The sequence below is a fragment of the Vicugna pacos genome, chromosome 3 (genome assembly GCF_048564905.1).
Source record: "Vicugna pacos chromosome 3, VicPac4, whole genome shotgun sequence".
In the NCBI taxonomy this organism is placed as follows: Eukaryota; Metazoa; Chordata; class Mammalia; order Artiodactyla; family Camelidae; genus Vicugna; species Vicugna pacos.
In genome coordinates, this window is record NC_132989.1 from 27,368,716 (window position 1) to 27,509,615 (window position 140,900).

The 140,900-nt window shown below is 46.6% G+C and overlaps 3 protein-coding genes, 1 long non-coding RNA gene, 1 other non-coding gene and 1 pseudogene across 8 annotated transcripts; 4 read left to right on the plus strand and 2 right to left on the minus strand.

Annotated features, from left to right (window-relative positions):
* Positions 1-756: 756 nt before the first annotated feature.
* Positions 757-20,639, plus strand: PPP2CA (protein phosphatase 2 catalytic subunit alpha). Its single transcript, XM_006212807.4, has 7 exons — positions 757-1,176; positions 13,202-13,411; positions 16,093-16,266; positions 17,010-17,099; positions 17,650-17,811; positions 18,900-19,018; positions 19,752-20,639. The coding sequence occupies exons 1-7, from the start codon at positions 1,075-1,077 to the stop codon at positions 19,822-19,824; spliced, it is 930 nt and encodes a 309-aa protein (XP_006212869.1). The 5' UTR covers positions 757-1,074; the 3' UTR covers positions 19,825-20,639.
* On the plus strand, positions 16,748-16,821 carry TRNAD-AUC (transfer RNA aspartic acid (anticodon AUC)). Its single transcript has one exon. It is a non-coding gene; the product is annotated as a tRNA-Asp (tRNA).
* A 10,834-nt stretch (positions 20,640-31,473) lies between the features above and the next one.
* On the minus strand, positions 31,474-35,595 carry LOC102525577 (NADH dehydrogenase [ubiquinone] 1 beta subcomplex subunit 4 pseudogene; annotated as a pseudogene).
* Positions 35,237-49,187, plus strand: SKP1 (S-phase kinase associated protein 1). Its single transcript, XM_006212808.4, has 6 exons — positions 35,237-35,390; positions 38,212-38,308; positions 43,114-43,187; positions 45,990-46,133; positions 47,515-47,655; positions 48,303-49,187. Exons 2-6 carry the CDS (start codon positions 38,212-38,214, stop codon positions 48,336-48,338), a joined length of 492 nt encoding a protein of 163 aa, XP_006212870.1. The 5' UTR covers positions 35,237-35,390; the 3' UTR covers positions 48,339-49,187.
* A 2,227-nt stretch (positions 49,188-51,414) lies between these two features.
* LOC140693324 (uncharacterized) lies at positions 51,415-74,482 on the plus strand. Its single transcript, XR_012069044.1, has 3 exons — positions 51,415-51,546; positions 53,030-53,121; positions 73,691-74,482. It is a non-coding gene; the product is annotated as an uncharacterized lncRNA (long non-coding RNA).
* Positions 55,481-87,255, minus strand: TCF7 (transcription factor 7). Of its 4 annotated transcripts, none has more exons than XM_072957250.1 (11): positions 86,799-87,255; positions 86,535-86,601; positions 85,925-86,049; positions 65,092-65,203; positions 64,136-64,226; positions 62,523-62,615; positions 61,148-61,267; positions 60,519-60,681; positions 60,304-60,411; positions 59,748-59,796; positions 55,481-57,138 (listed from the first exon to the last, which is right to left on the minus strand). In XM_072957250.1, the coding sequence occupies exons 1-11, from the start codon at positions 87,246-87,248 to the stop codon at positions 57,059-57,061; spliced, it is 1,458 nt and encodes a 485-aa protein (XP_072813351.1). In that variant the 5' UTR covers positions 87,249-87,255; the 3' UTR covers positions 55,481-57,058. The 4 variants fall into 4 exon arrangements, with proteins under 4 accessions (XP_072813351.1, XP_072813353.1, XP_072813355.1 ...); XM_072957252.1 differs by having other exon boundaries at positions 55,481-57,161; XM_072957254.1 differs by lacking the exon at positions 62,523-62,615.
* Between the last annotated feature and the right edge of the window lie 53,645 nt (positions 87,256-140,900).

A 140,900-nucleotide genomic window follows, 5' to 3' on the forward strand; every position in this document is an offset into this window, starting at 1 on the left:
ACACTACCCGGTCGTGGTCAGGACCTGTGCATCCACCCCCTTGCGGCTTTCCCTTTAGAAAGTAGGCCATGTGGGAAGAAGTTGGGGGCGGAAGCGTTTCTCCTTCCCAGGAGGAACCGGAGTCGAAGGAAGGCGCACAACTGGGGCGGAAGGCGACGAACGGTGAGGCTGTGCGGGGCATAGAGCATTCCCCCAGAGACAGGTGTGTGCTGGGGGAGTCAGGTGCACTTCTCGGCACCACCCCCCCAGCAGGTACACTCTCCTCCGCCTACGAGTGACCTAATTACAAGGTGCCAGCCGCGCCTGGAGACGGAGGTGGTCACTTCAACCAGGCTACCACTCGGCACCCTTTCCTGCCCCCAGAGTGGGAATCCCACGCAATTCCAGTGCTGTTGTTACATGGGGGTGCCATGGGGTCACACTTCTATTTTTTGTCATTTGATTGCAGTCGCCAGGTGAAGAGCCAGGGCGTAACACCTTAGTGAAAAAGTCTCCGGCACTTAAGAGCCACCCTCCCACCGCGCCTGCGCCAGGTCGACGCCCGCGCAGCGCAGAACGTAGTGCTCGGGGATTAGCCCACTTCCCAGCTGCATGCACGCCCCCTACTCGGACTCGGGCTTCCCTTCCCCCTCGGCCCCTCCCTTCTGGAGGACCACGCCCTAAAAACGAAGGCGCCTATTACCAGCCAGCTACTTTGCGCCTGCGCTTCGGCCCCTAGTTCCCGCCCCAGCTCCAGTCTGGCGGTAGATCACGGCTGGCGCTGCAGTTGCGCAGCTCGAGTCCCGGCCCTTCTACCCCTCCGCACCCCGCCGCCTCCTGACGCCGGGCGTGACGTCACCACGCCGGCGGCCGCCATTACAGAGAGGAGAGCTACGGGGCTAGAGCGGGCGGAGGAGGGCAGGGGCCGGCGGCCGAACGCTGAGGGGCGAACCAGCGGGCCAGCGCTAGCGCCGAGCAACCGCCAGTAGCTACACAAGTACCCCGGGAACCGGCGGCGGCGTGTGCGTGTGGCCCGTGTGCGGGTGGCGGCGCGGGAGTAGCGCGGAACGGCAGCTGGTTCGGGCGGGTGGCATCATGGACGAGAAGGTGTTCACCAAGGAGCTGGACCAGTGGATCGAGCAGCTGAACGAGTGTAAGCAGCTGTCCGAGTCCCAGGTCAAGAGCCTCTGCGAGAAGGTGAGCTTCACTCCGGCAGCGGGGGCCGCCGCGGGCCGAACCCGCCGAGAAGGAGGCGGCATTAAGGACGGTGCAACATGGCGGAGGCCCCCCGAGCCTCCCAGACCGGCAACCGGCGCAGCCCGGCGGCGGCTCCCGGGCGACCCGGCGCCCCCTGCCTCCCGCGTAGGGATTGGTTGCCGCTGCCGCCGCTTAAAATGGCGCCGTTCACCCGACTCCGGGGCTTCTGAGCTTCCCGGCCTTCGCGCGAGGCGAGGTGGCTGGGGGAAACGGAGGCCCTGTGGGTCAGGGTTGGGGACGGTTTTGAGATCTGGCTAAGAGGACTTGGGTTCTGCGGCCTCGGTCTCTACTGTGTGGTGGGTAAGACGCTTTTTATTTGAACTCAGGACTAATTCTCCGGTCCAGAGTTGTCCAGAGGCTCCCCCAAAGGCAAGCTTGTAGGCCAGATCCCAGGACGTATCTAAAGGTGACACAGCTTTAGATTTATCTTGAGTGCTTTGTGTTAAACTGACCGAACACTTTTCCAGAGACTTATTTAAAGCGTGTTTTTTTTTTAAAGAATTTTGAAATGAACCTCTAACCTAGCTTCTACGAAGGTCATAGTGGTCGTTATTATAGGGAGAAATATAACTTAATTTTTATCGTTGGAAGAAATGGAGAATTTGGTGAGTCATAGTACATAAAGAGCTCTGGGATTGGAAATCAAGTGTCAGTTTAATCTTTGATTAGTATGCTGACTCAAATTGGGTAGTATGTAACACTTCTCTAAGCTTAACGTGTGTGGCATTCTGCCATTTATTTTTAAGATGAGAAGCATAAACTATAGTAGCAGCAAATTTTGTATTCTGCTCTTTGTTGGAAAAGGTGTATTTCTGTGGTTTTGGGTAGTGGTAGTAATAATAATAGCTGTTGACTGAGCTTTTTCTGTATTCCAAACATTGTGATTCGTATTTAAATTTACCTCACTGATGTTGAAAATGAAATGATGTACTCTGTTTTAGTAAGTCCATTTAAAATTATCTAATTCCAATTTGTTTTTCCCTAGGGGTTGGGGAAAAAGGTAGACTGTTAATGTTTTAAAATCTTATAATGCAGTTTTCTAACGTATAGAAAATGCTGAACTCCATCATGAATATTTTAATTTCCCTTTTCAAAATTAACATTACAGCATTTCATTTTCGTTCCGCAGGAATTGTGGAGTATATTAGCATTTTGTGAAGAGAGTTATTGGAAAGCAATTAGGCTGACTCGTTTGTGGTTTGATGTGAAAATTAGGTTCATAAGTTTGATATATATGCTAAAACAGGCTTTTTCAGAAGCTGCTCTGAATAATTGTAATTTAAGTGAGTCAAATTCAGATTTATTTACCCTAGGCCCGGACAAAGCTGTCCTAGTTGATGAGGTGGCACATCATCTCTTGGAGCTGAATTTTAATGATAGCAATGTAGAGTCTTTTGTTACTTCTTGATCAAATGAGGAAGGATTTGTCTTAAAAGTTTAGAAATAGGCTTTTAAAAATTAATTTATAGTGGTAGGTCTTAGTTTTTAGGTACTATACGTGACGTTTTGACGACTTCTAGGGTTTAATACTTACTGTACAAAGACCTGTGAGTCAACAGTTGGCTAGATGACTAGTCATATGTGTAGAAAACATCGCAAGAGAGGTGGTATTGTAATTGGAAGACCACTGTTCTGCGAGTTAGATCTGGACACTACACCTCTTTCTATCACAGAGTAATTGTGACTGACCTTGAGGCACCCACTTGGTCCACATTTTCCTGTCTGTAAACTAGAGAGTTAAAAACAGATGTTCCAGTGTCCCTCCTAATTTTCTGACATTATACAGTTCCATTTTAGGTTAGTACTTTGTTTAAATATTGAACACCTATTGCATATCCAAGATTGCTTGGATGAGAGGAATGAAAAGCAATATAAAATAATCACGCTTTTTCAAGGAGCCTGTATCTAGTTGGAAATCAGTAGTAGATTAGACCACAGAAATAAGGGGTTTGTGTTGGAGACTACAGAAGGTAATGTTGGAGTTATGGAGGGTTGACTGAAGCTTGATCCATCTGGTAAAAATGGTCATTGTTTGCTACATTTTTGTAAAACTAAGATTTAGTGAGATTAATCAATTTATGCTTAAATCCCCATTGCTCATCCACTGTCAAAATTTTAATTCTTAGAACCAAAAACATGGAAATAATATTTGAAGTTAGATTTCCAAGACATGGGTGCTTTTGGGGTGTATCACACAGCCTTTTTACTGTTTTTAACTTTTAAGTATTCCAACTTACAGAGCTATGTTACCCTTCCAAGCTAAATTAACTTGAAGGCAGCTTTTTAAAGTATATGGTATGAGTTAAGATGGCTGAAAGTGGTTTTTTGTACAAATCTTTCTCGTTAAACACTAGTTCTCTTTTCACTGTTAGTATCTATATGGCCAATAGCACATCTGGTGAAAGCTACATATTTTGATAATCTTGCGGGAAAAACTTTGATTAGTATAGTAGTTTTTTCTTTTTCTCCTTTTTAAGAAAAAATTCTTGGTGGAGATAGCTATTTGGTGATAGTTGAAATTTTCTTTGGTTGTAAGAAGGAAAGTGTGTATTTATAGACAAGAGTGAATATGGTTTTTATGTTATTAGCTAGTTAAGCTTTTTCCCCAAGATGTGATGGAGGTCTATATTAAAGCCAAGGTTGTTGTGTGTGTAATATACCTTGTCATTTGGGGGAATCATAATTTGTTGATTGTTTAAAAATTTGTGGTGAGTGAAGCAGTTTTGTCTGTAGGCACAGTTCTATAGTCAGTAACATTACTACATCTCTATAACTGGACTGGTATGTTTCCATCTACAATTTAAAAAAATAAATAGTATTAACTTACTTTTGCATTTATTATAGTAAACAGTCTTTTATTGTGTTCAGCAGTGGTTTCACTTAGGTATGATTTTTGGCTTTGTACCTTAATATCTTACCAAACTTGTGGAGGTGGTTGTTTGATAGCCAGATTTTTTTTTTTCCAAAGGAGTTCTTTACCTAGGTATGCTGTTTTCCATTGCTGTGCAAGCACTATAAATAAAATGCAGTCATGAAGGCTTCCCTTAGTTTTAACATTTGTTACATGAGTATGGAAAAAGCAGACCTCTTCTAGTTGGATGATCTGCGAAATGTTGGACCAAGGTTAATTTAAATTCCTGTATGAAATGGGTAATACATATCTGTGAGTCTGTGTGCATTTAATTTAAAATATTGTTGGGCTCGTTTCCATAAAACTAGTTTGAATATTGAGAACAAGCAGTAGAGTGGGGGAGCATGATACAGAATATTGTTTTCATCATACTTTCACATACACAGTTCTTAACAAGTTTGTGAGAGAATTATCCTCAGTTATGGACAGAAAGCAGAGGCTCAGAAAGATAAAGTGACTTGAGTACAGGAGCTAAATTGAGATTGCCTAGGTTTATAGATTCTAAGCGCAGTGTCCTAGTCTTGCTTCACAGACTTACTTTTCTGAGGTAGTGTTAATAATGAAAGATGTAGGTGAATTGGGGCCACTGAATTGTGGAATAAACAGCTCTGTTAAGGAACACATTTTTATTATTGCTTGAAAGCTTCCTATTCATGTCACATCATGTTGTCTCTGTCCTGGAGGAGGAAAGAGTAAATATTCAATTTTGGTTGTGGCTAATTGCATTTGCCCCTCAAATAAGATTAGTGAGCTGAAAACCCCAGTTCACTTTCTATGTGTTCTCAAGTAGTGTAAATCATGATCTAGAGACTGAGCTTTAAAATATTCTAATAAGGCATAGCTGACATTTATATTGTTCATTATAGCTTGTTAAAATGCCTTTTTATCCTCATAGCTTCCACAGTGAAGCCCGTTTGCTTGTGTGTATTTGGTTTTGGGTTAATTTGAGGGAGCACCAAAAAGTTGATTAGTTCTTCTGTTCAGACCCCCCACCCCGCCAACTCTGCCTTTTCTCTGTCAAAGCCAAGAGTTCTGTGTCTGCAATTGGGCAGTAGGGCTAAGGTGAAACTCATGCAGTAGAAAGAATGATGGGCACTGGAAGAGCGTTTGGGATAGCAGTTGTATCACTAGTCTGGTGGTATTCCTTTTTAGGGTAGCAAATATTTCTCCTGTCTCATTGTAAGTCACATTTGTCAGTTACCTGTGGAGTATTTGTTTAGTTTGGAGGAGATAAGCTAGGAAAACCAGAGGACATTGGATTTGGGTTGGTGTATGGTGGGGAGGGGTCCTTTTTGAGGGTACTGAGGAGAGGTAGAAAAAGTTACATGCCCTAGAACTCCTCTCCTTTTTACTCTTTTCTTTCTACTTTTAACTGTTTCTCTTATTTTGGCCTTTTTTTCTTTACCTATTTCTCATCGCCATTCTTTTCTGGAAAAACCCTTAACCTGCACTCTTCTACACAAATGAGATCTGAATTTGGCTAGAACTAGGAAGAGGGAAGATTTTATTTGTTGTTCTAAATACCTTTTCTTTCAGCTTCTGGAACAGAAGTGATAGAAGAGGCTGAGTAGAGAGTGGTCTGGTTGCCAATAAGTGGCTGGGGAGTGGAGTCTGAAAGAACTGTAAAGAACAATCTGGGAATTAACCACTTAATTTCTTCACAACACAAAGTTGTTATTGCCTATTGATATATTGGTATTGTGATTTGAAATTGGTGAACAAAGCAGTGACAGAGGTATGTGTATCTGCATCAAAACTATAATCAGCTGGTCAGTCATTCTGACACACCCTGTCTCCTCCTCTGCTTTAGTCATTTAGTTACTACCACAGAAGGGAATTTTTACCTTTCTGTTGTTGACCAGGCTGAAAGAAGATTGTGAACCTTTGTTCTAGAGTGCCCATGGGAGATGAATAGAGTTCAATAACCTAGGTAGAGTCATATGCAAAGTGTAGTTCACACAGGTTATGGAGTGTCGGTGATACCATTAACTATGTGTGACTGTACATTTGTTTTTGGAATACATTCAATAAAAATTTATTATGCCACATTTTATGTATTATTTTCGCTATTTAGCTTTGTCTAAATAGCGTTACTGTAGGGATTTTTGGGTTTGTTTTTTGCTCTAGTAGCAGAGTTTCAGATTAGTCAGGAGGTTCAACTTGTAGACTCTAGATAGGAAAGATTTTAGAATTTTTGTGCTAGTGGTGATCAAGTGAATTGTCCTTCTCTGCCACTCATCATTTGTACACTATCAGTAATGCCTGTCTATTTCTGTGAGTGATTTTGCCTTTCAATAAAAAGGCTTAAGAAGTGAAATGCTTTCAATTGGAGTAGAATTTAGTGATGGAAAGAACCTTAAAGATCCTCTAGGCCAAATCACCTTTCACAGATGAGGGAAGAGACTGATCCCAGAGTGGTTGAATCTCATTCATGATGATGGATTGTTGTGGTGAGAATTTTGAAACTACCATGTATGTAGCTACATTTCTCAGTTTAGTAGAGTAGTATTTTTTCCCTCTATACAGGAATGATTGGGATGGTTTAATTCATGCATGTGTATGTTCGTTGGTAAAGATTAAGGCCAGTCTATTACGCATGAGATACACAGCTTTTGTTTTGTTTTGTTTTGGTTTGGTTTGGTTTTTTATTGAAGACATAACAGCTTTAAAGAAAACAGGCATTTATTTTGGTCAGAGGCAAATATTTGATATTTGATATCAAAAATTTTGATATTTGACAAAAACAGATGGGAAAACATCAAATTACATATCTTCTAATACAGTTTTAGAATTATCCCTCATCTGTGACCTTTTCCTTTCAGTTAGACCCTAAGCCAAATAGCAAATACTTGTTTCTAGAACATTACGTGGAAGGTTATAATACTTAAAAAGTATAATCATACAGATTTAATCAGAGAAAACTGAAATGTTTCATAAAATATTAGAGGCATCTGTACAGTATGATTAAGGAAAGATAGGTAGTATGATGAAAGATATGATGGTTGAAGATAACTCAAGATTCATTTGCTTCCAGGGCTAGTAATATGTCCTATCTTACAGATCACACCAAAATAACAATCTAGCCACACAGACTGATTTATCATGAACATAAAATTTGTTTTACACAGTTATGAAAATCAAAGAAACCTACCTTTTATTCATAAAAGCAGTGTGAAGCAAAATGAAATTCTCTTAGGATATTTAAAAACTTGATTCTTGCTTGCAAATTTAATTATTTTGCTTTTTAAAAAGGTTTTCAAATGTCTTCAGTTTTGCTTAAACTGAGAAGTAAAATTCAAAAATTAATTACTTTTTTCAGTTTTGCTTCTCTTATGTCCTTAATGGCTGTTGGTAGAAGATGTACTCAACTGTCATTGAAAGTATGAAATGTTAAATTTATTTGAACTAGAGTTCTAGTGAACATTAGAATTAATAATCAGATTTTTTAATAGAAAAGTGTTTAACATCCAGCTCCCTGTGAACAGATACTCAAAGAATATATTTGGACAATTTGTATAAGAGGAAAAATAACTGATAATAAGTAAATGTGGAATAAAAGTTTGAACTCTAAAATGAGAAGTGCCAGTTAAATCAGGAGATAATGCTGTATCTGAAATGGCTGGAAATGGGTACAGTCTTCCATTTATTATTGCATAACAAGTTGGATATAGTCCATTTTTATAGTATATATCAAAAAATTATTCAGGTATAGGTCTGTTCAGAAGTGGACTACACAGCAAGTTACAATAATTGCTGTAATGCTGTAGGAAATCAGGTTAGTAAATATGAAACTTTAGGACACAAAATGAAGCATTGACCAGTTGTAAACTGGAAGGGAATACAGGAAAATCAGCGTAGTTTTTCTGAGTGTGGTAGGATTGAGATAGCGATAGTCTTACAATTTCACCACTGAAAAAAACAGTCTCTTAACATTTTAATATTTTCCATTTTATACAAAGAATTTTTATTGTAATTTTATATTTTAAAATGTTTTCTTGACATAGATGTGTTGGATGGCTTTTTCTACCATGTAGGTTAAGTAGAAATAATACCACTATTGTATGCCCTTACAGAAATTATATAAAAGTGGTTGGTGAATTTTTTTTTGTTTTTTCTCTTTTACTTGTCTTCCTTGAAAAATCTTGGTTTGGATGATCTGTTGGTCTTTTGGTCTATTTTAAGTCTGATTTGTTTGTAATTTTGTGTTACTGTGTTGGTTAGGGATGGTTCATAGCTAAGAATGCCAAAAAAACCTATAGGTCATTGGCTGCATACTTGATGATTTTTTAGTAGGTTGAAAATAAAGTGAGATTTCTGAATCTAAGCTCGGAATGCTGAGAGGATGTTGATAATAAACTGATGTCCCTAAAAGTTGCTTGCTTTCCTTCAGGGGAATCTCTGAATTTTTGGATTTTAGGACAATATAAAAATTTTAACGTCTCACAGTTACTTGTGATTTACTAACTGAATAGCTTATTCCAGTTTTAACCTTGTTCTAAGACGGGTCTTCCCTTGAATTCATTTCACTCGACCATTGAATTTCAGTAAGGTTCCAATAGATGAGAAATCAGTGTGGTTCTATAATTACGCTGTTTTTTAAGACTTGATTTTAATTCTTTTTTCAAATATTATATTAGCTGAGACATTTGAAGCCCCCAAAAAAATGTTTTAGGGGAAATTTAAGAAGGTTTTTGGTTGTGTGTATTTTACTTTTGCTTCCATAGTTCAAGTGACATGAGGATTTAAATTATAGGAGTCAGAATGCCATCGAGTGAAAAGGTAGTTATTAAAAAGTTTTAAATCTCTTAATGTTAATTAAGTTACTTTGAAAGTCTAGTTCTACCATTTACTTTGAGTATTAAACTAGGAAGTTGAAGTTGTGTAGCTACCTTTGAAACTGATGATTGGTGAAGACCTGGAGGCATTAAAGGTGACTCATTCATTAGAAGTCTCGTCGGGTGATCCGTAGAGGATGTTCTGTTAGGTGCTTCTGGGAATTATAAGGCCTGACTCCTTGTGATATAGTGCAACTCCTCTCAGACCTCTTTTTCTATAATGAGTTTTCCTGATAATCTTTCATAAGGATGTCTGCAGTGTTTATTGTTCTGGTATTTTGGGAATAGTGTATTTTGGTGTAGTGATCACCTGAGAGCTGGTAAGTTGTGACAAAAAAAGCAAAAAGTATCTTTCAAACTGGTTCTTTGTAAGCCTGAATTTTTGTTGTTAAAATATGCTTATGGTTGGCTTGCATCTGATGCATACTACTGTTTTCTCCAGGATTTAATTATAATTGTTCTGATTTGAAATTTGGTAGGAGGAGAAGAGTGAGCTTTGGTTTTCCCAGGTTAAGAATATTCACTTTATGGATACAGTGTCCTTTCTCTTCGGAGGACAATTTGGTAGTGTCATTATTTTAAAATACAAACTACTACAGATACTAATAGGTCTACTTCATAATATCTTGTTTCAGCAAACATTCCTGCATATGTATACAAGGAAGCAAGTACTAGAATATATAATGCAGCATAACACCCTCCCCCCATGTATTGTAATCCTTCAGGAAATACTCTCACATCCACTGTGAGACATTAACCAGGTCTATATGTGTATGCATTATGAACTCTTCAGAGATTATATTGAGAGAAAAGCAGGCTCCTGAACAATATGTTTCTAGTTTAAAAATGCAAAGGAAAACTATTATTTCTGTAGGCATATAATATATGTGTAAAATTTGTAAAAAAGGTTTTGAAAGGATATACTTCAGAATGGTTAATTTTTTAATAAGAATGTATTGCTATAACTTAAAAGGTTTAAAAAGTAAGATTGAAGTTACACTGTTTAAAGATAGATACACAGCTTATCACTGTGATTTGTCTAAATTAAAATAAAAGGAACAAATAGCATTTAGGCTTAATTTTCTTTTCATAATTTGAATAGAAATTTTGAGTAGATTGTAATAAGAAACAACCTTGCAGGTAAACAAGTGTCGAGAGAGATATTTTTAAATTTAACTTTTGATAAAATTAAGTATGATAACATCATGGCAAAATTTACATGGTTTTTGATCGCGTTTTCTTACATTACTGTTGTTCTAAAACTTCTGCATAAGTAGGGCCTATCATTTCATTCACAACTATTTTCATTGTATGTGCTGGGTGCTGAAAACACTAGGCTTGTTATTAATGCCGAACAGACTTAGCAATGGGATATGCCTCATGAACTTCTTTAGTAATGATACATTGGGAAGTTGGAATTACCCTAAAGAGATGGATTATATGTATTTCTTAAATGTTTCTTTTTGAGACAGTGGGATTTTTTTCTAAATTAAAAAATCCTATATCAAATTAATAACTCATATTGCAATGTCACTGGTTGGTAAGTGTCCTGAAATAGGCTCTCCAAAATGTTTGGAGATTTGAAAATAGTAATTCTTCATATTGGTTGCACCTAAGAAAGCAATAGTGTGGGATGGGGCGGGGGGTCTTAAAAAATCACTGATGCTTGGATCCCACCCACAAAGATTCTGACTTAATAGGGAGAGAAGTAGTTTGGGCATCCGGATATTTTTAAAGAGCTTCCCCAGTGACTTGTAATGTGCTGCTAAGGTTGCATACCTCTAGCTACCTTAAAAATGATCTTTGCCATCCTTGGTTGTCACTCAAAATGTAATGAGCAGTGGCTCATTGGCAGTAGTTCTCCATGGTAATTCACCTGCAGATTGCAGTGGGTGGCTTTCCTCTGATCAGCCTCTCATTGTACATTCTGGAACACCATTCCATATTGCTGGTTGCATACAGAAGATGCTCAGTAAATGTTGATTGGTTGTATGAAATTTAATCCATTCTCAGAACAGATTTCTTTTACCTTGTTGTCTTAACTGAAATCTGGCTCTCCCTGAGGAAGTCAGGTAACTTCTCAAATAGCTCTCCCAGGTGGATGGGTTCTGCCTCTCTCTACTTGAGGATAAAATTCCCTGTGTTTTTCTGGCTTCTGTCCTTCTTTACCTGGGCATCTTTCCTTATGGCTATTACCTATTATTTCTTCATTCTCTGGAGAACTTGGTACCAATTTCTAGGCCTATACTTAAGCTGTTGTCCTGGGAAACACTCATGGCTTTCCCCGAAGATGACCTATCCAGTACCTCAGTTTAAGTTCTTGATTCCCTCAAAATATATATTCAGTGCCTTCTACATCTTGAACATTGTTCTAGTGAGGCAGTAGTGAATAAAATGAATCTGGTGAACATTTTTAAACTGTCAGTTTGTTACATGGAAATTAGATTGGAGGCAGCAAGAATGACAACAGGGGATTCAGTGTGGAGACTAGCAAAGTAATCCAGGTGAGATGATGGTGGCTTGGACCAGGGTAGTGACAAAAAAGATAGAAGCGTATGGATTGATATCATTTTAGAAGGAGACTAGGCAAGACTTGTCGGTAGGTTTGTCACTGAATACTGGTGGGTGACCTTTAAGCTTCACTTCATCTCAGATAGCCACATCCATAGCCCTACCTCTGAAATCCTAAATCTACTCATCAAATTTTCTGCCAGTGAATCTTTATTCTAATACTACTTTGATTAGACTTGTTTTCAGTCCATATTCCAGGCTCCATTCTACCCCTACACATCCTACCTGGGTGTCCACCTGTCATGGTTTGCCTGGGTACAGCTGAGGCATTTCCTGGTATGCAGAATGCAGTGTTAAAACTAGGCTAGTTTGTCATCCTGCCCCCATCCCACTCTGTCCTCTTTACTTTTGGGTGCTATGCTTTAGCCATGTTAACCATCTCCTCTTAACTCACTTGGACTTTATACACGTGATTTCATCTGCCTGTATTACATGTACTCCCATTCCCTATTCCCATCCCCTGACTGAAACTCCCACTCATTCTTTGCATCTTAGGCAATTTCATAGCTCTCCGCGTTTGTGAGCCTAGAACACTGCTGCTTACTCTATCTTGTCTTAGCACTTGGCCCTTTTGTATTGGGCTGTCTCATTTGCTGCAATATCTAGACAGTGCTTCCACCAATTACTCTCGTCCCTGTCTTTCATGGGATTTAATACAGTCTGTAATTTCTTACTTGGTTACTTGCTTGTGGTCTTCCACACACCCTCCCCACCCCTATGATGGGAATGATTTATCTTGTTCACTGTACCTCCAGAGGCTAGCACAGGGCCTGGCACATGGTATCACTCAGGTAGTTAAGCAAGTGAGTAATTAACTCCCAGTGCACTTCACACTTTTGGGCATATAAAAATGACCAATAAATGTGTGTTTAAGTGAATGAAAGGGTTTCTACTGCATGGAATGTTACGTTGCTCTTAAAAGTAATGTTTGAATTTGTGGTTACATGGGGGAATACATAGGATGCCAAACAGTTTCTAAAAGCAGCATAGAAACCATATATATTGAATAATCACAATAGTAAAATAAGAAGTTTGTATTTTGATATAAAGAATGTAAAAAAAGTACCGAAATATAAACAATTTTAATGACTTCCAAAAAATTTTTTTTAAATTCAAGTATGACTAAGAAACCTCTCCTCAGAGCCTGGAATCCTGGAGTACATTATAGTTAGAACTCTAAAGCTAAGGAAGTGAGTACCTGAATGTCTTGCTCCATTTTCATTGATCTTATATGGTTGCCAATAATAATCTCTTTTAACACTTACTTAGATGGCAACAAATAGGACTAAAACTTGTGATACAAAGGAGAGGAGTGGGACTATGCATCTTGATACTCATTTTTTTTTTTTCAGATACCAGGGGTGAAATAACATGGATAGATTCCAGGCTTATCTTGCCCTCTTTCTTTTTTTTACTTTAAAACATAAATTAAACATTCTTTTTTTTTAACACGTTTATTGTGGTATAATTCCTGTAAACTACACATATTTCAGATGTACAATTTGATGAATTTTGATAGATACATACACCTATGAAACCACTTACAAGCTGAGACTGCCCCTTAAGGGACATTAAGTTTAACTAAACATACCTTTGTTAATGTTGTTTAATGCCAAGTATATTGTTGTTTTTTTCCCTCCATCTGTAGGCCAAAGAAATTCTGACAAAAGAATCCAACGTACAAGAGGTTCGATGTCCAGTCACTGTCTGTGGAGATGTGCACGGGCAATTTCATGATCTCATGGAACTGTTTAGAATTGGTGGCAAATCACCAGATACGAATTACTTGTTTATGGGAGATTATGTTGACAGAGGATATTATTCAGTTGAAACAGTCACTCTGCTTGTTGCTCTTAAGGTAATTTCTATTTTATTTTTGAGCATTTTGAACTGGATAAGACGGTCCTCTTGAATGTTCTTTTTTTCTAGTGATTTATGGTTTTCTCCATCTCATTGTTAGCTTTTAGAATAAAACCCCACATTTAGGAATGCAGGTACTCGGGTTTGGGACTTGTAAATCATGGGTCTGTCTTTATTCTGAATGAGGAAACAAGATTTTCTAAGAATGAGAATGCTTCAGATGATTTGAAAATGGTGTAGAGGTCTGATCAAATAGAAATTAAAGTTCAATAAATTGGGGTGTGGAGAGGTAATATAATTATCTTTCTAGAAATTTAGAAGTATTATAAAGAAACAGCAAATGTTGGAATGTTTATATACTTTTTGACATAATAAGCATATAACTAAAATTTTTCTGAGGAAGAAATTTAAGAGGAAAAGAGGTTTATTTGTGTGAACACATAATTGCAGCATTATCTTTAATATCAGAAAAAAATTGATATACATATATAACAGTAAGTGAATATCTATAATTATCTCAGTGCAGTAGTTTGCAGCCGCTAAACATGACATAATCTAGAACAATAGAAATGGTAACTAAAGAAAGCAAGTTTTATACTGGTTGTAGCTTTGGGAAATATACAAAGGTCTGAAGATGAAACACAAATGGTAAAGAGCTTTTTAGGATGACCTTTCCCTTAAGAGAAATTATTTGACTTTACCTTTGAGGGAGAAGATTTTATTAAAGAACATTTAAAATGATAAGATGGCTGCCAGCGTCTTCTAGTTTTGGAGAAACAGTGGGATGTGGTTTTGGCAATACCTGAATTTTAGGCAGTTAATAAAATGTGTTTATGAAACTTCTAGTCTGAATCATGTAAAGTACTACAAAACATTTTTGGAGATCATTATGTGTTGCATCTATAAATTGAAGGAGTTGATTTAAATGATGAAAAGTGTGTGTGAGAGCAGCCTTACAGCCTTAACCTGTACTTAAAGCCCAGGATGAAAGCACTCCTCCCAGTGCTTTGAGAAGGAATGAATATGCTACCTTTAAGAATTCATGTTTGAATGTGTTACTGGCTGATTTGTGCCACTACCACCCCACCCTTAAACTCATGTTGAGGTCCTAACCCCCAGTACCTGTGAAAGTGACTGTGTTTGGAGATAGGGCCTTTAAAGAGGTAATTAAGGTAAAATGAGGTGATACAGGTGAGATTTAATCCAGTATGACTGGTGTTCTTATAAGAAGAGATTAGGACACAGATACAGGGTGAAGATGATAAGAAGATACATAGAGAAGATGGCCATTTTCTAGCCAAAGGAAAGAGACCTTCAGAAGAAACCAAACCTGTTGACAACTTGATCTTGGACTTCTAGCCTCTAGAACTGTGAGGAAATAAATTTATATTGTTTAAGCTGTCTAGCCTGTGGGAGTCTGTATAGTAGCCCTAGCAGACTAATACAGGGGGAAGGAAGCTTCAGCAAACAGTGCTGAAACAATTGGATATCCATATGCAAAAAATGAACTTAGATACCTCATACCATACAGATGGATCAAAATCAGTCATAGACAGGAATATGAGTGCTAAAACTGTGATACTTGTAAAATAAAACATAGCAGAAAACATGTTTGTAACCTTGGGTTTGGCAAAGATGTCTTAGATGTGATACCAAAAACAGTCCACTAAAAAAACTGATAAATTTGACTTCATCAGAATTGATTATTTTGTTCTTCAAAAGACATCACTAAGGAAAAAGTACTAGTATTCACATTAAAAAAAACTGCAATAATTCAAGAAGACAATTTTAAAATGGACAAAATCTTTGAATAGATATTTCACCTAAGAAGGTATATGAATAGTCAGTCAAATAAGCAGATAAAAAGATGCTCAAACATCAGTCATCAGGGAAATGCAAATTAAAGTCACAATCAGACCCATTAGAATGACTTTTATCTATAAGGCTACTAATACCAAGTGTTAAGTGAGTTTGTGGAGTGATTAAAACCTTAAAAATCTACCCAAGAGAAAAGAAAGCATATGTTCACACAGAAACTCAGATGCATTATGATCATAGTAACATTGTTCATAATAGCCCAAAACTAAAACAATACAGATGTTCAGTCTACTGGTTAATTTAAAAAAATAATACCTGTATAGCTGTACACTGGAATACTATGCAGCAATAACAAGAGACAACTGATCCATACCAGATGAACCTCAAAAATAAGTTTGCTAAGTGAAAGAAGCCAGACACACAAAAAAGCTGCATGTCGTGTGATACCGTTTATATGAAATTTCTAGAGAAAGCAAATCTCAAGAGAGGATCAGTGGTTGTTGCTGGGAGTGGGAGTCAGGAGTTACTCCAGACAGGCACAAGGGGTCTTTCTGGGGTAATAGAAAGATTCTAAAACTGGATTGTGATGTTTGTTGCATAATTGTATAAAGAAATTTGTGGATGGAGTTTTACATCTAATGATTATGCTTGGTATAAAGTTGGTGGTAGTTGAGGTGGGGATGGCAGAAAACCCATGGATAAATACTTGTAGATGTGTGGTTTCAAGTTTTGTGTGTTGTGAGGGCATGAGACTTTTCCAGCAAAATTAGAACTCTGTTTCCCTGTAAAAAGTTTGCTTTGTTGCCATTTGGCTTTTGAAGGAGCCAGCTGTTTATGTTGACTTCGGTTTTGTTGTTTCAGGTTCGTTATCGTGAACGCATCACCATTCTTCGAGGAAATCATGAGAGCAGACAGATCACACAAGTATATGGTTTCTATGATGAGTGTTTAAGGAAATACGGAAATGCAAATGTTTGGAAATACTTTACAGATCTTTTTGACTATCTTCCTCTCACTGCCTTGGTGGATGGGCAGGTATGTAGGTCTTCTGAAAACTTAACATTGCTGATTATTTTCAAGAATCTGCTTTCTTAACATTGAGGTTGTAAGTAACTGATTTTTCCATTCTCACATCCCTTTGAGGCTCTTGAAGTGCCACCTTTGTATCAGGCACTGGATTGTATGTTGGGACCACAGGGATGGAAACTGTAGCCCATCCATCTTCTCAGGCTGTTTTTGAGCACATCCGGGAGGTATAAATTGCTATTTACTGGTTTAGATAGAGGAGTACACAGAAGAAATTGCAAGAAAATTATATGAGAAGGATGATAGCAGTCTATGATGAGGGTAAGGTCAGAAAAGTGTTTTCTTGGAGGAGCTGTTTGGAGTTTGGGTGCAGTAGGGATGGCTAATCAGGAAGGGAGGGAATGTATTCTGTAATTTAGAGTAGGATGGAAGAAAGACCCTGCAGAAACAAGCCTGGTTTCTGGCAGAACACAAAACACTGATAGGAAGGGGAGGGTATAGCTCAAGTGGTAGAGCACATGCCTATCATGCACAGGGTCCTGGGTTCAATCCCCAGTACCTCCTCTAAAAATAAATAAATAAATCTAACTCCTGCCCCCCCCCCAAAAAAAACCCAGAACAAAAAAAGCAAAAACAAAAAAACCCAAAACACTGTTAGGGCCAGGTGATGAGGGTTACTACTACCTGCAGTTTTGTCCAAATGCTTACAGTTTCTTTTAGGTGAGGTTAAAGTTGTAAACCATTCTTTTCAGATCTTCTGTCTACATGGTGGCCTCTCACCATCCATAGATACACTGGATCACATCAGAGCACTTGATCGCCTACAAGAAGTTCCACATGAGGTATTGACTTTTATTGTAATAAAATCCTTTCTTTTCAGAAAACTTTTTAGAGAGAGGAAATACTTAATTGTAACTTAGTTCATTATATGTATTTTTCTTGTTTAATTCTCAAAAATGACCCCCATGTGGTCTGAGCACTCTTGTCAACCCTATTCTTCAGAAGCTAACATCAAGAAACCTGCCATTCTTGTAACAGCTCTGGGACTGGGTTTAGGACCTACGTGATGGTTGTCTTCAGAGCTTCTGCCTTAACTACTAAATTGTACTACCTAACGTTGAAATTTGCATACTATGTATAGGTAGATTAATGAATTAGGGATTTTTGCTATTGGAACTTAACTTGTTGATGTAGGCTATGTCTCTTAAAGACATCTGGAAATAGTTTCTCATTTATTTGACATAGATATTTGACTAACTGCAAAACCCTTTACTGTTTTCATCAAACACCACTCAGTGTGACTTAGTGTACGATGCTGCTGCTGCTGAATTACTCAGATCATGTATTAACCATTTTTGCAAGAGGCAGTTTAAAACTTAACTTGCTTTTTAGGGTCCAATGTGTGACTTGCTGTGGTCAGATCCAGATGACCGTGGAGGTTGGGGTATTTCTCCTCGAGGAGCTGGTTACACATTTGGGCAAGACATTTCTGAAACATTTAATCATGCCAATGGCCTCACGTTGGTGTCTAGAGCTCATCAGCTGGTGATGGAGGTACGTTCTGTTCTTTGACACCTGAGTTGCTTTTTAAGTAAACTTGATGAAGGAAGATATTAGGGAATTTTTAATTGTATGACATTAATGAAAACATGCCATGTATTCCTTCCAGTGAGTTTGCCATTATAGCCTGAGCCTTTTCAGTAGATGCATACTAGAATTAAAATCTGAAGTTTTTGATCATAATGAAATTCGTAGTTGAAATGTTTTCAGAGAATTCTTAATGACTGAGGTAGTACTTAGGACTTAAGGCTGGAAAGGTAAGATGGGTGAGAGGGAAATGTAATATTTTATGATCTCAATTTTGTTTATTTCATATATTTAACGTGTATGTATGGAGGAGAGATGAGGAAGAAATATACCAAAATGTGGTCCTTTGGATGTTAGGATTAAAGGTGATTTGAAAGAAGAAACTAAAGTGAAATGGACTAAATTTTTAGCATACAGCATTGATTAGCATACTTAAAACATTAAGGTTCTGTTTAAATCAATATTAATATGACAGATTATCAATAAAGTCTGACTTTGCTAAAGATGAGTGAAAGAAATTTGTAGAGTTACATAAAAAGTAACTCATGCATTCAGGTGGACTCTGAGGGAATGAGGCTGGAGTTCCTAGAGGCAGTACCTTTGTACCTGGGCAGTACAGATAATGCCTATACTGACTGAGGAGAGAATAGGTTCTGGTCTCCAGGATTGTGTATCTACCTCTGCAAGGAATGACTGTATACTCATTTATGAATCATGTTCTGGGTCAGTGAGGCTGATGAGTCACTGTTTACAGAAGGTCAGATCTATAAGAAAAGAAGTAGTTTATTCTTGTGTGTTTGGTACTGTTTTTTTAAGGGTTTTCTTTTTAAAGTAAATTAGTTTTGTACTTTTGGGGAAAATAAATACTTTTTTTTTTTAAAGTTGTGCAGAGTATAGAAAATTATTAAATCATCCAGAAACAAAGCAAATAATTTTTTTAAGCCTTTTTGTGTGGAAGGGGAAGTCTTTTTTCTCTTGAGAGTAGTCACGTTTAATTGTGTAAATAAGGAAGTAAAAAAGGTTTTTTTTTTCTGTTTTTTTTGTTTTCCTTTTAGGGATATAATTGGTGCCATGACCGGAATGTAGTAACGATTTTCAGTGCTCCAAACTATTGTTATCGTTGTGGTAACCAAGCTGCAATCATGGAACTTGATGATACTCTAAAATACTCTTTGTAAGTATCTACATCTGAGTTGTTGGTTACCATTAGTTGAATTAATTTTAATGGAAGGTTTAAGAGTTGAAGAACTCATTCTAAATCCAGATTCCAATTTGATTTTTAAGTTTTCTTTGAAACACATCAGCAGAAAGCTAGACCCTGATATGAATTAGTGTTTTAACTTTTAAAATCCATGTTTTTATTGGAGAGTTACTGTATCCTGAGGATGAGATTATAGATAACAGTATATTAGACTCTTTAAGTTTTATTATTTTAGTAGAATCCTTCTTTCATTTGGTCTTAGAGGGAACCACGACATATAAAAACATAGCCTCTTTGGTTGAAGTTGCCTTGATTTCTTTGAGGAGGCGTGCAGCTAGAAGACCCTTATTACATGCGTGATTAGGTTAGTTAGGGTTCATGAGGCTTTGGATAGGGGAGGAAAGTGTGTGAAGCCTGCATGGGGGGATGAAGTGTACAGCATGGGAAATGTAGTCAATAGTATTGTAATAAATTTGGTGACAGGTGGTAACTACAATTCTCAGTGATCATTTTGTAATGTATAGGAATTTTGAAACACAGTGTGGTACACCTGGTAGTAACATAGTGTTGCAGGTCAGTTACACTTCAGTTTTTTTAAAAAACTATTTTAAAATGTTTGAAGTTTGAAAGACCTAATATTTTTTATTTTAATTGTCAGTACATTGATGTCTATGGGTATAAACAACAAGTATGTTCTGTTTTTCAGCTTGCAGTTTGACCCAGCACCTCGCAGAGGCGAGCCACATGTTACTCGTCGTACCCCAGACTACTTCCTGTAATGAAATTTTAAACTTGTACAGTATTGCCATGAACCATATACTGACCTAATGGAAATGGGAAGAGCAACAGTAACTCCACAAAGTGTCAGAGAATAGTTAACATTCAAAAAAACTTGTTTTCATACGGACCAAAAGATGTGCCATATAAAAATACAAAGCCTCTTGTCATCAACAGCCGTGACCACTTTAGAATGAACCAGTTCATTGCATGCTGAAGCGACATTGTTGGTCAAGAAACCAGTTTCTGGCATAGCGCTATTTGTAGTTACTTTGCTTTCTCTGAGAGACTGCAGATAATAAGATGTAAACATTAACACCTCGTGAATACAATTTAACTTCCATTTAGTTATAGCTTTACTCAGCATGACTGTAGATAAGAATAGCAGCAAACAATCATTGGAGCTTAATGAACATTTTTAAAAATAAGTACCAAGGCCTCCCCTCTACTTGTGAGTTTTGACATCGTTTTGTTTATTTTCAGGGATACTGTTTAATTTAATTGTATGATTTGTCTGCGCCCAGTTTATTTCTCTTCTCAAATCTCAGCCTCATGTTGTTCTTTGTTATTGTCAGAACCTGGTGAGTTGTTTTGAGCAGAACTGTTTTTTTTTTTTGTCCCTCCTGTAAGACGATGTTACTGCACAAGAACACTGCAGTGTTTTTCATAATAAACTTGTGAACTAAGAACTGAGAAAGTCAAATTTTAATTGTATCAATGGGCAAGACTGGTGCTGTTTATTTAAAAGATACATCAATTGATAAATTTTGGAATTTGTCAAATTATAGGTAAAGAAAAATAAAAATCAAGGCCACTACATCATCTCTCTGGTAACTCCTTGACATTTTTCAGATGAATTTCAGGATTTATTTGTAGTCCAGATAGTACAGTTTGTCACATGGCCAGTGCGCTGTTCATGGGTTCTTCCTGCATTTTGTTTGTAAGAAAGGAAATGAAATCTGTGTGCTACTTCAGAAAGATCTGATTGTAAAACAATTTAAATTGAGATTTAAGTTTCTTGAGTTTTGTTTTTTAATAAAACAGCATGTTTTCAGGTAGAGCTTAACAAACTAATGTATCTACTTATCAGTCAGTGCAGTTTCTGATTATAAATATTGCTGTGTTTGTAACATGGACCCTTTAAAATGATTGACAGATGGGTTAAATTCTTAACCAATATATTTGTACATTACTTGTCTTGTGATCTTAGAGTTAAATTTGTCTCAGTTAAGAAAGCTGTTTAAAGCATTATCCTGGATTAAGCTCTTTAAGTGGTATTCCTTAAACTATTGCTGGATCATGGTTTAGTGTTATGTACTTTCACTCAAGGACAAAACTGGCATTTGAAATGAAGTTGCAGTGATAAGCACTTAATGAGTTTTTTCCCCCCTTTTATCCTTTGAATAGGATTAGGAAGCTAAAAACAGTTCTTCTGTGGAAATTAATACTTGATTGTCTTAAGCTGCCAGGGTAAACTTCAGGACACTTAATCATGAATTGTGTGAGTGTAGTAATAAAATTTCTTTGCTTTGTATTGTGTTGAATTTGGAACTGATGAGGAAATTTTCACATTTTTCTGAAGATGCTTGAAGAAAATGCACACATACACATTGTATATGTATTTTTTTAATGGTCCACTTTCTTGTTTTTTCCTGTTGTAATTGACAGCATTTTTGTAGCCCTTAGTGTTTCCACATGTCTCCATTTTGTTTTATTATTTGATGCTTTCATAAGGAATATATTTCTCTCCTTTTCATTTTGTCACTTTATGCCTTTTCTCTCTGACTGAAAAGATAGTTTATTAACATGCAATAGCAATAATCCAGTGTCCAAGTGATCTAGGTACCAAGCAGCTCTTTTTCAGGTCCTGTAATTAAAATTGGCTCCAAAGCAACCTATGTAATAGAGATGTGTTACTGTCACCCTAGTACAGATTCTCTAAAGTAAACCTTGTGGTTAGCAGAAAAAGGCTTGTGGCCATACTGTCCTGGGTTTAGAATGATTGCCATAGTTTAATTTGTCTTAATTGTAGTAACCTCCCTGATTATGGAATGGGTAAAGAGAATGTAAGTGTAGCAGTTTCCTTTAAGAATATATAATTGGGGTTGCTGATTTGTCAATTAGTAACATTAAAATAGAATTATCATTTTTATAAAGCTTCTTGTTCAAAAAAATGAGTGTTTTTTGAGTATTCTAAACCGAGGATTTGGAGAAATTTGCTTTGGAACTTACTTGGTAAGGGTAAAATGAACTGGTAAAATGATGTACTCATTTCTTAGGTTGACTATCCTAAGCAAACGTAGATGACTGTTTTTCCTTGGTTGCAATAGGTATTTTTAAATGAAAGTATAGTGTGTCAGTATTAGATTATTTTTCAGAAAGACTTAGCTTTAGCTTTGTAGGAAAAGGATGGTTATTTCTATGGTTCTTAACCTGGATGCCCAGAGATTCTAATTTAAATTGTTAGGAGGAAGGCCCAAGTATGGGTATTTTTAAGTTTCCCAAGTGGTTTTAATTTATATCTAGGCTTACGAACCATTGCTCAGAAATGCCAAGTTACTCAATTTAGTTTTCTTGTCATAGTTCCATGCCACATTTATCAATAACGTTCCTAATTTACATTTTAAAGGAATCACTGCTCAGTTTCCCAACTATACATTTAAGAATAATGGTTTTTGTGGTGATTGGTGGTGGTTTGGGCTTTGGCAAATAATTATAATATACTATGTGAGTGTTACTTTGTTTCAGTGGTAACTTTTATCTCTCCTGTATAATAAGCAGTCCCTTACCTTCAGCCATAATGTGTCACTAGAAATAAACCTTAGAGTTTAGTAATAGTCTTGTTTGTTATGAGGTAGATTCTGTTCCCATGAGCTAAAACTTTATTTCATTTACAGGTTTAATCTGTTCTCATACATTCTTTGACATTACTAGCTTTTATAGACTTTTTAAAAAGTTAGGTTCTTTTTCCCTTCACAGTTGTACATTTATTCTATTGAATAATCCTTGGGGGGTAGACGGTAAAAAGATTTTCATTTAAATATTTTAATGGAGGTACTGGGGATTGAACCCAGGACCTTGTGCATGCTAGGCATGCACTCTACCACTAACCTATACCCTACCCCCTGAATAACCTTTTGAAGGTTGTAGGTGTATTATTGGACTTGCCCAATGTTCTTGTTTGCCTCAGTTATAGTTTAAGTCTTATGTCTTATGATTATAAGTATGTTTTTCTGTTTTTTTGGGGGGGTTGTATATATTAATTGCATAGGTATTGTCATGTAGACAAAAGTGGTATGTCACAGAAATGGTACTGTTGGCTTGAAGTCCTAGTGCTATCCTATAAATAGATTACAATGTTCATTTAGCATTTGGTGTATAAATTCAAGGGAAGGAAAATGAGGATTATGGGTATGTATAATGTACAAATTTGCTTTAAAGTTGATGAACATACAAAAAGCACTGATAACCAAGAGTAATTGGATTGAGCAACAAACCCCAGATTTATGGCTCTTGTCATACTCAACCAGAATTCCTCTTTCAGGAGTTGAAAGAGGAGAGTATTATAGCTAATGATTGAATGCTGAAAAAAAGGCCATTTTTGTTGTTTTGGCTTTCTGTCCCTGTTTTTATTTTTTTAGGCAAAACAAATTTTCATGGCTTAAGTTTAATTGTAAGTGGTTTGTATCCTCAACAGGTTTGGGATAATTAGGTGGTCTATAAAGTTTTCTCTGCCAGAAATGCTGCGAATGGGGCAGACCACTTCATGTGGCTACTTAGATCCTTGGGAATCTCTTGAGAAAGCATTAGCCATCCCAATACTGTCAATAGGAAAGCCTCTGTAGGCATTAATGGACAGTAACATATTTTCTTCGAAGAGATGGTTTAGCAGACTTAGTGTAGTGGTAGGTTGCAGCCACCAGCAAGTCTGTTGCCTGATGGTGGAAGTCGAAGACCAGAATTGTGTGATAGAAAAGTTAAAAGTGCTTGATTTACAGATTAGGAAGACCAAAGTGAAAGGTCAGATTCAAGCTATTATAAATGCCAAAGGCCTTCAAGCACCTCTGCCTCAAGGCTTAATAATATATTTTAGCTGCAAGGAGACACGGTGATCTAATTTGGTGTAGGTTTGCAGATGGAGAAATCCTTCACTGTGGCAGTGGTACCTAGTGGGTAGGGGGAAAGTTAGGTTTTGTAAAACCTGGTCAAGGGTAAGCCTGACTCGAAGCTTGTCTCAGGAAAAAAGCCAGGCTATAAGGTACGGGGAAACACCAGATGTGAAATGTGTAGAATATGCCCTTGCTGTTGGGTCCAGCTTTCCTTTCAAGGTAAGTCCTTTACCAGCAGCAGTGGTGGATCTGGGTGTGTGTTGAATGTAGCAGGCAAGAGGAGTGGGAGGAGAAGCTATATAATTTTGGTTTTAAGCAGTCTTTATTTCCCATAGTCACATGCAAAAGGTGAATAATCTCTCTACCTTGGTCCAAATAAAACTATCATTTTAATTTTAATCCTTTCAATGATCTGTGATTAAAAGTAGACCCAATGACAAACATAAGCCCCAGTTCTGTGCTCCCTCCCCATAGCCACATTAGCTGGTTGTAGAAAAGGCTGGAGAGAGGATGTTCAAATATGGATCAAGGTCTTGGGGTGGCAGTGCCTCTGAAAACTCCAGGTGATAAGAGATCTTGTTATGTATGGCCTCTTTGTCTGGTGCCACTGCAGCATATTCTGTCCTTGGCTCTGGATTTCTTTATTTTTATTTTTTTAATTGAAGTAAACTGATTTATAATACTAGTTTCAGATGCTGGATTTCTTTAAAACAATGATTGTATTGTAGGCCTTTGGGTTTTTCCAACTTCACCTCAGGTTTTAGGAAAAATAATCCTACTTTAGAAGTCAGAAGCCAGGATTTTAAAAGTAGGGCTGGGAATGTGGTAGATGACTTGGAGTTTCATAATGAGTGCATTGGTTTAAGCCACCTCTTGGAAGTACTTTGACATTTATGCTGTCAACCTGAGTGGCAGATGGCCTACATCATTAGGTATGTCAGAAGACTGCAGAGTAAGTGATTTGTAGCTTCTGAAATAACATAGATTTGATGTAGTCCTAAAGCAGTAGCTGATGTTCTGAAATAAGTCATTGTTCCTGAACATACTCTTTGTAAGTGAGGAGAATAGAGTGCTGAAATGACCATTACTGTAAAGGGTTTTGCTGAATTCAAAGTGGTCAGAAGAGTGTTAGGTATTGGACCTTAAGGCCTTGAAATGGCAGAAATAGCTAATAGTGAATAACCTCTAACCCTGAGCATTTCCCATGTGCCAGACATTTTATATGGATCATTTTATTGAGTTGTCTCAATAGTTTTGAAGGGATGGGAAGGTAAAGCAGTCTGACCCAAGTCCTCGGCTTTCAGAAAGCATTAGAATTCTCTTTCCTTTGCTGAATTTTGTGTTTAGTGATCTTTGAAGGGTGGGCAAGAGGCAACACAGCTTTTGAGTCTAGGGAAAGTGATGCATGTGTGTGTGCTCGCTCACTTGACCCTGCTTCAGTTAAGCTAAATAGATGGGAGGCCCTTTGGGAATCGTAGTTAGGGAGACAATGGCTCTCTTGAGTGTTGGCCAAAATCAAGTATTCTAGTCACTGCACTCCTGAAGCTTATGGAATGACTTGACTGTTTCAAGGACATTTATATCAGTCAGATTTGGAAGGACAGTTGAGGCTGACCAAGGAAATGATTTTCAACTCACTGCCCGCCACCACAGCCTGTTCTTGAAAATAAAGGAAATTTCACAGTGGGCTTAGATTGACAAATGTATTTCAAATGAAAAGGAAAACGTATTGTTTATTTTGAGGAGGTATGAATAGAGTGGAATATCCTACCCCTACCCCCACCTTTTTGAAGACTTTTATAGTTTGGTTCACAGCAAAATTGAGAAGATAGAGGTTTCCTATATGCCCCTCCCCCACATATGCATAACTTACCCCATTATTAACATCCCCTAGCAGAGTTGTACTTCTGTTAAAATTGATAAACCTACATTGACATAAATCACCTGGAGTCCACAGGTTATGTTAGAGTTCTCTCTTGGGCTCGTACATTCTGTGGGTTTGGACATGTAATAACGACATGTATTCACCATTGTAGTATATGTAGTATTTACACTGCCCTAAAAATCCTCTGTGCTCTACCTGTTCACCACCCCACCCTAGTCTGTTGCATCTAAGTGAAGTAAGTCTCCTTTTTCTCCTTGGAAGTCCAGTTGATGTTGGAGTATTCTTGCAGCTGAGAAGTGACCTTGATATTTTAGACTCTTTAAACTTCTGGTATTTTGTACAAGACTGTTGGAAACTAGTCAGCTGTTTAGGCTTTAACAAGTAGAGTAAATGGAATCTCATGCTAGCCTTTCATCACCTGACAATCTCTTCACCTTTCTGAAGACCCTTGTCATCTTTGAGAGAATTCAGAAGCCAAAATCAAACTACTTTCTTGTCTGGTCTGCTGCTAGTTAACCATCCACAAGTTTCTGATAGGACTTGACTGCACAAATGCTGCCCACCTCTGATCTGTATGTATCTTTTTTTTTTTAATCTTTCCTACTTTTATTATAATACTTGTAAAGTGAAGCAGTTAAAGTATAGTCTCTCCAACCTTATTCCTGTGAGGTTAGTACTATTAATGATTTGTGGATACTTTCACAGGCATACATACCAGCACATAAAAGCATGCCTTTTTATAGGGTGGTCATGTTCTGTCATACTTATTTCATGATCATTATGAAATTAAATTACCTCCGTGAGAGCAATTTAGGTTAATTTGGCATGTGTCAACACAGAGGTACTGTTGTGTGTGTGTTACTCCTGGCCCTCCTTAAACAGATGGTAGCAGGCATTGTTCTGTAGATTACTTTCTTAAAGTTTTAACATCTTGGATATTGTGTCAACTGGTATGAACTTTTAATTATTCTATAAGTAACAGTAGTAAGTGAGAGTATGCTGAGTCCCTCAAGTAGCTAAATGTTAAACAGAGGCAAAACTAAGTTAATTCACCAAGTTGTTCGTGTGTGGCCATGATTGGGCACAACTCAGGATAGAAGGACCAGTTGTCTTGATTTGCCTAGGACTTAAGGGTTTCCCAGGAAGCAGAACTTTCAGTTCTCAAACTGGGGCAGTTGGTCACCCCAGTGTAGGGTTCTCTGCCTACCTCTTCTAGGAACAGAAAGCCTCTCCACCCTTATCAACTTGGCAGAATCTAGCTCTGCTTTGGCTTTCATCTGGATTTGTGATAGAGGAGTTGGGGAGGTGGTAGCTGAATGACCTGATTCAGACCTGAGTCCTAAGTCCATCTGTTACTTGGCCTGGTATCTTGGGTCAGCAGAAACCAGTCTTTGCATTTAAAACCTATGATTCTAGAACCTGCAGACTCCCAACACTTCAAGATTTGTGCTTTATTGATGTTTTTGTTTATAAAATAATTTCAAGGCTTTACAAGTTTTGAGGCAAAAGGCAGAGATATTTGCCTAAGGGGGAGATCAGAGGTAATAATAAGTTGACAGAAAGAAGGGGAAGAAAGGGGGATGGGATGGCATATGTGATTCCAGCAAGAGGGCTTAGTCCTCTCATTCAGAATGTAGTAAGGGGATGCCGTCTGGGGGAGCATGGCAACTGAGTGGAGCAAGAGCATATGTTGCCAAAGTTTTGAGTAATGTCCATGAGGTAAGTAAGCCACTGTCAAGCACCAGCTGAATCGAGTGGTTTGGTCGAGTGCAGGTCGCGGCTGGTTCCAGTAGTGTATCACAGGTACATTGAGCTAGACAGAGTGGCAGGATGGCCTGGGTGGGCTTGGTAGCAATTTTGACTTCATCATAGCACAGGGCTGTCTGTGTCCTTTCCTCATAAGACAACTGTATGGTGAAAGAAGTGGAAGAGTATAGTAAGGCCCCTAATCCCAGAAGTTTTGTCCTGGATAGTTATAGCTTTGAAGGTTCTTCATTAGCCACTTCTGTGTTAGCCAGGAGCCTTTTAAAATATAACAACCTTTGAAAAGGCAAACAGAAGGAAAGAGATTTAAACACTCATTCAGTGACTACTTAGAGCTTCCTGTTATGTGCCAGGTGTTTTTATTAGGCACTGGGAATAAATACAGTGGTGTACAACACCAAGTGTCTGCCCTTGTGGAGCTTATACTTAATGAGAGACATATTAAAGTCAGATAGGAAGAATGTGCTGTGAAGGAAAATGAGCAGGGTAAGAGGCAAGAGGGTAAAAAGGTGCCATTGAAGCCAGAGCCTGCATATGCTATTGTGCAGGTTGTCCACTGCATGGCTCAACGAGTTTGTGGATTACTGAATTATGACAATTTTCTGCATAATGGCAAGAAGACATTTTGATGTAGTGGCTTTTAATTTTTTGATTTAGATATATTTTCATTAAATTTAACAGTACACTGATTGGGTTAGTAATGAGGCTGGTGGTTTCTGAGGAGGTGACATTGAGCTGAGACCTAAAGGTTGGAAGGAGCTATCCCTTCTCCCTTCTCCCCAGTCTGTATTAGACACAGTTTATCTCAAGATGACACTTACTGTGTAGTTTGTAGAGCAGTACTGATTGTGACCTTACAATATCCCGAAACATTTCTGCTTTCAGTTGCCAGGGCTGGGAGATCAGGGGCAGCAGGAGAGGGGCTTAGAGGGAACTAGCTAATCGACACTGGCAGCTTTCTAGGCCAGTTAGTGGGTCACTGACTGAGTAAGAAATTCTCCTGGGGAAATCCTTGCCACTCAGTGGCCCCTTGGCAGACAGGTCTTCCAGCCTGGGCATTCAGCAGTCACAAGCTGGCACTTGCCTTATAGGACATAATCAAAACACACTTGCCTTCAGCTCGCTGATGTCTCCTCGAGTCTGGCTCCCGAAATGTTCAGCATCTTAGGGTCTGGACTGGAGCTTCATGGGCAGCCACCTAGTAGGCTGGGCTGCACACCTTTCAGACATATTGCCCTGTCTGGTGGTCTTTGCCCCAGTATGCTGGCTCTAGATGCCACGTTTGTGCTGGGGTCCTCTGGCTCCCCATAGAGGCAAATGGTGGGAAGACATAGCTGGAGATGGTAGGTCATACCTGTCATGGCTTTGTCATCGTCAAAAGAGAAATTGCTGTATGTGAATTGGATTTCACAGAGGGACACTGTGGCCCACAGGGCTGGAGGCTACAACGACGGTGTGTGTGGTCAAGATGCTCTGGCGTTCATCCTCTAATGGCCAGACCAGGGATCTGTACAGGATTCTGGGTCCTGGAGAGCAGAGAGGCAGTTTCTGAAGGCATCTCTGTGGAGGAAGGCTCAGTACAGATGCCGTCTTTGGACAGCCATCTGGCCCTCTGGCACCATCTGCTGGCTGAAACCAATCAGTGTTGGTAGTTCTTGGGGATTGGTCAGGACCAGACTATAGGGCAACCCCATACCTGTGCCTACCTTCGATCCAGCCTGGCCATTCTCAAACAACAGAGTGCACCCACCTATCTCCATAGACTTTCCCTCTGGGGAAGAGGTGGAGTAGCGGGTAGCCCATGCTCTTCTGGGGAACTTTGACTCTTCTGTGGTAAGTCAACCAGACCTACTTCAAATTCCCACTTCCCTTCCTTGTGGCCTGGGGCAGGCTCTTATCACCCATCTCAGCCTCTCGGGCAGGCCCACTCTGACTTGACAATCCTCCAGTCTAGCCCGGGCCCACAGCTCTCTGATGGTGCTGGGTACAGGTATGGGTCAGGAAGTTTCTTCTGCACCATTTAGGTTGGATGTTAAGAGCTTCCATGGCAGTTTTCGAAGGGTGGGTCCATAGCTCACCAGGGGAAGCACTGCACTGGCTGGCTGTGATAGAAGCAAGGAAGCCGGCGAGTGACCCTTTCTGCAGCTTTGTTTAATGCCTCAGTTGGACTCTGAAGCCCTGGATAGATAAATCCAACCTGGGCACAGTGGCCTTGCAACAATCCCCACCTTCCCTCCCTCCCAAAGTCTTCCATTATGCCTGCAGCCTTGGCTGTGGAGGGTCAGGAAGCTATGTGGAAGAGAGGCTACAGGGGCTCAGGTGTTCCTTCAGGAACTGACACTGACACTGTGCTAAGCATGCGACATACATTTTTCACATTTTCACACCTCCCCCTTTTTACATTGAGTTATGACTCGCATGCAGTACACAATTATAGCTCAGTGAATTTGCATACATTCATATACCCGTGAAACCACCACCTGGATCAAGATAGGGAATTGCCAGCATCCCAGAATCTTCCCTCATAATACCTGCCTCCCTGGCAAAGGGAACAATTATTGTATCTTCTCTAACCTACATTAGATTTTGCATGTTGTTGGTCTTCCTTTCAAAGGGCTCATACAATAAGTACTCTTGTGTCTGCCTTGTTTTGTTTAACATTGTGAGATACATCCATGGTTTTATCAGTAGTTTCTTTTTCACTGCTGTTTAGTATTCCATCGTATGAACATATAAGTTCATTTTTTCATTTGACAGTTGATGGATTTGTTATTTCTATTTTTTTTATGGACAAAGTTGCTGGGAATATTCCTAAACATATATTTTGGTGGACATAAGGACTTATTCCTAATGAGGATTGCTTCAGAATTGGGATTACTGAGCCATTGGGTATATGCATGTTTAGCTTTAGGAGATGCTGTCAATTTTCTGAAGTGTACCAATTTGCATTACCACCAGCAATGTGTGAGAATTCCAATTGCTCCACATCCTTGTCAATATTTGGTATTGTTACTCTTATGTTTACCCATTCCAGTGATTGACTAAATTAATTTTCACAAAAATCCTGTGAGTTAGGTATTGCTATAAAGCCCATTCTACAGACAAGAAGATTGAGGCTAGAGAGAGGAAGCCACAGATCACACGACGTGAGCAGCAAGTGGGCAGCAGCAGGTCTGCATGACTCCTGTGCACCATGGCCAAATGAAATTGTAAAGTCAGAAAGTTCAGGTGTGCCAAAATGATAGCTCTCTTATTTTCTTAATTACTTTCTATGGTACTGATTTCCATTTGATAGCAGAAATATAATCTGGTCACTTCAGATTATCACTTCACATGATCACTCAGTCATTTCAGGGGTTGCCTTAGTCAAGTTGAGGGTTTTGTCCCTCTTCTGCTATCCAGGATCACAGCTACATCCTAAGCTTATGTGGTCATGGCATAGAGTGGGAGGTAAGGAGGCTGGAGATTATCTGGTCCTTGGTCATCATCCATCTTCCTCTACTTCTTAGGGAGGCAGGCAGGCAGGCAGACATGACCCCTGCCGGTTGTGAACTATCATCTTTAGTTTCTGCTGTGCCACAGATGTCTGGGTTTGTGTTTTGCTCTCTGGCTTGGACTGTCCAGACACATCTAGTTTCAATTTGTGCCCTTTATTACATTCCACAAGCCCCTTGCTTTTTCTCTAGCCCCTCTTTGAGCCACTTCTATGATGTTTCAGGATCTGAGGACATACTTCAGTGCTCCTTGGGATCCTTACACATACACACTAGGCACCAGCCTGAGATGCTCCCAGGCCCACCTGCCCAGGCACCCCAAGCTGCCATTTCTACTTCACTGCAGCCATACTTTCTCATCATGGAAGACTTTAGACCTTACTCACAGACCAAGGCACAGATTTTCATCACTCTCAGAGCTCTCAAACCTACCTGGGGGTCCTAATCTCTCCCTATCCCTGGGTAGTGGGAATTAGGGGAGGGAGTGGGAGAGAGTCCCTTCTCAGAGATCTGTCCCAGTAGCTAACTGCAATGTTCTCCTTGCCTTAATTTTTTCCCCATCCCCAGCCTTTGGCTCTGGTATTATCACACCTCCTTCTTCCCAACTCTTCTGTTGCTGGTATAAAATTTAAGATCTGAATCCTAAGCCTCTTGGGCTTTCATTGCCCCATAAAATTTTCTTGTTTTTAATGGTTAATATATTTATTTAAACAATAGTGTATATAGTCATTATTGACAGACTTAATACGAGATGTTAAATGTTTGATCAAATTTTTCTTCCTGGATAAGTTGTTCTTTCTTATCTCTGTCAGTTTTGAAAACATAATACCAGAAGAAGAAGGGCACAATTCCAAATAGAGCTTCTAACAGGAGGTCTTGGGAGTGGGTCTGAAATTTGAATAGACATTTCCTGATTTTGTGTAGATCCAGCCAATCAAGGCAAGATCTTTGATGACCCCTAGGCAGCTGGGGTCGTGGTACTGAAGTAGGTACTCCTGTTGAAGCTGGGATCTTATGGCCAACAGCTCGGCTTGTGCCTTCCAAGTTTCTGGAGATATGTAGTATTCAGCTGAGTCAAGGGTAGTGGGCAGGGTAGCCAGGGGCGACAGCTTGTACTTGGGAAACAATATCTTGGCAACCGGGCACTCCATAAAACTTTCTTGGGCTGAAAAGCTTTGGGTTTCAAGAGTTCATTTTGCAAGTCAAGATCCAAGAATTTAACTTTTTTTCTTTGCATTCAGCACTTTTTCCTCTGGAGCAATAAGGTAGTCTGATTTTTAGATGGAAGGCTTAGACTCTTGCAAAAGGGAAGGAGAAGGGGCTAAGCAGAGGAAGGTGAGGCTCAGAGAGGTGAAATAACTTGCCCAAGATCACATAACAGAGTTCCTGTGCTTACAACTCTACCAGGTGAGCAAGACAGAGAAAGTCGACACAATGGCAGCGTACAGCCAGGAGATCTTTGACCATGGGGGCTGGCTTACTTCTTAGCTTACATGCTGTCCTATGGGCTGGAACACACATCCAGAGTCCAGGGTTGGTACCATGGGTCGGTGCCTGAGAAAGGGAGTTTGAACTGAATTCTGGGCAGGAAAGTCCCATTTAGATGCACCGAAAGGATCGATCCTCATAGGAGTGCCCCTGTGAACCCTTTAAAGCAGTGAAACTCTATTTACAAAAGGAGATCATTTCTGGAAATGAATTTCATCATAAAAACCAGACTTTCCCACCTGGACTGCTTGAATTTCAGGCCTTTAGCTTCCCTAGAGATAGTACACTGGGAACAGTTGTAAATCACAAAATACTGCTGGCATTTGAGGAAAGGGGCTAAAATTCAGTATCTGGGCTATAGTTGCAGAAACATGGCTGGGGCTGCAGTGGCTGTGTGACACTGGAAAAGTCCCTTCTCTTTGGTTTTATTTTCTTTCTCTATAGCACAAGGAGGTTTTTCATTTTTGTTTTTGATTTGAAAAAAATGAAGATTTACAGTGTTGTGTTAGTGTCAGGTGTAAGCACAAGGAGTTTAATGACATGGTGTGTGGAGTGATTGAAGTAAGGACCTCGGCCTTCTCAAGGCCAGCTCTGGGATCAGTGGAATCCCGCAAACTCTCACACCCACACATACCAAGGGGACTTTGCAGGGGCCAGTCCTTTTCGACCCGGGCTGGTGATTATGGACCATTGAGTGGGGATGCATGTTCCCCAGCCTGCAACCATAGTCCTGTAACTGTCTTGTCTCTCCTGAGTGGAGGGGAGAGCTGATTCAGAAAGTGTGAAGCTAAATGAGTAACCTTTGACAGACACTGCTGGCCCCTTAGCAGTGCTTCATCACTGATTCCCTACTATAGTGGTTTCTCAACTTATCCAGGGCTTAAAAGTCACTTGGAGGACTTGTTTAAAAGGCAGAAAAACCTGCCCCTAGGTAACCTGATTCATCAGATCAAGAGTGGACTCATGAATCTGAATTTTTCTTGATCTGATGTGAATTTTTTTGACGTAAAGAAAATTTTGAATAAGTAACACATTCATATGGATCAAAATTCAAAAGGTAGAAAAAGGTATAAAGTAAAAAAGCACCCTAACCCTTATTCTCCAATTACCTAGTTCCCTTCCTTGGAGGCAATTTCTTGTTTACCTTTCCTGAGAGAATCTATGCATATAACATCTATATGAGCGAATGAAACCTGCATTTTAAAAACAAGAATCTTTCGGTGATTCTAATATTAGGGGCCCCTAGACATACGTGGAAAAACATACACCTATTTTATGCCAGGCCCTGAGCTGGATCCTCAGGCTAGATGTATGACCTGGCACTGCCCAGTCCTGCTTAGGATGCTCAACAAGACTTTACAAAATGCCACTTTGTCTGTCATGGGTGGGCGAGCAAAGGAGATTCAGGGGGCCTTGACTAAAAGACTTGAAGCTTGAGCTAGAGGGCAGGGCACTGTTGTGGAGAAAAAGTATGAGAACTGTACGTCCTTTCATCTTCCTGTCATCAGCTGTGGCACCTGGCAGACACTGGATACCACAGCTTGCAGACAAAGACCTGGTAACCCAAGGAGCTGCCTGGCCTCCCTGCCCAGTCCAATCCCAGAAGAGCTGTAGGCCTCTGATTTCCTTAGGGGGCCCTGTGTGGAAGTGCCTTTTGTCTCTTTGGCGTCAGGAATACCATCATGTGCCCGTTGGTTAGGTGAGCCTGGCGCCTTAGTCTCCTAGGGAGGGGTGGCAATATTCCCTAAGCAGAGCAAGGTAGAGCGGGTCAAAGTCCCTGACTGGGGAGGGTGGGGCTGGGAATTTTCAAACTAACCCTTTACTCTTAGAATTTGGCTTCATCCTAGGGACCCTATCACACAGCATTCAGGGAGCATCCCATACAGAAGTTCTGGGCAGGCTAGACTCTGGCTGCCTGGTTCCACGCTGAATCCCCAGCACTGTGTACTACTACCACCCCTTGTTTCCCACGCCGCCCTACTCGGGCATTCATATGGGCTTAATACACTTTTGCTGAATGAACGGATATTCACTGGCAGTTAGAGGCCTCCTCTCTACACCTGGGGTTTCCCTGCAACAATGGTTATTTTGGACTGGAGGCCTCAGAAATCAGTGATGGGAAATGAGGGTTAAGAGTACCAAAAAAATCCTTGCTCTGCCACTGAACCGTTCTGAACCCGTTCGCTCCCAAATAAAAGAGAAAAGGGTACCGGTATTTCACCCCATGAGTTACTGATGGGAGTTGAGCTAACAACTGTTAGGTTCAGGGGAGGACATTGAGGTTCTGAGCGGAATCTCACAGCGCTGACTGAAAAGGCCAGCTCCCATTCTTTCTCTGAGCCCCAGTTTCCTCGTCATGAAAGGGGAGACGCAGACAGCGCCTTGGCCCTGCACACACATAACCAAACTCTCCAGCTGCTTCTAGGCTCTTTAGGACTGGGGTCTTTAATTCGGCTAGGACAGCCCCCGCCTGACGGATCCTTGCAGGCCGTGGAGTACCCCAACCAGTCCTCGGTTCTCGCTTAGAGGAGTGCGAGCTGCGCTTTCGAGGGTGGGGGTGAGAGTCCAGAGCTGCTGCGCCCCGCCCCGCCCCCGCCCGGCCGCTCTTCGCCCGGCCCGCCCAGCCTGCAGTCAGGCGATCTCGGCGGCCAGCCCCGGCGGCTCTGTGACGCCACGGGGTCCTCGGCGCCTGCGCCCGCGCCTATAAAGCTAGACGCCGCGCGGCGCCGCTGAAGTGGCCTTGTTCTCCGCCTTTCTCTTTTTCTGTTTCCTGACGCCACCCTCCTCTCGTCAGCCTCCGGCCTGCCGTCACTTTGAGACCTAACACCGTGAGTAGCCCCTTACCGAGCTGGGAGGGGCGGTGGCGCCGCAGATTGGAGCTCTTGACCGCACCGCTGCGACTTTGGCCCTGCTCGAGGCCAGAGGCACTTGGGCCCCGCCGTCCGTCAGGCCCGGTGGAACCCGTTGCCGACCCCATTCTCCGGGAGGTGCGGGCGGGCGGGCCCCTTTTTCCCACCCCGCCCCTCGACTCGGCAAGGCCTCCTCTAGCCGCGCGTCTTCACGGCGCCCCGTGGGCACCCGGTCAGGCGGGCGGGAGAAGGTGCGAGCGAGCTGATCCCGGGATTGGGCCTTCTCTGCACTGGGCGACAGTCAGCCGTCGCGGAGCTCGTCTGAAGGCCCACGCTGCGGCTGGGGGCCTCCCTTGGCGTCAAGCCTGCCCGCCCCGGGAACCCGCGACGTGGATGGTGGTGGGGCTTTTAATAGAGTTCCCTGGGGCGGCGTGAGCGTGGGCATGTGTCCATGTTTGTTGTTTTGGTGTCCGGAAGGAGCGTGGCAGTGATAATCCGGGAGCGCTGGACTCTTGGCGTCCATCCTTTGTCGCCCTTGTATCTGGCGTCACTAGTCCCCATGCCTGCTTAACTGTGCTGGGGCCAAATCTTGCAGAGAGCCGTCTGCTTCTTCGGAATATTTGTTTCCTTTCCTTTTTTTTTTTTTTTTTTTTTTTTTGCCGTAGCCTGCGATTGCTGAAACAACTGTTGTAATAGCAGATGCCATCGCCATAGTGGTGTGAGTTTCGGGGACACTAAAACTTAACTCGAGGTGCCTGGTTTTGAAGGGGTAGGACGTTCACCTGTTTTGGTTCACTTTTTAATGGAGACTTAAGACTTGGGTTTTGGGTTATTAATTTTTTCATCAGAGCGTCACAGTAGAATGTTTCTGTGTAATGGAGCAGTGTAGACTTAACTCTGCCCTCTAAAAAGAGGTGTCAATTTCTGGTTACTTTAAACAGGTTTTTTAAATTATGATGATAGAACCCACCTCATGCCAGCCGTGGAGGGTGATTTAATTTCCAAGTACAGGAGTTTAAGGAATTGAAGGAATGGTCTTGAAGCATGTCAAATCAAAATACCATCCATTAATATCTGAAAACTTTGCACTGAATCCCATCTATTTAACACTAAAAAAAATTAGAATATCAAGTTTAGCACTACAAAGTGCATCGAATTACAGATTAACTGATTGCTTCCCTGCTATTTATTTAGTAAGATCTCAACCCCCATAAGAGTAACTTAATACACAAATTTGACTATGACTAAGCAGATCTTGCTGTTTATCAACTTAGTTGAAATACGAAATGTTTGTCTTGCTTGAAAGTAATTTTATCACCTGCATTGCCAGACTTGTGATTCTGTAATGTTTATTCCAGTACTGTGGACCATAAAAAGAACATAGAATGTTTTATGGTTAATAATTGGGCTCACATTAAAATACTTCTTTGGGAGTATACCTTATGTTATAGCCTTGTCACAGGGAAGGTCCTCTGCTCTTTGTCCTGCATTATTGGCAAGCACTGAGCAACATGGAGAAGTAGACATTGATGAATTGAAAAGTGAAATTCTCTCCAACCATGGATGAGTAAAAGCTGGATATTTCAGTGGCTGGTTTTAAAACAGTTACCTTTTTGCTTCCTTGCCCTATCAGCTTGTCTGTTTTGAAGGTTGAAGACAGTTGTCTGGGAAGAACTGAATGACTAATTTAACTGATTTAATGGGTCTTAAGTCTTGGAACCTAGAATAGGCGCAGTCAATGTTTCAAATGCCAGATTCTACACATTTAGGTTATAGTGACATCACAGGATTATGAACATCTCAGAAACATGGGTGTTTAAAATCTATACTTGAAATGTAAAGAGGTCTTGAATTTTTAGTCAGGTATTGCTGCCCTTCTCCCTTGTGCCTTTTCCCCCAAGAACCTGAAGGTGGTAAAAAAAAAAATTGCTGGCTTAAAACTTTAATTTTAAAGAGGTTTTTTTGTTGTTGTTGTTTTTGTTTTGTTTTGTTTTGTTTTTTTCCAGAATTCCAGTCCTTTGAAGTTAATTGCTTAATTAACTTTTATGTAAGCGATGTCTTTTTCCTAATGACTCATAATTAATCTGAGTTAATAAATACATTTTTGGAGTAAGTAATAGGTTTTTACTATTAAGTTTTGGGCAGGACTTGGACACCTGGACAGTCAGTAATGAAAGATAAAAAGGACTGAAATTTGTTACTTGGTTTAGGGAGTTAGATCAACATCTGCTTATCCTTAAGTATTTTATTCTCTTGTATATGATTTTGCATTGATCCAAACATAAATATATCTTGATCTTCTCTTTGGATCTGAGTTCATTTTTCATTGGGAAGTCTCATTATGGGAAAATTACTGTCTTATTTAGTAGCTTTGTTTATTTTGGTCTGACCTCCCTCAGGTTTGGAGGTGAGGTTAATTGTGGCAGTTAACTATTCAAATAGGAGTAGTCAGTATTCATGAGAGCAGAAAGGCAGGCAAAGAATAAATAAGTCTATTTTAGATAAATTTGACATCAAAAATATAAAGTATTAACTCTAAAATTATATCAGTAATGAGTTCAGTGGGGCAGGGCTTAAAAGCTTCTGGTCTTAGGAGTTATACTTTGAAAAAAATTTTATAGAAACGCTTGTATGGTGACCTGTGAATAATCACTTGGAATGTTTTCTAGGGTTATACACTGCAGGTCCTTTATAGTTAATAAGTTAGAGGGCTTCTAACAGCATGTAGTTGATGAAATGTCATCTAGAAGTAATGTCTCTTAAATTTAAAATTCAGTGTGATACCTTTTTTTTTTTAAAGATGCCTTCAATTAAGTTGCAGAGTTCTGATGGAGAGATATTCGAAGTTGATGTTGAAATTGCCAAACAATCTGTGACTATCAAGACCATGTTGGAAGGTAAGTTTATTAGAAAACCTTGGTCAGGGGATAGGGAAGGAACTGTGTAGCTTGAGATAATCTGTGAACATTGAGTCTGTACAAGTAATAATCTGTCATAAAATGCTCAAGAGTATAAAGGGATATAGTTTACATTTCTCTTCTTTAAAATAGTAACTGCATTTTTCTGGTACAGGTGACTTTTTTTCCCCTACATTGTCTGAATTAATGAGTTTTTTCCCCTTATTAAATAGGTAATACCATAAGCTAATACTGAAATGGTTTCCAAGCCTTACACAATGGCCTGTTTCTCTTTCATGTAGATTTGGGTTCACAATTTCTAATGACAAAAACTAGAGCCTTTGGAAAAGAGATAGCTTATATATGGTAGCTAAATAGAGCACCTTGTTTCAACAGAGAGAGTAAGCTGAGTAGATTGTAAACTGAGGAGATGTCTTTTTCTTTTTTTTTATACCGAGTTTTCTCTCATCTGTTCTGTCATTCCTTTAAAACTGCTACAAAGCATATATGCAGTACATCAAAGAAGGCAAGAAAACGGCTTTTGAAACTTATTAGTTAATGTGGATCTCTTAATATTGTCAGTGGGCTGCTAGACATTAATAGTATATGGAGTTTCTAAAATTGGTGGAAAAAACCTTGGTAGTAATAAGAATGTTCTTCAGTACAGTCACCTCCCTGTATCTGTAGGGGATTGGTTCCATGGCCCCCTGTGGATACCAAAATCTGGATACTCAAATCCCTTATATAAAATGGTATAGTATTTGAATATAACCTACATATATCTTTCCTTATACTTTAAATTGTCTCTAGATTACTTATACCTGATAACACCATAAGTGCTCTGTAAATAGTTGCCTGTGTGTGGCAAATTCAAGTTTTGCTTTTTGAAACTTTCTGGAATGTTTTAATTTTATTTTTTAAGTACATTGTATCTGTGGCTGTTTGAATCCATGGGTGTGGAACCTGTGGATATGGAGGGCTGACTGTACTCAAATATCAAAAGTTTTTGTTTCTCTATATATTATAGATATTTCAGTAAAGGGTTATGTGCTGGTGAAAAGAAAGTAAGTGAGAAATGGGTTTTGCCCTTGAAGGATGCATAAACCAGGAAGGGAGGCAGACATTAAACAAGGCAAACTGTCACATGATATAATTAGTGTATTAATAAAGTTGTGTGTGAAATAGTGCTGTGGAAACATCTTGGCTGATGTTATTCTTTAGGTTTGTGGAGAGAATGTAGTGTATCAAACTAGTGAGGTGATATTTCAAATCTAGTAAAGTAGACAGGATTTTTTTTTTAAGGTAAAATAGGTTTTTAGTTGGGGTTGTGATTGTGATACTGTACTTGGTAGAGCTGAAGAACAGATTTGGGAGAAATGGAAAGAAAATGACTTTGGTCTTGGACATGTTATATATTTATGAGATGCCTTTAAAAGATCTTTGTAATAAGCTACTAGTCAGTTGAGTATGTGGATCTTGGTCCCTGAATTGTAGACTGCTGGAGATAGACTTTATTTGTATGGTGGGTTATGGGAGTAAGTGAGGTTGGCAAGTGGCTACATTGGGGTAGGGTGGGGTGTTAAGAGTAGAAGTCAGAGGTGGAGAATCAGTAAGGTGGGGTTTGTGAAAGCTAAGGGAGGCATTTTGAAGTGACCAGAGTGATTATCAGAATTGTATACTGCAGACTGGTCACTTAGGATTTCAGAGATAGTAAGTTAGAGGACTTCTAACAGCAGATGATAGGTGTGGTAGAGGCAGAAGCTCAATTGCAGTGGGTTTGTCTTCTGTTTTCTAATAGAAAATAAAAGCTCAATGTTAAGTTTTTTTTTTGTAATTGACAGCAGTCATGTGGCACTTACAATCCTGTACCCTCGTAACTTACATACATAGATTACTGCTATTAAGTTGTAAACCCCTTGGTACATCCCACAGTCACTGTTCATCAAGTACCTGTTGAATGAAGAACTATGGTATGGTCACTAATAAAAATGTGAAAGCAATCCAGGGGTCCCTAAAGGCAGGTGAGTAAGGCTTTATCTAGAAGATGTAGAAACTGATACCAAAACTGCTGCCTGAATACTTGCTTTGGCAATGAAAGTGTTATTTATTTCATCTTAGTTGGTGCCTGGCACACTAATCTGTCCTGTGCTGCTTCAAAGAAGCATTTGCCAATGTAAGAACATAGGGCTTCTTGAAGGTTTTCCACACCAACTTTGATCACTGAATCACTGATAGACAGCAACAGTTAAATGACTCTTTGCTTATACAGCGTTTGGGCACCAGGGGTTACTGGCTTTATCTTAAGTACCACTGGTTTATATAGAGTTCTAGCCTTTGAGGATTGGAGTTTATTGAAACCTAATCACAGGATAATCAGAAATGAAAATCTTGACATATGTGTTCATAAGGATTGACTGATTTGTCCAGGTTCAGGGTATGGTATCAGGATACAGGTGTTTTTGGAAAGTCCTTGAAACTAAATGGCTTGAAGGAATGACTGTTGAAACTTGTGCATTCAGTCTAAAAGCAAAAAACATTGCAAATCCTTAGTTTAAGTGCTAGAGATGTGATCCTTTACAACCATAAGGCACTTATTTTTAATGTGACTTAAGCCTTCTTCCTAGTAACATTTAGATCTAAATTAGCTGGTCTTCTGTATTATATTTCTTCTAATATGTTCATTTCCCAAACACAAATTTTTACATAATGAAACTCTCTCCCCTCTGATTAAAAATATTTCATACTAGATCAGATAAAGCATAAGTGACTTGATCCAGATGAATTACTGTCATTTTATAGTTTTACTCTAGGCTGATCAGGAAAAGGCATTGGTGGGAGGAAGGGAAGGGTAGATGAGTGAATCCACCACTACAGGAAAATAAGATACTTTTTGAATCTACTCTCATCTTTACCACTCCGCTGGAACTAGTTGTTAAATTGATCTCCGTGTGTCAAGTGGATCATTTGTTTTATTTCCCATCTAGACTTATTGTCTTTGACAGTTGATCAGTCCCTTCACATTTGGCTTCCAGGATACTTGTTACTTACCTAACACACAGCCTTCTCTCTTCCCGTCTTTAAAGCCTTCATTTCCCTGAGCTTTGCTTACTCTTTACTATATGCTCCTTCATTCCCTTGGTCACCTCATGTAGTCTCATAGTGTTATAAATCATATAGACATCAGTTCTCAGACTTACCTACAATTGTCTTCTTTTCATTTTTAGACTTGCATTTTTTTAACTGCTTTGTCTACCATTGGATATTTAATAGATATCTCAAACTGAAGAAACTTAGACTTGTTAATTCTCTGCCCTCCAAAATGAGATCTCTGACAACCTTCTCCATATTAATGGCAACTCCAGGGGCAGCTCCATCCATCTAGTTCCTCGTGTCATAAACCTTGGCCTTCCCTGACTCCTCTCACATTCTCCTTTCTTTCTGTTGGCAAATCCTATTGCCTTTACTTTCAAAATTCATACAAAATACATACTGTTTCTTTTTCCATAGCTATCAGCCGTTTACAAGCCACTTGTACTTGCCTGAATACTTGCTAGTGCCATAATTGTTTTCCCTCTTTTCCTGCTGCTTTAATACAGTAGCCAAATTGCACAAGGTCCTATTAGGCCTCCTTTTATTGATTTCATCTCCTCCTTTCACCCTGGCTAACTCTGCTCTTGTAACAGTAGATTCCTTAGTGTCTTTAGAACTTTCCAGACACTCCCATTAGAAGGCCTTTGCCTTTGCCTTTGCCATTTCCTCTGCTTAGGTGTTTTCTCCTTTAGTTGTCATTTTCTCTGTAAAGCACCCTGTATCTAAAATTGTGACAGTTCCTCCCATCCTCCTGTGTTCATTGCTGATTCTTCACCACCTAGAACAGCACCTGATATTTATTAGGGGCTCAAATGTTTGACTCAGTACTGACTATGTCAGTGTAACTGATACTCTGCTACAACCAATATAGTACTATAGTAACTTTTGACCTCTAACCTTGTTTAAGTAGTATACGGGTTTTAAGTTTTTTCCTTTGGAGCTCACCAGCCACTTTGATAATCTAAAAGTTAGGCCTTTTTGCCGGAGAAGCTTAATAGGTTCAAGATTATAGGTAATACGTACATGACAAATAACACTAAAGGGTGTAAGTCCCTCAACCCATGTTCTTATTAACTTTCATAGGCATAATATTGTTAACGGTTCCTTATATATCCTTTTGGAGGTATTTTAAATAAAAATATATAAGTATGTTCCCATTTTTAGTCAGATAACATTTATCTTTTTATATCTGGCTTTTAAAAACTTTTAATCCTGAAATCATACCAGTATGTATGGAGCTGCCTGCCTTGTTTTTGTCAGTGGCTGCATGATCTGTTGTGTGTGTATATGTACATCTTTGGGCTTCAGATTTTAATAGATTGAGATGCTGTTACTTTTGCAATACTTTACATTGTTTTATTTTTCTAAGTGGGGTCCATCTAGAGAGTTTGGTATAAAGAGTAAGGATAAGGTTCTGGCTTTAATTTTTTCCCAGATGACTGCTCAGTTATTAAATCACTTTTCCTCCTAATTAAGAACTCTCTTCATACAATATTTCTGTATTTGTGTACTCACACAACTTTATATAGTTTTGGGTAGTTCATGGAGCTGTTGTTAGGAACCACCAATTTTAAATGCTTTTTAAGACAACTTATCTTAATAAAGCACTTTTTATAGTCTTTCAGACAACATGTCTTGCAAGTTACTTGTCTGAAACATAGCCAATGTTACAATGGCTTTAGGAAATGATGGCAACTGTCTTCTGGTTTTCTTAGATTTGGGAATGGATGATGAAGGAGATGATGATCCAGTTCCTCTACCTAATGTTAATGCAGCAATATTAAAAAAGGTAAGGTAGCAAACTACATGTATACATATGCATTCCTTTCTTCATTTAGCAATATCCTGGTGATCTTTCTATATTGATACGTAGATAGCTTCCTATAAAAAAAACTACATAGTACAATTACGACTGTAGATATTTGTTGTGGTTTATTTAACCTGGCCACGTGAATATTTAAATATTTAAATTGTCTAGTCTTTTTCATTAACACATTTAAATTATTGTTTATTGTATTACAGTATGTGCTTAGCAAAAAGGAGAAATTTTTGAATTGTTTGTCCACTGAATGGGTATGCCTCAGAAGGAGTTTGAGAACAAGAAATATGTTTTGTTTGTTTGTTTTTTCAGTTGATCACCTTACCCTGTTTCTAAGCATAAACAGCTCTCTACATTCAGTTGGATTTTAGTGTTTCAGAGGATATGACTCCTTAACAGAGCCACCTGTTTAATTGAATGCTTATCTGCAGAAAGAGCAACCAGTTTCCACACTTGAGGGGGAAAGCTGACTAGGCTTAGAGGTAGAAGTAGTCAGTAACAGTTGGCTCATTGCTGAGGGATTTTCAGAAGTCATTAACCATACACAATTTCATCTTATGCATTCTCTTGACCCTAACATGAGATGCAGCTGCACTGCATATTTTTCCATATTCTTACCACAATTGGCTATTACCCATCTTTTTAATATCCTTAGACTGGGTGTGAAGTGATTCTCTAAGCCTGAATGTTTTTTATATTTGTGATTGGCCATTTATGTTTTCTTTATTGTCCGTCTTCCTTTGCCCATCTTTCAAACAGACTTTAAAAAAAAAGGTAGTGAAATACACATAACATAAAATTTATCATATTAACTTTTTTATTTTAATTTTTTTAAGTGTACAATTCAGTGGCATTAAGTACATTTACATGGTTGTGTAAATCATCACCACTAACAATCTAGAGAACCTTTTCATCATCCCAAACTCAAACTACCAACTAAATAAGAATTCCCCAGTAGCCCCTCCTCTAGCCCCTTGTAACCACTATTCTGTTTTTTTATCTTTATGAATTTTGACTATACTGGGTACTTTATAAAATGGAATTGTAGAATATTTATCCTTTTGTGTCTGGCTTATTCTACTTGGCATGTTTTAGAGGTTCATTTGTTTTGTAGTCTAGGCTTTTTATAGGAGTTCTTCATATGGAGGTTCTACTAGTTTGCTTGTCATATGTCAATTTATAGTATTTTATGGTTTAGAAGCTTTGTATTTTATTTAGTTAGTTATCCTTTCTGACTTCTGAGCATTGTCTTGCAAATCAACATTCAACATTATGCTAATATAAAATGTTTCTGAAAGGACTTTTGCTTGCATTCATTCAGATGCCAGGCATGTTTTAGGTACTGGAGGTATAGCAGTGCACTAAAGAGACAAAATCTCTGTCCTTGAGTTTAAATTGTAAAGATGAGGGGGCAAATGCACAACATAAAAAATATGTCAGCTGGAAAAGCTGTGGAATATAAGAGGATTGGTAGGTGGAGAGTTGGCTATTTTTAAAATAAAGATGTTCAGGAAATGCCTTACTGTGAGAAGTTGATCTTTGAACAAAGACATGAATATGTGGGGGAAGTAAATTTCTGGGCAGTGGAAACAAGTGCAGTGACCCTAAGATAAGAGTATACCCCGTCTTTTGAGGAAAGGCCAGGAAGCTAGTGTGGTGGCTTGAACATAATGAACAGGCAAGGAAGTAATAGAAAAGGTCAGAGTTAATGGGCTGGGTGATAAACCGCTGCTTAGAATAATTTTTTTCCAACCTATTTGCATTATTAATTACAATTATTTAAACTTAAGTATATTTACTAATAATATAATCCAAAAACTAAAATATGCAATAAAATTTCCCTTCCTTGTCTCTCATCTGACCAGAAACCCCATCAACATTAATTTCTTACCTATCTTTTTAAGAGTTCTTTAATGCCAATATGTTACTAATTACTTTCTTAAATTACTGGAACTTCTTAAAAAGCTGTTAATTTAATTAAAGCCCTTTATGCTTGGCTTATCTTTCTAGAAATAGTTCTTTCCTTTTTTTTTGTATCCTGGTAGTAAATTTCTCAGCTCTCTCATTTTCTCTTAACATTATTCATTCCCCTAACATTATAATATGAAAAGGTTTAATTATACAGAGAAGTTAAATTATACAGCAAACACCCATTTTCCTACCACCTAGGTTCTCCAACTGAACAGTTTCCATGTACATTGTCTTTATGATGGTACACAGTCTAGCTAATCAACTTCCAGAAAGTTTTAACTATAATATGCTCATTCCCCTACTAAGAGAACATTGGGCTTTTCCTGCTTTGTTCTTAAAGCAAATAGTACATGTCAAGGGTGTTTAGAAGTGCTTGGTAATAACGTATGCACATACTCAGCTTCACTAGGTATTCCTAGATTACTTTTCAAAAGGATTATACCAATTTACACTCTACAGGAGAAGAGTTCATGTTGCCCTCACACTATTGCCAATGCTTAGTATCAACATTTCAATTTTTATTTATTTTGGGGTGGGGGGTGCAGTCTAAAGTAGTATCCGACTTCATTTATGTTTTTTGCATAGGTGCTTTTAATATGGTCAAGTATAGTAATCTGCATGGTTCACTATTACTAAGATCTTCTACCCTCTAGGGTTGTGCTTTTCAGGCTTGGCTACTAACTATTATTCAAATTGACTTATAGCTAGTTCTTAGCCCAGTGTAGGAAAAACCTTGCCCCCACAGTAGAATGAGTACCTTGTGAGAAAATGCCACAGAGGAATGAACTTTTGTTGTTGTAGGTTATTCAGTGGTGCACCCACCACAAGGATGATCCTCCTCCTCCTGAGGATGATGAGAACAAAGAAAAGCGAACAGATGATATCCCTGTTTGGGACCAAGAATTCCTGAAAGTTGACCAAGGAACGCTTTTTGAACTTATTCTGGTATGTTTTTAAATGCATATTATTTGATACTTCTAGTCCAGAGCCTTTATCACTTTTTCAGTAGAGTTAAATTTGTTAAATTCATTGATACTGAATATTAATGCTCTCTAAAGTCAATTGCAGTGCTATATTTAAATCTGTATATCAGTAACCACAATAAAAGTAAATGGTCTAAATACCACAATTAGAGGTTAGAGATTATCATGTTGGATAAAAAAGCAAGACTTAGCTATTCAGTCTGCAAAAAACTCACTTTAAATATTAAGACAATTAGGTTTAAAGGGTGGAAAAAGATAATAATCAAAAGAAAACTGTAATGACTACATTAAAGTAGATTTCAAAACAGAATATTACCAGGACTAAGGAGGGTCATTGTGTAATGATAAAGGGTTCAGTTTGTTATTAACAGAGTACGTAAGAATCCTAAATGTCAATCTGCCTAAAAGCAGAACTTTGAAAAAGTGAAGCAAAAGCCAATAGAACTCTGAAGGATAAATAGGTAGATCTACAATCATAGTTAGAGATTTTAGCACCTGTTTCTAAATAATTGGTAAAACAAGTAGACAGAATCAGTAAGAATGTAGAAGACTTGAATAACAACCAGCTTGTCCTAACAGACATTTTAAGAACGTTGTATCTAATGAAGCAGGATACATATTATTTTCAAGTGTATACTCCCAAGATAGACATGTTCTGGGCCATAAAGCAAGTCTCAAATTTGAAAGGATTCATGTCACACAAAATATGTTTGTTTTCTGATCACAATGGAATTAAATTAGAAATCCGGAACAGAAAGCTGTCTGGAAAATCTGCAAATATTTGAAAACTAAATAACACATTTCTCAGTAATCCATGAGTCGAAGAAATTGAAATAAAAGTTAGTATTTTAAACTGAACGGAATTGAAGCATGACATGAAAATCTGTGAGATGCAGCTAAAGTAGCATTTAGAGGGAAATCGATAGCACTAAACACCTATATTGGAAAAGAAGAAAAATCTCAAATTAGTGATCTAAGCTTTTACCTTAAGAAACTAAGGAAAGATGAAATTAAATGCAAAGAAAGGGAGTAAATATTTTTGTCAGGATTTGACTTGTGCTTTTGTGTGTGCATACGCACACAAAACTGTCAGTAGTGGCCATTCTTTAACATTTGAAGTAGTGTGATTTGTTTAAGGCAACACAAGGACTCAGGATTATAGAAGTATAACAAAGAAAGGGACATAGAAAAATCTTGCACAGAAGAGTTTGTCTTGTTATTTATTCTCTAATTTCTTAAAATTAACATTTTAAACTTAAGTAGGTATGGATTGTTATTTACTAACTTTGGGTTTAATTTAAAACATCAAGTATACTTTAATGAAAATAACAATTACTTTACAGGCTGCAAACTACTTAGACATCAAAGGTTTGCTTGATGTTACATGCAAGACTGTTGCTAATATGATCAAGGGGAAAACTCCTGAGGAGATACGCAAGACCTTCAATATCAAAAATGATTTTACTGAAGAAGAGGAAGCCCAGGTAGGTGCTCACAGCTTGTTCTTGATCAAATGCTTTTTAAGAGAGACTAAATAATAACATGCTAGGAAAAGAGGTATCTATATCAAGGAATCATGACATTACTTGAGGGATAATAGGTACCTTCTGTGAGCTAAAAATATTCTACTTTGTCTCTTAGTCTAAACGCTTAGATGATATTGCTCTTTTATAAACATAAGAACGATTAGTTTTCAGCCAGAGATGCTGTTTGATATTTATTCCTTAGCAGTTACTAGTTGTGGCACCTGGACCTTACATGTAAGCCATAAATATTTGACTTCACAAATGCAGGCCCTGTGCATGACTGTAGATCAGGATACTTCAGAGCAGCTTAGTGAATGGGGGAGAAATGAATGACTAGACGAGAATGATTTTGTTGATGCAGGTCAATTCTGGTGACCAAAGCTGTAATTGCTCGTTGCCTTTGACTTTTTTGATAATGTCAGCAGGGCACAATAAAACCTGGGGAAGCAAAGAATGGTGACCTGGAAGTGTATTCCTAATCTGATTTTTCTGGTTTCCATCTGTCTGTTTCTGATCCACTTCGCAGGCTATTGATGAATCATCAGGTGGTAGTGTTAGGAAAGACTATTTAATTTAAGGCACTTCCTTATATCTGTCTCTTCTAGGTACGCAAAGAGAACCAGTGGTGTGAGGAGAAGTGAAATTTTGTGCCTGATGCTGTAACACTGTAAGGATTGTTCCAAATACTAGTTGCACTGCTCTGTTTATAATTGTTAATATTAGAAAAACAGTAGACAAATGCAGCAGCAAATCAATTGTTTCAGTAGAATATTGTCCTCATTGCATGTGTAGTTTGAGTACAGATTCCAAATCTATGGCTGAATTTCTTCTAGTATGATCAAAATTGTTTTTTCTTTGCTCTGAATAAAATTGAACTGTGGGTTCTCTATAGAAAGTGGCATTTTGGGCTTTCCCTCTTTTTGTAAAGCGATTTCTGGCTAGTTTATTGTCCAGTTAACTTTAGTGACTTTTAAAAGTTGGCATTGTAAATAAAACAACTTGCAAAAAGTTTTCTGAAATAGAATTAACAACTTATTACCATTATTCATATGTTGGAAACTGGAAAAATGCTACTTGAGGTAAATGTTCTGAGTGGGGTTATTAGGATGTCTTCCAGCTTCCTGGAGTCAAGAAGTACCACTAATACTGATTAGCCTGTATGTAGCAAGGCTTCCTTAATTGGATCTGAGGACTCGTTTTTGCATTTTTAATCCTCTCAGCTTTGAATATGTTGGCTAGAGACTCAGTTACTACTCAGTTTGTGATTTAGGGGAAATATAACTAGACAGTTTGTTAGCGTTTCAATTAAGAAAGACACTTAACCTATGTGGTGTGTCATCTTTTTATAATCAGTGATCCTACGTGGGGAAAACTGTTCACACTACTTGCATGTAAAAAGTAATTTAACTTTTAACATTAAAATGTGTGGCAAAATGCAGAAAGCATCCGTCATGAATGCAAGATACTTTCAATAAAAAGTAAGTTACATAGTAGGTAGTAAATGGTTTGTTTTTGTGTACTTAACTGTGTCTCTTTACTTAAAAGAGTTAAATTTATATATGGTTGGTTAGCTGGAAAAGTCTTGCAGGCAATTCACAGCCTAGCTCACTAGAGGCTGCTGACTTAATAATAAGGTTCTGAGAGACTCTGTCTCTTCTAATTGTCATTGATAATGGTTCGCTGGAACCACTGTTTCATTTCATAACTGGTGTACTCAGGCACACCAAACTGCACTGCTGTGGTTTCTGTCTCGCCCCTACAGTAGAATGAAGTTTTCTTGATGGCTTGAGATAGCTCACGAAATGTTAATTTTTTTTTTTTCTTTCCTCCTTGGGCTCCTCTTTTTCTTCCTTTCCCAGTTAGAATCACCTGTATTCACATGTAGTCTTAATGTGCTATCTTCATGTTTATTGTGCGTTGTTCTTGCTTAGATTATTACTTGACAGTTAGTTTGCTTTCATTTCACCCATTGTCCCAAATCTACCTTTTTAATAAAATCCCATATGCTGTCTCACATGAATCACCATTTGTTTGAACCAGAGAAAGCATACTATACCCTGTGTATGGGTAAAATCCAGCCCACAACCTGTTTTTGCAGTCTGTGAGTTAAAAATGGTTTTTACATTTTTAAAGGATTGTTAAAAAAATATACACACAGAGACTGATTACACCAAAAAGCCTAAAGTATTTACTCTCTGGCCCTTTACAGAAAAGGATTTCCAACCCCTTAGGCTACTTTTGGGTCCCTGATTCCCTTTACTCAAGAAGTAAGCTTGCTTTTCCACTTGTCCTGGTTTTAGTGGGGAAGGTAGCAGAGTTCAGTTCTAGCTAGGGTCTCTCATTTCTGCTATTTCTTGCTATACTAGTCAACTCTTGGAAAGAGCTTAACTACCCTAACTAAGTGTATCCCTAGCAATATAACAAACAAATCTTTACTGAAAGTCCAGGATTACTAGCATGTGCTCTATTTAATTTAAAATGAAAGTATCAGCTTCAGGGAAGCAGGAGCCTATTACTGTTAACTCTCAATCCTATGACACCCAAGAATTGTTAGAATTATAGGACTAACTAACATATTTAAAGGATACTGGAGTCTTTCTGAATATGTAGTATTGAATGGACAGACAATATAGTAGTTTAAATTTTGTTCCTTTCCTGACTTTCTGTAGACTTTGGCCCTAGACTTTACCTTTTTTTTTTTTTTTAATTTTTTACAAGTTTTTATCCCTAGTAGCCAAACCTGTCTTTAGAGATACACTCACTCCTGTCTAGCCTCTTACTTCCCAGTTATTCTAAGCTCATACTGTAGCATGAAGCCATATTGTGAGGCTGGAATCCTGCCTCTGCCTCTTAGTGCTTATCTAGTCTTGGGTAAGTTGGAAGTAGTAGCCATCTGTCATGTGGTGCTGTTGGTGATGAAGACTCCTCTGTGACAGTCCTTTGGCTTCTCAGCTTTTCATTGATTTTCTGGGTCACTTGATATCAAAAGTAAACCAAACCCTTTCCGAATGTTATCTTGTTACTTTCTCCTTCATGTTGTCATGGTCTAAGGATATGTCCCCTCAGACAAATTCTAATAATTCTTACATTGTAGAAGCAAGTTACCTCTTTTGAAGTGCTGTTACATTTTATTAGCTCCCCTTCATAAATCTGCCTTTAAAATACGAAGTAGGTATTGCATTTTCCCAAAGATTTTCAGAGGCATTCCTTTAAGTTACGGATCCCTTAGTGGCATTATAGCTGTGATTTGTTTATTCTACAACTGCTTGAACACACCTGCTGGAATTAATTGAGCAAGATCTGTATGTAACTAGGACTGCAGCCCTGTAACATAATGTCATGGTAATGCTAGCAATAGAAGGAGAGTAGCAGTGAGTCATGATGGATACATGAATCAGGGCAGGCAGATACTCCAAATCACATGATCTTTCAGTTTACTTAAAAATTGGCCAATCCTGTAATCTGTTTTCTGATCCAAGATAAATTAAGAAATTAGACAGGTTGCCTAGGCTCTTAATAGGGCAGTTTGAACAGGGAAAGGAAGTGGCTTCCACAAGGTGAGAGAGAAAACTGAGAAAGCAGCAGACCTCTTAATCTGAACGCCCTTTACCTTATACATGTTCCGTCAGAATCTCAGCTTTCAAGACTTACTTAACTTTTGCTTATCACCAGTTCCATTTGAAGACCTTTGTGATTTTTCTTTTTCTAAAGCTCAGTGTACATCTTAACCAAGTGGGAAGGTATTGTTCTCCCTACAAGTTGTTTGTGCTTTAAAAAGATGATAATCTTCAACTACCTGGATTTGTATGAAAACTAGAAGAGAATAAGGGAGAAGATTGGAAGTAAAGGGTAAGCACATGAAATGGTTGAATCCCTAAAGTATAGCTCCTGGCTTCTTTGTGGGAAGTATAAGATATAGTTGCCCTCTTATGAGCTTTTGGCATAACTAAGGAGGCAAAGCATAAATAAATGAATAACTTCAATAAATGTTCTGGGACAGAACAAGATAAATGAGCAAATGAGGGCTACAAGGCTGAGAAACTAACTTGATTTCAAAAGTCAAGTTGGATTTGGTTGGGGTAGAGGGATGCCAGGGTAAACGAGAAAGCAGTGTTCAGGCTGGAACTAGCAGCAGAGGTTGGGTGTCGTCTGTCTAGAGGATGTAGTCTGTCAAGAGAATTTAGGGCTTGATTGGTGAAAGAATTTTGGTAACGCTCTAGGAAGAGTATTCATTAGACTCATGTCAGGCAGTACAGTTCTTGAATCGTTTGTGTTGTTGTTGTTGTTGTTGTTATTATTATTAAAACGGAGGTATCGGGGATTGAACCCAGGACCTCGTGCATGCTAAGCACACTACTACTGAGCTATACCCTCCCCCCTTGAATCTTTGAACTAAAACATTTTTTTAATAGTACTGGACAAAAGTATTCTGAATATTGGGGGTTTTACACTTAGAATCTTGATGCCTTTTTCTTATTTACTGTTGGTAAAAATCACTACCTCCAAAGAGGCAGGGAGAGTAAGAATTGGATGTGTATATTAAGATGAAGAATGATGTTAAGACGTTTAGAACATGTCCCTTGGCCAAGGATTGAGCCATTTGGATACCTAAGCAAGGTAGACTGAATGCAATCCTTCCTATTGAGCTGTCAGTGGATCTGAGCATCGTTGGTGGCATAAAGGTGTTGGTGAAAGGACTTTGTTTGAAGGGTTTCCAGTGTGGGACTTACGTTTGAGCGATAATTGAGCGATAATTGTTAATTCATGGATAAAATACTTGCTGCCTTGCAGTATTTTGCACTGTTAGCTAATCTGGCGTGTGTGCCAATACTGAGAGTGAGAGGCATTTTGTGGGAGGAATATAGTTGCTCACAACAATATCTGCTTCTGTCTCTAGTTCTCATGACCTTCTGAGACTGCTCAACTTGAAATTTTCAGGAAGTATTTACTGAGCATTTTAACCTGCTTTGTGCCAGTGTCTTCTTTCACTCTAAGGACCAGCCTATTCCATAAATGTGCTCTCACCTTCAGTACTTCCCGTCTGTTTATGGTGCAAATTAATATTTGTCCTTTGTGTGCCAGTGTGCCATTTCACGACCTCTAACTTACCTTCAAATGCTTTGCAGATATTTTTGCCCCAGGGGGCTTACAGGAGGGGTAGGAATACAAGAAAACTCAGAAAACTATATTCAAGAGTTTCCAGAGTGGCTGTGTGTGTGTGTGTGTGTGTGTGTGTGTGTGTGAGAGAGAGAGAGAGACTAGAACCTAATTCCTGCTCCTCCGTAGTACCCCCCACCCCACTGCCCCTACCCATGACTGCACATGCCTGCAGGAACAAGACTTCAGATAAAGGAATGTGAGAACACCTGAAAAGGGAAGACCTGGTCCAGAGACCCTGGTGAACTTAAATGTGAACCTAAACTAGTAAGTATCTCCCTTATAATGCATAGCTGCTGAAATAACCCTTACCTTGTGTTGCTAGTGACCTAACTCATGAAGACTGCTAGGGACTGGGTAGTCCATACCCCTAGGACAGAATTTGCCCTTTCCAGTTAACTCTTTGTCTAATCCCATACTGTTCTTAACAACTTCAAAATCTTTCCTGACCTAAGCTGGACTTTTATTTTAGGGACCTGACTATGAGAACATTCCCATCTGTTTTTCTCTGTTTTAAAACTCTCTGCTGTTGGAGTACATTTAGCTATGGCTCCTCTCAAACCCCCACTGCCCATTGTGGACAGGTAGATCAGTAGAGAATTCAGGAGCCTGAGTTTAAAAAAGAGGCCCATGGTGATTTAAGATCTGAAACAGAAGGTGACTAGAATAGTTGGGACTGGTCAAGTTGACACAAGCTAGGAACCAAGTTCTGCTTGGGTGGCCAACTCTGTTTCAAGGACCCTTGGTGAACTCTTAAAATTCTAGAGACTTGAGAAACAGTCATCCTAAAGCAGCCTTTCTAACCTCACAAAAGCCATTTCAGCTTCTTTAGTATAATGAATTAGTTTCAGTCTCCAATCCTATACTTTGAGATATAGGCCTGGTCAGTCTGTTACCCTTGCCCCTTCTGTGCCTTGTTGTGTTTCTAGAAGTGCATGCGGGAGCTGATTCCCTTTCTTTGGAACAATGTAAAGAACCATTCTGCTTCGCTGCACATGTGGCCTTCCTAGCCAGGCTTTTATTGTACACTGAATAGAGCTGGGCCTTTCAAAATGTAGTTACAGTTAGAAGAGAGTCTAGCCACAGGGCCTCCTGTAAAAGGAGGAAACACTCTCCAATTGGGAGACTTGAGAAGGCCCTGCTAGCTTGTTGGGCTGAGCCCTTACCATGTCCCCTGAGCCCAGGATGGGCAGAAGTAGCAGCTGCAGCAGGAGAGGGGTCAAGTTCTATACTTCAAGCAAGTCTGCCAGTTGTACAGGAATGTGTAAGGGAGGCTGGGGTAACTTGTGTTACGATATCTCAGAAGACAGAGCTGGTTCTTCCCTGGGTGGGACTGCTGTGGTATTAGAAGTTGAATTTGGGGCTACACTCTCAGATCACCCCGTGATCCTACAGGAATGTGCTGGTCTGATCTAGGAAGATTTGAGTTTCCTCTTTGAAGTCAGTTTAAAAGAAAAAAAAATTTTTTAAGGCTGGTTTGAGTTTAACAAGTGGCCAAAGCCCCTCTCTTTACCCTCACATAAACAAAGAATACATTGTTCATGTACCCAGTATGCTCTAAATAAGACACCAGATCAGATGCAGCAACTCAGTCTTGCATAAGCCTTGGTTAAAATGTAGTTTTTTGAAACAACTAGGCCAGTAGCCAGAGCGGAATTCTTTAAATGGGACAGATGCCGAGAGAATGGCTGGTCTCCTTTAGCACCCTTCCAGAAAAAAAGCAAGTCTGGGATTACCGCTTCCAGTGGCCTACTTTTAAATAGACACTTCTCTGGAAGATGACTTTATTTATAAATATTTTAAAACATAAAATCCAAAAAATATAACTCAATGAAGTAAAAATTACAATGCATGATGGTGGCCCAGTGGTTGGCTGTTGGGATACACTTCTTGCCCAGTATTCTAATGGTTGACTGACCTATTGCAATGGCTTTATGACAGACACCTTTTACATTCATGATGGTTCTCAAGAAATTAAAAATATACTTTAACATGATGGAAGTTACTGTGTTAAATAGGTTTTTTCAAACTTGAGAGGTTTTGTATAAAAATATGAATACTTCAGGAAATGCTTCAAGCACTTTAATAGTCTTGGGAGGTAAGGGTACTATTAAAATACCCCTTTTGGATTTTATGATGGATGATACAAAGTAGTAAGAGTCCTCTTTGTCCTTGTTTTCCTCTAAATAGGGTATGTACTTGTGGAGTGTTGGGTCTTTTCTCTCTGCCCTCAGAGGAAGATGAAGCCCAATGGTGATGTGCATGTTTCTGGCTGGACTGTTTTAGGGGCTATGGGTGGCAGTTTCCAGCCCATTCTCATAAGAGCAATGGTGGCAGGCTGGCCTGTGCCTGCAATCAGATGTGAGGTCAGAGGATTGAAGGGTTGAGCAGAGATTGGAATGGGAGCTTATACCTAGCGTGAGCCCCTCTCTCTCAGTTGTGGCAGGACCTATCTAAGGGGAGATGGCAAGAGTAATCCCTGGCTTCTGTAGGTTCAAAGTCCTGACAACATGTTTACCATAATAGAGAATAAGCGCCAAGTTTTGTGGCTGTAGGGGAAAGAAAAATGTCATACATACTGTTACTGAAATAGCTTATTCCTCAGGGTCAAGCTTTAAAAAAGAAACCCAGTAAAAATTATCTTTATTCTCAAGTCAGAAAAGTTTTTCTATGATACGCATTACCAATACAAAAATAGTTTGAATACTACGATGGTCATTTTTTCCTCAAGATTTCTTGCAATGCTACACTAGAATATAGATCTTTGGATTCTGAGAAGCCAGTGGGTAAAGTAAGAACTAAAGGCTTTTGTTGAGGGGGAGTGTGTGGGTACAGGAAAAGCCCTTTTTCTTTGGATTCAGGCTATGTACAGTGAAGAGGAGGCAAAAAAAATACAACTTAAATTAAATTAAAAAAATTTTTTTAAGGCTCAATTGAAGCTTGGCTCAGAAGTGGGTTAAAGTAGGCTGTGGTGAAAACCCACTGTCCACCACGAGAGGTTTTCTGGGTGCCTTGCTTTGGTTGTGATGGTCCTCCTTCCTGCAGCCCCATAGGGAAACTGAAGCTGGCCTAGTTTCATGCTGGAAGATAGGCACTGGCTGTCTTGAGGTTTGGTTTGCCCTGTCTTAGAACTGAGAGCTGCCTAGACTGACATGGATAAGCTGGAACTGGAGCTGTGAAAAAGGCTCTCAAAAGGGGGAGGGATGCACACTGGATTTTGAGCCATGACTTACTTGAACCTTTGATTGCAGCCAGTAATGACTGAGGCCTTTTGGTATCAGGGAGTCTTAAGTGATTGAGTTTCTCAGGAAACATTTCCAAGTAATTTGAACTAGATCTGCATACCCCCACTACCCACACTTGCCTGATAAGGTAGTGTCAGGTTATTCTTGTTGCCTAGGGTGACAGGCCTAAAGCTAACCAATTCCATTTGCTTCTCTTCTTGCAAGCTCCTGAGAATGTGGCAAGAGGTTTCCTCTGGTCCATCATAGAGATAGCAGCTGGTTTTCTGTAAATGGCTTCTGTTGTCTTGAGCTTTGTGGTTGTGACCATGCTCACATGTTGTTTGATAAACCAGCTCATTCTTGGTCCATGAAATATCTGGTATGGGGAGGGCTTGGCAGTGGTGGGGTTGGGGGGGGCAGGGTGGGGAAAGCAGTTGGGCTCAGTCCAGCCCACCTATGACCTATAGCAGAAAAGCAAGGGAAGCAGGGGCATCTGGCTAGCAAGACAGATGTGAGAAGAATAGATGCAGGCCGCCATAGGCATATCAGATGGCACAACACAGATCTGATTCCCACCATTTGGAGCAGTTTGAATAGATGGCCCCAGTTTCAGGCAGAAGTTGTGCAGCCTCTGAAATCTCCAGGGCCTGGACCCTGAGAGGGAACTAACAGGGCCCCTGGCCGGTTTCCACGGGCTTTGGGGCTCTGCCGTCTCCTCTCAGAGGGTGGACCCCTGGAGGAGGCTGTGTGTCCTGTGCATGCTAGGCTGCCTGTCTCTGAGGCTCCTGTTGCTGTACCTCTGTGCTCTGTAGGTCGCTGTGAGGGGCCTGAGGGGGCCCAAGGGGCTGGGAGGCTGAGAGCAGCCGAGAGACCTGGTGATGTAGGCGCTGGCTCCGCAGGGCTAGCAAGCAGTTCTGTGGGAAAGTGGGGCAGCAGGAGGTATGAGGGCGAGTCCTGGGGGGCTGGGGACCCGGGGCAGTCTAGAGCACTGTCATCGGAAGGAACGGGGCTGGGGCAGCGGCCTTCTCCGGGTAAGTACCGAATGCATTTCTTTTTCCTCCTAGGAATAGTGAAGAGAGTTATCTGTAAACAGAGGGTGAATTCATAGTCATACACCACAACCAAAAAATGCTGTCCTTGCACAGGCCTAACTGACCTCTTGGCCCCTCTCCCCATGACTTGGGTGACATGCCTGTGCCTTCACTTAGCACTGCACCTCTTCTGAGCCTGTCCAGATGTGGAGCAGGTGCAGTTCCCAGCACAGCCACATGGTGGCACAGGGACCTTTTGTAGTTTAGCCTGTGGTCGGCCTGTTGTTTTTTGGTGAGCCATCTCCTAGTCTAGGCCATTGAGGCTCTGCTTCACGTATCTGTGGGGCTCAGATCTGATTAAGGGAAGGGGCTGCAATACTTGAGGCTTCTTGGGCTGAGCAATCCTAGTGCTCAAAGCTAAGCTCAGAACAGAGAAAAGGAAGAAATGGACAGTGACTCATCTCATCCATTTCTACCATCTTATAGAGTTCTCTGCGCCATAATTTGTCTCTGAAATTGGAATGGATGAGGACAGGGTCACCTCCCATCATATATACATACACATACATACTTATTCCCCCAGTTCCTCTTTGTCCTTGGACAGGGAGCATGGTGGGCACTCTGAGAGACTGGCCCAGTATTCCCTGGAGTCAGTGAACTTACTGCCTGGAGTAGCCTCAGCCTTGGCCCTACCTGGCATGGCCTGATCCTAAACTAGGCAACGTTAGCCAGTTGGTAGGTATACCTTCTTTTTACATACACAAGTATTTCTTTATTATACGGTGAAACACACAGGTTTAGTGCCTCAAGGCCTGAGTAGGGGTACCCCTGCTTGTCCCTCCCTACCTCTCAAACCCTCTGGACTCAGTAGGGACCTGACAATACATCACATGGCCACGTGGCATCTAGGTTATTCAGGTTGTTCTCTACTGTCATTTTGTTCTTAGGTTTAAGGGCTCAGGATAGTATAGCTAATATCCCAGTTTGGAGAAGTGAGGAAGCTGGTGGCCCATGATGACTTTGAGGCCTGGGAGCAGGGACTCAGGCCACCTAAATGGTGTGTGTGAGATACGTCTGCTGCCGATCTGCTAGCACCAGACCATCATTACTTAGAGGACCCCAAGCACCAGAACTATCTTCTAAGTCTGCTTTTCCTTACCTTCTAGAACATTGCCTCTCCCCCTCCTCCCACCTAGACCCAAGTGATATCCCCACAAGCTGTGTTCCGTGTTTGTTCTCATTCTTAGGATGTATGGGCCCCCCAGTCTGTGGGTATGCTGGGGGCAAAAGAGGGCTGCAGGCCCAGCAGAATGTGTGCAGAGTCAGGGAAGCAGCTTGAAGCAAAGGGAGGATGGTGGTGGGGACAAACCCACCTGCATGGACCACACCAATCCGTCTGCTGGTTGAGGCCAAAGCGAGCACGGCATTTCTTAGGCGAGCCAGGGTCTGCTCACAGCCATGCCAGAGGGGCAGAGCAGGGCAGAGGGCGAGCAGGCAGGCAGCAGGGCAGAGCAGGGCCCAGAAAGAAGAGGTAACATAAGTGTTAGCCAGTCACAGATGCCCCATAGCCCCCACAGGCAGAGGGCCTCTCCATGGTACAGCCAGCCCCAGTGGGAGCCCTAGGGCCCAGAACTGAGAGATATCAGGAAAGGTTGGCACCCAGCTGGCAGTATAGAGGCAGTGGGAAGAATGGTGGGGGTGGGGAGGAAAGGGACCCTATTGGCTGGCTCCTCTCCATGGCTTGTGGGGCCCCTTGCAGCAAGGGAGCTGAAGGGAGAAGGGCCTACAGGGGCCTGTGGAGACTCAGCCTCTTCTGTCTTAGGGCTACCTGCCCCCTCCCCATTTTGTCTGGATTTTCTTCATCTTTGCCAATGCCCAATGTGCCTGACCCATATCCCTGCAAGCTGTAGCTTAAGCTAATGCTACACACTCTTCCAGAAGTAAAGTCCATTTTTCAGCCTTCGAATAAAGGCTGAGGTCTCTGCTATGCCCCAGTCTTAGCCTCTAGCTTCCTTGTGTCGGGGCAGCACAGCTGAGAAAGTTATTCATGGATGTGGAGTTTGAATAATCAGAGTTGGGGCAGGAATTCACCCACAGAAGACTGCAGCAGGGTGTGGCCTCCTTGGGTCCTCTACCACAGAGCACTGTGCATCATCATGAGAAACTGGGGGTGGGGTGATAGAGAAATTGCCAGTCACACAGCAGGCTGTTTGACTACTAGACTCAGGCATGGGGCCTGGCTCAGCCTTTGCCCAGACAGCCTGCTGCCCACCTCCGCAGAACTAACTAGGAGGCAGTGTTTGGGTTTAGTCATGAGTCAACCGGTCAGTTCCTCACTACTTTCTCTGGCAGAGGCTACCTGTGAGCGGGACTAACAGAAGCTGGGTTGGGGGGAAGTGGTGGAAACCACTGCTTTAAGAATTGGCTTCTGTGTCTTCCTGGGACTTAGTGTAGCTGCTCCTCTGGTGAGGGTTTAACTTGTGAGATGCAGGCCTTGTTTCCAGAGGGCCCAGGCTCCAGGCCTTCAAGGTTCGTGGCTGAGAACTCTGCCTCACCCTCTGGGCAAAGCAGGGCTGGGGCTGCTCATGAAATGAGGATCTGGAGAGGAGCCTCCACTACTGCTGAGAGAAGGCCTCACCTGTGTTGGATTCTTGGTGCTTCTCCCTCGACCTCCTCTTCTTCTTCCCCTGCAGAGAACAAAGCAGGGGATGCTCAGGTCTGGGAGGCGGACACTGTAACCCCAGTGAGCGGGTGGTTGGTACACCTGCAGCCTTCTGCCTAGCCTGGCTGCCACTGGGATTCCAGGCACACAGTCTACTCTGAGCTGGGGACCCTGGTGTTTCTTGACTGCAATTTTTGCTGGGTTACCCTGGGGCAGTTAGGGGCTCCTCCTCCCTCTCTCACACTGGTCTCCCTTTTGAATGGAGAAGGTGACTTCCAGGCCCCTTCCTCCCCTCCTGTTGTTCTCCAGTCAAATACTGGACCCTGTGTGGAAGTGCACCCTGGGGGAAAATAGGACATGAGCCAGCCTTTAGGGGCAGCTCCCCTTGTTTGGTCCTCTTCTGACCCCCTATTCCACCATTTCCCCTCCTCATCTGTGCCTTCAGGACACTAGTCCTGCCTTCCCTGGTGAGACTGTGGCCTGGAGTATGACATTTTGAAGGTTCCCCTACTGTATGTTGTTGGCCACTCACATAGTTGTCCCGCGCCGACCAGCCTGGGTATAGCTGCATGTGCAGCTGCCTCTCCTTGCGGGCCAGCTCATAATATTTGGCCTGCTCTTCTCGCGACAGCGCGTGCCACTGCAGGGGAGGGGACACATGGGGGTGCATCAGGGAGTCAGCAGGCTGCACCAGGGTGAAGGTAGTCTGGGGCCACCCGTACCAGCCCACCTGCCCCTCATCCTCACCCTGCGGCCCAAGATTTGGTTGATGGCAGCGCTCTCCTTGAGCGTGCATTCTGCAATGACCTTGGCTCTCATCTCCTTCATGTACAGCATGAAGGCATTGAGTGGCTTCTTGATGGTTGGCTTCTTGGCCTCCTTCTCTGCCTTGGATTCTGCCTGCGTCTTCCTGAGAGGCACATAAACAGATCACTCAGGAGCCACCATGGTGTCCACCTAATGCCACCACTCTCTTCTAGTGTGTCCAGAATGTATGTAAATGCATGGATACTAGGGTTTTTTTAATGGAGTCTTTTTTTTTTTTTTAGCTGCCTCAAAATAGACGAGCAGAGTTAAGTTACTGTTCCTTATAGGAATACTGCTGCTAAGTAAGGAAAGTATGTGCAGGACTTCCAGCCCCTTCCCTATTGGCTCAAACTAAATACTCGTTCTCCATCCCGCCCCTCCCTGCTGCTTCTGAGGATCAAAAAACAGTGGTTGGTCAGTGGCAAATGCCACAAGACAGCTTGACCAGAGGCCTCCTTTGGCAGTCTCTGGAGCTTCCAGGCAGCAGGTCTTGGGCCTGGTGGGAGGAATGTGTACCCTGAGGTCTGCTTACCCTCACCCCTTCCCCTCCCTCCTGTCTTTTCACTCACAGGCTGCGGTCATAGGGCTGCAGCTCCTGCTTCCCTGAAGGGGGCACAATGGCTGGGTGGGGAATGGCTGCGGGGTGACCAGGTACACCAGAGCCTAACATCAGGGATGGGTGGGTGAACCTAGAGGCAGAAGGAGAGTTAACACTGAGCCAGGAACGTATGAGCCAGACCTTTGAACACAGAGAGGCCCCTGCACAGACATGAGGACAGGTGAATAGATGCCCCACCTCCACTGGCCTGCAAACAGTTACACAGAAATATACAAATACCTGCTCCCAACACACTGCACAGACACATCGACAAAATCTACATATATGTCAAACTCAGGTGTTTACTAAAGTCCTAAATAGCTTTTGAATCTGCCCCCTTCTTACCTCCTTCCCTCACCAGCTCAGCCTCAGCCTGTGGCTGCCCTGTGGGCTTCATTGCTTTCCTGCTTGACCTCCCAGTCCTCTCTCCATGTAACAGCCAGAGTGACCTTTTAAAAACACCTGAGTGCTCCTGGCCACTTGTGTTAAAATTCCCCCACTGCCCATAGGATAAAACTCAGGCTTCTCCCTAGGCCTTGCACAGTCCTGCATGACTACCCTGCTGACGTTTCTAGCTGCATCCCCCACACTCTCCCCTTCCTGTTTCCCATCACTTCCCACCCCCAGCCATCTCCTGCTATTACTGTTACTGCTGTTCCCTTTGTCCCCCTCATGAGCTTCCTTTTCATGAAGCTCTCCCTGACCCATCAGACCTGGCTGGAGTCTCCTTGGGGCTTCCCCATCGCCCAGGTATCCCTTCAGCTGCTGCTGTTTGTCTATACTCCCACCCTGGGGCTGCGAGCTCCAGTAGGGCTAGAAATGTCTGCTGAACTCCTTGTTTCCTACCTGGCATGGCTCTGTCAGTGAGGGAATGAGCTAAGTGAAAGGACACACGTATACACATACCCCCAACTTTCTGGCTGTTTGATGGACACCAGTCTGTCCCTTGCTGCTTGTGCAGGTATGGAGTCTCTGAGCATGTAGCCCCTACGGGCTGGGGGTTGGAGACACATGTAAAAGGTGCTGCCTTGGGCAGACGTCAGGGGATGCCCAAGAGAGTTGTCCTGCCCCGCCTACCCTTCTCTCATCAGGGATACACAACAAAGGTGAGTGCACTGTCTCTCCCTGCTCTGCAGTGCTCTGCACAGTATGGCCTGGGCTTAGGCCTCTTGTACTCCCACTGGCTTCATTCTCAGGTACAGGGCAGCATGGGGCTGCAGAATGACAGACGGACAGATGGACAGACGACTAACACAGGGCAAGCACTGGCCTGGGCATGGCCTCTTGTGGGCACTGAAGCCTGGGCAACAGGAAGCAGGAGCCTAGCTTCAGGGTAGGGGACTCACCTGGGGTAGGGGGCGCCAGGGGCTGCGGTGGGGGCAGGGAAGTGCTGTCTATATCCGCAGGAAGGGGACAGGGGGTAGAGAGGAGGACTGGGCCTGTGGTTGGGAGAGATAGCTGTTAGCAATCTGGCTACTGGCCAAAGGTGGGGAAGGACTTCCCCACCTTGCTTGGGCCTGACCCCTAGTGTAATAAGGCAAATTGGCTTCTACTTAGACCTCTCCCATGTATGTTTTTAACACCTGCCACCAGAGGGCAACCTGTGCTATTCCTCTTTCCCTCTACAGGCTTACCTTCCCTCTACTGGTGCTTAAGGGATAGAAATGGTATCATTCTTCTGGAACCCAGCTTAGTAGGCCCCTGAACTCCCCTTCAGCCTCGCCTCCTGAAATTTCCCTGCCAATACAGGGTTGATGCCTGCCCTACAGGCTTTGTACCCACTGTTGACACTGTCGGGATTGTTCTTCTGCCCTACTTTGTCTGCTTCAACTCCTGGTCATCCATCATGGTCTTGCTTGGCCCAAAACATCCTTTCTCTTGAAAGCCTTTGAGAGTCCAAGATGGATGAGGCATCCCTCTGGGCTCCTGCAGTTCCCAAGGAACTGCTAACAGTGCCCAGTCATTGTCCGGCCACTTGCCCGAGTTGTATGCTAGGTGGACTGAGTTCTGAGAGGGCAGGGACCTGAGAATGAACCAGCTTCAGCAGTGCTGCTTTGGTACCCAGAACCTGCCGTGTGCACTTCAATCCTGGGAGGTACTAGTAGGGGTAGTCCTGATTTATTTTCAAGGTGGAACTTTATCCAGAGAGAATTTGGACATGGAAGAGTAAGCTGAACTTGGATAAAGGGCAAGGGGAAAGGAGCAGGGGCACCCATGGTTGGACTTCTGGCCTGCCCCGCCTTCCTGGGAAGCCAAGCTTTCCAGCCATTGGGTGATTGCCCCAGCCTAGAGAGGCTAGAGGCCTGCCCGGGGTCACACTGTGGTTGATGAAGAAAGGGCCATGTAGCCTGCTGAGGCCCAACTCCAGCTGAAGACGTGCCCTCTGGCCCATGTTTCGGCCTAGCAAATGGGATCCAGGCTGGCTCTTCCTGGCCCAGCTTTAGTAGACGCTCAAGCAGGCTGGCGAGGGGCCTGAACTCAAGCAGGTACCACGGGCAGGGAGGAACCTGCCCTTCAAGCAGCTCAGCCAAGGAAGGGACCAGCCAGCAGTAGACATTGAGGCAAGTGGGAAATAGCCCCCCTGTCCACCAGGCCACCAAAAAGCAACAGCCTCTCTTGTGATCATTCATGCTGTCACTTCCCTTTTCAGGCCTACCTTTTCTTCCTCACATACTCAACATGGCCCTGAACAGCCCATGGTTCCCCTATTCAAGTCTCGTAGACATTAAGGTAGGATTCAAGTGCGACTGGGGCTGGGACCAAGAGCTAGGTGTCCTGCCTTCCCAAAAGGAGTCTGGCTGGCTGGCTGATGAGCAGATAGAGCTGCTGGCCAGCCTCTGGTACCTACACAGAGCTGGCAGCTAGGTGCTCGGCACAGAAGGGTGCAGGAGGAAAACGGAAGGGCAGGTATGAGTCCAAACAGCACAAGGTACCCCTTTCCCATTGGGCCCTCACTCACCAGCTCACAGTGTGGGGGAGCTGTCCCATGCTGCCTGAGGTCAGAGAGTAGAAGCCAGAGAGGTCAGAGGTCTGCAGAGGCCTGTGAACTCCTGCAGTGGAGAGGAGCCAAGTAAGTGAGCCAGCCAGACCTGGAGGCCACTTAAGCTAGTTAATGCATCCTAAAGCCTCCTGTGGAGCCCTCCTAAGATCCCACCTCCCTGTGCTAGAGGACCAGACATGCTGGTTTGTTTAGGGCTATCCCAGTGTGATAATTTACAGCACCCCATTTACAGGCTAGGGGAAATAAGGGCAGAGGGTTTGGGTGACTTGCCTAAGGACACTGGCTGGCCAGTGGCAGAGCTGGAGTCATCTAGGCCAGACCTCACCACACCCTGGTCCAGGACTGGTCTGCTATTGGCCATCTCTGCTAGCTTTCTGGGCAGGAGGCAGACCCCCTGGCCTGGGGATCCAGGGCTCCACACACCCACCTTGCCCCTTCCTCCCCAGGGTTGAGTCAGCAGATTTCCCACAGCCGACAATGGCTGATTTCAGAATGACTTTGCCTGAGGCTGAGGTGAATCAGCCGTCACAACCACCACTTTCCATTTTCTCACTGTGGGGAGGGAAAGGCTTTAAGTTTTGTATTTATCAACTTTACACAAAGAAAGGCTTCAAGTTTTATATTTATTAACTTTACACAAAGGCCTGCTCCCATACAGGCACTGGATAGTCACTCAGGCTTTAGATTCCTATCTCAACCTGAAGCCTTCAAATTTTGACCTAGCACTCTCTCCCCCAGCTCTTTGGTATCCTCAGGCCCCTCATTCTTCTTGGCATTTTGGGAGGCCCTGAGTTTGTGCAGCCCCCGGTTCTCCATTTATACAAAGGGTCCAGCCACCTGGTCTCTTGACTGCCCCCCGCCCCAACTCCCTGGCTCTGGGTCCCATTGAGTCCCTCCCCATCCTAGATCCGTACCTTGCTTCTGGCTGATGTCGGCTGGTGCTGGTGTAGGGTGTGGGCTGCTGAAATGTTCATAGAGAGGAGAGAGTTGGGGAACGCCGTGGGAAGGCTGATTGGCCTTGTTGTGCTGAAAAACGAGGAGGGTGGGTGAATGGGGGCGACCTGAGGAAGACACAGGGCTGGGGTGCACATATAGGAAGAGCCCCAATTAGCTGTGTGCAGGAAGCCCAACTGTCAAAGGAAAGTGGAGTGGTCAAAACCACATGCCTCACAGGACAGGGCCCCACTCAAGCCACCCTGTGTTCAGTGGCCCTGCCCTCCTGGCAGTCTCCGCCTGCCTTCAACTTTGCCCAAGCAGTTCAACTTCCTAGAGAGCCTCTTGGTCTTTCTGTGCCCCCAATTCTAGGAGGCACATCCCCTCTGTACAGGAAATTCTTCATGCCTCCTGCTTTCAGAGATCTCCCAGTTTCTCTGAGGCCCTCTGGCTTTTCTAGTGGGCTACTCACAAGCCTCCAGCCCCAGGACAGTCTGGAGCTTGCTTTCTTCCTCCTTCAGCTCCCAGACTTGGGGTCTTAAGTCTGACCCTCTGGAATCACCTCAGGCTTAAGAGGATTTGTTGACATAGGGAAGGGACCACCCTCCTCGGTCCTCTAACTCAGGGGAGGTGGGGCCAGGTGCAGCCAGTCCCCCCAGCCTCCACACTTCCTGTTTCCTAAGCACCACAGGACTCTTACTTTTCACACTAGTCACATGGATTTGTCATGAGATGACTCACTCAGGCTGGGAAGGGGGCTCCCCACGAGACTCAGCCACAGGGAGTCTGCTGCTCTGGGCTGCGGCCCGGCTCTGCCTATCCTCAGTGCACACCTGTGCAAGCCAGGGCCCTGGAGACATCACCTACAACTGAAGCTCAGCTCCACTTAGAAAAGACCACCTGTAGGGATGCTGCTGTTAGGAGCACAGATGAGTGAATTCTGACCCCGCGGCACAGAAGAAAAGGGACATCTGTGGGGCAAGACAGTAATGAGGTTGTGGTCTGGGCGCCTTCCCACCCTGCAGGTGAAATTTCTCACTGGTAAATTTAGCCAGACTCCTTAACATCCCTGGGCCTCAGTTTCCTCTCCTGTGTTCACGGACAGGGTTCATGATCCCTTTATCACCAGGTCTGGGGAAGGTCAGGGTAGCTCTTGGTGAGGAGGCCTGGCACAGGTCCCTTGGTACTGGCTATTGGGGGTCCAGGGTGGGGCTAGAGGGAAGGGTGGCTACGGGCTCCTAGTGGGGTACAGGGCCTCACACCTCCCAACAACAGCCACCACCTTCCCCACATTCCTCCCTCCAGGGGAGTTTGAGGCTGGGCTGCAAGCTGCACCCTTCCCCTCAGGGCTTGGGAGATTGCTGGCGTTGCCACCTGCTCATCCGTCTGCCCACCAGGAGGAGCCTTACATACCAGGGCTAATCAGCCTGCCTTCTGAGGCAGGAGTTAATGTTCTAATAGCAGTGGCTCCTCCTTTGGGGCTGGCATGGATTTGGCACCAGCCACTTCCTGAGCCTGATGCCTCACCTCTGACCGGAGCCCCCAGCTGGCCTCCTGGGGCAGGGCAGAAGGACTTCCCTCTCAGCCCCGAGGAGGGCTCTCCACTGTGAGCTTGAGGAAGTGTCCACCGACCACGCTCAGTTCTTGGCCTTTAAGAACTTATTACAGTATCTGAGCCTCCATTACCTTGTCTTAAGTGGAGATGATCATAGGGTTGTTGTGAGGATAAAGCCAGACAATACCCAGGAACTCCATTACTCTGATGTCAGGTAATGGGAAAGGGACATGCAGGAAGCTCCTCATGTCCCTCATGTCATAAGGAAATGCAACTCATAGGGCTTCCCTAGCCTTCTGGTGCCAGGACTTACACGGGCCAGACGTTTTGGTCTTATGCTGAAAGGAGTTTGTCTGGAGATGGCAGACACACCTGGCAGCCCACTGGGAGCATCACCTGGGGAGAGTGATGACAGTGCCATGCCATCCCTGGGCCTGGGTTGCAGTGACTTTCCTGCTGCTGATCCAAGGCCAGGCTTCCTGAGCGAGCTGGGGGAATCTCGTGGCACTCGCAGGCTTTCTTTTATCCCCAGCACCAAACCAGACACAACGGTAACAGATCAGGAGTATGGGGGAATGGAAGGTGGACATGGGGTCCAGGCCTGCAGGTGGCTGGCAAGAGAGAGAGGAGTAGACTGGCGATGGGTGTGGGGTGTGTGGGGCACGTGAAATCCTTCATGTACGGAGTACCTGCCACATGCCAGGCACTCTGCAAGCCCAATCTTTGTCCCAACAGGGTACCAACAGGTTGCCATTTCTCTCACCTGTAAATCCTCTAGGTGCCACCTCAAGTCTTGCTCCCCATTACTGCAAACCTCAGCAGAGCTGTCCCCATTCACTGCCTCTGTTTCTCAGCTCTCTTTATCCCTTCATCCAAGCCAGTCTCTTGCCCCCTCACTTTACCAGGTGACCCTTGTCAAGGTCCCCAATACTACCATGTTGCTCATATCAGTGGTCAATTCTGAGTCTTCCTTTTACCTGACCTCTCAGCAGCACTGAACACAACTGGTATCTCCTTTCTCCTTGCAACAGAATGTCACACTTCCAGAAAGTCACACTTCCCTGATTTTCCTCCAGCCTCACAGGCCACCCCTTCTCAGCTATGTTTGTGGCTCTTCATCCTCTTCCTGACCTGATCCAAAATGGGCCCTCAATTCTCTATCAATCCTCACCTCCCAGGGTGCTCTCATCCAGGCTTATGGCTTTAAAAGTCTTCATCTGATGACTCCACATCTCTGTCTCCAGCCCCACTTCTCCTAGGAATGCCACTCTCCAAATGCCTACTCAACAACTCAGAGTAGGCATGTCCCAAACACACATCCAAAGTAGAACCTTTGACTTTTGCCCCAGACACTGTATCTTCCTTAGTTGATGGCAATTCCCTCCTTCCAGCTGCTGCGACCAAACTGCTTGGAGTCATCTTTGACGCTCTTTTTCTCACACTATACATCCGATTTGTCAGCAAATCCTAATGGCTCTGCTTTCAAAATATATCAGAGTCCAACCACCATTTCTTTTTTGTTTTTGTTTTGGGGGGGGTAATTAGGTTTATTAATTTTTTTAATGGAGGTACTGGGGATTGAACCCAGGACTTCATGCATGCTAGGCAGGCACTCCACCACTGAGCTATACCCTCCCCCACAACCACTTCTTCTTTTCACCCTATCCCCACCTAGTCCAAGCCACAGTCATTTCTCACCTGGTGACCGCAGCAGCCTCCTGCTCTCTCAAGCCTCCATCCAGCAGTCATAGAAATCAGATCACATTGCTGCTCAGCCTAGAGCCTCTGACAGCCTGACCCAGGCCCACAAAACTGTGTGACCACGCCCCTAACTACCTCTCTAACCCCATTACCTTCCTCTTTCCTCGCTCACTATGCCAGAACTTGCCAAGGGTGCTTCAGCTTCTAGCCTCCTCTGGTTACTCCAGTGACAATTTCCACACCAGGCCGTGATGGGAAGTGGGCTGGAAGTGCAGCTCTAGGCTTGTGGACTTTTTCACCATAGGATCCTGGGCCAGTCTGGCCCTTGTAAAATGAGCATGAGAATATCAACCCTGCCTACCTCACTGGTCACAGATGCAAAAATCCTGCTTTATCCTAGAATTTTTAGGAGCAGGAGCCAGGGGCCTCTGAAGGTGGAAAGCTTCCTGGAAACCTCAGGGGCCTCTTTACCTTGATAGGTTCCCAAGACAGTGGTAGCCAGATCCTAAGCCTCATGGCACACAGGGAGCCTGAACCTCAGGGCCTACTCCCTTAGGAACCTGGGACCCTGGTGGGAGGCACTCCACCATTTCCTGTCTAAGGGCATGAATGCCTGGATCCCTAGCCCAGTAGGAATGAACACCCTCCACAGGTCCTTCCGCACTAGGCACTTTCAAGTCTAAACTTCTGCTTCAGAGAAGGCCCTGCCATCCACCCTTGGCTCTGGCTTGTTGGCCCCCCTGACTGTAAGCCTAGGCAGTGAAGTGGGCAGCTCTGACCCTTGGGAGCAGGGCCTGGGGTCCAAGGTGCCAGCTCCAGGAAGTCAGGTCCAAAGTCCCACTCTGCCCAGGCTGTGGGGAGTGTGGGGTGTCTGCTCCAAGTCAGGGAGAGGGTGATTCCACAGCATGTTTCTCAGCCAACCACCCTCCCTGGGGAGGGCTAGCTTTGGCCAGGAATCCCTGGAGAGCCCTCTGGCCCAAGGGACGGCTGGAGCTGAGCCTCCTTGACCAGGCTGGTGAAGCCTCATGTTGTAGCACAGCTCAGTCTAGGCCTAGGAATCCAGCTCTGCCTACAGCCTCTGGCCTGGTATGTGTGTGTGTGACGGGCAGGGGGATGGCAGGTGGGGTGGGGGTGGTTTGCCTGGTGGACGGAGGGCTCACCCTGGCAACCAGCATTCCCTAGGAACTGGGGAAAAGCCTCATTAAACAGGAGTATGCAGCCAAACCACAGGAGAGGTGCCAGGTGGGCAGAACTGGGGCTGAGAGCCTGCCGGCAGCTGGAAGCCCTGAGGTGCCAGACTCCAGAGCAGGGCACTGATGGCCCAGCCAGTCCTTCCCACGTTCATGCAGGCTGCTTCTCCGCCTCACTCCACAGACCCCCTCCGTGCCTGGTGGTGATAGCCAGGGGGAACTGTCTGCAGGGCCCCACGGCCCCCTCAGCCACTGGAACGTCCCGCTCCATGGCCCCAGCACAAGGCTGTCCCAGGGCTAGGCTGCCGAGACAACAGGGAGGAGTTGCCTGGGGCCTGGCCTGTGTATGGGGAGCCCCTCCTCTCCTCCTCCAATGGTGACTGTGCCCAACCTCCAAGGGATGGAGGCAGGCCTGGATTGATTGTCCCCACCGGTCCCTGAGCATCTCGATGGCACAACTTCATCTCCCTTACCTCTGAGGGCAGAGTGCCAAGCACAGAGCTGGGCACTCAATAAGTGCTCACAGCATGGTAGGATGTGTAAACGAACGGAAGACTCAACAGCAGTCCATACTCCTTGCACAGGACACTCCAGGACCCCCATTCTTGGCGTTTGTGTACAGTCCCTTTCCCCTGTACCCCTCCGGAGTGCAGGACTCTGAGGCCCTTGGACTGCGAGGCCATGTCTGCCACAGCCTTAGCAGAGGCGGTCCTTCCTGCACCGGCACTGCTCTTACTGCTCTTCCCCACACCAGTTCAAAACCTATGGTCCCAAAGGCGGTCCTCGTCCTTCTGGGATATTTTCATGAGCCCATGGCTGGAAATTCCTCATTCTGGTGCCCCAGCATGCCCTCCTTTTGTTGAGCAGGCTGGAGCCAGGAAGGGGCCGTAGGGCAGGGCTGGGCAGGAGGAGGAAATGAGGGACTCCTGAGGTAGGTCTCCTCTGCTCTGAAGTCGAGCTGGGGCCTGGATGGGCTGCTCCCACCTCCCTCTCCCCACCCCCCAACCCCACTTCCTGCAGGCTCAGGTGAAAAATAAACACAGTCGGCATTTTCCCTGCAGACCGCAGAGGTCTGCTCACAGGCTGTGTGCACCCTGAAAGCCCTTGCCACCGCCAGCAGAGAAACTCCCTCGCCTCTGACGGTTGACTCTAAAAACCCCCAAATGCTTGAGCCCCACAACACTTTCCCAGCGAAGAAAGTTGCCGCTTCCTCTGGCCTCAAGCCTGGGGGATGGGGAGCGTGGGAGGCCTGACATGGCCCTCCCAAGGCGGCCTCCCCTTGGCAGGGGACTGTGCCAGAAGCACCCCCTCCACTAACACACACTCACACATACACACACTGCACCAGAAATCGCAGTTGATCACTATCAGCAGAAACATTCAATCAGGATTTATTTACTAAGCTTCTACTATGTATCAGGCAAAAGAATGTTTCAGACCAAGGGAACAGCTTCTGTTAATGACAGCTGATTTTTTGCCATATGCTAGACATAGTTCTGAGTGCCTTACAGAGTTTAACTCATACATTCCTAAAATAAACCTATGACATAGGTATAATTATTATCCTCATTTGATAGATGAAGAAACTGAGGCACAGAGATGTTACAGCGCTTGCTCAAGGTCACACAGCTCATAGTGGCAGAGCTGAGATTCCACCCATTGTACTGCAAAAGCCCTATGGTTACTGTGGACAGAAAAGGGGGGAGCAGGGGCCTGGGGGTCCCGGTCCTAAATTCAGTCTCTCCCTTCTTCAACCTAGTTGGTCAGACCCTTGGACTGCGAGGCCATGTGCCTTCCTGACCCTATAAATGCTTCAGCAGGCTCTGGGACCCTGGGGTTGGGGTTCTAGCCATACCCCATGCCTGCCCGCCAGGGCTGCTGACACTGGCAGCTTGCCTGATGGTGATAGTTGGACATGGCCCCCATGTCCCCAGCCCACATCTCCCCTGCTCACCATGGCACAACTACACACTAGTCATGCCCAAACAACACAGGCCTGCTTCCCTCTTACCCAGGTATCCAGCTCTTCTTTGCCTCACCGCCTTTACCCGCCCCTTCCGCCCTCCCCTCCCAACTTCCCATACTTCCTCCTGCTCTTTGCCAGACTGGTTCCTTTTCATCCTGACCTCAGTCTAAGGACCATTTCCTGGGAAAGGACATGACCAGGATGGGGTTCCACAGGCCCAGCAGGCAGAGATGTCCACTTGGTGCAGAGGTTGGCTTGGGGGTCCTGGAGGGCAGAATCAGCTTGTTAGTCATCTCTGCCTCTCCAGGTTCTGTATTTGGCATGTTCACTAAGACTTGTTGAATGAAGGCCTCTAGAATCCCTGGTGCCCCAGAACCTCTGCATGCCCACCTGCTCATCTGCGGTGAAGCTGCCTTCAGTCTCTCAGCTCCTGCCTTGGGGGGGTGGGGGTTGTTTCTGATGGCTGCTCTGGAGCTGGGGAAAGGCCCTTGGGGACTAGCCCACAGAAGGAGTGACAGATCCACACCTGGAGCCACACAGAAAGGTGGGCTCTCCATAGAGTTGTTATTCTCTCCACCAAGTGCACAGAGGTGAAACTAAGTATTGTAAATGTCACATGTGACAACCCATTTGAGGCAGGCATTATCATTCCAATTTTACACATGAGGGAAATGAAGCTCAGTGGTGCTGAGAAGGTTTCCCATACACTGTCCTCCATCAGCTCAGCGCTGCAGACCCCTTTAAGGGCTCTCAGGGTCTTCAGTGCTGCAAGGCAGCTACTCTCTCATCCCTCCCCTCCTCTCCCTCGGTGCCCCAGACACTGAGGGCTGCTGGCCCCAAGGGCCATGCTGTTCCACTCTGCCTGAACAACTCTCCTCCCATTTGCTGGGCCCTCAAAGTTGAGTCTCCAGCAGTATGGGTGGGGCCCAATGTGAGCCGGTGTTTATGTGGCAGCGCTGGGGCTGGCTGGGGCTGGGCACAGGATCACAGCAGTACACAGGAAGCTGGGAGGAGCTGGGACCACTGCAAGGAGTCAGGGATATCCTGCCTGGCACCTGAGACCCCATGTTACCTCCTACTCCGTCTCTTCCTTCCTGCAATACCTTGGGAGTCAGAACTGACCAAAGCCAGGGCCACCACTAATTCATGTGGTGCCTTTGTGCTAAGTAGAAAAAGTACCCCTTCCTCTGAAGACATACCTGAGCTCACACCGGGGCACGCAGCTTGAGAAGCATGGTGCCAGCTTGGTTTCAGCTCCTTGGCCCAGCTCCCCTGCACAACCCTACACAGTGGCCCAGCTCAGAAGGCCCTCTCCAGTTCTCACTTCTCCTCCTTGCATTGCCAGGAGCCAGGCTTATCAGCTCGCAGCCAGGCTCTATCCAAGGCCTGTCCCTGAGCATCTACTCTGGCCCTGATCAGTTCCTCCAGACTCTTCTCCCACTTCCAGGGCCCACCACATCTCCCCCAGCCTCTGTCTGGAGCTGGCAATCCACTGTCTAGCACAAACGGTGCTTAAGTACCAAGGAATCTGGCCAGTTGCTGAATGGGAAGCTCCCTCAAGGCATGGAACCACGAGAATGAACTTCCCAGAAGGAGGCAGTTCCCCTTTCCAAAGGGGATTCACCTGCATAACAGCCAGGCCTTGATTTGTGGGCTGCTGCAGGTACACCCTAGCTGGGCTCATGCCCTTTTATCCCCAGCCCCTCTCTCTGGGCCCTGCTGCCCAGGACATGGTGCTCTCCCCAGGATGACCCTCAAGCTCCCCGCCCACAGCATGCCGGATGCCTTGTGCCAGACACCCACCACAGGGCATGGAGCCATGGCTGTTGGCCAGCTGAGATAGAGGGCTGGGGGATGGCTGGGCCACACCCTTGTGGACCAGGAGACTTCAGCCCTGTCTGCCAGCATAGGACTGTTGCCATGGATGCACAGAGCCCTGCCAGGTGAGTGTGGTCAGTCTATCAGCTGCCTGGCCTCGACATCAGATAACAGGTCCCTGCCACAGCAGAGGTGAGGATCTGGGTCCCTGCATGCAGCCCTGGCAAACCACAGGCGTGCTCTAGACCCAGCCCAGCTAGCGGAACCTCACTGAGCTGAGTGGCCTGGCCCACAGCCTCCAGTGGTTTCTATGCATTCGTTTACTTTTGTTTTCCTTCCTCCTCTTTGAGGTAAACGCCCCTCAGGACAGGATGTTTTTAGAGGAAAATGTAAGCTTCCGGGAGTTGCTGCAACCAAGCTGCTTGCTGATGCCACCGACAGTGTGTGGGGACTCTGCAGCAGCCCTGGGCTGGGCATCCCTCCCGCCCAGCAGTCGGTACCCAGCCCCTCAGCGCCCAGCCATCCAGGAGCCCACGTAGGCTGAGGCAGGCTGGGCACAATCGCCGCTCAGGCTGTGGACGGCAGTGTGGAAGGACACATTTGAGGAGTGCAGAGGTTTTGTTCCCCTGGGAGCAAAACCAAAAGGCTTTGTAAAAAGTATGAAGAGAGCGGCAGAGGAGCAGATTTAGAGATGGCAGCCCCCGTTAGTGACAGCCTACTGCCGACACACCGCACACCTAGCAGAGTCCCGTCCCCCCACCAGAATCCCATCAGTCTTCCCAGCCGCATTGAGGCGTGCGTACAGAGAGGAAAGGGGAGCTTGGAGAGCTCAGATGACTTGCCCATGATCTCAGAGCAAGTAGAGACGGATCTGGACTTGAATCCAGCCCTTTGGGGTTCCTGGCCAGAGGTCTTTACCACTCAGTGACACCTCATAGGCCAGCTGGTAGCCTGCCAGCATGGAGACTACGTGTGGTCCCAGGAGCCACGGTTGCCGGATTCCCCCTCCCTCCTCATTAAGACCTCCCCCTACCCAGGACCTGGGATCACTGATTTTGCCAGCAACACCCTGCAATAATCTTTCTTGGAAAAAACTGTCTAACAGCATGGCTCTCACCTCCACCAGCCCTATGTGAAAGGTGTCTTCACCCTGCCCTCATAGGGGGTGGTTTTGGTTCTCAGTTGTAAATGACTAAAGGAGCCATGAGAAGTCATTCTTCCCACAAGATCTGGCCTCTGTTCTCCTCCTCCACATGCAAGGCGGGGTGGGACAGCCACTGGCAGCTGGGGTGGCTCTCACCAGGGCTTGACAGAGTAAGCGTGCTGCCTAGGGGTGGAAGCTGGGAGAGCCCCGGCAGGGCGCAGAGAGAGGGAGGCTGAGGAGGCTAAGGTTCAGCAGTGGCTCGAGGATGTGAGGGAGAGCAGGCTTGGAGATCTCATCCCGAGCCCTCGCTCTGCACTCCTGTCCTGACTGATTCCAGCCAGCTTCTGAGGAGCAAAGACCAGACGGGGGCCTCTGAGTTACCTGCTCTGTTCAGCTGCCTGTACCAGCCCCAGGAGGACAGTTCTGCCCTGGGGCCATGGTCAGGAAGCTTACTTGGTCTAATCTTTGCAGCTATTGCCAGTTAAGGCCCTTGTGGCTCTGCCTGGGCTCAGTCCAAGGGAAACAAGGCAAGGAGTGGAAAGGGGTTGCTGGAGGCTTCGAGCCCCAGAATGCTCCCACCCAAGCCCCTCATGCCCAGTGTAAGCAGAGGGAGGAGGGCAGGGATGCTCCAACTGCCACAGGGGCCCTCTTGAGGTGGAGCCCCCTAATGAGGTTGAGTTAGGGGACTCCAAAAACCACACCAAACAGCTCTTACAGATACACACCTGGGTCTAACAGTATAAAAGTACAGGGGAGAGGGCAAAATACCAAATTCCTGGGGGGTAAGAAGTGGGGATGAATGGGACAGGGGAGCCAAGGGAACCCAGGTGCTGCTATAAAACCTAATTTTCCAAAAATGAGTGGCTAGATATGTTGCCTCCAAGGCCAGATAGCATGCGGTAAGGGCAGGAACACAAAGGCAGATGCCTGAGTTCACATCTCTCCTCCAGCACTTACCAGGTACAAGTCTTTGCACGCTTTGTGTTCAATGTCCATATCTCATGGGGACTGAATGAAGTAATATTTGTGTCTGCTAATATTTTTTAAATTAATGAAGAAGAAAACAAAAGATGAAGGCAAGCATGTCCCTAGACCAAGCCTTTTCAGGGAAGCCAGCTTTTGTGCTAGTCCGAGGCTACTGGCCCTCGATTTCCTTTGGGCTACTGTCTGATTGTTGTCAGGCCAAATTCCTGAGCTCCTGACTGGCCTTCAATGACCAGAGCTGAGGGGTGGGGTTGGGAAGTGCAGATGAGGGCAGAAGAAGAAACTCTCAAAATGCCCCAGCTAGGCCGACAGGCGGCTCTGGTTCCCAAACAACTTTCCTGTGGGGGATGGAGGGAGGACACCTATATCCAGGGACGCTCTCAGATTCCTCAGTCCAGCCATTCCCATCGCCTCAGGGCCTAGGACACCCTCTAGCCCATCCCTGGACCACAAAGAGGAGGGCACCTGGCCCAAAGAAGTCAAAGAGTGGGCGCCAAGCTAAGCCAGGACCAGGACCAGAGTTAGAAAGGACTCCATCTATACATAGTCCTTACCTGTCCTTGCATCATGCATCACAACTGAGGTAATCTTAAATGTCATTTATAAACACCTTTCCAAGTAGTATTTATTCTGGAAGCCCTGAGCTCCTGCTTTCTTTTTTTTTTTTTTTTTACATTTTTATTGATTCATAATCATTTTACAGTGTTGTGCCTGAGCTCCTGCTTTCAACCAAGAAACACAGCCCTTTTGGCCCTAAGAGCCCTGCTCTTGCCAGGCATCTGGTCCAGCCCTGACCCAGGCCCAGAGCTCTGAGGTCATGACCAGGAGGGGCAGTAAGGGCCAAGTCTTTCTTTGAGGCCAGAGAAAGCCAGCTCATGAACCAAACAGGAATGGAAGTAATGCTCAGCTCTGCAGCCTGCAATGCCTCCAGCTCCACACATTTGAGAGCAAAGGGGCAGAGCATGGGATTTGGGGTAAAACAGACCTAAGTCCAAGTCCTGACTCTGCCAGATACTAGCACGTTCTTAACCTCTCTGAGTCTCAGTTTCCCCACCTGTAAAACGAGAGCAATAATAGTATCTACTTTCCCGGCTTCTTGTAGGGCCCTTGATACTGGGATTAAAAGTCCCTAGCAGGGGTCTGGCACTTGGGAAGTTCTCAACACATGCACTGTTGTTGTGGCTGTGTTTATTCTTTCAACAACTGTTTACAAGCACCTACTTCGTGTCAAACCCTGTGCTGACCATTGAGATTCCAGCAGTGATAAGGACAGATGGGGTCCTGGCCCTGTAGATCCCTTCCAGCCCTTGTGATCCAAACTACCATCTATTAAACCCCCACCTCAGCATGGCCATCAGCCCTGTGGCCTTAGCAATCCCAGCTTCATCTGTTCTCACACCCTTTGGACTGTGGCCCCCCAGCCCCACCCACGAGGTTGCCCACCACAGCTGGGAGGCTCTCAGGCTGCATACTGCTTCAAAGCCTGCCAGCAAGCTCTGGGGGAGCTGCTGCAGCCCGGCTTACACTCAGGGCCACCCCGCCTGGATCCGGGCTGTACCCAGCAGAGACCTCACTGCTGCTGCTGCAAAGCTCTCCACATGCTGCTGCTCAGCATCCCTGAGGGCCCACCCACCCTCTGCCTGCCTGGCCACCGGGCCAGCCACAGAGCCATCTGATTTGAATGAAACTTCAAACTTAATGACTTTCATGCTGGTTATTTAAAATGCAATGTAATTTTCTTAAACACCCTATTATTTCCTTTGATAGCTACAAAGCTTCCCCCAATCCCATAAGCATGTTTATTTTTAGGGAAAAGAGTGGTTTGCAGTTGGTCATAGAGACCATAGGGAGAGGGAGCCCACAGAAAGTAGGGCAGAGTCAACCCAAGCAGCCTGGAGACCCACAGCTGCCCTGCCTTCCTGCTGGGGCAGATTCTCCACCAACACCACAGGATCCCAGGCAGGACCCTGCCCTTTTCACACCAGCACATCAGCCAGTGGCCCTCCTCCTCACCATCTCACAGTGGCCAAGTCCCGCATCCTGTGCTCGTCCTCTGCAAGGCCCCAGGGTCCTCATCTGTAAGATGGTTCCACTGGCTTCCCAACAAGCTTCCCACAGACAGGCGAGGCATGTATGGGGCTGGGGAAGGGGTCCTGGGGTTACTGACACACCCTCAGCCGCCTCTTCCTGGCTCCTCCAGACATTCTGCCCTGGGTAAGGCCTTGGGGCCTGAAGCCTAGACCAGCTAGATGAGATCTGTGCCCAGATAAAGTGGCCCTAGGCAGTGGCTGCCCACACTGGGAGGGTGAGTGGGTGTGGCCCTGCCAGTAGGGGCTCCCTGGCAAGGGAGGTGGCCTGGTGGTGGGTGTGCGTGCAGAGGTCAGCTGAACCCCGCCAATGCGGAGCGTTCTCTGGGAGTGGTTATTTTTAGATCTCAGGCTTTCATGTGGCCAAATGATGTGGAGTTTACAAAGCATTGGTAATGCATTTCAGAAGGCGGCTCAGCAGACTGGGAAGCTGGGTCTACTGCCACCAGAGCCAGGTCAGAGTTAGTCAGAATACCCTCAGCTGGACTCTTGTCACCTGTCCCTCCCTCCCCACAATTCCTTCTTGCCTGGTGGGGAGGCTGGGCAATGCCCAACACAGCCCCACCTGAGGCCCACCCAAACCTCTTCTGCACTCATCTGAACCAAAGAAATACTCATGGCCAGGAATCCCGACTCTTATTTACAGAAGGAAACTGAGACCGAGAGAGGTTAACATTTGCTTGAGGTCACACAGCCAGGACAAGAGGTGCCCTTGGTCCCTGGCTTCCTTCCATTACAGCCCCCTCCTATCATGGGCAAACTGGGCTTTTTGGGAGAGGCTGACTGGCCACCGCTGGCCCAGTAAACAGGGGCCAAGATCCTGGATTCGTGACCCTGGAGAGAGACTGAGGGTCAAAAGAAATAAATGATAACACGAAACTTCCCCCTCCGAGGCACTCCTGCCTTGCATGTGCCAGCTGGCTCCGGTCTCCCCTGCCCAGAGCCCACCTCCACCTAGGCCCTGCTCGCACTTCTCCAATCACCACTGCGCCTCCCAGCATCTACCTGCCCCAGCTGCTGGCTCTGCCTGCCTCACCCTCTATGTCCAACTCAAACCATCTGCTGGTGGGCACCATCCTGCCCTTCACTGCCTGTGTCCACTAGCCACTCCCAGGCTCTGGAATCAGCAGCGCCTGAGAATAAGGGTCACAGCCTCACAGACTGTGGGCCTCAGGCAGCCCTTCTGATGACGAAGAACATATTAATTTCTGCCTCTCCTCCTCTGCTTAAACTATCCTCCAACCTAGAGCGTCCTCCCACTCTCACCTTCACAGGTTCTGGGCCAGCTGGAATTCTCCCCTGGTTGCCCACACTGGTCTCTCTCCCTCCCCAGTACCCCTCATCCAGTGTGGCCGACTGTGAGCCTCATGAACAGTCTCTTTGCTTTGCCAGAACTGAGTTCTACGGGGGCAGAGGCAGCCATCCCCTCTGTGTTCAGCCAAGGCCAAGCACATGTGGGGCTCAGTAAATACCAGTGAGGGGTCTGGACAAGGATTCTAAATAGAGCTGGCACTAAGTCGTCAACCAGCTGAGGGCCAGGTGGGCCAGACAGCTATCCTCTTTGCCCTGCCCCGGGGAAGCTGGCTACTGAGCTGAGGAAGGCAGAGCTTCGGGGTCGTCGGTCCACCTCAGCTTCGGGAGTACTGCACCTGCCTGGCACAAGGGCCAGGTCCTTTACCAAGGCCATTCCCACCATGTTGACCATCCCTCCCACAGTGGCTTCCACTCATGAAGCTCCATTCCACAGCAACCCAGGAGGTAGGAACCCTCACCACCTTGGTTTTTAGATGAGAAAACTAAGGTCCAGAGGGGTCAACTTACCCAGGACCACTCAGCCAAGGAGCAGCAGATAGATAGGATATTTGAGGGTGGATCTTCCTACTCAATGCCTTCCCCTTCCACTCTGGCCTTTCTGTCCCCACCTACAGAAGGAACCTTGTTACCCAAGGATCCATGCACTGTACTGTTGTAGGGGGTGCTGTGACCTGGCCTTTCTGTCCCCACCTACAGAAGGAGCCTTGTTACCCAAGGATCTGTGCACTGTACTGTTGGGGGGGGGGTGCTGTGACCTGATAAAACACCTGTTTCCTCCAGTGGAGTCTTGTTTGTACACAGTGGCAGGAAGCAGCCCATCACAAGGTGTGAGGGAGTGTGACTGTAAGGCTCCAGGACCACAGCTGCCCGGGGAGGCTTAGAGGGAGGCTGTGGCTCCCCCTGCCCCACTCCATGTGGCTCTGTGCCCACCCTAATCCGTCCTGACTTCAGGAGTTATGCACATTGAAACCAGCGCCCCTGGAGCCCATTCTTACAGCCCAGCTAGACCTCCCTCCTGCCCGGCCACAGGGTGGGTGTGGTCTCAGGAGATCCAGGAGGGTGCAGGCTGGGTCTGCTGATCGCCTTGGAGAGGGGATGGCCAAGTCCTCCCAGCTTCAACCCCATTCACACCTGAGTCTCAGGGTAGCCGGGGAGGTGGGCAGAACTAGTATGGAGATTCCCGTTCACTGGTGGTGGAAGCTGGCTTGGTGAAACCCTGATAGGGTGGGGGAAGAACACCTGCATCCTGGCGATGACCCCAGGGCTCTCTGTCAGGTCCTCTACCCCGCTGAGCTGGAGGAGTGGACAAGTGGCCCTAAAACTGTAGCCCCTGAGGACAGGCGGGAGCAGGGGTCTGCAGGATGGGCCTCCTTCATGGCACTTTCCTGGCCGTGAAAGGCATCAGACAGGCCCCCTGAAACAAAGTCCCACCTCAGGAGCAGCTGAAGGGGCTGCAGATTTTCCAAATACCACAGCCAATACCACAGCCAGTACCACATGGCCTTCCAAGTCAGGAAGGAATGCAAGTCAAAATTACTTTAAAGTATCACTGCCCATCATGAACCTATTAAATGAATAACAAAAAGGGGAAACTTCAAGATGGCTGTGCTCAGACACTGCAAGGAACCTGCAGCAAACTGGGGATACAGGAAAGCAAAGCGCCTCAATTCCTCCTATCTCTCAAACCCATTATTCTCCATGAACATTATGCTCCAGGAAAATAATCAAAATGGAAACTATGGGGTGATTTGTACAGAGCATCATTCCCATTGGTAGAGAAGGCAACCTGTGAGCAAACTAGAAGCCACATGATGGAGAAATAAACAATAAAGATGAGGGAAACAAATAAAGCAGCTGAACACGGGCACTGCCTGGGGGCCTGCAAACATGCACCCCGACGTGCGGGGGCGGGAGAACCGTGTGAAAAAAGCCCTGTGAGTGGTCCAGAGGCTAATGGCCATGAAGGTCTTTTCCCTTTTTTCTCTCTTACAAAATAGCTTAAGCACTTAACATCTTGTGTAAAGGGCTTCTGCATGGCTGAGGAAGGGGGGCCCCTCTCAGACAAATCTTGGGAGTGGTGGGAAAGGATTCTCAGGACGGGGTGAGTGGCTATGGCTCCCAGCCTGGCCCCAGGAATAACACTTTTCCTCCCAAGAATCCCTGGCTGAGGTAGGGCATTGAGGACAGGGCCTGTCCACCTGAGTCCTAGCCCCAGGGCTGGCCCCCAGGGTTCAGACCCCCCAAACCCCATGGCCCAAAGTGGAGACACAGCTCTATAGACAGGAGTCCACATGAAGCCTTCCACTGAGCCATTGCTGGTCCCAGGGGAGCCAGGACAGCAAGGGAAAGGGATCAGTCATGGCCAAACCTCCACCCCCAAGCCCAGGCCAAGCTGGCACCTAGCTGAGCACGTCCCTAGCACTGCTGCCTCCAGTCCTCACTCCAGCTCTGGGAGGAGGGCTTGTCAGTCCCATTGTGCAGATGAGGAAACTAAGGCTCAGAAGTCCAGAGCCTTCTGACAGAGGAACTGCCTTTGGCCTAAGCATGGCAAGTACATCATAGGGCAGTGCCAACCACCTTGGTCTGAAGAGCTGCCAGGGTGGGCAAGGCAACCAAGGCCCAGAGGGGACGGTGGAGGGTCCCACTTGAGTGGTCAGAAGCAGTCTCTCTGAGGAGGTGACATCTGGATAAGGCCAAAGTGAGGAATGAGAAGGCGGCAGCTATGTGAAGAGCTAGAGAGGAGAACGGGAAGCCGTGGGACCCAGTGCAAAGGTGGAGAGATGAGAGAGAACCTGATGGCTGCAATAGCTGCTTTTTAGGGAGAGAGAAAGAGTCTGGTGCAGGCAAGGAGGGGAGGTTAGCAGGGGCTGGCCACCTGGGCACCCAGGCTGTGGTGAGTGGCTTGGATTTTACCCCAAGAGCAATGGGAGCCTTTACAGGGTTTAGTTTGGAGAGAGACAGGATCTGACTTATGTTTGGCTGTGCTGTGGAGCCTGGATTGGAGGTTAGGGTAGGGGTTAGGGTGGGGGACCCAAGTGGGGCAGAGGGACCAGGAGAAGGCTGTTCCTGCCCACTAGGGGAGGGATGGTGATGGCTTGGGCCGGAGGACGGCGACTAAAGTAAAGAAGTGGAAGATTTGGGATGTTTGGAGGGGAGCTCAGATGCCTGCCAGTCCCCTCTTTATCTGTCACACAGCTCTACTCCTTCAGGAAGCTGCTCAGCAGACCCTCTGCCACAGCCCAAGTCGGGGACAGTTCTGCCCAGGACACCCTCAGCAGGGCCTTTTGTGACAGGACTCCTCTGGCCAGGAATCCAGGTCTATTCATCTGTCTCCTCTGCTCAGCTACACACTCCCAGAGGCAGAGGCTGGTTTTGATCCGTCCATTGCCCAGGCTGGTGCCAGACTCCCTCCTAACAGGCTTCACTCCAACCACAGGGCTGGTGACCAACCATCACTCACCCTCCCCAGCAAGGCCCTGCTGCTTGCTCTTGGAGGGGTGTGGAGGGCTGGGTGGGTGCATCTCTGCAGAGCTCCCCCGGACAGGCTGGCCATGCGTCAGCAGCACTTCCTTCCTTTGCTCAAGTCTTGCTCGTACCCTCACCTCCTGCTCCCCCAAGGGCTCACTTGCATGGCCCTCACTTGGACCTCAGAATTTGGAATCAGGGACTGTGAGCCCGATGGCCAGGAACACAGAGATGAGTCCACTGCTTCAAGTGGCTCCTCCATACCAGAGCCCCTGGAACACGCCCAGACACCAGGACAGCAGTGGCGGTCAGGCATAGGGAAACAGCCCCCAGTAACTGTAAGAGCCAAAAGGCTCAACTCAGCTCTTTTTTAAAAAATTGACATGTAATTCACATAACACAAAATTCACCATTTTAAAATATACAATTCAGCAGCTTTTAGTATATTCACAAGGTTGTACAACCATCACCACTAATTCCAGAACATATTCATGACCCCAAAAAGAAACCCCACGCCCATTAGCAGTTACTTCCCTTTCTCCTCTTCTCTCAGCCTCTGACAGCCACAAATCTACTTTCTGTCTCTATGAATTGGCCTATTCTGAGCATCATCTAAATGGCAAAAGGCTCAGCAGCCTTCCAGGCCACAGGCTCCAAGCGGAGCCCATAGAAGGGGCCAGAAGCGCGACATCGCCTCATAACCTTTTCGAGATGAGGATGTGCACCAGACTGTCAGTTCAAGATTCTGAGTTTCTCTAAAGAGATGCTGTACTCATCCCAGAATCCCCTCAAAGCCTAGCCCAGGACCAGCCCACAGCCTGTCCCCTGTTTCAATCTTAGAGCACAGCAAGCACAAAACAAGCAGTGGCCACTGGTCTAGGCCAGTAACTATGCAAGCCTACATGAGATGCCAGAGAAACATTAGCCATGAAATAAACTTTAACCTAATTTCCCCTTTCTAAAACAGAGTTTGCAAGAAGCCAGGTACCAAAAAGCAGCAACCTTTTTGGGCAAAATCTCCCTCTGCCTCCTGGCAGTTGGCTGTGAGGTGGTCATTCGCCCTGTTGCTCCTGGCCAAGGTTCGAATCTGCCTGCTTTGAGGCCTCCAACGTGGTAGCCACATGGACATTCAACCCACAAGTGGATAGAGGGGTTCCTGGCATGGGTTCTCCCCACTGTCTGGGGAGGTCAAGTGATTTGAGCAGTTACATTCTCTCAGAGAGGGCAAAAAGCAAAGGCAGGGTTGGGGGTAGCTAGTTCTAAGGCCCATGGACAGTGGCTGGACAGCGTGTCATCTGTTCCCTGAAGATGCGCTGGGGAAAGCACAGTTTTGGAAAAAACTTCCAAAGGTGGTTTTTCGTCAGGGCCCCTGCAAGGAGTTCCGGACCCCCATGAGAGTTTTCTTCATTCCAGATACTTGAACCCTAAATCACATGATAAATATGCTTCAAAAACATGGGGTCAATTAATTTTGCTTTTTGAAACTCAACCATATTTTAAATGTTCACACAACTCTTCGAGTAACACAAGCAACTAAGACTCTTACTTGCTACTCATTTGTAGCTATCAGATTTGCTTAAGAGGGTTCCCTACATTCATATACACCTTCCTCACCCAGCATCTCCCCAACTTAGGCCCCCGCCTCCGTCCTTCTCCCCAGGCCCATGGAGCAGCTGATGCCAGGGCACAGAAAGTCAGCTCCAAAACCTGATGTCCCCCTGTGTTCCCAGAAGACAGGCAGTGGGAGGCTACAGCGGGGTGGGGAGAAGGACAAAGGGATTTGTCCCTATAAGAAAGGGTGTAACACACAAATGCATCTGCTGTAGCTTCAGAAAGATTCCAAAGTTGAACAAAATAAATGATTCAGACCAGGGACATGGTGGTGTGCCTACCTCAGCCCTCACTTCTGACTGCTGGAGGCAGCCCTCCATCTGCCTAAACTTTGACCAGTGTAACCTAAAGGACACTGAATGGTCCCATCACCACACCCTTACGGAGAACCAGGCGCTGCCACTCTGGGCACTCTCCTACCACTTGCCCATGCTGTCTTTTCCCTGTGCCTCTGTGGACTCACAAGAGGCTGGAGGGAACCTGCCTTGCTAGGGCTGTTTTGAGGCCTAGGCCTTTGGTCTAGTCATGGTTATCACAGTGACCCCAGCCCCCTGTCTAAACAACTCATCTGCTGTTGGTTGGGCAGTGGTGGGTTATGTCCCACCACTTGGCCTCGAATCTAAGGCTTTACATCTTGTAGGGGGCCCTGAAAACATCTTTGTTAAGTATCAGCTCATGCTCTGTAGAGACTTCTGGGGAGAGCTGCTATGTCAGGTGGCAGGGTCAGAAGACAAGCCCTTTCCCCTACAGAAGTGGAAAGAAGTACCCCATGATGGAGCCACCCCAGAGCAGAAAGCCAGACTGAACCCTCAACTAACATGTTCCTTTACAGATGGAGGAACAGGAGTCCAAAGGACAAAGAGCTCATTTTAGTCAGCTGTCTGCCAGGTTTTCCATCCTGGGTTTCTGGAGGGAAGACATGATCCATTTTCTCATGTCCCACCAGCTTCAGCATGAAACAGCCTTCAGAACCAACGCTCCTCACTCCTGATCTGAAACAGCTGGGCAGTCACTCTTCGCCCTCTGGGTGACCCCCACCACTAGCTGTGTGAGCCTCCCACTGCTGGCCCCACCTGCACCAGGCCTACATTTGCTCCCAACACCCGCCCACCAGAGTCCCCAAACCTTTCATGTACTCTTGAAGCTCTAATCTCACCCGTTTGGGCCAACTGAACACGGTCTGAAACACTAATTTGAATTTTTTGTAAGCACAGCTTTACTGCTCTAAGCACTCAGAATAGGCTCTTCACCCTTTAGGTCATCTGCACCAAGGGGCGGAAAAGCACGGTTTCTAATGATCACGGAGTCTTTTCAAAGCACGCGGTACTTAAACATATTTAATTTGCAAATTCATTAAACAGGCCTCTTACTGACACTACTGACTTGAAACACCTCTGCAAACCCGTCCTGGTGCATCTGAAACTAAGCCAGCTTCATAAAAACCTACTTTCCACACATTGCGTTTGGGCTCTTTCTCTAGCAAGGGCGCATTCATGCTAATAAGGACAGACGGAGTACAGCATGCTCCTCCTGTACCACCAGACCTGAAGCAGACCAGCTTTTCTGCCCATTCCTCCAAACACTGAGGCTTGGGACTTAGTGGGAGAATGCTAACAGCAAAGCTCACAGCTCCAACCGTACTGCATCCACCACCCTCAGAAGGGGTGGGTGGTCTCAGCTTAAAAGTTCTCCAAGAAAACTCCACCCCAGCATCACCCAGCACCACAACAGGGCGCACACCTGCTTGTGAGCAAGCTGAGGAGATATAAGCCAACAGCTGGTGTAAAGGAGGGTGCCCAGGGCAGCCCTCCTCCCTTCAGGAAAGTTCTCCTTCTGGTTCAGATCCCACTAGAAGTGTTTGAGAAAAGAGAACAGAGTTGTCCTGTACCTATTTTGTTCTAGGCAGAGGTCACTTCTTGTCCATACCCGATCAAGGAGGCAGCAGGCACAAAGCGGGCTGGGCTGCTGGGGCCACTTACCAGCGGTGGCTGCGGCTGGGGATGTTGCCCTGCTCCCGAGGGGGGTGGGTAATGCATGAGCAGATTGAAGGCGGAGTAGACGGTGTCTTTGTACATGCCGCTGGAGCACTCCGGAGCCTTCAGGCCTGGAAAAACCACAGCTGGTCAGACGCGCCAGCCGGGGTCGTTCTCTCTCTCTCTCTCTCTCTCTCTCTCTCAAAAATCAGAATTGCCAACGGATCCCCTTCAACTTTGTGACTTGAAGGGCTGGGGCCGCCCGCAGTGCCAAGTTTGGACGAAAGACCTCGAGTTCAGGCCTTCCTTTCTCGACCTCCACGCCACGCTCTGGCCAAGGAACCTTGGCCAACGCTTGCTCCTCAATACAGGGGATTAGTCAGTCACCTGGGCAGGAGGGGAGGCGGAGATGGCAGGGGTCTGTTTACTCCTATAAAGGTCAGGGCACCGGAAGTGACTCGAGCCTGGCGGCGCCCGGGAAACCCGCCCCCCACTCCCCCACCCCCTCGGCTTTACCGCCTCCTTGAGCTGCAGTTGAGGGGAGGCAGCCCCTCGGCTCCCTTCCGTCCTCGGGGGCCCCGCTCTCTCACCCAGGCCAGGCTGTGCATAAACTCACCATCTTCCAGAGACTCCGTAAGTTTGTCGGGGAAAAGTCTCTGAGAAGTGTGTTCCCGTCCCAGAGCCTGCGGAGAGATCCAGAGGGGCCTTGAGGGGGTTGGGGAAGCTGGGGGCTCGGGCCCCGGGCCCGCGACAGGAGGGGTCTGAGGGATAGGGACCCCCAAGGACCGGGGAAGGGAGGGGAGGGAAGGGCGAGCGGCGCGTCGGGGTTGGCGGAGCGCCGCAGCTGCCGGGCAGCAGCAGGGCGCGGGCCAGCGCTCACCTCGGCCCCGACCTCGGCCTCGCCACGGGCCCCGGCGCCCTCCCCCGGGACCCCCGCGCCGCCGGCCGCGCCCTCGGACTCATTGACGAGGGACGACTTGAGCTCAGCCAGGTCGCGCTCGGGGCCCGTGGCGCTGTCCTGGCTCTTGTCGTCCGGCTCCTCGCCCTCATCCTGGAAGGCCAGGAGCTCGTCCGGCGCGCCGAGGTCGTCGCCGCCGCCCGCGCCGCCCCCGCCCGAGTCCAGCTGCGGCATGGTGCGCTCCGCCCGCGGAGGTGCAGGGCGCGGGGGTGTGGGGCGCGGAGCCGGCCCGGGAGGCGGCGAGCCCGGAGCCCGGACCTCCGAGCCCGGAGCGCGGCAGGCGGAGCGCGGGCTGACTCCGCCTGGGCGGGCTGCGGGCGCGGGGCGCGGGCGCCTGGCTGAGCCGCTCGGGAAGCTGGCGGGTCCGAACATCAAAGGCGCCGCCGGCGGAGTGCCGGGGGCGGGGTGGGGACGCCGGAGGCGGGCCCGGTCGGTGGGCGGAGCCAAAGCGCTCTGCTCCTCCTCTCCCGGGAGAGGCAGGGACGCGCCCAATTGGGCACAGTCTTAAAGGGCTCGCTCCCCCTGACGTAACCCGAGTGAGGCGCGGGACGAGCCTAAAAAACATCACCCTCCTCTTGAAATGCGAGGATTCTAAACGAGACTCCCGATCCCGCTTCCTCACCTACAACTAGAGTTTTCCGCCCCGCGCCCAGGTTTCTCCTCCGGCTGTGGAGGGTGCTGGTCTATTACGCCCTTGGGGCTTGGGGGTGGCTTGGAAAGGGGGTCAAGGTGTGAATTGCGTCTGTCCCCGGGGCCCAGTATGTCCTAGGCTTGGAACTGGGGGCTTCCTAGAGCTTGGGGGCTGCTCGAGGCTGTGCTGGAACACCTGGCCGGCAGAGTTAGAACTCCTCAAAACCCCATTCTCTGGCGCATTCTTTAGCCCTCTGCCAATTTGGGACCCCCTTCTAGGTCGCCTGCACACAGTCCGAATGGAAGTATATATCCCTCATACATTTATTGAGTGTCTGTTGCATGCGGGACTCATACATCACACGTCTGTGACGGGCCCCTCAGACATGTGGCTCTGAGGCGCCAACACCGCCAAGACAAGGAAGAAGTATCCTGCTCCCACCCAATACCGATCCTCTAGCCGCACCCCCCACCCTCCACAACGACTCTCCCAAGTGAATTGCATGCCTGGAACTGCGGCCAGGGGATGCGAGGCTTTGGGCAGCTACGTGGGCCGCGGGATTCTGACGAGTGGTCGGTGGTCCCAAGCAGCTCAACCTGAAAGTCGCATTCCCGCGGAGCCCACCGCCTCTGAGCCTGGCGCAGGCGGGCCCTCCAAAGTCTAGGCTGCAGGGTCTAAAGCCCAAGGAGCGCGGGAATGTGCTTCAGCTTTCATCGCATCTACCAGGCACCCTGAGTCATGTCCACGTGGGCCTCCTCAGCACACTTGAGCTCGGCTCAACCATTCATCTAGGAAAGACACTAGCCCTTTTGGATCGCGGTGCAGTAAACCGCAGTCCCCAGCGGATTCACGGTAGACGTTCCCATGTCTCCCGAAAGCAACTGGGGCACAGGATACTTAGGAGGGGAGGGCATCTTGGACGCCTCTCCGGCTCAGAGCCCCAGAGGATTCCTGCAGCGGCTCAAAGCCTGGCCGGAAGAGGGCCGCGCCGCCCCTGCGGGTCCAGGCCCAGCCAGGCTGGCTGCGGATCAAAGAGCCAGGGCCGCCCTTCTCTGCGTTCAGATCCTATCTCTACCCGCTCAGCGGGGCGCCTCAGTCCCCCACCTCAAGGCTGGAGTGCCCACTTTTCTTCCCTTCCGGGGGCTGGGGGGGAGGGGGAGCGGGGGTGGGCACTAGTGCTCAGCTTGGCGGATGGTGATGTGGGGAGAACCCTGCCCATTAGGTCTCCCCAGTCTCCTTTACTGGGTGTGAGCTTGCTGTTTAGTCTCACTCATACCCTCTAGAAGGGGGTAGAGTTGGGTCAGGGAGGAGGGGAGTTGTTATTCAAGCCCAATGTAGCCCAGTTGGGCGGGAAAGGGTACAGGAGGAGGAGCCCAAGGCCTCCCCCACCTCCTCTGCCCCTGAGGTTGTAGGATCTCGATTTGGTATGAGCCTTCTCTGGGAAGCTGAATGGGAGTATGAATCTGCCTAACCCAAAGGCTTTGGAGGTCCTCCTGCATTTGAGGGTGAGCCCAGCTTAGCAAGAGCCTACTCCAGGATAAAGTCCACAGACCCATGAGGTCCCAGTGGACATAGACTAGTGGGGATTGAAATTTTCTCCATGGAGAAAGGACAGAAGTGAGGGCAACAGTGAGGTGGTTTGTTTGTTTTTCTCAATAAGGCTAAATTTTTTTCAGCCTCAAAGTATTAACCTTTAATCAAAGATTATGAACTATCTGCTCTATTGGTGTGAAAACAGCTTTTCTTTACTAAAATGATAGTGAGAATTGATTTTTAAAATATCCTTATTTGAAAAACTTAGCCATTCTCAGTTCATTCTCTCCCACCCCCAAATTTCTTTGGACATTTTATAGGGCTGTGAAATCCCAAATTCTGGGAGCCACTGCCCTATGCAGTCACGGCTCCAACTACTTGCCCTGCTGGGTAGAACCAGGGGAGTGGGTGGGTAAGTAGGGAAAAGAGGGGTGTGAGGTAGGCTAAAGGTAGGGAGAGAGAGGCTGAGTCTCAGACATCCACAGCCACTCTGGAATCAGCCTGAAGGCCTATGAGGGAGCATCTACCCTGTACTTACTCTGGACTCAGGCTTGGAGAAGGCAGGGTCAGAGGAGGGGACCTGCCCTCCAGGAGGCATTGATTGCTTGAGAAGCTGAGAAATGATTAGAGCTGAGTTTGTTACTGAATTAATCTTTACAGACCATGGGTGGGCAGGAGGAGCTCAGATACGGGGAGATCAATGTGGCTGGAGTAGTCAGGCTGGCTTCCTGAAGGAGGCGGACTTCATGTGGGCCTGGAAAGCTGTGTAGGGCTTGGAGAGACAGAGAGGAAAAGTTACTCAGGCTTGTCCTCAAAAGGCAGATCCAGCTCTGCAGTAGCCCCTTGTCTGGTCAGCACAGATTCCATCATCATTGCCATCATTCACACAGTGACTTCATATTACTGAGTGATTACTATGTACCAGGCTTCACATACATTATCTCATTGAATCATCATACTGATCCTATGACATAGGGACTACTGTCCCCTTTTATGAATGAAGAAACTAAAGCTCAGATAGTTTGAATAAGTTACCCTAAATCTCACCGCTTGGAAGTGAAGGTATTAGAATTGCAAATCCAGGCAGTCTGATTCCTGAGCTACCCTCACGACCACATTCTTGTGTTCCATTATGATTTCTGAAATTCCAAAGGGTGTCCCTATCTGCTTTGTGGTCTTTGCAGACAAGTGCTGATGAATGAGCTGTCACTAATAGAGTCCCAACTTTCTAGGTGCCTCATGTTGCATACAGGGGCCACCAGGAGGACTGGGGCAAGTCCCTGGGTGGTCTGTATAGGGTGGCTCAAAGCCTTCACTGGGTGAGAAGGCCCAGAGCACTGAGTCCGACAGACCTCAGTCTGTGCCATCTCTTTCCCTGCGCCCACCCTAGACTGCCTGCGCTGGGTGTTGACTCAGATCCCAAACACAGACAATAGATCCTGGGTCTCTTCCAAGGGGTAGTGACTGGAATATTGCTGTGGCTGCCCCCTGGAGGTGACCAGGCAGTTTGGGGACCAGAGGCAGCTTCAGGGAGGCCACAGAATCTTCTAGATTCATGCAGCCCAGGTCAGAGCCGGAAATTTAACAAGGCTTCATCTCCATGCAGATGAACCAGGCCGACTGCACTGTCCTCAGATGCTGAATGCAGGACAAATGCAGAGCTCTTAAGGGTTGAGGATTGGAACAGGAGAGGTCTGGATTTGGATTTAGACAGATATGGTTTCGGTCCCTACCCTGTCATTTACTAGCTGGGGGACCCCAGACAAATCACTGACCCTCTCTGAGCCTCAGCTTCCTCATGGGTAAAATGGGTATCACCCCAGAGCCTGCCTTCCACTGTGGGAGCAGGGTTGAGATGATTCATGTATCCTAGGAAAGAGCTTAGCACGGCACCCAGCACAGTCCAAGTGCTCTAATAAATGGGTTCTCTTGCACTAGATAGTTTTCGGAAGTTGTTAAGCTAATTGGCTCTTCATGTAACATCATGTAAATCATCTAAATATTCTTATGCCCTGAGCCCACTTAATCATAACTAAGGCTAAAAACATACATTTCCTTTCCTTTTCTTTCATGTTCCTTTAACATGAAAGGCCTGCATGAACTCTCTGACCTTTTCTAACAGGGAGACCCTTGAAATGTGGCATTTCCAGAAAATGGCTCAAAGGAGCCCCAGATGGATGTGGTAAAACTACAATGGGGCGAGGTTCAGAGAGGGTCTCTTCCTGCCCGCCAGCTGCCTGGCATCCTGTTGGGACTTGCCGATCACCGCCTAGCTCCGGGCAGGAACACTTCCCGTGGAACTTTCTCTCTCAGGGCAAAGCCTGGTCACACATCCTAGAGGCAGACTGTGGTTTGTTACTAGAAACAGTTTGCTCTCTGAAAACTGTGTAGTTTCACTGCGTGTCTGTGCATGTGTATCTGTGTGCATACTTGTGGGAGGTTGTGGCCTGCAGAACAGCAAAGACACAATTGCTGGGGTGGGACTGCTCTGGCAGCTGCTTTTGAAATGAAGCAGGAAGGGTTTGGGATCATTTCTTCCTTCTTTATAATATTCTGTGTGTTCTCCCCCCAGCTCCCTAGAATTAAGGCAATAACCAAGAATTGCTCTTAAAATAGAAATTTAATAATTAAGCTAGATGTTAGCTTTTCTTGATGAAATCCCAAGGAAGTTTGGTCTAATTGGCTTGAGGGGTGGTGTTGGTGAGATTATAAAGAGAGATGCCTCACAGGTTCAGAGGGTTTGTTATGACAATTTCCCAGGGGCTAATTTCTCACAAGGTGCCAGCCATTGTTCCCAGTGATTGAGGCTGGGATTCACTCACCAGGAGGAATAAATAGTCCTGGGTTTCCATTAGGAGGGGGTTTGGAGTCAGAAGCCAAGGTGTCAGCAGCAAAGGCAAACTGGGAATGGATGCTACGTGCCAATCACTGGGCCCCCAGGGCGCACTAGTCTCCCAAGAGTTCAGTAGTAGGAGGCCTGTGTCCTGGTCCCTGTTCCGCGACTGGCCTGCTGAGTGAACTGCCTTCTCTGGACCCAGTGCCCCTTACCTAGTTGCAGGGATGCAGTGAGAAGCCCATTGTGATGAGTCCAGAAGGCATCAGAAATGCAACAGGAAGTGGGGGACACTGAGGCCCAGTATCCATGTGAGAGTCGCCTGCAGGTTCACAGGGGAGTGTGCCCACATTCGCTCCTGTTTGGGGTGTGGGAACAGCCCCAGACACACTGATGTCCTGATGTCTTACTTGTAGTAAGTACCATTAGATGTCTTCCTTTGAGTCAGGGCTGTCAGGGCTTTGCCACTTATCGCTAGGGTCTGACACAGAGCTGGCAAACTGCAGTGCTTAGAAATTTTGGGGTGGATGCCTGACTTGATGGATAGATGGATGGGTGAGTCATTCATAGCAGTGATCACTTAGAATGTGGGGAGGAAGTAGCAGGCCCAGTACCTGCTTTCAAGAAACTTGCCAACTTGTAGGGGATATCAGGCCACTAGAGTTTCCAGGAGCCAGGGGTTCAGAAACCTGGCTGTTATGTGCATGTCATGGAAGACAGGGAGGGCTTCCTGGAGGAAGAAGGTCAGCTTAGGAGGCAAGAAGGATTTAGTAGGCCAGGGCCTTCATCAGGCAGAGCAGTAGCCCACATTCTGTGTTGTGAAGGACTTTGACCCCATAGGGTCTCTGGGGCCTAGGTGAACCAGGATCCTGGGAGAGAGTTTGGCCATCTATTGATTCCTTCCGAATGGCACATCACCATGCCCCAGTTCCTATAGTCCCCCCAACCCCCACCAACTGGGACAAATCTTCCCAAGTATTGTCTCCCCAGATACTGGCTCTCCCTGTTTGCTCCCTCTCCTTGGGCAGACTACCTCCTGGGTGCATAATCTACCATTGTGCACTGGGCTTCAAGGTTTTCCTGGTTCAGTGCCCCATGTAGACTGCCCGCTCTTATTTCTATCAGCTGGAATGTGTGTGTGTGGTGTGTGGGGAGGAGCAACAGGACATGGTGAGAAGGGAGGACTTAAAGAGGACCTGTGCCGGAGGACCTGTAGTCACAGTCAGTCCAATGTATACCACCAGTAAAGACTCTGAGAAGTCCTGTACCAGAGAAACCTTGTCTAGCTTTCTTCGGTTAAGTGCCTCCCAAACTTATTTGACTATAAAACTATTTTTCCATGTATGATTTTCCAAAGAACATGGCTCCTCTGAAAGCCTTTGGGGAATGCTGGTATCCCTGGTTTCAGGAGGCAGGGAGGGGTACTCCTTACTCAAAATATATCCCAATGTTTGACCCTGATATGGAGGAAATTAATGGTAGTTGAACCCCAAACTGGTCTTCATAGCTCTAACCAGACTTCACTCTAGCACTACTGGACTCTCAGCTTCTTGGGATCACAGTACCTTCACCTGTGTTCCTGCTGAGTGCTAACATGAACCAAGCATACTGTGGTGCTTAGTAAATGCCTGCTGCTGATGGGTTGGAGCTGTTGTGTGAAGGTCCAATCCAATTCAGCCCCTCAAACTCCCAGGGGCTACTCCCATTGTTTCGTTAGCTGGGAATTCTGCAGTGTCTGAAATGCCTTGTTTTTTTCCAAGGCTCATCTCTGGTCTCTCCCTTATCCAGGAAGCCTTCTCACCTACTCCAGTCCAAAGAGACCTCTCTCCCTTCCAGACTCCCATTGCCTTTAGAATTAAAGCCCTCAGTTTCTCCTGAACTGTTCAGTCTCTTTCTTGTGAGTGAGTCTTCTGTGTCCTGACTGCTGTCTTTGTCGTCTGAGAGTCAAGGGGTGGGCTTAGAGCTCACAGCCTGTGTGTGAACTGGGGCTTCTCCACTTACTCGTTGTGGGTGGGACCTTGGGTGAATCACCTCCTTCTTGGAGCCTTCGGTTCTTCATCTGTTAAGTGGGAGCAATAGTAAAAAATATATTGTCTCAAGATCTGGGAAGAAGAGATGAATTTCTGCTTGTAAAGTACTTCACACAATGTCTAGTTGGGTAAGTTCTTGCTAAGTGGCAGCCAGTGTCAATTATTATTGTTCCCAGCCAGCAGGGCTGAGCTTAGGACCAGCCCTTTGAAGTGCTTAGCAGAGGCTGTCCTTGCAATCCTGCAGTCCTGCTAGTCATGGGTGGAGAGCGGGGGCCAGGGTGGGGAAGGCACCAGGAATCCTGCCTTCTGAGGCCACCGAGTGTTCAGCCTGAGTGGAGACTCCTCCTGCCAAGAGATGGCCATCTCCAGATGTCTGCAGGCCGGAGGGAGCCAGCTGGCCTGTGGGGCCTCAGGGCAGAGAGAGGACTAATGGGAGGAAATTACACAGAGAGATTTCATCTCAGCTTGAGGAAGCACGTCTACTAGGCAGAACTGGCCAACCGTGGCCCGGCCGGGCCCCTGACAGAGGCAGTGAGCTCCCTGTCACCAGAGGTGTGCGAACAGAGGCTGAGGGCTTCCAAGGGAGGGAAGCCTCTGAGGGGGTTTCTACCCTTGAGGCTCCTCCGAGGCTGTGGGCAGTCCCTTGTACTTCCTGAGTGGGTCTGGCCCTCACGTGGCCCATTGAGCCCACTAGGTGTCTGAGCAACACCGGCTCTGTGTGGAGTGTGAGGGCAAAGGCTTGAACACTTCCGGCTCCAAACTGGGGCCGGAATTTGGGAGGGGAGAGGGCGTTGCTGTAAGAGGCTGATCTCAGGGGGGTTAGTAACCACAACGTCACCTTTCTGAGGTGGCAGCTTGGTTAGAGGGCTGACATCATATACCCTAGCCTGTTCCGCGCCCAGACGCCCCTCTCAGGCCTGCCGGGGCCAAGGAGGACAGAGACTGATGGTGGGAGGGGGCTTGTTCTTAAATCAGCCTCCTCTCACTTCAACTTCTAAAACCAGGGGCTGGGAGGAAACAGATGGGAAGAAGCAGGAGAGGAAAGAGCCTGGGTTACAATATTGGCCATTTGGTAGCTCTGTGACTTTGGACAAGTCACCTAACCTCTCTGCTTCAGTAAGTACCATGTAAGTATTTGCTAAATAGACAAAAATTAATTGATAAACTCGCCTATGCCTAGTCTACCCTGCAGGGGCTTTACATTAATCTCCTTGTTTGGTCTCCACAACAGCGTAATTAGATTGAAACTCCTATTATTAGGGAAAGTGAATCCCAGCAGTCAATTCCCTGCCCAAGGTCACACAGCTGGTGAGAGGTAGAGTGAAAGCTTAAACTCAGGATGGTCTGGCTCTCAATCACTCATTTCTGCTGCCCCACAGGTTTGCATCCTCTCTAGGGAAACAAAGCACCCAAGTGCAGGGTAACAACGGATTGATGGCGGAAAGGGGTCAGAGATGTCCCCCACATCTGCCTTGCTCAGGCTGGAAACCCCTTCTCGTGGCTGCTGCCCGGGAGAGATCTCTCTGACTAATTTGTGGAAACATTGCTGGGTGACTCCGATTACAAATTATAGCCCTGCTTCTTCCAGCTGAGTAATCTCCATGGTGGGGGGCAGGGGGCGGTCCTGGAAGTATCGGGGGTTCTAGGATGGCTGAGTTTGCCTTGATGGTGACACAGCTGAGGGAGATAAGCCACCCAGACAACCTCCAGGGGCAAAGGACAGGAGCTGGGAGGCCTGGGTTCCCTACACAGTCTCCCTGGGTGGCGCGGAATCCCAAATGTGGGCTTAGGGTGTCCTGCTCACTCTCATTTTTCCTTCTGTCCCAGCTGGACTCTTCTCTCTTGCTCATGACTGTGTGTCCTGGGCTGAGCCAGGGTGGGCAGGGAGCAGATGTCCAAGAAATATGTGTTGGATTCCAGAATGTCTCCAGACACTACACTTGACTGTTTACAAAACTCTTTCCCCACTGTTATCTCATCGGATCCTCACAACAGCCCTGAGAGGTAGATCTTTTAACCCCATTTTACAGATGAGGAAACTGCGGCTCAGAGAGAGGAAGTGACTTGCCCAAGGTCACGCAGCTCAAACCCGGGTCTCGGGGCTCCAAATTAACTGTAGCTCTGCAGCCAGCAGAGATGTCTCTCCTGTCATTGTGTGAGGCAGTGAGGGGACAGAAGGAACCCATTGTTGGTGGAGGTCTCCAATGGCCTCCTTCAGCACAGAAGTACTTCTCAGAAACGGTCAAGGGAAATGGTCTTATCATCAACCGGGCCACAGAGTCACAGCCTCCATGGCTTCTCACTGGGGCGCAGGGGCTCAGGGATGCTGAGTTCTTTCCCAGCCTCTCATGGGTGTCAGTTAGTCCAAGCTCTCAGGAGCTCTCTGCCACGGAGGTGAATACAAGTCATTGTCCTAAAGGTGGGACATCAGAACTGTGCCTCATTTTGGGGCAACAGCACTCTGTTCCCTGGAAACAGAGCACCAGAGAACTGTCTGAGATCCCCCCTTCTCATGCCTCTAGCCTCTGGAGCTGTCCTGGAGCGAGGGGCAGCGGCTCACTTTCTGGAGCCGGCCTCCATTCTGCAGCGGTGAAAGTGCATCTCTTCACCTCTGGGTCACTGGTGGGCCTCTGCTGACAGCTGCGGTTTTCCTTGTCAGCTCTGCTGTTTTACTTTTTGTTCACTGCTCTATTATTACTGACATCTTAAAGGGTTTCCCCTTCTGGTCAAGCTTTGTCTTGTTTTTATAGTTTCAGAACTTCTCTCCTCTTCTGTCTGCTCCCGGCTGTGGTTTTGGAAGATGCTGAAGCAGGAGGTAGTTGAGGGGCAGTTTGAAAGCAACTTCCCCCTGTGTCCCTCACCCTCCTGTCCCTGCCCCCAGCAGACCTGAGGGGCCCCCAGGGTGGATCCAGCTCTGAGGGCAACACTTGAGGGAGAACATGCCCCTTTGAACTGGGAATTCTTTTTCTTGTTCTAAGTGGGGCTTTGGTGCCTCTAGCCCTGCATATACAAGGCCCTTGGCTGCCATGACCCACCCCCTCCCCTTCCCTCCAACATTCTCCCCATCTCAGGGCTGCTCCCACTGCTGGGGGAAGCTTCTAGTACAACTGAGCCCACTAACCATAAACAATCATCACTTCTTGGGGCCGGTAGTGCCCTGGGAAGATGGGGACATGGCAGATCTTGACAAGATGGGGGATAGAAAAAGGTTTTTGTGGGGCCCCTCTGCCCATCCTGATTCATTGTGGGACTAGGTTTAGGCTGAAAACTCCCCTTCTGAAATTCACAGCCCCTCTGGCTTGGGCGAGGGTTTCTGCGCTATGCTAGGCCATAGCCACCAGCCATTTGCAGTGGATTCCTGGACTTAGGTGGGGGGCTAGGGTGGCCCTATCCATTCTGACAGTTGGTTTTTGGGAGGGCAGGACTGCAGAGCTGAGAACCACCAGGCTCTCAGAGATTAGCTTGAATTCCTACCTCTACCCTGGAGCCAGAGAAATGCTCCCAGCCTCCTCCTCAGCCCTGCACCCAGGATCCCAAACTAGGAAGGATAGAAGTTGCAATCCTTTTTGCCCCCGCTCTCCCTCCAAAATAGTAGGGGTAGGACCTGGCTGGTTCCCAAACTACTTGTGCTTTTGTAGCTGAGCTCTAACTTTTTGTTTTATGTTCGAAGACAAGATTCAGATCTGCAGGGGGAAAGCGCTTAAAACCCCTTTGGTTGCTGGCACTTGTACCTGAGACAGACCCGCAGCACGCCTGCACCCCAGAGTGGGAAATGCTGTCTTGGTCTTTCCTGTACACCCACAGAAATTCCTGAAGTTGCCCAGAGCACCAGCTCACAGGCTAGTCAGGGGTCTATGATGCCAGCACAGGGAGGACTGGGCCTGTCTTGTTCACTGCTAGTGCCACAGACCCCAGAGAATGGGGGGCATCAGTGGGCAGTTAGAATTCCACTGTGTGGACAACGGCCTGGTGTAATTCCATGCCCTGGGCAGCAGAGTCTAGTTGTGCGGGCCTCAGGGGAAGAGCAGTGAGGATCAGAGTGGTTAGGGAGGAGCCCTGGAGGAGGAACCCCAGAGCTGCACTGAAGGGCAAGTGACGGGGGAAAAAGGGAGGGGGGCCTCTGGAGCAGAGGTTGAGAGGTGATCCTCCCCCTCCTACCTTCCCTGGACCAGCCCCAAGCACTGAGGAAAGCCAGACTGCTAGAGCTCAGAGAGACCCATGAGATGGCCAGGACCCCCAAACATGCAGACAGGGGAAACTGAGGCCCAGAGGGGCAGGTCTTAGGCCACTGGAGCCCCTTCCTCTACTCCATAGCCCAAAGAATTTAGGAGCCTCCTGCCCCAAGCTCAGGAAATCTTGAATCGTGCAGCAAGAGAAAAACAAAAATCCAAAGCACCCATTTAGTGTATGAGTATGAGTTGCTTTTGTAATAAAAAATAAACCATTTAATGTTATTTTTTTTTAAATGCAGGAGGAAATAAACACTTTGGGGGTAGGGTGAGGCTTGAGAGCTTGCTGCATTACAAGAACTGCACTCACTCACTGCCCTGACCCAGGGTGACCAGGCAGCTAGTCCAACAGCCTCCTTCCGCTCGCTCCAGGGGAGGCGGGATCCCGCTGGGGAGCAGCTGAGCCTGTGCATAGCACCCCCTGGTGGCTGGCTCTGGAGGAGGCTGTGTCTGAACGGCAAGGGTGGGAAGTAAGGAGTTTGGTCGCTGCCTCCTTCCACAGCAGCTACCATTGCACATTAGAGTGCAGAAGCTGGGTCCCACTGGCAGAATTCATCTCCCTCATTTATCAGGGAGCTGTGACAGGATACTCACCCGGGCTTTGAAGCAGGCCTGGCGGCCAGATCTGCAGGTTCAACAGAGCCCCAGCAGGGAATCTTTTAGAAAAAAGTCGCTCACACAGGGCCTGATGGTGGTGACAGGCAGCACGAGGGCCTGGAAGGCTCCCGTTGTTCCTGAGCATCAGACTGACCCCACCTCCAGTGTTGCTGACAGAGCCATGGCACACAGCCCACAGTGAGGGGTGTCCCTGAGGAGTCCCTGCTCTACCCTGGCTCCCTGCTCAGGCTGACAGGATAGTGACAACAATGATGGCAGTAGCAAAGTCAGCTCACGTCCCCTGTTTCCTGAGTGCTGCCTCCAGGCTGGCACAGGTGAAGCCTCATAACAGCTCTATGAGGCAGGTGGTCTCTCTTTTTTTTCCATGTAGTCTTTTTTTTAACGAAAAATCTTTAAGGTAGAGAGCATTGTATAATGAACCCAATTTCATTCCAGTTTCACAATTATCAAGATTTACTACAATTGTTTTGCTTTTCCTTACTTTCTTTCTCCCTTCCTTCCTTCTTACCTTTTTTATTTCTCTTTTTAAATATTTTAAAACAAATCCCAGACATCATGTCATCTCACTCTTGCATGCTTTTGTATGTATTTCTAAACACATGGACATTTCCTTGTGTAACCACAAAGGCATTATCGCAGCCAAAAAAAAAAAAAAGTCGTAATTCCTTGCTGTTATCTAATACTAGCCTGTGAGGCAGGTACTTTTACTGTCCCCATTTTCCAGATAAGGAAGGAGAGATTCTGAGAGGACCAGTAACTTGGCCCAAGGTCACACAGCTTGTTAGTGTTGGGGATGGAATTTGAGTCTGACTTGGTAGCCCACCCTCTAAATCACTCTCTCTGGTCCTCAGTTTCCCTCGATAAAGTGGGGAATAATAATGACTGCCTTACTCCTTCACCTGGTAATGCCTGAGTGTACCATGTTACTCTTGCTTCCAACAATAACAATGAAAATAGGAATGAGATGAAGCAATCAGAAGAATTGATAGAAAATTGATATGATTGCTGAGAACTATGACAATGAAAGAAAACTAAGCTTTGCTGCGTCCCCACTCATCTGTCAGCTCATCCTTATCTCATTTAATCTCTACCCCAATCCTATATTTCCTGATAGGCAGCTTCATTTTACAAGTGAGGGAACTAGAGGCTCAGAGGGTGGAAGTGTGTCTCCAAATTCAGGCCACTAGTAGCTGACAGGAGCAGGATTTGGAGCCAGGCTGGTCTCTTGGGAGTGGCAGAAATCCCAAGGGTTGTGTCAGGAGCTGAAGGTGGCTTTGCTAAGGGTTTCAGGGCATCCTGCCATCACAGGGAATGTGCCTGCTGGGATTACTGCTTGCAAGCAACAGAAATCAGCTTTGGTGATTTGGGGCAGAATAGGAGTATATTGAACGTATTGAGATAGTTCACAGAAGGGATTGGAAGGAAGGAGCCAGGCTGGGAAAAAATGGACGTGAAGCAGTCCTGGGGCCTGGAAGGCAGCAACTGCTCAGAAGCCTCAACTCATCACCACCTGCAAGATGAATTCACTTCTGCCTTTTTCTCTGCTTTGATGTGTTTTTTGAGACCCAGAGACCTAAGAGAAAGCTTCAAGGGATCCAGCCTGGTGGCACAGCCTCTGCCCTCCATCCCTGGGAAAGCAGGGCACTTTCCTGGAGAGTTCCAGAGTGCTGGGCGGTGCCAGGGCTTTTAAAGGAGTGAAACAGAGAGGGAGCTGGAGGGGATTCCCCAGAGAGGACTCTGCCTGCTTGGGTTTTCACACTGTAATTTTGTTTCTAGTCCTCAGTGTGTGAGTCACATGTGAAAGTCTCTTGTTTTGCCAGGCCCGTGTCTGCTGCTGCCACCACCTTCACAGCAGCTGCCACCTCTAGGTAGGAGGCCTAGATCACGGGCAGGACCCTGTCTACCACTGGGTGCTACAGATATGGGAGCAAAGCATTAGGGACTGTAATCTTGGGGCCCACTGTTGGGGAGGGATTTTCCATCCTTTGCATCACTTGCAAATGAAATGCTAATTATATGCAAACAGATGGGTGCCCTCAAAGCCCAGCGGCTGTTAAGAGTTGAAGGGAGGGGACCTGGCTCTGGCTGCTCTGTGCCTTCCAGAAAATACTCAACCTAGCTTGCCCCCAGGGAGAGCCCCGGCTTTGGTCAGTTCCACTGCCACCTTCTTCTAGAAATGGGCCCTGGCCGCAGCTAGAGTCTGTACCCCGGGCACTAAGTACTCCCTGAGGGGCCTCAAATCCTTGTGAGAAGTAAGTGGAGCATAAAGTTTAAATTAAGAAATAAAAAGGGGAGGAGGGTATAGCTCAGTGGTAGTGTGTGTGCTTAGCATGTACGAAGTATCTCCGTTAAAAAAACCAAAACTAATAATAAATAAATAGACCTAACTACCTCCCCCACAAAAACAAACAAGGCCTATTTCCCCTCCTCGCCCTTCCCTCTCACTGGCTTCTCTCTATGAAGCTCCATTTCTCCTCAGCCTCAGAATATTACCCGCACTGGGGCAGCCCCAGCAGCTTCTGACTTTTTAGCTCATCACGGCTGTAGGATCTGAGCCTGGAGCCCGGCCTGGCTTGCCCACTGCTCCCAGACAGACATAGGCCTGGGAATCACAGGCCCTCAGCACAACTTTGAGTGCACTGCAACCCACCTGGGTTGTTTTCCTGTCCTTTGTGGACCAAAACTTGGCCCCTTGGGACTCTTCTCCCTCCTCAGTGCCTCAGTTCCTCTGGGTGAGCCTCCAGGAGAGAGGGTAGGTGCTGGGCTGGCCTTGGGCACTATGAGCTAAACCCCCTACCTGTGCAGGCTGCATGCAGATAGCTTCAAGGACCAGATCGGGCCGCATTCATGCAAGAAGCCTCAGGGCCGTGGGGCCAAAGAGCTTCACGTAACGAAGATGGGGCTGGTGGTCAGGACCACACAGGGCACCATTACCTGTCCAGGCCCAGAGGAGTGGAGGGTGAGAGGGGAGCAGTGTCAGAGGCTGGCAGAGGACTAGTCCAAGAAAAAGAAATCCTTGTGTTGGCAAGACCTGTTCTGTGAGGGTCTCCGTGAGAAAGTCCTCAGGAACCTGAACCATAGTTGTACACATCTATTTGCACATTTTGTATACCGAGACCACTGTATATCTAGATCACCGTCTCTTCTGTGGCTGTGAGCCTCCTTCTGGACAAACACACTGCTTCTCCTGTCCTCCCCACCACCCTGACGAGCACCCCGAGGCCTGCTTGCCAGCAGCCCCTCCACAGGTGTGGACATGTAGAGCGGCAGGGACCACGCACTCTCGAGCCACTGGAATGACCTCTCCCGGATGAACCAAGCAGGGGCGTGGGCTTCCGGGAAGGGGTGGCTTCCCTAAGCTTGTGCCCAGCTGCCACTGGAAACACCCTCACTGTTTCATCAACTGAAGATGTATTTAAAAGAGTTCTGTGTTGTGGCTGTTCTGGGAGAAGTACTTGAGGATCTAATTTTAAAAGCCCCTTTCACCGCCTGGACCCTCAGCGCGTTGCCACAGAGATACTTTAGAAGCAAAACAGAGCTAAATGAGCTTGGTCGTGCCTTTGTGATCCTGAATGTTTTCCATTCTGAGCCCTTAACATATAATTAAAGATTATTTAGTGTAGACTTTTTCTTTTATTGTAAATTAATTTCAAAACCAAGTTTTGAGGTTAAATAATGATTGCATTTGTTAATCAATCCAACCTGGATTTTCTTCCAAAAGCAAACTGGATACTGTTGTCAAAATGTTGGAAACGGGATGTTTGAGAACTTGGGGTTTCACTGACTGCAGTGGCGTTAAGGCTCCTGAAAGTGTGACTGTGTGTTGATGTCTTTTCACTAGGCAGGGATGTGCTTTGGGAAGAGGTAAAACTAAGGATGTTGATGGCATATGTTCTGGGGACCGTGAACCTCTGGCTATGGTCTGGGTCCCAGGAAATTCACCGCTCCCTGAGAGGGGGCTGTCAGCCCCTTGGCCAGGCCTCAGTGCACCTGCTGGAGAGCGCATAGGTGTCCACCCAAACACAGTGAGGTGGGTGAGGCCCTGGGACAGGCGAAATTGGCTTGCAGCTCCTTGTGCCTCCCAACTCCAGTCTCTGTCAGAGAGACTTCTGATGTTTTCCTCCGGGTTTCTCAGTCTCGGCACTATTGCCATTTCAGCCAGGTAATCTTTGTTGCAGGAGGTGAGTTGTCCTGTGCATTTTAAGGTGTTTAGCCACATCATTGACCTCTACCCACTAGACACCAGCAGCACACGTGCACCCCCCCCCACTTTCGTGAAGCCAAAAGTGTCTCCAGGTGTTGTCAAATATCCCCTTAGGGACAGAATTACCCCCAGCTGAGAACTGAGTTAAAACATAATACACATTCATGGTAGAAAATGAGATAAAAATAATCTACAATTTCAGTATCCAGAGTTAACCCCTGTTAAGTTTTCGACGTACTTCTTCCAGACTTTCTTTTCCAAGCGGATAAGGATTTTTGCTTTTTCCTGGAACCGAGGCCACACAGTGTACTGGTTTGTCACTTGCCAAGCCACGGATGGCACAGTGGCTGACTTCCCTTGCAGCCAGATCTACTCTGCTGCACCTCCCCGCAGACTCGGCTGGAAGCACCCCTCTTCAGTATGGCAGCTGAGGGGCCTGGAAGAGTGGTGTCAAGCCCACCAGGATCTCATCTTAAGCTTTAAGGGTCACATAGGTAATAGGACAAACTTCAAAATGTGCAAATAGATGTGTACAAACTGTTTCCTTTCCACCCCTCTCCTGTCCATCCTTTCTCAGACGCAGCCTTTGCTGTCTCTCATATTCAGTCTCAGAGATGGTCTGTGCTGTCTAGAACACAGGTGCCTATTGAGCACTTAAAATGGACTAGTGTGCTGAGGGGCTGCATTTTAAGTTAAATTACATTTAAATTAATTTGAATGTAAATAGCCACTTGTGGCTAGTGGCAAGCTTCTTGATAGCGCAGCTCTAGTCCCTGGGCCCTGGCAGCCTCTCGCAGCTCCCTGGAGCCCCTGGGAGTGGGAGGGGATGGCAGTCTGGGATCACACAGCCCTGATCTACAAGCACCTCAGTGGGGCTGGAGCTGCAAACTGCAGGGAAGTAACAGCTACTCTCTAGTGAGGCAGGGAATTCCAGCTAGGGGACATTAAAAGGTTTCCCGCAGTGCTTATCACAATAGGGAAAGGCCAACAGGAGAAGGGCAGCCACAGCCATTTTCTACCCCTCTCTGCAGGGTTATGGCCCAGCAGCCATCAGTCCCTCAGGGGAGGGCTCAATCCTCTCTGGGAACAGGGAAAAGGGCCCTCACCCCAGTTCCCTCAGGACTCTGTGGGTGCAGGGCTCTGCCCTGCATGGAGGCCTTTTCTCTCCTACCCAGACCTGCATTCTGAGTTTGACATGAGACACACTGATGGAGCTCTGGAGTACCTGCTGCCGCCGATTCTGCGAAGTCTGAAGTCTGGGAGGTCTGGTCAGGCCCTGTGAAAAGACATCACCAGTAACCTGGGCAATTACAAGTCTGTAGTGCTTGGGCCGAGATGGGATTCTCAGCTCTGCCTCAGCCTAGAGTCCTGCAGCCGGGCCTGTTTCCCTGAGGGCATGCTGGACACACACGCAGGGCTACCATGGAACAACTCTGGGGACGCCATTCACATGGGACACGTGTGGCCAGGCTGGGGACACAGGTGGATGCATTTGTGTCAGTCTTGTCACCATGCACACCTTTCTCACCACACTTCAGTACCCCCAATACACGAAAACCCAACTTGACTAAAAATGACAAGCAGCCTTATTGCCCACTCTTGGAAACTCGTGGCTTCCCTTAGGGCATTTGAAGTGGGTCCCATTCACATCGAACTTCTCAGGACCATACTCAGCTCTAGCAAGTGAGGTGCACCCATGTGCCGATGACTCACTTGTACATTCAGGCTTGCCAAGGGCCAGGGCAGCTGCTGTTCTCGACCACACAGATCTCTGGTAGACTTACGAATCCACAAATCACCTTTATTCCCTGGAAGGATGATTGAGCACTAGATTGAAAGAAGCCTTTGCTGCAAGTGTCTTTGGTCTAAGCTAGAAGCCATCATACGGAAACTCCAGCTGTTCTACTGGTCCCCGAAAAGTGGTAAGGGTTGCAAGCAAGAAAGACTTGGATGCCAATCTGTGATCATCTAAGCCCCAGTAGCGAACTTACTGAACCACATGGCAAACAACAAGTATAGTACCTTTGTTCCTTCCTTGTGGGGGGCCAGTGGGGGTTGTTGGGAGGAATTGGTGTACATAGGAGGCTCTAGCATCTGTGTTGGAGATCACCCCCAGAAAACTGCACGTCTCTAGGTGAGGAAATGGAGCCAGAAACATCAAGACATTACCCCAGGATTTAACAGCGTAAGGGGCAAAGCTGGGACTCCAACCTTGGTCTTCCAAGCCTGGCCCCCGTCTGGGAGCCCTCCTGCACACAGCTCCCTCTCCAGAACAGAGAGAAGCCCAAGACAGTGACTCAGGACATGCTCAGTAGTTCTGCTGATCAATTTTTTGTTTTGAAGTGAGATGTTCTGCCGCTATTAAAGTCTTTAGGAAATTATAGTGATTTTGACTTTTTCAGACATGTTTGAATTACTCACAGTCTGGAATTCCTAGGCAGGGGGTGAGACCCAGAGAGCTGCGGAGAAGTTAGGGGCACAGGATCTGGGGTCAGATAGAAATGAGTTCAAATCCCTACTCTGCCACGTACCAACTGTGTGAGTTAACTGCTCTGAGCCTCTGTTGCCTCATCTGGTTTCATTAACCAGTACCAGCGTTTAGTTCAAGAGTTGCTGAGGGACTAAACGAGGTAGTAAGCAGAGAATGGTTGGCTCCCAGGAGGCTTGAAGAAATGGGCTTTGGGGTTATTTCTTGATTGAGCAGGGAGGCTGGGGTCTTGCTCTGCAAACACAGAATCAGCTTGCACTGAAGCCTGAAGTAGAGCCTGTTCGGCCTTATGGATCATGAGCAGGGCTGTCTGAGTTCAAATCCCAGGTCTGCCACTGACCTCGGGCCAAAGGACTTGCCCTCTCCGAGGCCATTTCCCTGAAGGAAAAAGAAATGTGGATGACTACTGTGTAGGTCTATTGCAGGGACTGCATGTTCAGTGCTTAGAATTGGTGCCTGGCATACAGTTGGTGCTCATGGATGAGTTTATCACCGTCCCTATTCTTTCTGTCTGTACCTGTGTTTCCGGCAGGGCAGCAACGGCTCATGTCTGTAGAGGTAGTGGGAGAGTTTCCATAGCTCTTTTTCTGCCAAATATGGTGTGAATTTGAGCTTTTCTTGTTCAGTATGTGGCTAAGCCTTTGCCCAGGCTGTTCCATTGCTAAGAAGCCCCTTACTCCTCCATCCCGGCCAGCAAGGCTGTGGGAAAAATGCGAAGAACTTTCCTGATCTAACCTATCAGAAACATTAATTGAACATTCCACCAATATTTACTGAATGCCTACTCTGTCCAAACACTGTGCTAGTGTTAACCTCTCCATTCTTTTTTCTCAGCCCATTTCTGTACTTGAACACTTGTGTATTCCACCTTAGGCTGTAGCATTAATTTTCTCTCTAGATTTTAGAGGGCAAAGGGCCTTATAACCTGCATAGGGTCCAGGGCCAGTTTGTACCCCAGCATCTTCTCTGTCTGACTTTTCTCCCTGAGCACAGACCCACCCAAGGGGCAGATGTGTCAGTCTCCCATCCCCAAGCCAACGGCCGATAGATCTGAGCATGCTCAGAAGGACTGCGGGGTACCACCACCCAGCTGGGGATTCAAAGCCCTTGAGAGGTAGCCCCCAAAGGAAGATGAAGGCTTTAAACTGTTATTGTAAGTGTGTCTTCTCTTCGTGGGTTGCATGGAGATCAAAGCCCGAAGGAAGTAGAAAGTTGCTCTCTGACAAAAACACCATATTTTTAGAAGTGCTTGGTGGTTTAGGATGTTTGCCCCAATGCTGCCTTTCAGTGGCAGGGGGTGGGGCTGGGGGTGGGGGCCAAGGGATGCGACCTCAGGCTGAGGGTTGCTGAGAGTGGGTTTCCTGGCAGCAGAGGGCCTAAGGGTGGAGGCTGAGGGTGGGAAGTCCATCATCACATATCTTTCCTGAAGACCAGAGCCCCCAGGCCATATACTTGGCGGGTGGGCAAGGCCGGGAGAGTCTGAGAGGCCTCTGGCTCCATCTCTTTTCAGACATGGGAGCACGAAGGCCCAGAGAAGAGCAGAGGATTTGCCAGCCCCTCCCCCCTTCTCCATCTGGGGATTTGGGACTTGTATGCATGAAACCCTTAGAGAACAATGCATGCATTCTGTAATCAGAGCTAATTGGTGTGGTTCAGATGAGGAGGAGGAATGCTAGGCTTTTGGGGGCAGGACATCAGTGGGTTTCTGAATCAACTGCCCATGAAGAGTCCATGGAGAATTAGAATAGCTCACGGGGTCTGGGAAGGGTAAAACTTGGGTAGGTGAGAGGATGGCCCGGCAGCATGGGCAAGAGCTGGGAGGTGGAAACTCCCTGGGCCTGAACATGGGGAACAATGGGAGACGTGGTAGAGGCAGGAACGAGACAGGAGGGGACCTGCTCACACTCCCAGCGATCAGAGTCTAAGTTCTGTTGAGCCTCAGTTTCAAAGGTGACTGGGAGAGGTGAGCTGGCTGCTCCCCACACCCAGAGGGGAGCAGAGGCACGTAGGGGGGCTGCCCAGCCCTCCCCATCTCTCCCCAGTGCCTCTACCTTATAATCAGGGTGGCCCTTCCTTCATGTTTATGCCAAAATCCCAAACAGCCAAGGCTGGGCTGGTGAGCTGTAATTTATATCATTTTTCATATGGGTTACAGGCTCCGAAGGCTCAGACTCCTTCAAGTGGGAACCACATTGCAGCAGGGCAAACCAGTGTTAAGAAATCTGGTCCCAGGGAGCCGCCTGCTTCTCATTTGGGATGTGCCTATGTTGACTGTTTGTTTCCAGGGCCCAGCTGGTTGGGAGAGAGGGCAGGGTGGCCATGGATCACTACCCTTGCCAGGAGTCCCTGACAAGGCTGGGGTGAGTCTCTGTTGTGAGTCCTGCCAGCCTCCTGTGTGCCCCACTGTGAAGCCCTGCAGAGGAAGCTGTGAGCACACTGCTCTTTGTCCTCACCTGTCCCCACAGAGCAAAGCCAGCTGGAGACAGCCGAGTCTGGGAGAGCCTGTGGGGGGCCTGGCACCCCAGGCTAACTGTGGGGAGCGAGGGCTCTGGGCTCCCCCAGGCACTGCTGGCAAACCGAGAGGCAGTGCACGGAAGTCGGCCAGGAGGCCAGCTGCAGTGAAGATACATGAACCGTGGCTACACACGAGGTGGCTGGATCTTAAACACGTGGCACTGAGCGAAAGAATATGAATGATAAATTCCACTCATATACAGTTCAAAACCAGGTACAGTTATTCTGTGATGTTAGAGGTAAGCTTAGGAGATAAAACTAGAGTTGTAAGTAAAGACCCTGGAAGTTGGGGTGGTGGTAAATTGAGTGAGGAGGGAGGGGACAGGATGGGGTTGTGGGGAAGGAGGGGATCCTGGGGGCAGGCTGTGTTCTAGCTCTTGATCCTGGAGGCGACCACAGGAGTGTTCACTGCCATCAATCATTGTGCTGTACATGTATGCTTTATGGACTTCTGAGTGGGCTATCTCTCACAATAAAAAGGGCTAAGAAAACAAAGTCAGAGGGCACCGAATGGCTGAGCACTCGCTGCCCTCCTCCATCTCACTTCCGTCCTCAGGGCCCTGGAACACTCTCTTTCTCGCCCCTCAGCAGTCAGCCCCGCCCCACTTGTCTTACCCAGGCTGGGTCAGGCCCAGGCCTTCCCTGTTGCTGATGGAGTCACAGACCAGGGGGACTTCCTGATCCCCAGAGAGCCCTGAAGCCTGGGGGGCTATGGGGCACCCTTCTCAGTAGCCCTGCCACTCTGGGCCTAGCCCAGCACTGGGTCCTGGATCAACTGGCAGGACTTTCCTGGCTCTGAGAGGCTCCCCACGGTCCCTCATCAGGTCAGGAGTTGTCATGTTACCAGGAAAAGGAAAATAAGAATTACCTCGGTTCTCAGTCATCAAAAAAAAAAACCAATTTTTGATGAGAGACAAAAAGCGCGCTATAAGTAAGATTTTTATTAGTGAAGTAAAAAAAAAACCAAAAACTAGTGAGAGATAGCACACCCCTGAGAATTGGGAGCAGGCCAGTCCAAGAGAGGAAAAATGGTGCTGTTCCTTTGTCTTTCCTGTTTTTATATCCTGGTTTCGTGATTGATTGATTGATTGACAACTCAGGTTCCCTGTGCTCTGGCATGCCCACCCATTTTGGGCAGGTTTACTGGGTCAAGCTATACCAGGGCCTTCTCTTATGCGCAGCTGCAGCGTTTTGATTTAACTGGCTTCTTTTACTGGCCCTTATTTAGAGAAAGTAAAACTTTCTGGAGTCCCCCTTCCTGAGTGGAGACATACAGTTATCTTCTGGGTTGTTCCTTTCCCCTTCCTCTCCCCCTGCCCAGTGCTCATTTCTATCTAAACTGCCAAACAGTCAGAGCTGCCTGTACATCCCTGCCTCTGTCCCCGCAGGAACTGCTTGCAGGCTGAGGGGCCAGAGTACCTCTGTGGACGGCCGTCAGGTGGCCTCTGTCAGGGGGCTTGCCGTGGCAACCTAGCTCTCTTTGAGGGACACCCTGGGTACCTTCACTGTGAACAGAGGGCAATCTTTAGAACATGTCTAATTTTTGAAGAAAAATCTCTGATCCTCAAAGTTCTGTTTGCTTTTAATTTTCTTCAAGGAGAACTATTGATAGAAAGAGGCAGGTGTGGCCTTTTCATGGGTAAAAGGAATCCCTCAAAGTTGGGGCTGAAGGAACCGTAGGAGAAAATGAAAAGTGTGGGGTTGAGGTTCCTCGGTGGGAGGGGCTGGTCTTGGGGGCTGGCTGTCTCCACACCCTTAATTTCTGGGAGCAGATGAGTCTCCCCCAGGCACCTGCCTGGGCCTTGGGGCTCTTCCACAGAACTTTCAGGTGAGAAACTTTCCATTGTTGCCTTATCTCGTGGCAATCCCCGCCTCACCGCCTTGCAGCGACCACAGGTGTGCGCAGATCTGAGGCCCCGATCTGTTCCATTCTCTTTGTGCCAAACAGAGCGGGGACGCGAACCCCCGGCATGAAACGGCGCCCACAACCACAAGGCCCGGTGTGCGCCCTCTGAAACTGTAGGTAAAGACAATTACCGGCAATTTCCACAGCATGGTTTGTTTTTTGTTCAAAGGCCAGGGAGGCATTCTCAGCAGTAGGCCCAAAATATAGTATTCCCACCGCATGCCGCCCTCATAAATGTGCGATAAAAGCTGTGGTCGCTTTGTCCCGGCTCTTCCTTTTAACAGTCACCCCTTCAAGTTAGATGTTGAAACTGCTTTTTTCTTTATGTGTACTTTGATGGCCCAGATAACGCTCCATGATAAGGAACTGCCTTCAAAACCACTCACTGTACCTCGTGCTTACCCATAGGATGCGCGTCACAAGAGAAAATCGGGTGCCCGAACTTATGAGAATTGGGATAGGAATGTGCTGAGTCTGTGAAATCCTCCTCTCTGCTGCCTGTATTGAAGATTTGGCCAAAAAAGAGAGAGAGAGAGAGAACCAGGGACCAATCAGAAGAGAAAATGGTGGGCCTTGTCCTAGAAAGAGCTGTTTTCCCACTGGCAAAAGTTGCTAAGAACCTGCGCATTCATGTCCATCAGGTTTCCTTAACCAAAAAAGACTCTGTGAGGCTGATGTTAATCGGCCCAGAGAGCTTGGGAATGTCGGTGCTCTCCCGGGGTGGGTGTGGTCTTGAAGGTCTGGATTTATCAGGTGCTGCATCTCCTGTGGTTGAGTTAAAGCTCTTCCGTTTGTTCATTTGATATTTAGACTCTATCAAGGGCTGCCCACACCTGGAGTCATAACATCACAATAGGAACAGACCCTTGAGTTGTGTAAGTGGTGGTTGGTTTTTTCACAGCACTTTGATATCCATTATCTCATCTCCCATCCCGTGTAGAAGGTTGACATCAACATGGTGGCCAGCACAAACCCCAGTAGGGTACTATGCCCATGGTACAGATATGGTTAGAGTGACTAGAGTGACAACTGCAAAAATGCCCCAAGACCAAGAGAGGGTCTTTTCAATGGAGATGTCATAATTGTCTCGGCAAAGACCAAGCATTTCCAAAGACCTCTAAGCTTTAGGCTAAAATCAGTGGCTTCCAAATCTAGGAGAGACCATCTTGGCTCCTGACTTCATTTGTAACTTTGCGCTGTTCCCAGGGACCCCAGAGATCCTCAGCCTGTGAGGCAGAGGGATTAGAGCTGACTTGGATCAGAAAACTGAGGCATGAATCTGGCTTATCAGCTGTGTGACTTTAGGTGAGTTACTTTACCTCTCTGGGCCTCCGTTTCCTCGTCAGGAAAATACATGTGTCACTGTAAAATCTCTTCAGGGTCCCTGCTAGGCATGACAGTCTGTGATTTTGTGATTCTATGAATTACCCTGAATTTGCATACACATAACAACTTACAGGTTTCGAAGCACTTTCACATAACTTTCAGCAGTTCATTTGATCTCGGCCACAGCTCTGTGGGGTGGGCAGGCAGGCGTACCATATTTTCATATCCCCATTTGAGAGATGGAGAAATTGAGGTGCAGAAAGATGAAGTGGCTAGCCGTAGGAACTCTGGCAAGCTGGTGCTGGCCAGTACCTGAGCAGACATGTGATTTCTGGACTGTCTCGTGGACAGCCCCTTCAGTCAGGGATCCCTCCTGGGTTATCCTGGAGGGGACTAAGGAGTCCCAGAGCTTAAGGGTCTAGTTTAGAGTGCCTGGGCCTCTGGGCCTCCTTGTCATGTGTAGCCCCAGTGGCTGGGCTTCACACAGAACACCTGGCAGCTTTCCAGGAGCTGCTTAGGGAGGCAGCTACAAAGGCCTTCGGAAGCAGAGGCTGGGGAATCACTGCTCCAGCAGACTCTTCCCACCTCAGACCCTTTCCTGTGTATCCAAACCCCCTGGCTTGGATCACACAGGGTTCTCCTATTGGAATCCCCTCATTCCTCCTGCCAATTAAATTCTTAGCTATCCTTAAAGCCCAGACCAAAAAGCCCTCCCTTGAGCGCTCCACATACATTTTCTTATTTAATCCTCTGTTTCCTCATCTGTAAAATGGAACAGCAATACCCTCGGTCAACATCATTTATCCCCCACTTTGCAGATGGGGAAACTGAGGCTCAGAGGGTTAAGTCACATGCTTGAGGTCACACAGCTGGTGGGGGCTGGAGCCAGGATTTGAACCTTATGACTTAAAATGCTCAGGGTTGCAGGCATCAAAGGACACTGACTTTCTTTATCCATTCACAAAGCACTTGGGGACCACCCCCCCTCTTATGAGCACTCTCATCCTTGCTGAGTGTGTGTTCCATGGGTCTCGCTTGTCTCCATCTCTAGGCTCTGAGCCTTGCAGGTCAGAGGCTGCATCCTGTTCCACACCATCCACTCCATACACCTGCCTGGCACACAGTTGGTCTTTGTAAGTCCATGCTAGTTGGTGAAGACACCTGTTGTGCAGAACGGTAACAAGGCCAGCTGAGCCAGCTGAGGTCTATAAGCCTAGGGGCTACTCTTCCTTCCAGCTGGACCTACAGGGCCCAGCCACTAAATGTTCCAGGGCTTCCTGGCCTAGAACTTAGGACACAGCACTGCAGTAGAGTGACCCAGTTTGTTTTTCCCATACTGCCCACAAACTTGGTCCTAACTCTTCTAATTGTGTAGAATAACGTGCTGTTTAAAAGCACATGGTCAAGGTTGGATACTCTGTCCCTCAACTGCTGTGTGACCCAAGGCAAGTGACTTTATGTATTTTGTGAATCTAAGATTCCATCCATTGTAAGGTGCACCATATTTTATGGCCCAACAAAAAAGGACAAAACCCTTCCTGCCAGTTAAACTATGCTAAGTCATCAATTGTAAGGTACATCTCAATTTAAGATTTGTCTAGACACTTCACAAAAGAAAATATTCGAATGGCTGATAAGCACATGAAAACATGTTCAATATCATTAGTCATCAGGGAAACACAATTTAAAATCACAGAGAGATACCATTACCATAGCCATCAAAATGGCTTTAAAAAAATCCCAGACTAACCTAACAACATACTGGGTGTTGGTGAGGGTGTGAAGCGACTGTACTGCTGCTGGGACTATAAAACCACTTTGGATAATAGTTTGGCAGTTTCTTCAAAACTTAAACATATACCTATCATATGACCCAGACATTCTATTTCTAGATATTTACCCAAGAGAAATGAAAATAAATGCACACAATGACTGTCTATAAATGTTTAGAGCAAACTTATTTTGTAATAGCCCCAAACTGGAAACATCCCAAATGTCTACTAATAAGTGAATAGATAAACAAATTGTAGTACATGCATTCAATGGAATAGCACTCAGCAACTGAAAGTAGTTAACTATTGCCACACGCAACAATCTGGATAAATCTCACAACAATGTTGAATGAGAAAATCTAGACAAAAGAGGATACATACTGTGTTTAGATTGATATAAAACTACAAAATGTAAAGGAATCTATATTGACAGCAAGTAGGTCCATGGTTGCCTAGCGCTGGGGTGGAAGGAGGGAGGAATGGATTACAAAGAGGTATGAGGGATCTTTGGGGGGTGATGGGGGGTCTGTTAAGTTGATTGTGGCAATGATTGTGTGAGTATAAACAGGTCAGAACTTCACTGTATATTTTAAATATGTAGAGTTTCTATCTTAATGAAGTTGAAAAAAATGTGCATTTTAAGGAAAGGATGCTTTCCTTGTCTGTGACCCAGGAATATTGTTATGAGGCTTAAATGAGATAAGACATTAGTGCAATATCTGGTGCTTTACTTCTGAACATGGCTTGCAGTTTTTATTCCACTATGAGGGGGCCTGGGCCTGGAAGAGGCCAAGGACCCTGCTATAGGTCCTGTGGTGAGTTGGTGCAGTGCAGGCCAGCATTCCCTGTTAGAGTGTGTCTCTGGCCCCAAGCATCCTGCACTGGCCCAACCCCAAATGGAACAAAACGGAACAATCCCAGTCTCCAAGGACTTGAGAATGGTCTGGCTGGTGGAAGCCAGGGCCACTGGGGACTGTAAATTGAAAAGCCCTCGGCATCTGATGTTGGGTCCTTAATGAGGGTGATTGACCGCAGCGAGCAGAGTTGATGTCACCCACCCTGAGGCCTGCCCGCGTCAATGCAGTGGTCCTTCTACACAGCCTGTTTTGGCAAGTGACTGATTCAAAGCCACCCTTCATAGCAAGTGTGAGAAGCCCCCACCGCAGGCCGCCTTCGGGGCAGGCCAAGATTCGACATTACTCACAGCTTCCAGTACCTGCCTGAGTTCAAACAGGAAGCCTGGTTTTTCCTCTCGTGTCAACAACAACGTTTCTTTCTGTCTTTCTATTCTGGCCTCTGGGCTCTCTTGTGGAGCCGGTTTCTTGGGGTGAAAGTCTAGGGCATCAGTGGTCCCCACCAGCAGAAGCCTTGGCCAGAATCTTCTCACTTGGGGAAGCCTGAAAGAGGACTTTCTGCCAGTAGGCTATGAAAATGACCTCGCTCATCTATGACTTTGTAAACCAAGGGAGCTTCTAACCAGGCACATAGTAGGCCTTCCATACATGTTTGTTCAACTAATCTAGACTGAAATATAATATGTCTCAGAACAAATGCAGCTCCTCCCAGGTTCCTGGCTCAGCAAATATCACCTCCACCTCTTCTCTTGGGCCAGACACACTAGTGGCACCTCTCCAGCTGTTCTACTTCCTCATTCCCCACCAGGCGGACACTCAGTCCATCTGTCCTTCTTCTTTGATGTTTCTCAAATCCATTCCCTCATCCCCACAATCTCTGTGATGATCTTAGTCCAGACCCCTGGTCCCCTTCATGTGATACTGTCACTCTCTCTTCTGTCCCACCTGGTCCTGCTCCATCCACAGACCACACAGCAACCAGAGCCCTCCTTTTTAGACACTTGAGGGACCACATCACAAATGGACCTTCTTTGCTTACTATCCTTGTGAACCTTGTGTGGAAACTCTAAAGTTCCTACTGAGGCCTACAAGGCCCATCTCTCAGAACTTACCCCTGCTCCCAGGGTGTTCTCTGGGGGCTGTGGATACTCAGACACTTGGGGTTCCCTAAGCAAGCCTTAATCTTCCTGGCCCCCTGGGCTTTGCATGATGCTCTGAATAGGCCCCTACCTGCGCCAAGACCTCTCACCCTCCAGCCGAATCCCCCCTCCCCATTCTCTTTCACCTTTCCTGAGGAATTGCCCTAGTTGATTTCCCTCCTGTGCATGTGTGTGTAACTTGGTTTTGCATGTGTCACCCACATATATTTCCAGCTTCTGAGGGCAGGGGTCTGATTTGGCTCTATGTCTGCGGGCCAACCCAGCCCTGTCTGGTCAAGGAGGATCCCACATGGAGCAGGGGCTTGGCAGGTGTGTGCTGGAACAGCCATCTCTCTGTGCTCTTCATAGACTCAGGGGATCTGACTTGGGTCAGGAAGCAGCTGGTATATAGCAGGGACTCCCCACCTCTCTCTGCCCCCCAGGGCTCCTAATGCAGCTTGCTTTATAAGGGACATGTCCTGTGGCATTGATAGTTAGGGGTAAGGCCAAAGGGGACGGGTCTCTTTCCGGAGGGAACTTCTATGGACATTGAATGCCTTTCGTGTCCTTCTCTGGCTTTAGCTGGAGATCTGACCTGTGTCCAAGGCTGGAACATTCAGCCAACAACATTCCATTTTTATTGAGCTCTGAAGTATTCAATATTCCTGGACTCCTGGAGAAATGGGCCTCCCTGGACTGGATGGAGGCTGGGAAGGCAAAAGGAAGTTCCTAGCTCTTTTCTGTGGCTATTGTGAGGATTAATGAGTGAATATACATAAAGCTCTTAAACAGAGAGAGACACACAGTTAGTGCTATATATGTGAGTCTTGAAGATGATGGTGATGACGAAGGTCCGTGGGCATCGCAGCATCACAGCATCGCAGGAAGTGCACAGATCCCACTGCACAGTGGGGCTGGGCCAGAGACTCCTCTTTTATGAGGGCTAAGTTCTGGTAGGGGAAAGGCTGCTTCTGGCACATTCCAGATGCTCCATAAGAATTTATTGAAAGAAGTTAAGTTTTTGGTTTTTTGGACCAGGTGAAGTGAAGTTTTTTCCTGTGCCAGGGAAGGAAGACTTTGCTAGGCAATTGAGAGTAAGGAGGTTTAAGGATGAAGGTTTAATCTCTTAAAAGAGGAAACATTTTAAGTGCTTACAAGGACAGTGCTACTTAGTAATAATTATTTTCTGGTCACTAAGTCGTATCTTCCCCCAGAACGGGGCCAAATTGGACAAAGAGTGGGCAATCTGCATTTGAAAACAACCTGATACAGCTTCCATAGGGTCAGGTTGTTGTCTCTGCTGCCTCTTCAGCCTCCTGCTCCTAATGGCCCTGGGTCCTTGGATGGGATGATGCCCCCTGGAGGGCATTTGGCCCAGCCCCCTGCCCCTGACCAGGTGCACATGGCCACCACGGAGGGAGGGCCATGTCCTGAACTCTTTGCAGGCTGCTGTGCTGTAAGAGCTCTCAGACTGGGCCTGGAGTCCCTCCCACACAGACCCTCCTCAGACCTGAATCCACTGGGGACCAGGTTGTGCTGGGTTCTGGGTGCTGGGGAGACAGCAGTGAGCAAAGGTGACTCAGCCCTGCCCGCATGGAGCTCAGGGGCCAGGAGGGGAGATGGGGAGACAGACATTGCACAAACATGAGCCATATATAAACATATCATTGTAACATGTGCCACGTACAAAAGGAAGTGTCCGAGATGAAAGTGAGGGCTGACCTCAGCAGGAAACAACCTGGTCTCAGGGACTCAGGAAGGCGTCCCCAAGAAGTGAGGGTTCAGCAGAGACCTGAAGCGAGCATCGGAGTTACCTTGGTGAGTGGGATTTTGGGGAGAGAGCATTGCAGGCCTGGGAACACTGTGTGAGAAGGTCCTGGGGCCTGTTGAAAGAGGCAGGAGGAGCTGCACAGTTGAGTGAGGTTACAGGGGATATGGAGGAGAGGCACAGACCCACCCATGATGGCGCCGCATCCTCTGTCTAGGTTTCCATGGGAAATGAGCCTTGGATGGTGGACATTTTCACAGCATATGTGAGGACTGTCTAATGCCAAATATCTGCACACCCACTTGGATTTCCCTCCATCAGCCCGAGGTTCCTTGCAGGGTGGGGTAAACATTGTTCTTCTCTAGATTTCTTTTTAAACTCCAAGTACTCTTGGCAAAGGAGAGCCAGTGGTCCTCCCACTGCTGAGTGACTGGGATGGGTTTGAGGGAACCAGGAGGGAAAAGGCCTGGGAGGGAGTGAGGCTGCTAGAGACAGCTTATAGGTTAGGTTGACCTGGCCTGACCAGCAGCCCCCTGGGCAACAAAATTTCCTGCCTTCCACTTGCACTATTCAGCACTTCCTCGCTCTGTTTGTGAGCGGGGTGGGAGTCAGGAGCCAGAGTCCCATCCAAGCTCTGTGCTCATGCCAGCTTGCAGGACCCCCCACTTCAGCATGCTTTCTCAAGTTAACTTCCTTTATCAAATTAGAGTAATTTTGAAGTTTTTGTTCACTCTTTAAAATTGACTTAATGATGTAAGTCATACAGATATTGAAAAAAGAAAATAAACAGCATGGTCAGAACTAGAGTTCTCCCATCCCAGTCCTCTACCTGAGGGTGGGTATCAGGTGGCTGGTTCTTTTGGTCTTTTTTCAGTGCATTTTCATGTATGTATATGTAGATACAAAGAGACAGTTTTGTTTGATGTATTTTTTCAAACATAAATCTGAGTTCTATGTATTATTTAGCAACTTCCTTTTTCACTTAATGGTCCTTCTTGGAAATCTTTGCACATGAATGTATGCAGTCCCACAATGTCCCTTTTTAATGACTGCATAGTCTTCCCAACTGTATATTCCTGTAGGTTATTTATCCATTCTCTCACTGATGAACAGTCATTCATATTGTTTCCAGATTGTCACCATTACAAACAGTACCATCACAAGCAAATAAATCCTTGTATGTGACTTTCAGTCTAGCTCAATGCAAAGGTAGCTTATCTTAACTCATGATGAGATCTCTGTTGGAGGAGGTATTCAAGTAAAAAGTGAAATAACATGTCTTCCTCAGCACAGAACAGTGATGCGTAAACTTGATTGTGCATGAGAATCACCTGGAGAGCTTCTTAAGCTACAGATTGCTGGGCCAAACCCCTGGAGTTTCTGATTCAGGAAGTTTTGGATGGGTCTGAGAATTTGTATTTTGAACAAATTCTGCTGCTGGTTCAGGACCCCTACTTGGAGAATCACTGCCTCAGGGTGTTAGCTACTCAGCCTCCACTTGCTTACTTGAATAATGACCTCACCGTTGGGAGGCAGTGTTCAGGGAGAACTCACCCTGGGTCCCTCCCACTACTGAGAAGTGGGTTTTCTAACTGGCAGCCCTCAGGGAGGCAGGGCCCTTCAGGGCTCTGGTAATGGTTCCAGAGGTCTGGCTAGCAAGGCTGTCGGGCAGATTTTCCAGCTGGTACAGAAGCCCAGGGCCTCTTGACTAGACACAGCCAGCAGCACCAGTCTTTTCTGGGCACCAACCTCCCCACTCCTGACCCCACCCCATTTTTCCCAGTGGAGCCTAATGAAGAGCTGAGCCTGGTAGTGAGCTGTTTACACAGCGTGATTGGAAAGTGCTCTGGGGTTTTCATAAAAGAAACAACAGGAGACCACATCCCCAAAGAAGGTCTTCTAAAGGTCTTGAGGTTTCAGGACCCTGAGGCGCTCTTTGTTTCCAGCTGGACTGCAGGAGGTCACACTGGGGTTCGGGGAGAGCCTTTCTGGGGTGGGGGTGGGGGTACCGGGAATCTGGACTCTAGGAACTAAAAGGCATCCCCCTTCCCAGACCTTCCTTTGACAGGGTAACTTCTGCACCTAAGAATGGTCAAGTTGCAGGCTGAGGATCAGACCCCAATGGGCATTTGGCCTGAACCTCCACCCAGAGCTCACCAGGTCCCTGCCCTTTGACACCCCCCACCCCAGTGTGCTGTCCATAAACATCAACAGCCTGAATCATCAGAATTACGCTTCCTCTGGACAGCTGGCTCCTATGTTTGCTGGAGGTAACAGAAGGGAGGAAGGAGGATGCCTTAGCCGCCAAGTCACAAGGGATGGGATGGGAGCACCTTTGGAGATCAGGATAGCTGCTCCAGGCCCCTCTCCTTCGTGGGGACAAATTTTAGACCCCGTTGTAATCCCAGGTAGGAATGTCCTTTGAGGCAGGTTGCTGTGCCTGTGTGTGTCTCTCTCTCTTAGGTTATGTCTAAAGTCTTAAATGTCCTATCTGATGTGTTCATGCTGGTAACCCCTGCATCTAGCACCTGGTAAGAGCCTAACAGACCCTTCTGAATAAATGAACAAACAAATATCTTAGAAGGTGTAGGCAAAATGGATTCAGGCTGCTCATCCCTCAGAAGTGGGGCTAGACCCTAAGGCTAGACCCTATTCAGCTATTTGAGCCCGTTCTGCACCACAGCAGCTGTGCGAGGTGTAGGTCCCACCACAGGAACAAGCTCTGTGCAACCTCAGCTGTGAAAGGGGCCGTGGGGAAACTCTGCCTCCTATGCAGGACTTATCCCGGGACAGGCCAGCCGCGGGGCAGAGTGTGGAGAGGGGGGCTAGCTTCCCCCTTCCCGCGTCAGAGGGGATGGAATGATCTCTGAGTCCGGCCAGGGTCCGGCCATGCGCCCTCAGGGCAAGGTCAGGCTGTCCAGGGTCGTCGCCACTCCCCCCCCACCCCCCCACCCCCCGGTCGCCTTCTCTCGCCAACTCAGCAGTAATACTGGAACTGAGGGGTAGGGAGGGAGAGACTTTTAATCCTTTCAGACTCAAAACTTAACTTCTCATTTCTCTCAAGACACCCGCTTCTAACCCAAAAAGCGAAAGCGAGGCTGGGGGAATTCTGCTCGGTGGAAAGGCTCAGGGTGTTACTTTTGGTGTGGGTGGGGCTGGTCTTCGGCGTTCACAACCCATTCCTCGGACCAAAAGTGCCCCAGGCTGGGGGCGCCAAGGGTCTGCTGGGGGGGGGTCTCCTGGGGGGAGCTGAGGCGGAGCCGCAGAGCCCCCCCCCCCCCCCGCAGAGCGTGGCTTGGCTCGGCCCCGCCGCGCCTCCCGGCCCCTTGGAAGAAGCGCAGCCCCTGGAGGCTTCCGTTTGAGGGCCTGGGAACCGGGCCCTTCCTCAGCCCGCCCCAACGGAGCGCTTTGAAGTGGCCGGGTTCCCAGCCCCCGTCCCCAGCGCGGCGCCTCCCCTGCTGCGCCCGCACCTTGGCAGTGGCCGAGCTTTTTATGAAAATGGGCCCCGTGGTACCCGCTGGGCGCTCTTTGTAAATTCATCCCCGGGAAGGCCTGGCCAGAGGCTGCTCCTAGAGAATTCGCCTCCCGGGTCCCACGGCCGAGGTGTCTAGGCTTAGCTTCCCCCAACATCTCTCTTTCGAGGTTGGAGACCTCCTCCCGACCAAAGGTGGGACAGTCAGAGGCCCCACAGGTTCCCCTGCGGGCTGGGCCGGACCTAAGCACTGAAGAGTTGGCCGAGGGGAGGAGAGCCAGGGATGCGCTCACCGACGAGTTTTCAATGAAATTCCAACCGGCTATTTGGCAACATTATTTGTACCAGTGCTGGAAAACTATGCAGACCTTTGATCCAGCAACTCCGTTGCTGCTAAGAAAATAATCGTAGTTATGTGCAAAGACGTTTGTACATACAATATACTGGAGCGTGGTTTATAAAAGGAAAATTGTGAACATATTCAGCAGTGGGGATTGCTTCTACTCGCTAATGGACTAGTTTAGCACGGGCCAGGTACCGTTGGAGGAAATCCATGACTTCAGATCCTTAGCAATGATAATATAGAATATTTACTACTAAAAACAATGCTCTTGATGTTATATTAAGACAAGTATAGTACATACGTGTAAGGGAAAAAGACTGGAAGATATGGTTTTCCTTGGGTGCTGAGATAAAGGATGACTCATTGTCTTAGGCTTTTCTGAAATTTATTATACTTTATACTATAATCATGTCTTTTAAAATGAATTTTATTGAAGTAAAACTTCAGTTCTAAGAATTTAAAACAAAATTTTGCCAGGCTTCTCAATAATTTCTGAATTTGAATAGCATGCCACAAGACTCACAGCACTTTAACATACTTTTCTCTTTTGTTTTTGAAACAGGCAGGCCCCCAGCCTGAGGGGTGGGTGGGCAATTATTATTATCCCCATTTCAGAGATGTGAAGACTGGTGCCTTGGCACGTGATAGATGGCTTGTAGGTAGGAGCAGAGCAGGGCCAACACTGGTCCTTCCGAAGCACAGAGCTCTTGCTAGTTTGCAGAGTGTGTATGGAGTCATGGAGTGGAAGATGGGAAGGGAGTGGTGTGCAGAGCGGAGCCTCCTACACAAGCTCCCTGGGACTCTGTCTGCTGCAGGCCAGATGTCCCTTCAGGGTGTGGCCTGGACTCAGGCATTCTTGGCCTCCTTGATTCCACCAGCATGCAACACCTGCCCTGGCCCTGCCCCCAAATTGCAACTCAAACCCTTAATGGTAAAGAGATAAGTGTTAGAAATGTTAGAAAACAGAACATGACCCCCAGGCTATTGTCTCCAGAGATCCTGGGTCTGGTTTTTTTCACCCTCCTTTTCTCTCTGATGCTGCTCAGGAGCCCTGAGGTGATGGGAGTTTCTACATGCCTTGGACTTCTCCTACATTCACCTTTCTTCCCCAGAGCTGGTGATTAGTTAGATGTGGGAGTCCCTCCACCTTTGTGTGATCATCCTCTACCCCCAGCAGTACATTCATGGCTGATCCCTCATGTGGTTAAGAACAGTCCTGAATTCTCAGGGCATGGATGGTGGGGGAGAAGTGCTGAGGAGAGCTCTGCTGTCTTGGGATGTATTCAGAGGGTTGGAGCCCAGCTGAAATGGTTACTGTGATTGAAATGGGCCCTCTGTCTTCCCCATAAGGTTTAGAGACTACTAAAAAAATTTCCCTTTTCTCTAGTTAGCTTTGCTGATCTTTTGATGTTCTTGTTTCTAACTTGGCAGTTTATTACTCTAAGTCATTCTACGCTTCTGATTTCTTTAACATTCATCTTTGTTTTCCTCTGAATGCACAGTAAAACCTGGGGGGTGGCTGTGTGGGTGGGAGTTTTGCTGGGGCCCCCTGGAGGGTATGGCTACTAAGTAAAATTTGGTTTTTTCTAACTACACACAAAAATTACTTCCCAGAGAACTTTTTTCTGTTCTAAATTCACTTTAGACAATTGTACCAATTCAACATAGGGATTTTTTAAAAGATTGAAAATAAATGAGAAAAGGAGACTAAGATACACAGAGGACAGAAAAGCAGGTCCAACACCTCTAATGTGAATTTCAGAAGAGGACAATGGAGGGAATGGGAAAGAAGCAACACTCAAGAGCTGGCAGCTACTAATTTTCCAGAATTGACAGCTATGCCAACCCTCCCACTGAAGAGGCACAGTGATTTCTGGGCAGAGAAAATATGAATTGCTCTACACTATGCCGCATTGTAGTGAAACTTCATGACACCAAAGATAATGAGAAAATCCTAAGAGAAACCACAGAAAAAAGAAAAATTACCTACAGAGAAATAACTAAACAGCAACAAAGGAGGTGAGAATACTATCTTCAGAGTGCCGAGTGCCGAGGGAAGAGAATGCTCACCCTCAGATTCTACACTGAGCTGTTCAAGAAGGAGGGCAAAATACATTTCAAATAAAAAAGGCCTGAGAAAGATTTTCACTTACATGTCTTCAATGAAAGAACTTCTATAGGATGTTCCTCAGGAAGAAAGAAATTAAACCCCGAAGGAAGGAGTGGATGAAAGAAGCAACGCTGAGAAAATAAATGGACACTGTGGGTAAATCTAAATAAGCCTTGCAGGTAAAAAGCAACAACTGTAATATTGGCAACTGATTGTGGAGGGGTTAAAAACAAGGGAAGAAGTAGTAGACGATGATTAATATGATAAAAGGAGGTATTTGGAGTCAGCGTTCTGATGATGATTTCCAGGTTAGAATAAAACAAAAACAAAAATGAAATAAACAGAGCCACACTCATCTACTACATCTTGCCTCTATCTGCGGTGTAATCACAGTACAATTGCTGGAGTTGAATAGTTGCAATAGAGGCTGAATGGCCTGCAAAATAAATGATAATCACTGCTTGACCCTTTACAGGGAGAAAGTGTGATGACCCCTGAATTAGGTCATAAAGCAAATTTTAACAAAAGTCAAAGAATAACATACTGGCTATATTCTCTGATCTTAATGAAATAAAATGAGAAGTCAAAATCAAAGAGATAGCCAAAATAAACTCATTATATTTGGGAGTGTGTCTAAAGGATTCATAGGGAAAAGAGGAAATCGTAAAGGAAATTATGAAATATTTGGAAGTGCAGGATATTGAAACACAATATAAGAAAATTTGTGGAAATCAGGTAGAGCAATGATTAGAGAGAAACTTATAGCTTTTAAAATATATGTTAGAAAAAGACTAAAAATTAGTAAGTTGAGTGTATCTAACTCAAGAATTAGAAAAAGAATAATAGAATAACCTGAAGAACATAGTGAAAAGGAAATAGGAAGGGAAACAAGTAGAATAAAAAACAAACAATAGAGAGAGAAACAGAAACAAAAGTTAGATCTTTGACAAGACCAAGACAAACCTCTGGCAAGATGGACCAACAAGAAAAAAAAAGAGAGAGAGAGAGAAAAGGAACAAATAACAATAGATTAGTTTACTAAATTAACTTATTAAATGATTTAATTTAAAATAATTAAAAAGTGAATGTGCTAAAAGATACTGTAGAGATTTCTTTTTAATTAGGAGAGAATATTACAAGCAGCTTAATGCCGATGAATTCAAAATTTCAAAAGAAATGGGTAATTTTCTGGAAACATGCAAATGTCCAAAACTGATTCAAGAAGTTATAGAAAAACAGCAGTTCTCTATCCTTTGTATCAGTTACTTTTTGCTGAGTAACAAAACCACCATAAAACATAGTGTCTTAAAAGAATAACCCTTTTATTTGCTCATGATTCTGTGGGTCAGCAGGTTAGCCAGACATTGTTGTAAGAAGAGGTCTTCTGCAGGTCTCACCCTGGGTCACTCAGGCAGTGGCAGCTGTCTGGCAGCTCTGCTGGGTCTAAATGGTCCAGGATGGCCTCCCTTAGATGTCAGGTAGATGATATTGGCTGTCAGCTGAGTCACACGTCTCCATCAGGCTATTCGTGCTTCTCATATTAGCAGAAGGATTCCTGGCAAGCAGCAGAATGGGCAAGCCCCAGGGCACAATTATATTCAAGCCTCTGCTTGTGTCACATTTGCCAGTGTCTCACTGGCCAAATAATAACAAATCTTGGCCAAAGCAAGTCACTGAATCAATGTGGGAGGGGTTATACATCAGTAAGGAGACAGGGATAGGCATTCAATAGGGACTCGTTACTATAACAATGAACCAAAACTGTTAAGTAAACATAAAATGCAAACTTCCCTAAATATAATGTGGTTTTCCACGTTGGGTGCTGAAACGAAAAAAAGACATATTGGAAAACCTGGTGAAATCCAAATGAAGTCTGGAGTTTACTTAACAGTCAATGTTAGTTTCTTATTTTGACAAATGTACCATGGGTATGCCCTCATATTAGCATTAGGGGAAACTAGGTGAGAGGTGAGGGGGAACCCTCTTGGCTACTTTGCAAAACTTTTCTTTCTAATCAAATCAAAAATTATTCCTAAATTCAAACTTTATTTAAAAACTAACAACAGCCCTCCAACATACTGACACACAATTGGCCCAGATAGTTTTATGAGTGGTTTTTGCCATATTATTCAAGGAACAGATATCCTCCCTTTTTAAAAAAAACTGTTTCAGAAAATTGAAAAAAAAAAGGGATGTCTTGTGATTAACTTTATGAGGTTAATGTAATCTTGATATGCAAGCTGGTTAAGGACAATTTGAGAAAAGAAAATTATAGGCCAACTTCACTTATGAAGAGAAAGGCAAAAATCCTAAATGAAGTATTAGTGAACTGAATATATCTATAATTGACCCAGCAGGGATACAAGGACAGTTTAAAACAAGAAAACCCGAAGTAATTTACCAAATTAACAGAGTAAAGAAGAAAACTCATGTAATCATCTCAATAGATGCAAACAGAAAAAGCATTTGATAAAAATTTAACATCAGTCATTATAAAAACTCTTGGCCAACTCAGAACTGAAGGAAACTTTCTGAACCTGATAAAGGATGTCTGTCAATACCAACAGCAGACAATATCCTTGATGGGAAAATATTTGAAGCCTTTCCTTTAAAAATCATACATGGGAGAAGTCGACCTGCCATTGCTAATACCATTCAACATTGTACTACATGTTTCAGCCAGCAGAGTAAGACAAGAAAAAGAATAAAAATTTAAATGGAAGAAAAAAATTGCAATGTTATATGCAGATGACATGATTGTCTACACAAAAAATTCGGGGAAATATAGAGGCAAGCTGTTTGAACAAAGAAGAGTTCAGTAAGATGGTTGGATATAAGGTCAAGATGCAAACGGGATATAAGACATAATTGTCTCCAGGAGGAAAGATAGGGAACAGGATGGAGGATGGGCTTTACCAGATGTGTAATGTTTATTTCCTGAAAGACAAAAAGAGGGAGGACATCTGAAGCCAAAAATATATAATCTCATTTGTTAAATCTGGATAGTGTGTACAAGTATGTTATATGGTTTTCTTTTTTTTCCCCCAAGATTTCTAATTTATTTATAAGAAATACATACTTATGGTTAAGTATTAAAATATCTTTTTTTGGTTTTCTTTCTTATAAGTATCTGTGTAATATACATAATACACATAGAATGATTTATGCAACAGATATGTGGTTTGTGAAGTACAATTTGAAAATGAGCCCGTTGATCCCTCCAACACCATTTCCCTACCTGTGTCCCCCTTCCCCACCCCTTGTCTTTCAGCCCAGAAGGAATCCCTATCCTGAATGCTGCGCTGATAAATTCTTTGCTTTTTAAAAATGGAGTTTGATCTATCATATTATTTTCTGTACTTTTCCACGAGTTTGAAATGCTTCAAAAGTAAAAGAAAATAAAGCAAAATGTGTCGCATCTCCAAAAGGAAAATGATTATAGGAGAGAAATGTTTGGAAAGAGTACCCTGACTGGAAAGAGCTTTGGTTTCCTCATCTGTGTCCGCCTTACTGTTCATGCAACAGTACTTCCTGATTGAGCATCTCCCTGGTGCCAGGGATTGGGGCGCAGGCTCTTATCGTTGGGTGGGTAGTTCAGCACAGGCTGGGATGATATGTGTGAGATGCATCAGTCTGGTGGCTGGAGCACAGTTGCCACTCAGTATATGGGGGCCATTACTATGACTGGTTCTTAAGAAATGGCTCAGCTGCCAAGTTTTCAGCTGCCAAAGTATAGGGTCTGTCCCTCGTTAGTCCTGCCCTTGGCTTCACTGTGTGCAGTGCATGCCAGTTAGAGTCAGTATTCAGCCTGTTCCATGCAGTTTTGGAGGCCAGCAGCCCAGCACGTAAACAAGTCATTACCAGCAGAGCCCACAGTGGGGCAACTTGGGCCCTGGAGGCTGCAGGGAGGCCTGTGGATTTCATGATCCAGAGAGTGAAGGCTGGAACCCTGGTAGGGGTATGATGGCTCCTGCAGGAGACACACAGTCTCCCTGGGCCTCTGCCCAAGGCTGGCTTTGGCCCTCACCCCTTGCAGCCTGTGCCTCTCTGCGTTACCTTCAGCCACACAATCATACATTTACAACAAAAGGAAACAAACAAGACATCAAATGGGTAGCATTTAAGTTTGCTGCTGCTGAGAATCTGTTCTTGAACTGAAGGCATTTTGTGTGGGGGGCATGGTTGGGGTAGGGGGTGCAGGATGTGTCTGGACTCACTATTCTAGAACAAAGGAATCACCTAGTTCTCCGAAAACTCTGGAAGCCCTTGTGTGCTAAAATGGCTTGGGGATGTGCCGATGTTCAGCACGCCTGGGGTGTCAGCTCCCACTTGTGACTGTGAGCAAGGCTGCTTAGGCACTGAGTGTGGGGCATGTCCTGAAGGGCAGGGGAGCCCCTCCCAGGGTCCAACACCCACTGCACGTGGCAGGAGCCCTGTCACTGGACTCTGGTAGTTTCGGTTGAAAGACGCAGGCTCTGAAACTCCACTGGGCTCTGACGCCAGCCAGTTTCCTCCTGGTCTGGAGCCGGGGAAGAACTGGGCCTGAGCATGTCTAAGCCTTCCGCCTGGGCTCACACCCCTGAAACTGGACTTGGCTCTGTGGCCTGGGAGCCTGCGAGCCTCACGTTGGCTGGTGGGGAGGGAAGCTGTAAGAGAGCCCAGCCTGCTGCTCCCATCAGGGCCTTTCTTTTCCCATCGCCCCAAGCCTAGAGTTCTGATGCTCCCTGCCAGCGTTGCCACCTCACAGGCTGGCAAAGCCTCGGACGGAAGGCTCATCATGTGTGAGTCATGGCCCATCTCAGACCAGGGACCATGGGCAGTGCCGAGTCACGTGGGCTTGTCTCTTCTGCTGAGGAGTGCTGGGAGGGCCAGTCTGGGAGGCACTGGGGGGGAGTAGGGAAGCCCACCCTTGACTGCTGGGTGGCCTGGCCTCAACTCATGGGGAAAGGGTGAAGCAGGGAGCAGAGCCTGTCCACCGGGGCCACAGTCCCTGGAGAGAGGCTCTGTGAGATGCCTTTGGAGCCCAGGTCAGTGTTGCTCTGCCAGGGTCTGAGCCTGAAGAAGGCCCTGCCTCCTCAGACCCCTCAGGCCCTGGGACTCTGCTCCCTGTCGGCTCTGCCCGGAGCACACCTGGATGCTTGAGGCTGGTGCAGTGGGCGGTCTGCCCAAGGTCTCGCAGGAGGTCAGGGTCCCGGCCAGCCAGGGACAGCCAGGCTGCTGCCCTGGGGTCCTCCATCCACTTACTCAGCCTTCCTGTACCACTTACTTAGAAAACAAGGACAGAAGTGACAAAAGTGAGCAGCACCTTTTGATTTTTTTTTTCTCATCAGATTGGCAAAAAATTTAAAGGATGAATAATACCCAGCGTTGAAGAGAATGCAGGGAAACAGGTACTATTGTATGAACATAGCAGAGAGCAAGGGGTCCCAGCCTGTTCCCGAAGGGCCGCTTAGCAGTATCTGTTACCACTTAAAAGACATGTGTACTTTTGACTCAGGAGTACACTTCTGAGAACATTTCATATAGAAAAACTTACACAATAAGACAGAAGCATCTTGCTGTTCCAAATATGTCTACAGGGTAAGTAACAGAAAAAGTTATGTTCAGGAAAGTTCACTGCAGCTTTATTTGCAATTGTTGAAAAAAAAATCCTTAATGTCCATCATAGGGTGATGCAAATAAAGTAGACTGTGCTATTGAATACTCATAGCTGTCAAAAAGGAAGGTATAGCTCAGTGGCAGAGTGTGTGCTTAGCAGACATGAGGTCCTGGGTTCAATCCCCAGTACCTCCATTAAAAAATTAATTAATTAATGAAAGTAAAAAGAATGAAGTAGACTTGTATGTACCAACTGATATGAAAGGATGTTCATGATATGCCATAAAGTGAAAAGAAGTCACAGAACCATGTGTTTTATATGATATTGTAAAACAAGCAATGTGTGTGTGTATGTGCACGCGTGCGTACGCGCGCACACATGCACTTAGGAAAAGGTCTGGAAGGATGTCAGTGGTGGTTTCTCTGGGAGGGGGCTGCTAATTGAGATAATGGGAGACTTTTACTCTTTAATCTATATATTCCTATATTGTGTGACATTTTTACAAGTGTGTGTTTACTTTCAAGTAAGAAGAAAAAAGAATTAAAAACAACATAAGCAATTGTCCTTATACATCATGAGGACCTAATAAGTGTGGGGATGTACACGTGCACGCATGACTAGTGGGGAAGTGTTCGAGATTTCTCCTGCCTCCTTTGGGGCTGAAAACTCTTCCCAGGGCCTGTCTTCCCTCAGGGCAAATCACCCAGTGATTTGGGTGCCACAACCGGGTCTATCTCCTGTTCTTAAACCACTTCCTACATCCACCCTCCAACCCTCCTTGTGACTTCCCTGGGGGGCCTCCCTGTCCCCACCCTGTGCTTCCAGAGCCGCCTGCCTGTCTCCTTTGTGGCTTCCTCACCTTGGCTATCCCCTTCCATCCTGTGCAGTCCCACTGTGGGCAATGCCAAGGCAGGATCGTGCCCCTCTTTGTTCTTCATTTATACGCACAGAGAGGGGTCAAATCAATGTTTGGCCAGTGAACCATAAAGGAACTGTCAGAGGGGCACTGGACAGGAAGGGACCTCTGAGATCAGCCAGGCCACTTTCCAACCTGACGCCCAAATGCACTCTGCTTGAAACCATGAATGACAGGGCAGCCACTCCCATCCAAGGCAACTCACCCTCGCTTCCTGTGTGAAGTGGCTTCCTTGCCTTAATCAGGAGAAGGGGCAGTGGCTGAGGCATTTCCCAGGTAAATTTGAAGTCTGTGGTCACTTCAGCAGGCAACATAGAAATTTGATGGGGTGAAATGAAATCCCTCCCTTTCTCCAGCAGGGAGAGGCCATTCCTGCTGCACATTGTACCTCATCCAGTTCCAGCAGGTCAGCTCCACCCTAACCACTCTGTTGGCAGAGTAAATTAAGCATTAAAAACAAACTAATTAGTACTTCAGGGTAGCTTCATTCAGAAAATTACCGCGCCAAAGAGGTGTCTCATTTAGAACCGACTTTATTAAAAGACGTTTGGTAAATTCCTGTAACAGATGACAGCACTTTCCAGAAATGCCGTAATTGAATCGTTTTACTGCATATATCAAATGGTTATTCAATCTTTAATATCATAATTCCTTAAGAATGCCGTAGTCAGTGACAAACAGCAACCCTCGCAACAAAGGAGCCCCTTGTTCCCTCCTCTTGGCTCTGCAAACCGCGGGAAGTCGTAACTTCTCCGCTGTACTCGGTTCTGTGCGTTTTTAATGCCTATGAGTAAATGCCAGCTCTGGGAGGAACCCGACATAAAGAATGGGAGGAAGCGTTGTTTCTGACTGGTTGATTTGTGGTTTAGGGAAAACGCATCTCTCCCAGGTGAGGCTGCAGGGGTTGGTTGAATACCTGCCACGGTGGGTGGGCTGTGGCCTGGAGGTAGCACAGAGATACTGCGTGGCCCAAGTTGCCCAGCAAAGTGGAGGTTCCTGCTCATCAGTGTGGGATGGGTGGGCATTGCTCCTGTCCTGGAATGTGGTGAGGCAGGCGGGATGGAGTGAACAACCTGCTCTGCCCCCCACCCCCACCCTCGGACTTCCTCCCAGCCTGGCTCTCTAGGACTGAGCACTTCTCCCTACAGGCTGGGGGCCTGGCCTTCTCCCCAGAGCACCTGGCCCTGGCATGGCTCAGGGGAGGGACCTAGCAAACGGTGGGGGGTTGAGCAATAGGTCCATTGATCCAAGGGAAACTGATAGAATGCAGTCTCCCCGGCTTTGGAGGGGATGAGGCATTGCAGGGGCTGGTGAATAGAGTGGGGCCTTTTCAGAATAAACTGAAAGTCACCTTTTTGCTGACTTGCTGGGGGGGGCGGCTAGGCAAGTGGAACAACCACTCCTTGCTTCTGTTTCCTCATCTACAAAAGAGGTAGAAATGTCATGAGGGCCTGGGTTTGGGGGTCGGTGTGATCTGAGTTCGAATCCTGCTTGGTTGCGTTGTTGGATTTGGAGCCTCTGTTCCTTAACCTTGCAAAAGGGGGAGCGTGGCCTCTGGGCAGGCAGGTGGGGGTTCAGTGACCCATCACAGGCTTGTGGATGACGCCCGACAATGCTCAAGACATTGGTTGGTGTTGATTGTTTTTCTTTTTTTTTCAACTTTTTTAAAGTTGTGAGTTATGATTTTTATTACTTTTGAGGGGGCAGGGTAATCAGATTTACTTACATATATTTTTTTTAGAGGCGGTACCAGGGATTGAACCCAGGACCTCATGCATACTAAGCATGTGCTCTACCACTTGAGCTATACCCTCCCTGCCAGTGTTGATTGTTAATACTACTTCAGCTGGGTTTACAGGAAGAGGAAAGGGAGATGGAACAGCTGGTGTCACAACCAGAGAGTGAGTGACGGGACTCGCTGACTTACTCGCAAGGCTGTGACAAGGAAGCCCTCAAAAGGGAGCTGGAAGGGAAAGGCACCTTGGGGAGTTCTGACCCCGCACTAAAATGCAGGTTGCTCTGCAATAGTCTTTCTGTTGGGAGAGGGCTGGTTATTCGGTCATTTGGCCTGATCCGTGTGTCTTCTCTCTCGGCCCTGCGGGTGGAGCGCTTAGAGCGCAGTGTGAGAGCTGCTTGCAGACTCTGAGAATAGACTCATTTTCAGAGCGCAGAGTTCCATGGGGATTGGTGGACTCGCCTGGCTGACCCCCTCATCATATAGATGGGGATACTGAGGCACAGAGAGAGTATTTCAGGTTCCCACCTGGAGAGCCATGACCAGTGGGAGTCAGGGCCAGGCCTCCTGGGTTTTGGTCCAGGGCTTTGCAAGTCAGTGTGACGGTCCAGGCAGCCACTGGCCCTACCGGCCCCTTTGAGAAAGCTGGAAGAAGGGTTCCATCCTCTCAGCTGGAGGGTGTGGGCTGGACTTCAGCCTCACTGGCTCCCTTGACCACGCGCCTCCTGCCGGGCACAACCCATGCCCTTTATGTGGCCTGATAAGCTGCCTGCTCTTCCCAAAGCCAGGATGCCGTGCGTGCCCTCAAGGACCACCCAGAAGCCTCTTCTATGGGGTGTGGGGAGTCAGAGGGTGGCTTCCTTCATCCTCCAGAGGCCTTCCCCCTTCTCCCCTGTGGTTCTTTTGCTGGGAAGTGGGGGAGGTCTTTATCTACCTGGGTCGCTGACCCTATTCCTACCCTGACTCCATCACCCCCTTGCCCAAAGCCCATTCCCCGGTGTGCCCAGCAGCATCCTCACCCCAATTTGACATATTTCTAATATTCCATTTGAAGAATTTTTTGCATCCTTTGAGTTTTCCCAGGAGTTTCTTAAGCCAGTTCTTATTAGGACAATTCTGTCTTAACTCCAGGTCAACCAGTGCACTTTAGAAGCTTCTGAGAAGACATAGAAGACCTTGGGGGAAAGTCACTCAAGTGTAGAAGTGGCAATCCTTCCCCTGTAATTAGGAAAACACTAGCATCCAAAGAATTTCTCACTCTCTTTATTTCACATTCCCTTTCATCTTCCCCCTGCCCAGAGGAGGGGGGACTCCTAGGGGGACTTGGAAGTGTAAATGGGGGCCTCTCTCTAGAGCATCCCTCAAAGGATGCACTGAAGAACTAAAGGGTTGAATAATTTAAAAGCAAATTGTACAACCCCTGAAAAATAGAATTATTAACTTCTCTGGAAAGGGAAGGTGTTTCAAAGCTGGAAACAGTGGATGACATAACAAAAGAATAGGTGGTGGGTTTAATACATCTAAATTTCCATGTATAAAACAAAACAAAACAAAACATCATGGAAGGAAAAACATGCCTGAAAGCTTTAAAAAATGCACCATTTGAACCAGTAATTCAATTTCTGGGGAGTCTTTGCTAATGAATAGACCTTAAATATGGAGTTTGGTTATGCATTAAGTTGTTTATTGTAGAATTATTTACGAAAGTAGAGGGAAAAAAGAGAAAATAACCAAAATATGCTGAGACTGAGGAATGGCTAAGCCCATTTAAAAAAAATATTATGAAGTCGTTTTAAATGTTGTTTCTAAAAACGTTCACTGAGAGGCAGTGATACAATATATTAGCATTGGCAATATAGGCTTGGGGTCAGTCAGACCTGGGTTAGAGACCAGGTGAGACCTGGATAACCCTGGGACAGCTCTCTCTGTAAACTTTAGTTTATAAATCTGCAAAATGGGGATAATGATAGTACCTACATCATAGGGTTACTGTGAGTGTCACATGAAAGAATGTTTCTAAAGTACTCAAGCCCTCAGTTGTCACATGTTATGATCATTATCATCATTTTTGCATAACAAAAAATTACCTATGCTCATTCATTCATTAATTCAGCAAACAGATATTGAGGTCCTATTTGTGGCAAGTGCCGCTCTAAACTCTGGAGATATAGCAGTAAGTAAGTTAATGCAGCACCAGCACAGATATGTTAAAAACAAAAAGATGCCCAGTGGAAAAAAAGATGAGAAGGGAATAGACCAAGACATTAGCTATAATTGTCTTTGGACAGTGAGGTCATTGGGTGGGGGGTCCGTCCTCACCACCCCACTTTCTTTAATGAGTATGACTTTCTTTTATGAGTAGTGATGGAATTTCTATGTTTTTAAAAAGTCAGAGAAAAATGTTGGAGCATACTGATTAGTCTTTTATGACCCAGGATCATGCCGTGATGTGGGTGTTGTGAAAAGCAGGGCACTGCAGTGAAGCGTGCCTCGAAGATCCCCCCACATGTCCTGCTTCACTGCCAAGCCAGCCTCACCGCCCCACGTGGGAACACCACAGGTCATGTGCTGATTTGCTTTGCGTATATCCACATGGCACAAAAAGGTGTGCAGAATCAAAACAGAAAACAGCAAAGGCAAAAAGGAAACACCCCGGAGGGTTGCAGCAGATGGCGGGGTCTGCAGAACCATGAGCAAATGAAATACTTCCTGGACGTATGACAGTGAGGAGGCAGCTTCAAGGGACCAGGGGGAGGGGCCTGGGAGGCAGTCTTTGGTGGCCCGGAGTTTCCGCCTGTGGGACTGAATGGAGACCCCGTGGCCTGGAGATGGGCAGGAAAGCATCTTCTCTCTCTCCTACAGAAATGGTCCTCTGAGGCCTGGCTCATGCCCTTCCACCCTGGAAGCCTGCCTAAGCCCCGGGGACCTCTTCTTACCCCATCCTAACCTCCTGTTTGGAGAGACCTCGGCAGCACCTCTGACGTCATCCTCCCTCCAAACTGTGGGGACCCACCGAATCTCTGTTGCCTCTGTCTGGGCACCCACTCCGGGGGGGCGGGACCCCATGGACTGCTTGCATGCAACACCCAACTGTTTTAGCCAGGATTTCTTCCCTGCATCAGGCTGCTTTTCATGCAAGAAACAGTCTTTTTTCCCTTTCTGTGACCCACTTAGTTATCAAAGGCTTCATTCCCTGGGGAGATTCCAGGAAAGCGGCACCCCACTGCTCTGGGGCGGCCAGGAGAAGGCTCCAAGGGTCAAGGGCACTATCTTGGTTACCAGGCCTGCTGGGTGCACGTGTGCCTCCCTTCCCTCTCCGGTGCTCACTTCTCGGATTTCTAAATGGGGTGAGTAGGGGGCTGGGGGCCAGCTGAGATCAATGCCTCAGCTCTGACAATGACGTAAGCTCTCTGCAGCCTCAAACCAGGCTTCACGGTGGCTCCCCCTCGTCCCGCTTCACGGGTGGGATGACCGAGGTGCTGAGACATTAAGCCACACGCCCAAGGTCACCCCACTAGTAGGTGGTGGACTGGCATGAAAAGCAAACCGAGTGCCACTGACCTGTCTGCACAGCACATTTTAGGAGACCAGCTTCTCTTTCCTCCATCCTGCGGTGCTGCTCAAAAGGACACCGAACTGGGGGACCCACAGCCTGAGCTCTGGCCTTCACCCAACCCCTTCAGACCTCGGCTAGGTTCTTCCATTTCTGGGTGTGGTGCGCAGAAAAGTGTTCCCCACCTCCCTGAAATGTCTGCGTCCTAATCCCCAGAACCTGGGAACAGGCTCCCTTACATGGCCAAAGGGACTTTGCAGATGTGCTTAAAGAGCTTGAGAGGGGAGACGAGGCTGGATTATGCAGGTGGGGCCAAAGAAACCACAAGGCTCCTTCCAGCGGGACTCAGGAGAGCCGGTGAGAACAGGGGGCACAACAAGAGCGGAGGTGCCGGGTGTTTGGCGCTGCTGCGCGGCTGGCCCTGCAGACCGGGATGAGGTCGGGAGCCCAGGAAGGCAGGCAGCCAGTAGAAGCCGGGAAAGGCAAGAACATGATTCTCTCTGAGAGCCTCCTGAAGGAAGGCAGCCCCGTGCTGACCCCTTGATTTGAGGACTCCTGACCTCCAGAGCTGTGAGATAATCAATCTGTGTTGTTTGGAGGCACCATGTTTGTGGTAATGTGTTCCAGCAGCAACAGGAAACATAGAAGGGCACCAGCTGTGCCCTCTGTGAACAAGGCAGCCTGGCCACATTGTGCTTTCTCCACCAGCAGCCAAGTCCAAGCCAGCGGGGCCTGGGGTTGTTCTGACTGACTACGTGGACTTTCTTTGGGAATCTTGATCCCTGGCCGTGCTTTTTCCTCCCTGGAAGGAGGTGTTGCTTTGTCTTTGGTGGCACTAGAGGGCTGGCCTGTGACGAGGTCAGGGAGGAAGGAGTGGGGCTTTGCAGAGCAGACCTTCTTGGGGGTTGCTGGGCCCTTGGGCTGGGCCTTGACTTGAGACTAGTCCCCTAAAGGCCGAAACTGCCCTCTGGCTCCCGTGCAGAACTGAGGCCCTCGCCCCAGCCTCCTTTCCTCAGCATGGCCTGGGCTGAGGGTGTCTCCATGAGGGCTCTGCTCTCCATGTGGCCCGGTTCTCTCTTGTGTTCCCAGCACTGGTGCGGTGACTTACATGGAGCTGGTGCTCAAGAATTGTGTATATGAATGATGCAGTGACACACACACAGAGACACAGACAGCTCAGCAAATCACATGGTTATCTCTATACCTGGACACACACTTAGACGGGCACCTGCATACAAGTGCACACACACCCCGACAGGAATGTGCACACACACACAGATGTGCACACACATGTGCTGTTGATCCCTTGTTCTGGAGAAGAGGATTCTCTGTCCCCCTGAGAGAGTTGCAATGCTGGCTAGCTAACAGGGCCTTGGAAGTTATTATGAATCCACGGGCACTGGGGGCTTCCCTGTGGGGCCCAGCAGCTGAGGGGAACCAGGCAGGAAGGACGGGCAGATCTCCCATTGATAGTTGGTGGGTAGCCAGATGTTGGCTGCCGTTGGTGGGTACACACACCTGCACACAATGGGATCTGGAGCTGGGCATGGGGAGGGGACAGGGCCCCCTGCACAGATGTCTGCATCCGCCTCCCTCCAAGTAGAGATGAGCCTCTGAAGGTTAGACCCCACATCACAACCCACATGGGATCCTGGAGGAGGCCCAACTTCAGGGCAATTATGGAAATGAGGAAGAGCAAGGTAGAAAATCCCCCTGGTAAAGAGACAGGAGAGGGATGGTACCGAGCAGAAAAGAGGCCTGCTATGGAGTTGGAAAGATAGGGTTTGGGTCCATGTCCCAGCTGTGTGACCTGGGCTGGGTCATGAGTGTCAGCTTCATCATCTCTGAATTGGGCCAGTGAAGGCACCAAGTGGTCAGGGCTGGAGGGAGGACTGGAGGAGAAAATGAGAGTCAGGGGCTCAGTTTGTTGCCAGAGAACTCCTAAAGGGTAGTTTAAGAAAATGGAGGTACTCGGTCCAAAGTCTACTCAACCCAACCTAGACTGGAATAACCAGGGAGGCAGGGAGGGATCCTCTCCAGCTACCTCCCATCAGTCAGTCCCACGGTCTAGAATCCTGCTCTGGGTGGGCTGATTCCTGGGAGGGGTACGACCCATGCTGACATGGTACTGGCTTGCTGTGTGACCTTGAGTAATTGCTTTGCCTCTCTGAACCCCAGCTGCTTCATTCTCTTCAGCTTGGAGAGACCTGAGGCTCAAATGAGACTGTGTATCTGAAAGTCTTAGGAGAAGTGAGGCATCCTCACTCAGCTGGGAGCATCTCTGGTCATCCTTGGACATTCATATTGATGATACTCAAGCTGACCCTTGAGTCTCTGACCACTGTCCTCCTTCCACCTCCTGCCACACTAGGCTCATGGGTGTTCACTGAGGCTGTTGACAGGATCCAACAGCACCAGCTCGGCCTCTGCAGGCCTGGCTTCAGATGCTCCCACTCCTTTCAAATTCAGGAAAAGACCTGGGTAAAGTCCCCAACAAGCATGTCTCCCATGGCCCATATGCCCTGGGTATTGAGATGGAAGGAGCCCCCAGATACTTGGAGGGCATCCTGATTTCTGCCCTGCTGTGCGGTCCTTCCTGGAGGTAGAAGCCTGGGGAAGCCCAGTTTCATCAGGAAGCACAAGTCCTACGGGTGATGTAGGACCTGACCAAGTCCACGTCCCCGTTCTCTCACCTGCTGGTCAGGAGCTCCCATGGGGCAGGGCCCAGATATATTTCACCTGGTCCTGGGCACTCAGCACGGGCTAATAGGCTAGGGATGCTGACATGGAGGGTAGGTTGGGGCTGTGAGGTCCCAAGTCACAGGCTCAGGCTCCACGGCCGTGTGCAACTCCTTACCCCTCCTTGCTAAGGGAGGAGGCCCGGCCCCATCAGGGCCTGGTCTCCTGCCAAGTCCACACTGTGCAGGGTGAGTGTGGGGTGGCCATGGTCTTGAGCCGTCACTGCGGCTGTCCCACCTGGGGCACCAGTGCCGGGTCAGCGGGCAGCCTTGTTTCCAAGCCCGCCACACCCTCCCCTGACTCATTCAGAGACAGCATTGCCACGAGGGTTTCTGGCCTCTGAATTTACCTTTGGTTTGGTTTCTGCTCGGGCAGCTCAGAGCAGTTTTGTTTTTAAGTGCAAACCCACAGAACTGCTTTCCCCTATCTCTGATCCCCCAAAACAAACAAAGGATGTTGGTCTGCATTTTGGTTTGTTTTGAAGCTGAGGGAAATGGGTCACCTCGGGAGCTTCGAGGGTGGCCAGGCGGGTTAGGGAGTGTGAGGGTGTCTGGGGAGAGGTGTCTGGTGGCTGGGGTGGCACCTCACTCCCTCAGAGGGCAGGTCGGCCAGCCTGCCCCGCGTGGGTCATCAGCCATAGGGATACTTGGAGCTGGGGACTCTTCATGGGGCTAGGGAAGGGCCCCACATTGAAGGCAGCAGGCCTGGGTCAGAGGTGTGGCTCTGGCTGATACTAGGCAAGAGCTGCCCCTCTGTGAACTTCGGTTTCCTCCCTGGTGAAATGAGGGATTGGGCTCTGTTCCACTCTGTGTCTCCCACTCTCAGTGTGGGGCAAGTGAGGTATCCCCCATCCAGAGCCACTCACGGCATTGACTTCTGGGGTCCAGCTGAGCAGTCAGTCCTAGGCCCATTAGAAAGTGTGTCATATCCTGCTGGGACCTTATATCCTGCTGGGATCTTGGCCGTCAGGCCTCCTCTCCTCCAGCCCCAGCTCCCCTCCTCCATCTTCCTGCTAGTCTGGTAGAGGCTACCACATAGCCTGGGGCCATAATCCACGGATGTGCCCCGTTGGGCCTGTGACCCCTCCCGTAAGGTATGCAGGTACCTGAAGCAGAAAAGGTAGTTCAAGGAATTTTCAGTCTATGGGCAGGAATACCTATTTTCTGCTACTTCCCTAGGAAAGAAGTCACCTGAGCAAGGTGAGCTCCATCGTGCCCAGAGCCTGCAGGTGGCCAGAGATGTTGAGAAGGAGGCCCTGGGCTGGCCAAGTCCTTGAACCACCAAGGGAAGGGGCCAGGAGTGATTCCCCTCGAGTGGGTCCAGTGGCAGCAAGATGAGCAAAGTGCACATGTTTATTCTAGAATAAATGAACTGGATCCCAAATATTTTAAATTTCTTTATTAAAGTCCATCTGTTTGGATAACTCTTAATCTTTTGTATTCTTAATCTTTCAGGTGAAAGCTATAGACTCTCTTCTTGGGGAAAAAATCGCACACACAGAATTTTGGGCCAGATTTGAAGGGTTTCATAACACTCCACGTTGCATTCTTGGAAAGTTAAGGTAATTCAGGGACAAATGCCTTCCTAGACTCTCCTCTTTCTTGTTCAGGGAGTAGGCACTACTGAGTAACTGGGGTTTTCTTCAAGGGCATTTCGAGATGGGTACCACCACTTCTTTTAAGGCATGAGTGTTGCCCTCTTAGAGATTACTCTTGGTTGCCAAAGGGAAAGGTAGCATTCTTGCTACCTTGACTGGGAACTAAGCCCCCTCCTCCCCCGGGCCTTTGGAGAGGCCTATTTTGGTGTCCCTAGAGCTCCTGCACCCGGAAGGGGTGTGCTGGCACCCCTTGTTTTCTTGGTTGACCAGATCACAGGTGTAGGGGAATTTGCTCCGTTTGTAAGTGAGAGCGGTGTTGTTTCTGGGATCCCCTGCAGCCTATTAAGACCCAGGCGGGCTCCAGCCAAGAGCAGCCTGGAAATCTGGGGGAAACGCCTCTAGGCAGACATCCCACACTCTTAGGATGAAAAAACCTGCTAGAGGCCAGAGGCTAGTGTCTGCACCCTTAATTTTAAGGATTTGGTCTCCTCCCAGCGACTCAGCAGATTGAGAACCGCCCATCGTGCCTTTGCATTAGCTTCTACCGCCATCTGGTGGCCAATTCTCTAGCAGCAACCAGGTCTGCATTTGGCTGTAGAAGGTGGTCAGCCGCGGCTGCGCGGAAGAGTCACCAGAGGGCGCTTTTCGAAGTATTGCCTTCGGCGGGGGGCCATCCCAGAGCAATTAAACCGTCCTCTCTTGGGGTGGGCGGGCACCCGGGTGTGCAGAACTCTCCAGATGATACCAATGTGAAGCCAGGGCTGCGAATCACTGCAGCACCAAAAGGTTGGTTCCCGGGTCCTCTGCCAGCCCTCGAGGAAGTGTGGGTTGAGGTGGGGAGAAATTCCAGACTCTTTCTGAAGAACATGCTTCATTTCCCTCATGTGGGCCCGCTGCAGTGCTGTGACAATTCAGTGGCATGTGGGTCAGCGGATCACGACCGGGTCGTTAGAGAATATTGTAAGTAAAGGATGTGTCTGTGACTAGGCCTTTACCTCAGTGTCTGTGGACATTTTGTTGGGGTCCACAGGTTTTGTACGGGCATTTGCTCATTGTATGTTTTGTCTCAGTGATAATATTTACAAGTCAACATAGACACGCCTTGCATTACCTGGCAGGCTGTTCACTGACTTTGTCTCCAGAGGTTTTGTGGTCTACGGTAGACTTGCAGCTTACTGTCATACTGAGGTGCAGGAACTACTTTGTTACCGGCTGATTAGCAAACGGCGAGGACTTACTTGGTGAAGCATGTGTTCCAACCAGGCAAAAGCTCAGGGAACACACCAGATCATTCTACAAATGAAGGTTTTATAGCAGTTTGAATCAAGAAAAGTAGGCTTGGGAGAATTGAGTCATCTTTCCAAAAATCTTTTCATGTTTTCAAAACAACACTGTAGTTATTTTGAACTCATAAGCACCTGCCTCATGCTGTCCTACATATATTCACATTGTGAGTGATGTTTGGGGGTAGGGTGTGGGGAGAGGAGCCACTGGTATTTGGGTGAGAAAGAAAGTCTCCACTCTTGATCTGGGCAGTCAAAACCCCGGAAGCTCTGCTCCTGCCCTTCTTCCAATCTCTTCTCATACTGTTAACACCCTCACTGGCTTCACTCCAGCCACAGTCAGCCTTTTTTGCTTATCAAACATATCAAGCTTGTTCCCCGCTCAGGGCCTTTGCACTTGCTGTTTGTTTTGCCTGGACCACTCTTCCCTCAGACGTTTACATGGTTTCCCTTCTGAGTTTTCCCGAGGCTTCAGCCCTTACCTTTTATTGCCACCCTAAGTAAACTAGAACACTTATCTAATCTTCTCCCCATTTCATGTTCTCTGTTGCACTTTTCACTCTTTGAAATGTATCATTTATATATATTTATTTGTTTCCTTGTTTATTGTTTGTAAACTCCATGCTTTGTAACTCTTTGAGGATAGAGGCCATATCTAGCATTTATTACAGTAGCACAGTCCCTCACACATAGATGTGATTTAATTAATTCTCTTTTAAAAAGCTCCTTTATTTTGAAATAATTTTAATTGTAAAAATAGTACCGAGAGTTCAGATGCACTTTCACTCTGCTTACCCTAATACCAGGATCATTTATAATCACAGTAAAATGG

What these genes read in the sequence shown, in the direction of transcription:
- PPP2CA (XM_006212807.4), top strand. Translation starts at nt 1,075, where the DNA reads ATGGACGAGAAGGTGTTCACCAAGGAGCTGGACCAGTGGATCGAGCAG. An exon ending in TACAAGAAGTTCCACATGAG is followed by an intron (nt 17,100 to 17,649) that starts GTATTGACTTTT and finishes CTTGCTTTTTAG; the next exon opens with GGTCCAATGTGTGACTTGCT. An exon ending in GATACTCTAAAATACTCTTT is followed by an intron (nt 19,019 to 19,751) that starts GTAAGTATCTAC and finishes TCTGTTTTTCAG; the next exon opens with CTTGCAGTTTGACCCAGCAC.
- SKP1 (XM_006212808.4), top strand. Translation starts at nt 38,212, where the DNA reads ATGCCTTCAATTAAGTTGCAGAGTTCTGATGGAGAGATATTCGAAGTT. An exon ending in ATGCAGCAATATTAAAAAAG is followed by an intron (nt 43,188 to 45,989) that starts GTAAGGTAGCAA and finishes TTGTTGTTGTAG; the next exon opens with GTTATTCAGTGGTGCACCCA. An exon ending in CTGAAGAAGAGGAAGCCCAG is followed by an intron (nt 47,656 to 48,302) that starts GTAGGTGCTCAC and finishes TGTCTCTTCTAG; the next exon opens with GTACGCAAAGAGAACCAGTG.
- TCF7 (XM_072957250.1), bottom strand. Translation starts at nt 87,248, where the DNA reads ATGTTCGGACCCGCCAGCTTCCCGAGCGGCTCAGCCAGGCGCCCGCGC. An exon ending in CCCAGCCGCAGCCACCGCTG is followed by an intron (nt 65,204 to 85,924) that starts GTAAGTGGCCCC and finishes CTCGTTTTTCAG; the next exon opens with CACAACAAGGCCAATCAGCC. An exon ending in GCACCAAGAATCCAACACAG is followed by an intron (nt 57,139 to 59,747) that starts GTGAGGCCTTCT and finishes CACTATTCCTAG; the next exon opens with GAGGAAAAAGAAATGCATTC.